This window comes from Phyllobates terribilis, unplaced genomic scaffold (assembly GCF_046119375.1).
Source record: "Phyllobates terribilis strain yellow unplaced genomic scaffold, ASM4611937v1 Scaffold_5__5_contigs__length_657084704, whole genome shotgun sequence".
NCBI lineage: Eukaryota > Metazoa > Chordata > Amphibia > Anura > Dendrobatidae > Phyllobates > Phyllobates terribilis.
The window spans coordinates 170786664-170903665 of record NW_027362765.1 but is presented as its reverse complement, the minus strand read 5'-3'; the positions used below and the strand labels follow the sequence as shown (position 1 = coordinate 170903665).

General features: G+C 43.8%; 2 protein-coding genes and 1 pseudogene across 3 annotated transcripts; 2 read left to right on the top strand and 1 right to left on the bottom strand.

The window, feature by feature from the left end:
* Positions 1-7386: 7386 nt before the first annotated feature.
* On the bottom strand, positions 7387-40594 carry MED1 (mediator complex subunit 1). Of its 2 annotated transcripts, none has more exons than XM_073683415.1 (17): positions 40448-40594; positions 37539-37638; positions 37389-37467; positions 37257-37311; positions 26797-26929; positions 26373-26401; positions 25324-25395; positions 25178-25240; positions 24994-25067; positions 24818-24907; positions 22823-22937; positions 21272-21396; positions 20723-20841; positions 19715-19916; positions 19157-19252; positions 18023-18128; positions 7387-10887 (listed from the first exon to the last, which is right to left on the bottom strand). In XM_073683415.1, the coding sequence occupies exons 2-17, from the start codon at positions 37623-37625 to the stop codon at positions 7644-7646; spliced, it is 4689 nt and encodes a 1562-aa protein (XP_073539516.1). In that variant the 5' UTR covers positions 37626-37638; positions 40448-40594; the 3' UTR covers positions 7387-7643. The 2 variants fall into 2 exon arrangements, with proteins under 2 accessions (XP_073539516.1, XP_073539517.1); XM_073683416.1 differs by having other exon boundaries at positions 37539-37641; positions 40448-40593.
* Positions 40595-57396: 16802 nt separating this feature from the next.
* On the top strand, positions 57397-103464 carry CDK12 (cyclin dependent kinase 12). The gene is made up of 14 exons (XM_073683414.1): positions 57397-59187; positions 66922-67785; positions 71223-71399; positions 71804-71943; positions 74456-74626; positions 74712-74901; positions 74979-75035; positions 75479-75580; positions 75707-75784; positions 84973-85089; positions 85270-85401; positions 87159-87361; positions 89417-89851; positions 102411-103464. The coding sequence occupies exons 1-14, from the start codon at positions 58175-58177 to the stop codon at positions 103091-103093; spliced, it is 4362 nt and encodes a 1453-aa protein (XP_073539515.1). The 5' UTR covers positions 57397-58174; the 3' UTR covers positions 103094-103464.
* Positions 95947-98630, top strand: LOC141270794 (uncharacterized; annotated as a pseudogene).
* Positions 103465-117002: the final 13538 nt, after the last annotated feature.

Genomic DNA, 117002 nt, shown 5'->3' with positions numbered 1-117002 from the left:
AACAGTGGGATTTTGTGGGGCCTTCTTGCTAAGAGATTTCATCTTGGAGCTGATCATGGGCTGAGCCTTTGCCATTCTGGCTATTTTTCGATCCATTCAAATGGCAGTCTTATGTTTTCTTCCACGTCTCTCTAGTTTTGCTTTACATTTTAAAGCATTGGAGATCATTGTAGCTGAACAGTCTATCACTGTCTGCACTTCTTTATACGTTTTACTCTCTCCAATCAACTTTTTAACCAAAGTACGCTGTTCTTCTGAACAATGTCTCGAACGACCCATATTTCTCAGGCTTTCAAGGAGAAATGCATGTACAACATGTGCTGGCTTCACCCTTAAATAAGGGTCACCTGATTCACACCTGTTTCTTCACAGAATGATTGACCTCACTAATTGAACTCCACACTGCTATTACTTTGAACACACCCCTTTCAATTAATTATTCAAATACACAGACTCAAAAACATGCAGATCATGAATGCGGAGTCTGTTGGTTTTCTTAGAATCTACTGCACCAACTGGTAAATTGTTTTACATGTGGTACTATCATTTATACCAAAAACAGTGATTAATCTGGTTAGTCACATTGAACTGCTAGTATTTTGAACACCACTGTATGTCGCTTACCCCATGTACAGGGCATTGCAGTAGCTAAGTGATCTATGGTTACGACCACTAACAGTGGTCACTATATCATGGCAGTAACCATGGATATCTAAGCTATAGTATTTCAATGCCCTGGGCATGGGTTAAGCAATATAGCAAATTAGAACTATATTTAATTTCTAGTTGGGGGTATTTGCTAATATTATTACACCTACTAGATATTGGGATAGGATCTTTGAGATGGGAATACCCCTTTAATAATATATGTTCTTGGTGTGGTAAGATGTTCAGGGCACCATTCCACCCGCTAGTTGTACATGTCCTTGCCTCCCTTTTTGGCGATTGACAGCACTGGCTTGCCTGAGCTGTCTCTGCAGATAGTGTTTGCTTCAGGCAAGCCAGTGCTGTCAATCACCAGAGTGGGAGGCAGTGCACGCAATACCAGTAGGTGGTACAGTGCACTGAGTCTTTTGACCACACCAATACAGCACTGAGCTCTCTAACCAATATATTTAATTAAACTTCAGTTTGAGCAGAATAGGGGCAGCAATTAGATCACTAAATGTGCGATTGTTATATGGCCTATATATCCTTATAGGGCTGTGTGCTTAGTTTATTCTGACAGTTTGGGCTGACAGGCTCCCTTTAACTGACTAATATCAATATTCAGCTTCTGTAATTCCTAATTCTATTTTACAGATCAGTACAATTTCTACAAGGTGTATGACTATGATCACAGGTGATTATGGTTATTGTACAAAATACCAAATCTATGTAAAGAGTGAGTAAAAAGGCAGTAAACATGATACCCTTAGATTAGCCCTCATCTATACAGCCACACAACCAGGTCAACAAAGAGCAATGAAGTGTGATGGATTCAGAGGTACACCTTACATGAGGTTGGGAGAGAACTAAACAACAGGGGGCACACACTTCGATGATATACAGTCCATTCTAGAACTTTCCCATCTAAATTATGGCAAAGGAGAAGGCAAGAAGCACTGCTGGATCTGAGAGGTATAAATTATTGATGAACATCTTGCATAAAATCTATAATCTAGCATTTTCATTCTCTCTTCTAAATATCTCCAATCTGATTTGAGCCAAACAAGTAGAAAATAGTTGTGAATAATGGGATCAAAATACATTTATACATTTGGTTGCGCCCAACACTTCTTAGGATATAATGAATTGCTTCGGTTGGCAGTGAAGGTTGCAGCAGCCAACTACAATGAGGGATAATGTGCTCAAGGTCTCAGTACTGATAGTGCTTGTGATCAGATATTATTGTGAGGAAGCAAAATACTGCAGCGTATCCATTAAAACCAGTGGTAAATTATTTCTATGACTGCCTGTGGACCGCCAAAGCCAAACTATCCTGCCAGTCTGGGAACTCAGCACAAGTTTTTGGTTAAGGGTCTATGAAATGAGGTTGGTAAGATCAGACAGCTACATTGATTAAGTGAGGCCCAGCTCATTCTTAAGTTATAAGCGGTTTTAAAAGCCACCACAAAAAAGTTGTTGGTACTGTGTGAACAGAATGCCCACTGCACAATAGTAATGACTAGAAAGTGAGCAGTTCTTGAGCCATTTGATTTCTTGGACTGATATTTACTGTAGGATTAGGTAAATTGATCAGACTAAAGCCCTCATACATGAGATAGATGTCAGCCTACAGCCATCTCTTCCGAGACCCTCATACACAGGCCAAGCACTTCTGTCTTCTACTTGAGAGAGCAGCTACCAGACTCTTCTGGCAGGGTCTTATCTCCCAGAGAACAAAAGATTCAAAACATTGGGCATCATCTGTTGGGGAAGAGTGGGAAGGGCCTCATACACATTAGATTGTAGGCCGATTCCACCGATAATCCACCGATAATGACGGGTTCAGCCAACTGTTAGCTAATATATATGAGAGCCTTACAGGAAAAAAAAACAAAAACAGTCCAGTCCAGAAATATGTTGCTAAATTTGGTCTTCTGTAGGTAGTTATACAAAAGTCTTTTGCTGGTTATACACAGCCCAATTTTTTTGGTCCAGTATTTGGTCCGAGCTTTGGCCTATGTATAAGAAGGTACCTATGCTCCACTTGATATGAATAATCTTATATCTCACATTTATTATTTTAGAAGACTAAAGCACCCAACTAGTCTGGGGTGGTCAACATGACGACACAATTAAGTTTTGAGGTTTGAATGGAAAATTATTGATTGTTCCAGTCTTTATCTCACATTAATAGAAAGAAATCAGTTAAGTTTCGGGGTTAGATAAATCTCTCTCCAACATGAGCCACCTGCCTCTGTATGGGAGATGTTTAGTTTTATGATGCCCCTTCTTATGACATCCTATGGAAGCATCAGAAGACATGAACATGTTAGCTACCCCTACCACCCATGCTCTTGGAAAAAGGCTAAGTGTGAAATTTGCCCCTCGGAAAAGGATAGATATAGAGACTACAGCAACAGAATATGACTGTTCTTCAATGTTAGACAGTAGCAAACATTTATTGTCATTTGACATTATAAAAACCACATGCTTTAAGAATACGACATATCCTTAATTTTGACTATCAATAATGAAAAGGGAGAATATCTACTTTAAAAGTCTGCATCCTACTTGTCCATTTCTCTCAACTGGTAGAATCTGCAGCCACAGTGTACAAAAAGTGCATAATAAGGCAACATCATACTCCCAAAAAAGTGGCATTGTAACAATGGGCCTAATGAAAATATCCAAAAGAAAAATGTAATTCATATTGAAACTATGACAGTTAACATTCATTAAATATTTCTAAAAATCACAAATTATAAAAAAAATAAAAATATTTTAAGTCTTGTCAGTCACTACAACCATGTGTTCATTGTGGAAGCGAACATGGCAAAGTAGATATATAACTACTGTATATAGCAATAACATGTAAACAAACAGCTGTAATAAAGACAGCCATATACCACCTATACATATTACTTTAGTAGCAATATTAACGTCTCCAAGTCAAATCCTTTAAAAAAATCCACTGCTGGTTCTGCAACAAGAACAGTAAAATGCAATATGTACCCAAGGCATAAAAGCCCAAACCCATACCGGAGTAGAATGGTACTAGCACGCATAAATTGTCTCCACTTGCACCATCACAATATCCACATCATTAGTGGCCATTATATTAAATTTTAAAGTATTCTGGATTGGTCTGGGAGGAATGTATCTTTAGTCATTCTGTCCATGTTGTGTGAACTGTAGTATTTGGGCCACCCTTGTGAGTTGATATTCTCAAGTCCTTGTAGCTGTAGTTTCAGATTAGTAACAATCATCTCTAAAGGGTAGACATTGTGGTTTATCTCCACAAATCCACCTATTCTGGAGATCCTTTTGACCCATATGCTTCTTAGAAATGTTTCTTATTCAAAATCAGCTAGATTGTTAGTTGACCACAAAAGGCATACTTTTTTCCAGTAAAAAGAGAATGAGGTCTGTCAAGTATGACTAGGTCTTGTACCCGTACATCCATTCTGGCTTGATATATCAAATTATTAGGTGTTTGTCTGGGCTGACTTACTGTTCTTGGTAGTCAGAATTGGTAATGTAGAAGTCCTAGTAGATTCACTTTTCTAGTTTTATCTACAACATTCTGGCCTCCAGATGTCTTCTTCAGTCCAACCTTGTAATATGAGGTGTTGCTCTGAAGCAGAGGGGTGCTGGGCTTGACTGGAGTGTAGGAAAAGAAAGAATCCACTGCAAGGTCTCAGTAGTTTTCCCCGACAATCTTCCAAGTTCCATCGCTCTCGCAAGAGAAACCATCTTCTGAAATGACTAGACCGTCAGATTTTCCACTCAATGGAGAATATCTTCTCTCCTTCTAAACTGGAGTACACAGACATGGGGGATATAATATTAAACAGCTTAGTTTCAAAAATCCAACCACATGTAAAGTGGATAGTTACACTTAACACTAAATATAATAGTCTAGACCTGTGGATAGTACAAATCAGTTCCCACTAAAATAAGCCCACACTAAGAATCCTACATCCCTTCATATCTTCCTACCCATTCACTTAGCTCTAAATCAAACCTTGCTCGGAAGTGGGTTCATTGTTGCTGCCAGCTTGTACATTAGTCCTGGTTGTCTTTTCAAATATAGTTTCTTTTGTCCTTGAAAGATTCTTTGATGGTCACATCAATAGTAATATAGTCTTCCTTTATGAGGTTGATTTATTTTTCTTTATAAGAGGGGACTGAATTGTTGTTCTCCATGAATTGGCAACTTTCTTTAGATCTTTATCATTATTTCTTCTCTGGGTAATCTAGTGAAGGTCTGAGTAGCCACTATAAATACACACATTCACACACGCACAGTAACCAATAGACTTCAGGAAAGAAAAAAAAAGTATCGACTACAAAACCAAGTCTACGCTTATCCTGTTTTTACACTATATACGATCATATGAACCTTTGTGATCTCAAGAGCGTCACTGTAGAGCCTAGTGTGATAACAATTGAATCATTTTGAAGCAGCAGTAAAAGTCCATTTACACTGCACAATTATCCCATACAAATGCTCATTTCCCGATAATCGTGCCATCTAAAGAGGCTGCCGTTCACCTGACGATTGAGCAAAGACGCTCATTTATAGGATGAAATGATCTTTTGTGCTATACAAAACATCACAGTACTCGGCAGCGCATCATCCTGTGTAAACAGGACTTGTGCTACCAAGAACATGGCAGCCTACACGCACTGAACGATCTATTATAGATTATTCAGGGTGCATGCAAAACCGTAAACAGGCTACTGAACATCCGCATTGTGCAACATAAAGAACCCTCTTTTTCTAATCAATCTGGAAGCCCAAAATATAATACTGCTAGAAATAAGAGATAGTGAACTGGATTGAGCAGAAACTTAAAGAGTCTGATTTCAAACTTTAGGATTGCAATGAAGGTAGTTGGTTTTGATTAATCTACAGTGATCCCATAACTCAAAAATAATAGATTAATCCAGAGAGGTCAATTATTGGCGCCATAATGAAGAAGAAAAGAAGCATAATTTCAAAATTAACACAGACTGTCCCAAATGCTAAACCTCTGCTCTGACAATCAGGATGGAAGATTTACCGTATTTCTAGTCTATCAATAAATAAATATCTGGGTATCTTGTCTACTGAAGTTACAACTTTTTTTTTTTTTACCTTTTAACCTGAAAAAAGTTAAGATTGTACAACACCACATTATACAGAAATCTGAAAATTTAATTACTCCCAAATTTTTTAGTCTGAACTAACAATCTTTTGATTTAGGCTGGTTGAAGTCAATAAGGCAACACCTACCCAATCCTTAAGAATCAAATACTTTCTGCTGGAAGCTATTGTATATTCACACGTTCATAATAATCAGATTTTGTTTCACAGAAAAGCTAAAAGCCTATATCAACTATCTTTGTGAAACATGCTCTGTTCACACTAGAACCATGATGCTCCCAAAACTCTGAAGAATACAAATGACTTACAATAAAGTCCTTTGGGGATGAAGGGTGCAAAATACACTATGACTGCCCCAAGCAACCCCCAAGAACGAATCAACACCAGCATAAACAGAGCCCAAGTTTTATCTTAACAATGGCAAGTAGAAATCTAACCGATTTGGTTTAAATCAATGACAAAACCTTATAAACACCCCACATACAAATATAGTACTTTTAGACTTATTCCTGAAATTATAGTTCAGAATCAAAAGGAGACTCGCCTTACTAAAACTTCCAAATGCCAAGTATTACATAATCAAAAGCACCCAGTACTACCATATATTGAAGTTACTTCAGCACCTTTTCTATTGCTTGCTAGTCAACCCAACATTATGGTGGTGATTCAGAGGGACTGCAATGTCAGAGTGCCAAAACTTAAACTCCGTCTCTGCTCATACTTCCACCTTCTCTTGTGGTCACCTAAAATGATTGCTACAGACTATGCTCTTGCCAAGCCACAGTCTGGAAGACCATAAAAAAAAAAAAAAAACATCCATCCCGTTGGAACTTTTTAAGGCTTTGAGGGTAATTGCCAACTCTAGCAACACAACCGACATCATTAACCACCAGGAATTTTAGGATGAGGCTATACAGCAGTGTTAAAGCTACTGAAGGCAAACACCCAGGCATAGTAGGGAGTTTACTGATTAAAAAATAAATGTATCACTGAAACAAATTTTATGCCAAACATTTTATTTCCATAATAAACATTTCCTGAACTCTTTTCAAAAGATTTTTGCTTTTTTTTTTTTTTTTTTGTTTGGAGTAGAATGACAAAAAAAAAAAATTTCAGGAAAAATTATTTACATATAGGAAAGGGGTATTTACACAAAATAAAATGTAAACTTTTTAAAATAGAATTATTACAAATAAATCAGAATTACAAATTAGGTGAGTGGGATGTTTAAAAAAATAAGGCATTTTTTTTTTAAATCACAGCTGAATTTAGTTTATGTGAAGAACACAACTACAGAAGAAAAGCCTTACAAACCTGTGTGTGTAATGCTTACAGATCTTTATCAAAATCAATTCTGTTATGTACATTCATGTAACACATTCTCACAAGCAATGTCCTTCTATCAACGGATTTCTTAAAAGCTACACCAAAACCCGATGCCTTTACTTTTTTTTTTTTTTTTTTTTAAATACTGACGTTTGTTTCAACTATTTTAATGTGAACACTTCACCTACACATGGTGGTTGTAGCCATAATACAATTAATACAAAGTAGGGAGAGAATAAAGAGCTCAAACTGATACACAACAATGTATTGAAGCTTAGCTCATTGCAGCTGCCTCCACTGTGCATAGGTAAAAAGTCCACTAAATCAAAAAGTGGTAAAACTCGTTATAATGGATTTTTCTTATTTATAACTTATATTTAAAATGGGACTGATAAAAAATAAAATAGTGGATCCTATCTACTGCCAGACGAATCTAGACCTACCAGCAGCAAGAGGAACAAACCTATAACTGAAACAGCACACATAGCCACTGCACTCGATCTAGGTCCTGTTACAAAGTTCAGTTCCCTAGCAGAGCCACATCCATCAAGTCATCCTCTTCATTGATTAAGAAACCTGGACTTGGACGGGCTGCTCTTTCCGAAGATAAGAGAGAGCCACCACCCAGGGATAATGTAGGGTCTGAAGATATTGGTGACTTGGACCAACTTTCGGCCTTCATACTGTAGGACTTCTTCTTTTCTCGATCTCGATCCTTGTCCTTCAACCTCTTCTTTTCTTTTTTATGCTTTTTGTGCTTTTCTGCACTGTACTCTGGCTGTGTACGGCCGCCTCCTCCGTCATCTGAGCTGGGACTATTTTGATAAGATTTTTCAGCAACTGAAGAAGAACCTGATTCACTTTCACTGTCCAAGTTTTGTGGGGTATATGCTGGTGATTTGTTGTGGCTTGGTGAACAGCGCTCATGCTTTGGAGTTGAACCACTGATCAAGGGTGAACCATAGCTTTTAGGCATCTGTGACCTCAACCCATCCCCACCACCTTCTCCAGGCTTCTGTAGGGTTACTTTTGCTTTGATACTTGGTGACCCTCCATCATGCTTGCTGATAATAATTTTGGCTACTCCAGTACTTCCTGAGCCCTTTGAGTCTCCTTTCTTGGATGAATCAGAAGATCCACCAGATACTGAAACTTTTGATTTGTCTTTCTCACTCTTTTCACGCTTAACAGGGAATTCGCCTCCCACAAGTCCATGTTTTGAGGACATTCCGTGACTAGGGGCCACAGAATTTCCTCCCCCACCGGGAGCCTCCATAGGATCCTCTGAACCAGGACCTCCTGTACCCACCCCATGTTTGAGCTTATCTATAACAGCTGTTAGCGAGGGTTTTTTATTTCTACTTGGAGACTTCCCTTTTGAGCTACCATGAAGGTTCTGGGAGACGTTGGAGCCACCTGAAAAAGAGGACGACGACGATGAAGAGGACGATGAGGAAGAGGAGGAAGAAGAGGAGGAGTTTGGTTTTTGTGAAAGAGATCCTGAAGAAACTAGACCAGATGATGACTTCATTGTGGAATTTGAACCTCCCCCTGACAAATGAGAACCCCCTGAACCAATAGGCGACTTGGCTTTTGAAGATGGTGGCGTCCCTGGCATTGGTTTCATTGGGGAAGATAACTTGTCGGAGCCTCCAGATGGTCTGGAGTGTGAAGGAGAAATATTTGGCTTGGAAAGAGAGGGGTTCATTAACACCGATGGTTTTCCCTGTGGTTTAGTCTTGCTACTTACAGAACTACTGACTCCACTTCCTAACCCATGCTTGGTGATAGGAGAAGATCCTTGCTTGCCTAATGACTGAGAGCCACTTTTAGACTGGCTACCCCCTGATCCAGCTGGACTAGTGTACAATCCACTTCCTCCACTGCTCATCTTTATTCCAGATGACCCATCGGACTTGCTGTTCTTAATTTTTCCTGAGGCAGAAGAGGAAGATGATGTGGAGTGTCCATGATGACTTTTGCTACTCGATGAGTTTCCTGAACCACTGCTTGAATACTGACTATGGGAAGTTGGCTTCCCAACACTCATCGTACCTTTGGGAATTTGAATGGTGATTTTCGGTATTGGGGGAGTGGCCATTCCAGGAGGAGTTTGAGATCTTGCTGATGTTCCTGGAGATTTTGAACCACCAGTACTAGTGGGTGGGGTAAATGGGCGATTAGCAATATTTGAGGGTGATTTTCCTTCAGACTCTTTCTTGCGTTTGGGTGGCTTTTCTTTGCTTTTACCATCACTAGAAGGCGTTCTGCTGCGCTTTCCTGATTTTGAATCTAAGCCTGAACCTTGGATCCCACTTAATCCTCCTCCACTCCCTCCCCCATTGCTTCCCTCTTTCGCTCTCTGTTTTTGTGGTCTGTCTTTTGTCAAATCTCCAAGTAAAGGGCTCTGACTTCTACTATGAGATTCAAGAATATCCACCCCACCCAGTCCCTTGCCACCTCCAATAATACTAAAATCTACTGTTTCAGCCGCTTGCCCTACCTTGTACTTGCCTTCACTCCCATCAACAGGAATTCCTGAAACTACACCCAGTGATAGCCCCTGCCCAGAAAAGTCCTGCCCAGAAAAATCATGATCGTCGCTCTGGCTGCTTTCATCATTGAAGTCATCTGTAAAACCGCTTTGACTGTTCAGTAATTCTGGGTTAAAATCCATGCTGTTGAAGAAATTATTAGAAGAGTCACTATTTGGGCTTCCATGTGCCTCTGCAATGAGATCAGCGGCATCTGCATAAGGAATGTCTCCACCACCTGCACCATCTACCGGAAACACATCTGGGTCAAACAGAGTGCTTTGAGAGTGACCAGAGCTGGAAGAGTCTCTGACCGGAGTACCAAGGTTGGGGCAATCTTCCCCAGTTCCTGGAAGCTTTGAAGCTTCCTCTGCTATGTCGGAGAGGATATCTGTAACGTCTGGAATAATGGTGTCGGTACTAGGCAGTCTCACCATTCTTTGCATACCAGACTGGGTATGAGTCATTGGCTGCTGGTATACTGTAGGAGGTGTGCCACACTGGCTTGGTGCTGGTGTAATATGAGGTGTGTCCAGGGCATCACCGGCCATGCTTACATCAAATATTGGGTTTTGGGAGTCCACATCCATGGAGAAAAGCTCCCTTTGAAAGTCATCTTCAGTTTGATTTTTCATTTTATCTGTCCTAGGTCTCTTTTTCTTGGGTTTTCCAGTTCCTGATTGACCTAGATCTGTTCGAGGAGATCCAGAAGAGTTCTGTCTTTCAAGAGGACTACTGCCATACAAACTTGAAAAGTCCTGTGCTGGATTGTCCTTGAGCAAGTTCATTAGCATGGGATGGTTTTTAGTATTGCTAGCTGGGGAAGAAACAGGAGGTGGGGTATGATGAGGCGGTGTGGGACTTGAGCCTATATTTCCACCCACATTTCCTGTGATCTGAAGAAGGCTGGTTAGTATGGGATTCTGTGTTACTTTATTGTAGTCGTCCCCATGCCCCGTGGAGTCATGGCGCTCTTTCATACCCATGCTACCAATGTTATTCATGTTGAAAAGAGCAGTTATGGATCCTGAGGGATATGAGCTGGTTGGGGTTGTGATTAAGGTAGAGGAGCCAGTGGTCATTCCGTAGCCTGGACTACTAGCCGGTGGAAGGTTTTTCTTCACCATATCTTCCACGGTCTCAGCAATAAGTGACAGTGCAGGAGTATCAGCCTGGATGGTCTCAGCTTTCCTGCGAATGGCTCGCATAGTCACAGGAATAGACATGCACCTATGTAACAAAAAAAAGCAAAATATATAAGTATGAAAATCTCAATTTAAGGTAACAAACGTGAATACAAATGTAAGTGCCTTATCCATTCAGAAAAAAGTATTGTACACCGTAATGAACCTGGATTTCCAATTGAAAAAAAAAAAATCTACAGTAAACATCCATTGCAAATATGCCCCTGAGTTAGTCTTTTCCTTTAAAGGGGTTATCCGGGACTTTGTTAAATAATAAAAAAAAGTGCCTAAGCACTAACAGGCAGGTATGTGTTACCTACCTGCCTGTCGTGCGCAGCGCCGTTCTTCACCGGCACAGAGCGTTTACATACCGCTCCTGTCAGTGATTCAGCAGCCTCTGCTGACGTCACGTCGACAGAGCAGCGGCTTCTTTTCCACCCTGCTCTGATGACAAGGCGGGACTGCCGACGCCATGCTGATTGACAGCCGGATGCCCGCAACCTAACTGCGGGAGCTTGTAGTCAATAAGCATGACGTTGGCAGTCCAGACCCATCGACAGAGCAGGGTGGAAAAGACGCCAACGCTCTGTCGATGTCACATCAGCAGATTCGAAGCACGGCCATGGGTACAACAGGCAGGTAGGAGGTAGCAACTACCTGCCTGTTAATGCTTAGGCACATTTTTTTTTCTTTCAAAGTCCCAGATATCCTCTTTTAAGTTTTTGAACTTTCTGCAGTCAGTTACAACATCCATCTTTATGCAACTAATACTAGATAATAAAAAAAAGGAGGGACTCAGTACACCAATCCAGCAGTAACGACTATTAGATGCTTCAGCATCCATCCTGTGTGTAGTTCATGTTTACTCGTGGACCAACCAGCTCAGACAGACAGTCCAAAAATTAAATAGTAAAATCTGCAACAAAGAGTTTAAAGGCATTGTCTAGGCTTGGGAAAAAGTCTGCAATCACTTCTGTCCAAGTCAGCAGACTGCACAAGGCACGGTGTCAAGATCCCTCAGTTTTTCTAGTCGTGACTGCATCTTTGCAATTCAAATACTTGTGGTCACGTGGCAACTAGACTCATTTGGCCTCTCTCAATAGAAGTGAATTAATAGAATCAGGATGAGTTTTCTTGGCATGTGAGTGCAAGCATGTAAATTGCATACATGCTGCCATGTGACTGCCGGCTTGCATGGGGAATCGTGAGAGAGTGCACAATGCATGCTGTCACGATTCAGCAGTCTGTTACGTAGCATAGAGGGCCTGAATACTTTTGTCCAAAGTCCAAAAAAGTACATTCAAACTACAGATTTTTATTAAGCCCCTTAAAAAAAAAAACACAGGAACACAAGAAGATAATCACACATCTGGTTATGTGTTTGAAATAAGAAAAAAAAATGACGCGTTTGTGAGCTTTAACTCTTTTTGTGCTGGATTATGCCACTTTTTCAGGGGACATTTCACACTAGAAGCACCCAGGAACCAAATGCAAGAAAGTCAGGCAGCAAAGCCTGGTCCCTGAGCCGATCATCTCTGCGCCATAGTGATTAGGCTTAATCTAGCCCTGCTGCTGTGAGGTACGTGCTGCCAGGATTTTCAGAAGTCGGTTTAGAAAAAACACTGTGTAGTGAGCCTACCTATCGGCCTACGTTGTCAGTTCTACGTGTGGCAAATAGGCAGCTGTGTGTTCCAGCGATTTACAGGCACCAATAAAGCATAATATAACATATTATTACAGCAGGGAAGGCAGACGCTTTCCATCACTCAGGATAAACCTGTATAACACCCTTTTTCGGCATTACTGACTGATGAGCAACAAGAGTGGAATGTCATTTAGTAATAGAGCAGAGCTCCGACATCCTGCAGGTCAGAAATACCAATCCCAAGAGAGAACACAATTCATTTTTCATCTTGACATTTCTTAAAGTAATTTATGGGTTGTCATAAAAAGAAAAAAAAACTCCATTGTCTTTACACGCAGCACCGTGTGCAGATCTCCTACTCCAGTGACAATCGGTGCGTCACATAAACATTATATTCCACGTAAAGAACACACCAAGTGTAATTCAGGTCTGAGCACTGGACTTACTAGACTAAGATTTCCTGGGAGCGGCACCGAGTAGATGAGGGGTTAATACACAGAGCAGCAATCCAATCAATCCTAACTGTTGGTACTTATGTCTTAACAGATGTGTTGGGGATATAATTTTTGGCACTAATACATGACAGGTTCTCCTCCTGCAGTTGCTGCTGCCACCTTCCTTACAGGCTGCACAGCTCTGCTGGTCTCATCATAGTTGATGGTCTGCCTCCTCCAATCAAAAAAAATAACACAGATTTTTTTAAAGCTGCTTTTTAATTGGAGGAGGCCAATGGTCAGGTCTGGTCATATGCTCCTCCATTAGCTGCCATTTTGTGGAAGGAGAGCTCTGCAGTCTGGGAAGAAAGCCTCACTAACAAGTGCAGGAGGAGAACCTGTCATACTTATATATTACTAAGTGCCACATCAGGCCCCCAACATATTTGGTAAAATAAAGTGGCCAACCCCTTTAAATGAACTTGAAATTGTGAGGAAGCTAGGATTAGAGGGCTGAGGAACCGAATAATTGTGTGTCCTGGAGGAAAAAGCCTTCCCTCTTCCTTCAGCAAGATGGCTCCGTCATTTACCCCCCAGTTCTTTAAGGTGGGCATTAACCGATTTGTGGTATTAAACAATTGCCAAATCGGAAGATATTTACCAACCAGCGATCGTATAAAGGGAATCGGTTACCAGGATTTTGCTACCTCATTTGAGAGCAGCATAATGTAGAGGAAGAATCCCCAATTCCAATGATGTATCACTTAGTTTATTGGGTGCAGTTTTTAGATTCAGCAGAGCTCAAAAAGCTAACGCCGCCCACATCACTGATGAGCAGCTTTCTGTGTATATGGTTTACTGACAATAAGCTGCTAATCAGTACTGGAGGCAGAGTTGGACCAGGTCTCACAAGGGCACCAGTTCAGGCAGTGATAATCTCCAGCTGATAAAACACTCATTGTATTGAAACAACAGCACACAGCCTATTAAGTGACACATCGCTGTAATCACAGTCTCAGCCCCTACCTGGTGCTGCCCTCAGATTACATAACAAAAACCTGCTAACAGATTCTCTTTACTAGCGTGTTTACACAGGCATACCACATTTAATGGTTCATACTAAGCAATCTGTAATAAATAGCTGCCAATGTTCTCATTACTGCAAGTCCTGTTTACACCAGATGTATAGAGAATTATGATTTTTTGCGCAGCACAAACTATTTCACCACACGAACGAGTGTTTTCTTCATTTATCTGGTGATCGGCAGCCTGTTTACACTGGACGACTATCATGAAATGAGCGTTCCTAGGAACAATTGGTAATGATAATCTTTCAGTGTAAATGCACCTTTAGCAATTAATGTACTACTGAACTCCAGGGCTGTGGAGCCTTTGTGGCAGGGATGGGCGGAGGTTACATCAGGCCCTTTAACTGAAGAAAGAGAGCTTCAAAGGACATCGCAGCAACATCAAAACTGAGGCGTTACTTAAAACCCCTGGACAATGAAAACCTGTGCCATACAGGTGCATCTCACTAAATTAGAATATCATCAAAAAGTTAATTTATTTCAGTTCTTCAATACAAAAAGTGAAACTCATATATTATATAGAATCATTACAAACAGAGTGATCTATTTCAAGTGTTTATTTCTGTTAATGTTGATGATTATGGATTATAGCCATTGAAAACACAAAAGTCATTATCTCAGTAAATTAAAATAATTAACAAAAAAACACCTGCAAAGGCTTCCTAAGCGTTTAAAAAGGTCCCTTGGTCTGTTTCAGTAGGCTCCACAATCATGGGGAAGACTGCTGACCTGACTGACGTCCAGAAGGCAGTCATTGACACACTCCACAAGGTCCCAGAGTGTGGAGGAAGAGTGGAGAGGCACACAATCCAAGCTGCTTGAGGTCTAGTGTGAAGTTTCCACAATCATTGATGGTTTGGGGAGCCATGTCATCTGCTGCTGTAGGTCCACTGTGTTTTATCAAGAACAAAGTCAGCGCAGCCGTCTACCAGGAAATTTTAGAGCACTTCATGCTTCCCTCTGCCGACAAGCTTTTTGGAGATGGAAATTTCATTCGCTGGCAGGACTTGGCACCTGTCCACACTGCCAGAAGCACCAATACCTGGTTTACAAACAACAGTATCACTGTGCTTGATTGGCCAGCAAACTCGCCTGACCTTAACCCCATAGAGAATCTATGGGGTATTGTCAAGAGGAAGATGAGAGACACCAGACCCAACAATGCAGATGAGCTGAAGGCTGCTATCAAAGCAACCTGGGCTTCCATAACACCTCAGCAGTGCCACAGGCTGATCGACTCTATGCCACGCCACATTGATGTAGTAATTGATGCAAAAAGAGCCCCGACCAACTATTGAGTGCATTTACTGAACATACATTTCAGTAGGCCAACATTTCGGATTTTAAAAACATTTTTCAGGCTGTTGTTATAAAGTATTCTAATTTACTGAGATAATGACCTTTGTGTTTTCATTGGCTGTAAGCCATAATCATCAACATTAACAGAAATAAACACTTGAAATAGATCACTCTGTTTGTAATGACTCTATGTAATATACGAGTTTCACTTTTTGTATTGAAGAACTGAAATAAATTAACTTTTTGATGATATTCTAATTTAGTGAGATGCACCTGTATATAATACTGGTACTTCGGCTCTACCTACAGCTATGGCACTAGAGGAAATTACAGTATTGTTCGGACTAGAAGACTTGCACTTTAACAAGAAAACCTCTTGCTAAAAATTAAAAAGTGTGTTTGTCTTATAGTCTGGAGGCAGCTTCCTGTGGTGGAGAACTGCTGTCTTCCCCTGCAGTACACTGATCTTATCTGATAGGTTCAGAGCTGTACGAGCTTCAACAGATGCTGCACGAGCTCAGCAGGTGAAGGACCTTCCACCTGATTAGTTCAAGGACCATTCAGGTCATGTGACTGAACATACGAACTGAAAGGTCCTTGAGTTGTGTGGAAGGTACTTCAGCTGCTCAGCTCATGCAGTCTCCAATCGGGTCCCAACCTGGAACTGCAATATATAGTAATGAATAGTGTGTGTGTGTGTGTGTGTGTGTAAATGTGCATGTAGCACAGCTGTGTGTGTCTATGTGAATGTAGTGTACATGTAGTAGAGCTGTGTTTGTCTATATACGCATATGTAGCAGAGCTGTTTATCTATATAAGCATATGTAGCAGAGCTGTGTGTCTATATATGCATATGTAGCAGAGCTGTGTCTATATATGCATATGTAGCAGAGCTGTGTGTCTATATATGCATATGTAGCAGAGATGTGTCTATATATACACACATATGTAGCAGAGCTGTGTCTATATATACATATGTAGCAGAGCTGTGTCTATATATACATATGTAGCAGAGCTGTGTCTATATATACATATGTAGCAGAGCTGTGTCTATATATACATATGTAGCAGAGCTGTGTCTATATATACATATGTAGCAGAGCTGTGTCTATATATACATATGTAGCAGAGCTGTGTGTCCATATATGCATATGTAGCAGAGCTGTGTGTCCATACATGCATATGTAGCAGAGCTGTGTGTCCATACATGTATATGTAGCAGAGCTGTGTGTCCATACATGTATATGTAGCAGAGCTGTGTCTATATGCGCATTTGTAGCAGAGCTGTGTCTATATACTCTATATACACATATGTAGCAGAGCTGTGTCTATATATGCATATGTAGCAGAGCTGTGTGTCTATATATATACATATGTAGCAGAGCTGTAGCTGTCTCTATATTTGCATATGTAGCAGAGCTTTGTGTCATATATATATATATATATATATATATATATATATATATATATGTAGCACAGCTGTGTCTATATACGCATATGTAACAGAGCTGTGTGTCTATATACACATATGTAACAGAGCTGTGTCTATATACACATATGTAACAGAGCTGTGTCTATATACACATATGTAACAGAGCTGTGTGTCTATATACACATATGTAACAGAGCTGTGTCTATATACGCATATGTAGCAGAGCTGTGTCTATATATACACATATGTAGCAGAGCTGTGTCCATATATGCATATGTAGCAGAGCTGTGTCTATATATACATATGTAGCAGAGCTGTGTCTATATATACATATGTAGCAGAGCTGTGTCCATACATGCATATGTAGCAGAGCTGTGTGTCCATACATGTATATGTAGCAGAGCTGTGTGTCCATACATGTATATGTAGCAGAGCTGTGTCTATATGCACATTTGTAGCAGAGCTGTGTCTATATGCGCAATTGTAGCAGAGCTGTGTCTATATGCGCATTTGTAGCAGAGCTGTGTCTATATGCGCATTTGTAGCAGAGCTGTGTGTGTATATGCGCATTTGTAGCAGAGCTGTGTGTCTATATGCGCATTTGTAGCAGAGCTGTGTGTCTATATGCGCATTTGTAGCAGAGCTGTGTCCATACATGTATATGTAGCAGAGCTGTGTCTATATGCGCATTTGTAGCAGAGCTGTGTCTATATGCGCATTTGTAGCAGAGCTGTGTGTCTATATGCGCATTTGTAGCAGAGCTGTGTGTCTATATATGCATATGTAGCAGAGCTGTGTGAGTATGGATTTGTGCATATGTAGCAGAGCTGTGTGTGTATAATACACGAGTCAGAGAGACACTAACAATAGATTTATTACCTCCCTATTCTAACCTAGTACTTTAAAATTAGCAATAACCCCTCCACTTTACACCACCATGGAACTTTTAATTAATAGGAAAAACGTTTTTCTTATTTTCTGCTGTCTCTATCTTGCATGCATCTTCTAGTCTGAAAAATAAGGTAAAACACTGTGTATGCTTCCTGACATTGCAGACTTGATTGCGTCTTTTAGAAAGTCTTCACAAATAACAGCACTGGCCATAAATCCCACCAGTAACAGTGCCAGTCATAGTGACTCCTAACAACATCGAGTGCGGCAGAACTCCATGACAATTCTTAGCAAAAATAAATAAAAAGCAATAAACTTCACACTCGCCAAGGCTAAATGTCAGCTGCTGTGTACATGCAATACACAGGAGGTTCGCAGAGTAATGAACTTACCTCTGAACCACTTTAGTGATGAAATCGTCTGTACAGATGAGAGCATCAGACAGACCTTTGTAGAGCTTGCAGGATACATGGGTGGAATCCTGAACGTCCATTACAACTGCATGGAAAGAAATGTCAATTAGTCATGGAGTAATAGAGTGATGACTATATCGTGTCTACAATGGCTTCAGAAAATGTACATGGCCTCAGCCCCCCAACACTGGCAGGACTGAAAAAAATGGAGGACTCCCGACTCTCCACTGATGGCAGATGGGGAAAAAATTTAGATTTTTGTATTTAGTGTAAAATCTCTTGTTGAATATATTGGGGGACACAGGACCGTGGGTATAATCCCTACCACTAGGTAGGGATTATACCCGCCTGGTTGAATACAGCAACTTTTCCAGCTTCTCTAAATGTTCTACTGAGAAAATCAGATGAGAAGTGTCGTCACTTGGCCGTCAGTATACAAACCGAATGTGAGTGGTCACTTGATGACCATTCGAATAGGAAACAGTGCAGAATCCTGACAGTGTGCATAGGGCACACTTTTAAACTGTCTGCTGAAATTTAACTTTACCCCGGAAAACCACATTAAACTATAAGTAGATACAGATTAGCAGTGTTTGGAGCATAGCTGAAATTACACTTTAGATAATTTACTAGAACCATCGACAAGACGGTGGTGGGATTACCACTGCTGTGAAAGGCGGAGGGATTCTGGAAAATGTGATTTCCCCAAATAAATCAGTACTCACATGTAGGGCCTTGCAGGACTGCTCACTTTATTCAGTGATGCAGAACAGCTGACAATAGAGACCCATTGTAAATTCATTTATGCATAGTACTATATATTCTAGGGTGTGTAGGTACTGTGGTTTCCAAATAGAAAAAAAACACATTATATTGTAGGATAACCCTTTTAATGGAAGCTGAGCTGCAATTCTACATTTTTACTTAGACGGCTCTACAACAGAGGGCACTGCAAAACAAGGCAACAATATAAAATAAAGTGGAAATTGCATAATAGATACAGGTCAATTAGAAAAGCCAAACTTGTTTCCGTATGGGCACTACAACTTTTGCAACCTATAGTAGTTTTCTCGTCCCAATTCCAGACCTTTCCAAGTCTAAAGACATACTTACCACAAACCAAAGAGTCATTAACCGGATGCTGAAATGAGATGCTGATACAGGAGTCAGAGAGGGGGGAAACCTCAAATTGCAAGAGGTTAGGGCAATCTAAAGGACAGGAAAAAAATATATATATAGCATGCAAAATTTATACGATTTTTAGGGCTAAGCCTGTACCCATCTACTGCATTAGGATTATTTGTAAGAACTCCCTAGGGAGGTCCTAAAAGCTGGGAAAAGAGAACAAGATTCCCCTGTATTTCAGATATCAACAAGACACAAGGTCTAATTTCTGGTGCATATTAAATAAGTCAAATTCAATAATATGAATATATATATAATTTATCAAGTTTTAGATGACAACATAAAGAACAGTTATGTAACTTATTACCATTCATTTTGTATTATACAGTTTGACCAGTCCTGTAATGGATTGTTTATGACTGCATTTTTTTGGGACACCAATACTACAAACTATAAGCTTAAAACAAAACTTTTGAAGAAGCATCGAAACCCATAAAGGACTCCACTTCTGGGGGTACTTCTATGAAACCTATGGCAGTGACGTACCTTCTTTAACCACAGTGCGCTTCACACAGCTCCCAATCAGCGTGTTACAAGCCATCTGGTGTCGGATGAGGTTGAGGATGGTGGGAACCCGTGCAGGGTGCTGGAATGGTATCTTACTCAGTAGGGTCCCCTGCAGGCATCTCCCATCAGGAAGAGGAGCATCTTTATTTACAAAATAGCAATGCTGCTGACCTGGTAGAGACTGGAATGAAACCATAAAAAAACATGATTTAATCCATTAATATTATTCACAAGCGAGTCCACTTTTTTTTTTTTTTAAATCAAAAGGGGTTCCCCACTACTGGACATCTCTTATTACTGACCCCAGGGTATTGCATAATTGAAAACAAATTACTTATCTTCCAGACTGGCACCATTAGAGTGTAAAGTTCAGTATTTTTGCCGCTAGGACAAAAATGTGAAGGCTGCAGTAGATCAGCGGCTGCTGATTGGCTGCAGCAGTCACGTGACATTATTTATATCCAGTGGGGAACACAGGGTTGAAAGCGGAGGAGCACTGCCAGTCCAGGAAGAAAGTATAGATTTTTTTTAATTTATGCAGAAGCCTGTGGTTTGTCCAGTAGCACACAACCCCTTTAAAAAGGTTGTACAAAGTATATATGTTACCAGCTATTGATGTGATAGGGAATAATGTATTGATTGCTGGTCGCTCGACCAATCCCAAGTATGGCGCTCTGCCGAAATAGGTCAGATGTTGAACATGTCTTTCTTTATGGGATTGCTGCAGATAGTTGATAACTGTGCTCGGTCATTTCCAGCAGTCCCATAGATAACGGATGGAGTGGAGGTGCATATGCCTGACTTCCGACCCATTCAGACAGAGCTCTGTTCTAGGGATGAACCCCATCGATTAATATGTTGCGCCCTATCAGATCAATAGGGACATCTCCTTATACATTAGATGAAAAGTTATCAAATGTGTATGTGCCTCTTAAGACCTGGAGCACCTTAAAGGCAAAACCATAAGAGGTCATTGAAAATACATACTGCATAGAATCGCATGTTGTGGCTCATCGGTGACGGCTCCTTATCTTTGGCCAGCTCAAATTGGGTGACGAGCTCATAATGAGGCGAGAAGGTCGGTGGGGTTTCAAACAAAGGAATACCTACGAAAAAGGCAAGATGATGTGTGATGGACAGGGTGAATGGCAGTAAAAAGGGGCAACAGATAGAATATAGAACACTAAACTCTGCTCGAATACAGCCGGCCATGCACATTAGATGGTTGTCCGACGTACGATGCTTCGAAAAATCATTAGGTTAACAGCAATCTCTGCCCAACGTTCCCGTTTTCTACGAAAAAGCCACAGACAGACATCTCTGCCGGTGACTTATCTCCAGGAGAACAAAGTGATCACCAGTCAGCTATTGGACATGCCCAATCGTCATCTCACCCGACGATCAGTTAGCCTGCATTCCCATACATATTATAGTGTCGGGTCTAACCTGCTGATCTCAGTGGCTTAGACCAACATTAGTCTAATGTGTATGGGGGCTTACATGTGAGGAAGGAGAATTCCCCGTAGCTCCGCTCACCTGTACAGTTTTGGATTTTCTGGATAAAAGCACTGGAGACAGGAATTGGCTGCGGAAACTTTAGGAAAAAACAGGCAGGAAGGTCCACACTGTTGGTGTTGGTGACAGCGGAGAATGATGGCGTTCTGCAAAGAGAAATCAATGCCTTGTAATATAACCACGTTACCTTTTAAGGCTATGTGCCCACGATGCAGAAATGCTCAGGATTTTTTCCTGAGCGTTTCTGCATCTCCCTGGCAGAAAAAAACGCATGCGGATTGTACATGCGTTTTCCTGCCAGGGACATGCGGAAATGAAGCGTTCTTCACTTGCATTTCCGCATGTGGGTGTCAAGCGCTTTCCAAGCGATTTTAGCATCACTTGGAAAGTGCTTGTCAACTTGGTCACACTATATAAATCCATGCAAACAGCATGGATTTATATAGTGTGACCCGAGAGAATGTCAAAAAAAATAAAAATAAATATATACTTACCCTCCGATGGCCCGCGCTGTCTTGCTTCGCTCGGTCCTGGCTGCCGGCAGCGGTAGAATGAAGGACCTGCTGACGTCAGCATCGCGTGACCTGTCACATGACTCTGACGTCAGTGCAGGTCCTTCATTCCATCGCGAAGTGCCGGGAAGCAAGGAGGAGCGCACCGCGGGCCGCCAGAAGGTAAGTATATATTTATTTTTTATTTTATTCTTTTTTACAGCTTTTTTAATGGTACCTGGGTGTGGATAAGACTCTCCTCTCCTCCACACCCGGGTACCATCCGCACATTAGAACGCGCCAATTACTCAAGTACAGATGCAGTCTTGCGGAATTGGCGCGTTCTAATGCAAGTCAATGGCGGCGAAACGCAGAGCTTCCGCAAAATAATTGGTAGTGCTGCGTTTTTTTCCGCAAGGATAATCCGCAGCGGAAATTTCCGAAGCATGTGCACAGCACATGCGGATTATCATTGGGGGACATGGCAGGCTTTCTACCATGCGTTTTTTAAGCGTTTCTGCCGCTGCGGAAACACTTAAAAAATGCATCGTGGGCACACAGCCTAACGGTATTTTTCTGGGGTCGGAAAACCCATCCCACAGGCGTAGTTTTCTTAAAAAAAAATAAAAATACGTTGCCACAGCTCCCGATGTCTGTCATTGTTTGCAGCGCTGACGTCATGTCTGCAGCACAGCAGCCAATAATTGATCTCAGCTGCTCTGCCAGAGTTGACGGCATTGACCTCTGAGCTGCTAAGCTCACTGATTAGGTGCAGCGTTGTCAATGTGATATCAACGCTGCAGACAATAACAGACATAGGGAGCAGTTGCGGAGAGAGTCAATTCAAGACGTAGGGAGGGTAAGTAAAGCGCAGTTTATTTATTTTTTTTATAGCAAACTGGAGCCGAGGAAATGGGATTTTATGAAACTGGAAACCCCTTTAACTCGTAAATTACATGCATTGTTAAGCACAGTTCCAATTATATGGGGTTGTAAATGAGGTAACCTAGTCCTGCATGCAAAACTGGTTCTAGTTTCCCTATTAACACTGTACAGACTGCAGATGGGAGCGTCTTCTTACCCCTTATTGTCAATGGGATGTGAGCCCATGATCAGAGGAGCTATGGGTAGTTTGTACACTTCAGACGTGGCTTCAATGGTGACCGATACATTCAGACCAAGTGACCGAGGGAGAACTGAAAGATATGAAAGATATATATTGGATTTAGGACACATTCAGTCAAACACATGCACTTGCTTCTGCTGTAATATAGAGTATTGTAAGAGAAGAATGTATATAATCATGAAACCCTTCCTCTACTAAGAATCCCATCATCCACCAACAATTGTGGGGCAAACCAAAGGCAACCACAGAAGCAACAAGTGAAACTTCAGAGGATGCCAATTACTTTATATTTCGGTTTATGGTACCTAAAAGAATGTGCCACCAGAAAAAGGTCTATTGTTTAAATCAGGTTTTTGTGTTAAAAGTATTTAAACTCATAGCTCCAATTCATTAAGGCCCCTTTCACAGTGTGTACTTGCCAATGTTCAATGGTCCCGTCGGGGCTTGTATCCGAAACCCCCACAAAACAGGATTCAGATGTTCGCACTGACGGGGCCATTGACTATTATGGTGCCAATGGACTCAACGTGCATTCTGACGTGCATCATTTTCAGGCGTTCACGCCTACTGGAGTGATTGACAGCAGCATTTAAAAGGCTAAACAGAAGCGATTGGGGTGCAGTCCAGCCAGTGCTTATATAGAAAATAAGTCAGCTGTGTATTGCAGCCGGCATCTACACAGTATGGTGGGGGCTCAGCACCTGTTCCATACATGGAGACCCAACATATGACGTACCAGTATGGAATTTGTCACGAAGGGGTTAATTATCACAAACACCAATTTTAGTCATAGAATAAACTGCACATCCTACTAATCACTGGCCTCCACTACATACACCAGGGATGATAGCATTAACCTTTATTTGCTCTTGATTATGAAGAATGCTCATACTAATTCATAAAGTAACCCAGACCAGAAGGAAAGCTACCATTAACTTCTCCAATTACATAGACCTCCAAGAATGATATGTGAGAAAGCAGCACCCGTAAACATTACAAAATAGTGGTGTAAGCCCCCAAGGACTTATCCAAAGGTCCAAACACTGTACAGAGTTCAGGAAGTGAAGGCAACACTTCACAAAAATTAAAGGGGGTTTTCAGGTTAATAAGGGAAGCCCCCCGAGGAAGCTACGCGAAACGCGCGTCGGGGCTGCAGTCTGGCTGGGTGGTGACCTGTGTCCCTATGGGTAAGACTCTCATTGCATGCACTTTATTAATATGATTGTCTGGATCCTTTTCTTTGCTACTTAGGCCTCCAGTGTACAATATATGACCTTCTATGCGATCTTAAATGTTTAGATTGATCTACCTTTATCCCATAGGGACCCATCCATATTTGCCAGTTCTGTATCGTGCTCTTTCCTACCCCGTTTGATCTCTTGTTACATGTGGTATATGTGATTTTAATTTTTCTAGAAATAAAAATTATCTTTTACGCTTATAATTGTCATTGAGGGTTTCATACTCCATTTTTGTGTAGGTTTAATAAGGGAAGTCTGCAGTTACTCTATGTAACTGCAGAGTGGCGAATTGTGACAACGTACACTGTGCACACTGTCCCAATTCCCCGTGCGAGTGGGCAGTCACGTAACCACATGTATGTGATCTGGTGATCATGTGCCAGGTAGGTTCTTACCCGCTTCTATTAACAGAGCATTGAAAAGTGAGAGTCTGTTTGGTACGTGAATTCAACTATGCAAATCGCATAGATCCGGTCAAGTGATCGCCCACTCGCACGGGAAATACAGGGAAATCCTAAATGTGTACCTATCACACATGCGCACGATTCGCTGGTCTGCAGGCTTCTCTTCTCAGTCTGGATAACCCCTTTAATTGAATCCTCCTTTATTCACCCGCGCATGTGTAAAGATTGATTTAATTGTGGTGCAGTGTTGCCTCCATTTTCTGAAGAAGGATGCTAGTATCTCCACTTTCCTGTTTATTACTCACCATGTCCTTCGTTTAGTGTCATTGTAGCTCCCGTTGCATCGTCGAAAAGGTCGTATGGAGTTACATAATACTTTAAATTCATAACATGACCTAAGAGGACACAAAACAGGTACGTTTTGTCATGAGCCGTATAGGTCAGGTTTCTAGAACCATTTTCTTGCTTTTGCAGGGATTACCTCCACTTCTTGGCGTCAGTTGCCCTACAGTCCCCTGTAATATTTTGTCTAACACACTGGCATTGGTCACCTGCCTGCAAGACACACATCCCATGAATCAGTTATTAAATGTATTTCTAATAAAATGTATCTATTGTAGATCATCACTTCGTCGACATGACAGCACGTGTAATCTTGTGCTTACCAATACATTGCAGCCATTTTTGTGAGGTCCATTTCCAAAGACTGAAGTGCTAAAAACATTTTCCTATGAAGAAGAAAGACAACAAGCAATCAGGAGGATTCGCACACTGCCCGTTCTGTGCCTGGCACCACCCAGCGGCCACTCACTTATCTCCTGGCATCTTGTACAGGTTCACCAGGCTCTTCAAATACTGAGAGAAGTCCTCAAAATTCTTATCCCTAAAAAGAAAAAAAAAAAAAAAAGGGGAGGAATGCGATTTGCACGCAATATATATTACAATTTAGCTTTATATTATGGCAAAATTTCAGTAATAAGTAGACTATCAACCCCATGCTATGGTAGCGCTCATACAGGGATGTCAATGACTAGTTAGCATGGAGGAGGGCATAAGATCAGTGTACGATCCCAAAATAAAGTGAAGCAACAAAATGAAGTGTTATTTTAAGAACTGCCTAAAATAACCTGTCTAAGGTCATCTGAGTATGATGGGTAAGGGTCCAACCTCTTGAGACCTGTTATCAGGAATGAGTTGACTAAACACCCTCCTTCTTGCACCAACATTAGCTGTGAGCATTGGGTGTTGGGACAACCACATTAACAATTGAAAGTATAGTTCTCCCTAAGATCCCAATTATTTATATGTAATGGCTGAGTGCTTTACTTAAATGGTCACTGTCTAGTGTTACCACCTAAATTTTCAGAACAAGCAAGCCAATGGACAATGGCAAGAGCAATGCAGGCTGGGAAGTGAGGACGTTCCAGCTCTTACAGTGCTGGCGAAGAAGAACTGCCCACTGATTGTCCCGATTCTCATGCACTATACATGTGCATATTAGACTAGTAAACATTGAAAACAGTTTTAACTTCCTATAGGAGAGGAGGGCAGCAAGACCATGCTTTTACTTTAAAGTGTACTTGTCATTTCACCCAAACAGAATAAAGCACACAAACCCATCATCAGGTGACATTGTGTTACACTCAGACAGTGGATTGGAAAAAGACTAGGGTGAATTTGTATTTTTGATATATTGCAACATGGTTGTTAATCTTAAAAAAAAAAAATAATAGTATTATTAATATATATATATATATATATTACAAAAATTGAGCATTGCTTTTTAATAATCTGTGTAATTAAATGCTACAATACCACGGTAAACTACAGTATATCCATACGTAATGGAAAGTAACCAACCTTAGTTGCTGTACAAGTTCTGGACTGCTCTGTAAAAGGCAAAAGCAAATAATTATCACACTGATAATGATCAAGTAATGGCAAAAGCAGAGATCATTGGGCTCAATCACAATTCTAGAGGGGGCAGACAACTGGCTAGTATTTCATCACCGGTGATAGATCACAACTTATTGATGTCGTAAGCCCAATGTTATCCCCAGAAACTAATCTTGTCCTCAGATTCAGCAGATAAGTAGCTAGTCATGCTAATAGCTTAAAATACAGGATCCGCGGGTCTATGAACTGTAAATATAGAAAATAATAGTGTATGGAAGGGGTGTACTCTACAATAATGAAATCAGGGGTGGTCCGAGGTCCTGTAGCGATCATATATTAGAAGAGCACTATGGCTGTACTTGACCATTATGCCCTCGCTTACACTTACCATGGGGCTTTCCCCCTGATGAGCAACCTTGACGTCAGACAGCTGCCCCTCTGGATCTAGATGAACCTCCAGGTAGAACAGGTCGGAGCTGATGTAACACTCGGTGCCATTAGGACTTAAATGCGATGTAAGACTGGAGTCAAGAGAGAAAGACGTCAGAAAAATCCTTAATCATAGCTAAAGGTTTTTCTATCCAAATGGGGTAAGCATTATGGGTTCTACTTTTTTAACATGTGCACGTTCTCACAATTTTTTTTATCCTATCTGACTAAAGGCTAAGTTTTAACTACTTTCCTTTGGTGCTGGAGAACATCCCCCCTTTGGACCATCTACTCTTAGGCTATACGTTTTCTAGCCACACTGTTCACACTGACACTTCTATATAACCAAACGTAGATAAATGGGGTTAGGACCATGATCACTTGCTAAACTTAACCGTATTTAGGGCAGCTTTCTAGGATCTTTGGAGCTTGGGACGGTGCCACATCATGGAACATAGTTCTCAGATGGATTTTACACTGGGCACAAAGCTCTGAATTCCTGGCAATTATATTGCGCATAAACCCTGGAGTAGGCACACGGCAGTCCATACTTTAAGGATACTTTTTTTTTTCTTTTTATAGTAACCCGATGAGCCATTGCCGAGAAATCAAGCTTTAAAAGGTGCATGTAAATTATCCTGAAAGTGCATAATGGAGCGTGTCTATATGCTCAAAGTACATCAACACGCCCCAATGCACTTCCAGGCTAATTTGCATGCACCTTCAAAGCTTGATTTCTCAGCCGTGGCTCATCAGATTAATACAGCAACAGAAAAAAAAAAGGTATGATTTACATTGTTGTACCGGAACCTACAGGGCCAGAACCCTAGCTTCAGTAGAAAAATTGCAGACAAGTTTTTCCTTTCTCATCAATGGGACCCGTATACGCTAAATGGCAAAAAATATGTAAACTTCCATATTAGTAAATGGGATGGGCCAATTCAAATACATCAATTAATTGGCAAGTCCTATAGGCAAAATGGGTTGTACTGAAGAGCTTATAGCTGTCATTAAGCGTTACAAGTAGTGTTGAGCATTCCGATACTGAAATATCGGGTATCGGCCGATATTCGCGGTATCGGAATTCCGATACTTAATTCCGATACTTTTGCAATATCGTATACCGGAATCGGAAGTTCCCATAATGCAATGAGACATTTTCATTTTATTCAGCCAATGAGGATCCTAAGAAGTGTGGGCACATCCTGTTAGGCATGTAGGCATCTTAACTAATGGCATGGCTGTGATTGGCTGCTGAAATGATGTCATGATGCACTATAAAAGCCACCGCCGCCATTTTGAGCTCACTCTGCTGTGAATTTAGTTAGGGATAGGACGCTGTTGTTCTGAGGGACAGTTTTAGCTACCTATTTGCTCTATACTGCTTTACCCAAGCTACTTTATAAATCGCTGTGCCTTGCAGTGCTAGTGCACAGTTCTCTGTGCTGTTCACCGCTGTCTGCAAGGTCTGTGTGTGTGAGTGCAGCTCACCCTGTAGTGTGTGCTTCAGCCAAGTCTGGTTGTAGTGCACTCAGTGTGTGTCACTGCCTCATACATTGTCCTTTTTTGCCAATTCATAATTTTTCCTGATATCTCCTATTAGTGTGGTGGTTCCATCTGTATTCAGCTAAATTGGTTCCAAACACACTATATAGGAGTAGATGGAGAAATTTTTTTGGTCTTGCAGCGCTAGTGCACAGTGCTCTGCATCTGTACTGTTCACCGCTGTCTGCAAGGTCTGGTGTGTGAGTGCAGCTCACCCTGTAGTGTGTGCTTCAACCCCGTCTGGTTGTAGTGCACTCAGTGTGTGTCACTGCCTCATACATTGTCCTTTTTTGCCAATTCATAATTTTTCCTGATATCTCCTATTAGTGTGGTGGTTCCATCCGTATTCAGCTAAATTGGTTCCAAACACACTATATAGGAGTAGATAGAGACATTTTTTTCCGTCTTGCAGCGCTAGTGCACAGTGCTCTGCATCTGTACTGTTCACCGCTGTCTGCAAGGTCTGGTGTGTGAGTGCAGCTCACCCTGTAGTGTGTGCTTCAACCCCGTCTGGTTGTAGTGCACTCAGTGTGTGTCACTGCCTCATACATTGTCCTTTATTGCCAATTCATAATTTTTCCTGATTTCTCCTATTAGTGTGGTGGTTCCATCCGTATTCAGCTAAATTGATTCCAAACACACTATATAGGAGTAGATAGAGGAGCCTTTCTGCAGCCTTGGGCCCTGCAGCCCCAGCCAGATTAGTATTAGCCTATTTTTTGCAGCCTCATCTATTGCATTGTAGGTTACCTTCCTACATTGTAATTGCTACAAAAAGTTTGTGATACTATCGTTATTACATCTTTAGGCACATCCAGTGTCTTTTTGTGACAAAAAAAAACCTAAATAAAGTTCACCAAACACTCCACTTTACAGTTGTGTAGGCCACATTAGCTCATATTAAAGTCTAGTCCACACTTTATAAAATTAGTGTTTCTTATACCTGTTAGCAGCTGTTCAGGAATAAGCACACTAAGCCCTTAGTACTTTTCTGCCTATCTTTATCAGCCTACCAAGATGAAGAAGGCAGGGAGTAAGGCATGTGGTCGTGGGCGTGGAGTTTCTGCAGGGAGAGGACATGAGGATTCTGTGCCTGCAGGGAGAGGACGTGGGGATTCTGTGCCTGCTGCGGGCACCAGTGACTCAGCATCCCCCAGTTTTACCAGGGAACAGTCCTTTATGCGCAGCTTTGTAGGAGCTAGCCGTACCCCACTGCTGCGCGAGGACCAAATTGAAGCCGTTGTCGGATGGATGGCAGCTAACGCATCGACTTCAATTAGTTCCAGATCCTCTCAGGTCCTGAGCACTGAAGAGCACCCATCTGTCTCTTCACCACCTGCCAAATTGCCCAGGCAGTCAGAGAGCCCTGGACAGGAGCCATCTCTACTTCTGTTCTCTGAATCTCTTGGCTTGGAAAGAGGGGGCCAGCCAAGCAGAATTCGAGAATTTGAAGAAGAGGTAGTATGCAGTGATGCGCAACCGTTTTGTCTCTCTGAATCTGAAGAGGCGGGTGGGCCAGTGCCTATGGTCAGCAGCACACCTCAGTACGCATCTGATGATGAGACTCAGGTGCCACTTTCTGGTGCGTACTGTGCTGTCGAGACTACCCAGGAGAAGCAGTTGTTTGAAGAGGGTGGTGTAGATGATGAGGTCCTTGACCCATCATGGCGTGAGGGACAGGAAGGTGGTGGGAGCAGCTCTGAGGAAGAGATTCCCCGAACGGCCCAAAAAGGAGGGAGAGGGAGGGGGCAGACTTGGTTGCCTGTAGCCTCCACTTCAGCACCCATTAGGAGCATGGCTCTTCCAAAATCCAAAGCGGGCGCTCCCAAGACTTGCAGTGCCTGGTCCTTTTTTGACACAGTTGCAGATGACATTTGCTTTGTCAAATGCAAGCTGTGTAATCAGAAGGTGAAAAGAGGGAAAAGTGTCAGCAACCTCAATACCACAAATATGTGGAAACATGTGCGGACCAAGCACGTGGTGGAGTTACACAAACACACTGAAGACCTAGGCCAACCTACAGCGCCACCTACCACCTCTTCAGCTCGTGTTGTAGCCTCTTCCTCCAGCTCACACACAGCTGGTTCGGCTTCCTCACAGGATCGCCATGGAAGAATCTCTGGCACTGTTGTACAGAGACACAGTGTAATTCCACCCACAGCACCACTTTCCCAGTCATCCTCACACTCCCAGGCCAGTCTACAGCCATCGTTAGCACAGGCATGGGAGAAAAGGCGCCCATACTCGGCAAACCACCCCCGAGCACAGGCTCTGAATGCTGGCATTGCTAAACTACTGGCCCTTGAAATGCTATCATTCAGGCTGGTGGAGACTGACACATTCCGTAACTTTATGGCATTGGCAGTCCCACAATACAACGTGCCCAGCCGCTTTTATTTCAGCAGGCAAGCCGTCCCTGCCCTGCAACATCATGTGGAGGGAAAAATTAAACATGCGCTACAAAACGCCGTCAGTAGCAAGGTCCACCTGACCACTGATGCGTGGACCAGTAAGCATGGACAGGGACGATACCTTTCCCTCACTGCCCATTGGGTAAATGTTGTGGAGCCGGGTACAGATCTTGAGAGTGGCGCTGTACGTGTTCTGCCAACTCCAAGGATTGCAGGAATCCAGTCTGTACACATTGACTCCTCCTCATACTCCAGTTCCTCTGAATCAGCGCTGCAGGAGCCGTCACGGTCTACCTCCACATCGACCCGTGAACGGTTACCTGTTATGATGACCGATATGAGCACAGCCGTGGCCAAACGTCAACAGGCCGTATTAAAATTAATTTCTTTGGGGAATCGAAGCCACACAGCGCAGGAGCTCTGGAATGCCATCAAGCAGCAGAGTGACGTGTGGTTTGTGCCAGCGAATCTCCAGCCAGGCATGGTAGTGTGTGACAATGGCCGAAATCTGGTGGCAGCTCTGGGCCTAGGCAACCTCACTCACATCCCATGTCTGGCACATGTGCTCAACTTGGTCGTGCAGAGTTTTTTGAGGGACTATCCGGATCTTGATGCACTGCTTCACAAGGTCCACATAGAGTGCGCTCACTTGCGGCGTTCCAGCAATGCAAGATCACGCATTGCAGCTCTGCAGCGCTGATTATGTGTTCCGGAACATCGCATCATATGTGACCTACCCACCAGGTGGAATTCAACGTTACATATGTTGGAGAGGTTGTGTGAGCAGCAGGCAGCAGTAATGGAGTACCAGCTGCAGCAGGCGCAAACAAGTCGCAGTGCGCGCCGTTCACACTTCACCACCACTGAGTGGGCCTCTATGAAGGACATTTGCCACGTTTTGCGTGCCTTCGATTATTCCACGCGGATGGCGAGTGCAGATGATGCACTAGTCAGCATGACTATCCCCCTTATCTGCCTGCTTGAAAAAACACTGCAAGCACTAAGGGACGAGGTTTTGGAAGAGGTGGAGGATGAGGAGTCACAAATGCCATCTGCTTCTCTACAGTCTGCGCAACGTGGTTCCTCACAAAGGCCTAGGCAGGGGACACTTTGTGAGGAGGATGAGGAGGAGTCAATGGATGAGGAAGACATCTGTCCAGAGGAGGGAGGTACACAATGCTCTAGTAGTCAGTATCTAGAGCGAGGGTGGGGTGATGCAGAGCAGGCAGAGATCACGCCTCAAGCAGGGGACAGCGTTTCTTGGCCAGTTGGCAGTCTGCAGCACATGGTTGATTTCATGCTGCAGTGCCTGAGAAACGACCGCCGCATCGCCCACCTTCTCAACACGACTGATTATTGGGTGTCCACCCTCCTAGATCCTCGCTACCGGGACAACTTACAAAGCCTCATAACACCGTTGAACCGGGAGCGTAAAATGCGGGAGTACCAAGACGCACTGGTGCATTCCATCATGTTCTCCATTCCAACCGAGAGCAGTGCTGCTAGTGCTTTACAAAGCAGCTCAGTGCGTCGAGGCAGTGGAGGAAGCTCTGCACAAAGAGGGAGCAGAAGCAGCGCCTCAGCACAAGGCAAGACCAGTATGGCCGAAATGTGGCAAAGTTTTGTGTCCCCGCCGCCACAAATTTCTACACCATCACAGACGGCTCCAGTCAGCAGGAGGCAACGTTTCCGTCAGATGGTGACAGACTACATGTCTTGCCCTCTTAGTGTACTCCCAGACGGCTCTTCTCCCTTCAAGTTTTGGGTCTGTAAGCTGGATACATGGCCAGAGCTTAGTCAGTATGCACTGGAGGTGCTAGCTTGCCCTGCTGCTAGTGTATTATCGGAACGCGTCTTTAGTGCCGCAGGTGGTGTACTAACAGACCGTCGCATGCGACTATCCTCCGATAACGTTGACCGGCTTACTTTTCTCAAAATGAACAAGGCCTGGATCTCTCATGAATTTGCCAGTCCTCTTCCAGAATAAATAATTGGTTGGCAACAGTATCCAGGTCTCCTGTTCTGTTCATGTTTCTACCACCTGAACTGTAATCCCTGAGCTCCAGCACCGCCAGTTGGCGCTCGGAAGTGCCATCTGCACAGTCAACACTTGCTGCCGTGTTATTGGGGTTCAGTAACGTCAGCTGTTCCCCTGCTGTGCGGACGGCAATTTCTCCTGCTCTGTCCACATCCACTGCACTACTGATTTAAAACCTCCTCCAAATACACCTCTGGCTCCTCTGTTTTCAGTATTATCCCTGAGCTCCAACACCGCCAGTTGGCGCACGGAAGTGCCATCTGCACAGTCAACACTTGCTGCCGTGTTATTGGGGTTCAGTAACGTCAGCTGTTCCCCTGCTGTGCGGACGGCAATTTCTCCTGCTTTGTCCACATCCACTGTACTACACATTTTAAAGTTACTCCAATTACACCTCTGGCTCCTCTGTTTTTATTCTTATCCCTGGGCTCCAACACCGCCAGTTGGCGCTCGGAAGTGCCGTCTGCACAGTCAACACTTGCTGCGGTGTTATTGGGGTTCGGTAACGTCAGCTGTTCCCCTGCTGTGTTCACGGCAATTTCTCCTGCTCTGTCCATATTCACTGTGCTACTTATTTAAAACTTGCTCCAATTACACCTCTGGCTCCTCTCTATTTTTATTCTTATCCCTGGGCTCCAGCACCGCCAGTTGGCGCTCGGAAGTGCTGTCTGCACAGTCAACACTTGCTGCCGTGTTATTGGGGTTCGGTAACGTCAGCTGTTCCCCTGCTGTACGGACGGCAATTTCTCCTGCTTTGTCCACATCCACTGTACTACACATTTTAAAGTTGCTCCAATTACACCTCTGGCTCCTCTGTTTTCATTCTTATCCCTGGGCTCCAGCACCGCCAGTTGGCGCTCGGAAGTGCCGTCTGCACAGTCAACACTTGCTACCATGTTATTGGGGTTCAGTAACGTCAGCTGTTCCCCTGCTGTGCGGACGGCAATTTCTTCTGCTCTGTCCACATTCTCACTACTACAGATTTTAAAGTTGCTCCAATTACACCTCTGGCTCCTCTATTTTCAGTATTATCCCTGAGCTCCAACACCGCCAGTTGGCGCTCGGAAGTGCCGTCTGCACAGTCAACACTTGCTGCCGTGTTATTGGGGTTCAGTAACGTCAGCTGTTCCCCTGCTGTGCGGATGGCAATTTCTCCTGCTCTGTCCACATTCTCACTACTACAGATTTTAAAGTTGCTCCAATTACACCTCTGGCTCCTCTGTTTTCAGTATTATCTCTGGGCTCCAGCACCGCCAGTTGGCGCTCGGAAGTGCTGTCTGCACAGTCAACACTTGCTGCCGTGTTATTGGGGTTCGGTAACGTCAGCTGTTCCCCTGCTGTGTTCACGGCAATTTCTCCTGCTCTGTCCATATTCACTGTGCTACTTATTTAAAACTTGCTCCAATTACACCTCTGGCTCCTCTCTATTTTTATTCTTATCCCTGGGCTCCAGCACCGCCAGTTGGCGCTCGGAAGTGCTGTCTGCACAGTCAACACTTGCTGCCGTGTTATTGGGGTTCGGTAACGTCAGCTGTTCCCCTGCTGTACGGACGGCAATTTCTCCTGCTTTGTCCACATCCACTGTACTACACATTTTAAAGTTGCTCCAATTACACCTCTGGCTCCTCTGTTTTCATTCTTATCCCTGGGCTCCAGCACCGCCAGTTGGCGCTCGGAAGTGCCGTCTGCACAGTCAACACTTGCTACCATGTTATTGGGGTTCAGTAACGTCAGCTGTTCCCCTGCTGTGCGGACGGCAATTTCTTCTGCTCTGTCCACATTCTCACTACTACAGATTTTAAAGTTGCTCCAATTACACCTCTGGCTCCTCTGTTTTCAGTATTATCCCTGAGCTCCAACACCGCCAGTTGGCGCTCGGAAGTGCCGTCTGCACAGTCAACACTTGCTGCCGTGTTATTGGGGTTCAGTAACGTCAGCTGTTCCCCTGCTGTGCGGACGGCAATTTCTCCTGCTCTGTCCACATCCACTGTACTACTGATTTAAAACCTCCTCCAAATACACCTCTGGCTCCTCCGTTTTTAGTATTTACCCTGGGCTCCAATACCGCTAGTTGCTGCTCAGAAGTGCCGTCTGCACAGTCAACGCTTGCTCCAGTGTTATTGGGGTTCAGTAACGTCAGCTGATCCCCAGCTGTGTGTCCGGCAAATTCTCCTGCTTTGTCCACATCCACTGTACTACGGATTTAAAACCTCCTCCAAATACACCTCTGGCTCCTCTGTTTTTAGTATTTACCCTGGGCTCCAGCACCGCCAGCTGGTTCTCGGCAGTTCCATTGGCTCTTGTACCTTCTGCTACCCATCCGGGTTCCAGTACCGTCAGCTGGTCCTCGGTAGTTCCATTTGCTCTTGTATCTTCTGCTACCCATCCGGGTTCCAGTACCGTCAGCTGGTTCTCGGCAGTGTCTTTGGCACGGGTACTCCCTCCTGCCCAGCCTGGTTCCAGCACGCCAGCTGTTTCCGGGTAGTGTCAACGTCACTTTGCCTCCAATGCGTTGTCCTGTCGTGTTGCGGTCGGGTTAGCCGACTCTATGGTGCCTGCAGTTTAGGTGACTCCTATGTGGGCTGCGGGATCTGGCAATGAAGGCTGGTTCCATAGTGCCAATAGGACAAGCACCCCCTGTAGGACTGTGGGTTTTGGTAACTGCGGCCGGCTCGCGGCCGTGAACTTTTTTTTACATGGGTACCTTCTGCTACCCATCCGGGTTCCAGTACCATCAGCTGGTTCTCGGCAGTGCCTTTGGATTAGGTGCCTCCTTCTCGGTATCCAAGTTCCACCAACGTCTGCTGGTCCTTGGTAGTGCTTTCTGGCACAGGTACCTCCTGCTTAGTAACAGAGTTCCAGTAACATCAGCTGGTCCTCGGTAGTTCCATTGGCTCTTGTACCTTCTGCTACCCATCCGGGTTCCAGTACCGTCAGCTGGTCCTCGGTAGTTCCTCAGCTTTCTTGTACCTTCTGCTACATTTCCAAGTTCAAGCTTTTTGAAATGGTTCTTGGTAATCACTCTGGATCTCCCTGACGAGGACCCTGAAGACAAGGACCCTGAAGACCAACCCTAAGAAGACGAGGACCCCGAAGACAATGACCCTGAAGACGAGGACCCTGAAGACGAGGACCCTGAAGACGAGGACCCTGAAGACGAGGACCCTGAAGACGAGGACCCTGAAGACCACCCCGAAGAAGACGAGGACCCTGAAGACCACCCCGAAGAAGACGAGGACCCTGAAGACCACCCCGAAGAAGACGAGGACCCCGAAGACGAGGACCCAGAAGACCAACCCGAAGAAGACGAGGACCCCGAAGACGAGGACCCCCGAAGACGACGACCCTGAAGACCACCCCGAAGAAGACCAAGAAGATGACCCTGAAGAAGTTGACCAAGAAGACAAAGAAGAGAAGACAAGCACCAAGATACAGAAGAACAAGAGACAGAAAACCAAGAAGCAGAAATACAAGAAGCTGCAGAACAAAAAGCGGAAGAACATTAAGCATAAGACTAAAAATCAGAGCAAAAGATAATATCTAAATTATAAGCAGAAGATGACTAAGCAGTGTATGGGGGTGAGTCCGTTCCTCCTCGTGGTGCCCCTGGAAAAGACCTGCTGCTGCAGGCCAAACTGAACGCGGACAAATCCTGTTGTAAATCTTTTGTGACGGGCAGAACGAAAGGTGTAATGTCCAACCTTTTATAGATAACTACAGGAATGCCTGTCACAAATAAGAATATGATGAAGAAGAAGAATATGAAGAAGATGAAGAAGTAGAATATGAAGAATGTAAAAAAAAGAATAATACGAAGAAGGTGAAGAAGAAGAAGGTGAAGAAGAAGTGGATGAAAAAGATGCTGAGGATGATGAAGGAGAAAGTGTGGGAGAAGTAAAAAAGAAGGTGAAGAGCATGGAAGTAGTGAAACATAAATATCTGACAAAATATAAAAATACTTAACATAGTTAATATTTCCGTAACTCAGAACATAATAAAAAAATATTAATTCCTGCTATTCCATTTGATTGGGCTAAACCTCTATGCCTTTATTGTCTCCCCCACCTCCCCCAATACATTCTACATTATTCTTAGTTGTTTTCCTTCATGTAGAAATAACCTACAAGGAAAGAAAGGGTTTATTTTAATTCCGATATTTATGTCCCATTGACTTGCATTGGTTTCCGGTATCGGAATCGGCGATATCCGATACTTTTTCGGTATCGGTCCGATCCAATCCGATCCGATATTTCCCGATATCGGAAGGTATCGCTCAACACTAGTTACAAGTCTACCTACTAGAGTGAAGGCTAATACTGCGGCATGAGGGTGTCAGCCCTTTTATAGTCCATATTCAACAAGAACACATGGGTACAACATCAGTGTCGTCAGCTTCATAAATGACATACAACTTTTACACCTTACCCATTTTGTCTTGCTATAGACTCCAGGCGGTCCGTCATGGCAGACAGGGAAGAGACTGTAAGCAGAAAGGTCTGATTACTGCCCTACTAGGAGAAGAATCATCTGCATTAGTGGCCATGGGTCACTACTCACCTTTTAAAGCTTTCTGTAGAGTTTCCAGACAACTCACTAAGTGCTGGTGACCTCCCGTCATCATCCCAGTCCTCTTCTCCTGCAATAACTGAAACATTGGTACAAGTGCCTACCGACACATAAGTAGTCTGCAGATCTCAAGTTTCTTACCATAATTTGTCGCACCAACTTAATAGTTTCAGGCCATGGTCGATTCTGGCTGTACTTGGCATGGAGGCGTTCTAGGAGGGAACTCATTTTAGCTGGGACCCTGCTGGTGAAAAAAAATCAGATTATTACCATGAATAAGAAATAAAAGTATAATCAGACATAACACAGAAGATAAGTGATAGGCAGCGGCAATAGTGATCAAATATATCTGGATATCAAGGATCAATTGTAACCAATGCTTAAAGGGGTTGTCCATTATGCAGATACTGGTGACCTATCCCTATAGGATCAGTGGGGTCAGCGCACCCAACTATCAGCTGTTATCAGCCCCAAGGACAATGAGATGTAGACAGTGCAGAGGGGAACAGCACAGCTCGTCCGTCACTGTCCGATGCCTGCAGCCAGGTATAGCAGCTCATCTCCTGTTATTTCAATATGGAGTGGCTACTAAATAATTGGACGGAGTTTGTTGGTCCTCTCTATACACACCGGGCCCGCTGCGGAGGTGATAATAGCTGATTGGTGAGGGTGCAATGTGACGGACCCCCACCGATCTGATATTGATGACCTATTCGAAGGATAAGTCATCACATCAAAGTAGTGGACAAGCCCTTTAAGAGAAAATATGCTCCATAATTATTTTAATATGGAGAATACAAGTATTTACTGAAACAGTCATGTCAGGAGAGGCCAGAGACGTTCATCATTGATATGGCCTTTACTTAAAAGGGTGAAGGAATCAATGTTATTACTCCCTCACTCGTCCCAATCAGCTCATGTAATGATACCAATCTATGGTACCACCATGTTTTCTGTTCAAGTGCAATCTGACAAAACATCAGATCGCAGTCGAACCAATGTTATTCTATGGGGCCGCGCACATGTCTGAGTTTGATCCGATTATCTGATTGCATTCGGCCGTGCAAGTGAATGAGTGCATGGAAAACATTTGACTGCACTCGGATGACATCTGAGCGTAGTCTGATTTCCGCGCACTGACAATGGAGAATTTTTTTCCCTCATCTGAATCGGATAACACTATGCTGATCAGAGTGTCATTAGCATAATCGGCCCAATTCTCTCAGATTAGAGAATCTACGACCGTGTGACCCCGGCCTTAGACAAGCCGATCGTAGAAAGCAAGTTCCCGATTATTATAGCCCTTTAGTGACACCACTGATATCGTAGTCTCTGTCACTACTTTATGCTGTCTTGAGATTGAAAACCATAAACCTGGTGACAGAGTCCTTTTAATTTCCACAAAAACCCCTGTCTTTTATGCCTTGAACCTGTGCGTTTTTGGCATGTTTTTTTTCACAACACTTGATAAGGGGATGTATGGTCTATCAGAAAGTGGACAGTGAAGGGACACAGGCTAAATTCTGTGGCATGAAACTGCATAACTTGACGTAACTTAGTGGACCGAAGTAACCAATAGATGATGTAAACTTCCGTACACAGTCTAAAAATGCGCCACTTTTGTCTTCCAACATGATAAACGGGTGCATTTCAAGACTGTCTAAAAATTATACAGCTCTCAGCTCGTGTCAAAAAATTGGAATGGATCCAAGCAGGAAAAAAAGGAAAAACCTGCTCAAGATTCATGTATGTGATGTAAGCTATTCCTTCTGACCCCCCCCCCCCCTTCAAAAGCTGGGGAGATTAACTAAAATCACTGCCAGACAGCTCAGGTGGTCTTATATTATACAGGGGGCATCTACTGCTCTCCCCTGAAAAAAACAGGATCAGATGCTAAAAGTCAACAGGTCCGACCTCTTCTCCCCCGACATGCGGAGAGATGGGGGCCGCTATACACATAAGGCTATGTGCACACACAGTTTTTATCTTACGCAAAAAAAATCCCTAAAAAAACAAACCTGCGGGAATTAAACTCCTCCTCTTCATTCCTGTTGTGAAACCACTTTGCGGGTCATATCTTCAGTCTTTTGAGTGATATTTTTTCCCACTGACCGGACATTGGAGGATGAGTTTATATTTGCGTTGCCAATTCCAGTTTTTCCCGAAAAAAAAATGAAAATGACGGAGGGTTGAATGCGTGACACGCAATGCACCCCACAGACTTATGGGTATCGGCATGGTGTCTGTCCTTGTGATGAGAAGAACAGCACTGTGATGGATTCTGCACATGTGAACAGAGTAGAAAGGTTGTCTAAGCTTAGAAACAGCGCCCCCTTGTCCGTAGGCCGTGTCTGGTATGGCAACTCAGTTCTATACAAGTGAGTGCAATACCAGACATTGACCATATGAAACAAGAGGCGCTATTTCTGCAAAATAAGGTGGTCCCTTTAGAGTACGGGTCCTCATCATGGATACGCTGCAGATTCCCTGCCTGGATAAGGGGGATGGTAAATCAGACGCACATTACTGTATAAGAAAGTGACACGCTGCAAAAAAGACCCCTTAAAGCGTCGGTCCGATACGTCTCCACATCGAGCAGCGATGACGTTGGGCTGGTACGTACCTGCCGGGCGGCGGCCATGATCAGTATGGTACACCTGTAATATTCATGTACACAATGCCCACGTCCTGGCAGGCACAACCTCATGGCTCGCTTCCCAGGAAAGACCCTCTAAGGAATCAGGAAAGTAAGCTGGGGCCTGTCCGGACAATAAACTCCTTTTAAAGGGGCACTCCACCTATAATGCATGGACACGACATTCAGGAGTCGGTGTCATCAGGACCAATCTCCCCACAGAAGTGGGAAAAGCCGGAGACAGCTGCGGCCATCTCCCCAGTCGGCAGAAAGGGTTAACGCTCCCCGGTCCGCCGTCATCCACATCTCCCCTCCATCCACACGGAGATCTCCGGTCTCACCGTCACCCATCATGGAGGCAGCGGAGTCCGGGCCGCTCCTCATCAGCGCTCACACACCCGTACCCCGCACTCACCCTGCGCCTTGTTACCCGGGTGTTCCTCCGTTGCGGGCGGCCGCGGCCTGCTCCCCGATCCCAGCACCACCCGGAACCTCCGCCGATTTCCCATTGAGCTCGCGAGACTTCCACGAGATTAGCGTAATGATTCGGGGAACAGAACGCGAGAGCACTGCGGGCCTCGCTAGTAACGATGGTAACAGGAGAGTAACGCCGGGGAGCGCCGCTAGGTGGCAGCAGTCTCCTTTCATTTCCCATTTAGTTCAGGAAGTGAAAGGAGTTCACTGCCAGCAGGAAAGTAAGTGTTACCCATAGCAACCGTGCTGTTACCCTTAGCAACCGACCACAGACACTTCACTTTTAGTGTTTTTCAGTAACAATAGTGTAATCTACATCTAAAAATACTGTAACCCCTTCCAGGCCCCAGACTGGGTCAATAAGATCCAGCAAGGTTCAGGCGACAGCCTATAAACAATGGACGCCATGGTTTATGGGTAATAAATATATGATCTGCAGAGGTCCATATTTGGCAAGTTTATGTAAACCCTGCCCAAATTGGGTGCTCATCGGAGGAGCGGCCCTAAGGGTGAGGTCTAACCATCTCCAGAAATGTGGGCAGCTATGGAGGTCAAACAAGTGGAAACCCCACCGATCACATGAGCAGAGGTTGCTTGTCTCCCGGTGCATGGAACGGTAGCGCACATGTGGTGATTGCGCCATTCACTGTCTATGGTTTCACATACACCGTACTCCGATAGTCCCACAGAAGTGAATGGAGGTCACACATGGGACCGGAGGAACAACAGTGCGCACAAAGGCCAGAACCCCAGCAGTCATACACTTATTGCCGGTCCTGGAGACATCGTCCTCAAAAGAGGTGGACGTTACACAAGTCTGCCAGAAATGGATGTTCCTGGGAGCATTTTGGGGCATTCTCAAGCCGGGGTCACACGTCCGTATTTTCTCTCATCCCGGAAAATCACCCTCTGATCATGATGAGGAAAAGATACAAAATCATTTCTCTATCTTCTCCAATTCTGTCAGTCCATGAAATTGTCATCCAAGTGAAGTCCGATTTTTCCCACGGACTCACTGACTTGCATGGCTGAGAGTGTTTCGGATATTGGATGCAATACGGTCGTCTACACGAGCCCTTAAGCAAATTCAGGTGGGGTTATTCCCAAAATATTACGTTTTGGGAATAACTTGTTTTTAACATTTACTGATGGTCGGGGGTCTGAAGGCTAGGACCTCTTCCAAACCCTGCAATACCAAGACTAGGGCTCTGGAACCCAGGAACAACCATCTTGAATCTTGAGGTGCGTACGCCCAAGTTCCATTCATTGTCTATGGGGCTGCTTGAAAAAAAACAATGGCTATAAAGGATGTTAGGAGGTACGCTGTTGGTTTAACTTCTTTTTTGTTGCCTGCATGGTCAGCCATTGACTGTAATAGACCACCATCAAGATTCTTGATGAAGCTAAGTGGACGGACTCCATTGCCTCTACTAATCGGTCCAATCTGCACAAAGTAGATATTGATAGGCAATACATTTCTTTTGTGGAAAAATAAGTATAATCCCATTTCTATTGTAATTTTCTCCACTTTTTTGGCATAAATTATGGTGAATTTGTTGACTGTACTCGGCCACGCCCTTTTTGTAAGCTCATCTCACATTTGAAAAAAATGTGTAAAAATTTCAACATTTGAAACAGTTACAACAGAATTCTGACAAAAACTGATAAATTGAGGCCATAGATTCCAGATCTACACCCCCACTGTATACGGACTCTAGACCAGTGTTTCTCAATCTCCAGTCCTCACCACCTCCAACACATCATGTTTTCAGGATTTCCTTAGTAATGACAGATGAGAGAACCTGTGCCAATTTCTGATGCCTTAAAGTGAACCTGTCACCAGAAAAAAATGCTATTAACCCATACCTCCCAACTTTTGAAGAAGAGAAAGAGGGACAGATCATGCGGCAAATTTTGGCCACGCCCCTGGCCACACCCAATCCACGCCCGTTAACCATTTCTTTCTCCCCTGGCAGGAGGAGTTGTCAGAGGGGCACTGGTAATGAGGGGCATTCAGCAGACGGCCCTCATCCCCATTCCTGGTATCCATGGCCTCCTCATCCCCAATCTTGGTATGCATGGCCTCCTCATCCCCAATCTGGGTATGCATGGCCTCCTCATCCCCAATCCTGGTATGCATGGCCCGCTCATCCCTAATCCTGGTATGCATGGCCCCCTCATCCCCAATCCTGGTATGCATGGTCCCCTCAGACCCAATCCTGGTATGCATGGCCCCCTCAGACCCAATCCTGGTATGCATGGCCCCCTCAGACCCAATCCTGGTATGCATGGCCCCCTCAGACCCAATCCTGGTATGCATGGCCCCCTCAGACCCAATCCTGGTATGCATGGCCCCCTCAGACCCAATCCTGGTATGCATGGCCCCCTCATCCCCAATCCTGGTATGCATGGCCCCCTCAGACCCAATCCTGGTATGCGTGGCCCCCTCAGACCCAATCCTGGTATACATGGCATCTCAGACCCAATCCTGGTATGCATGGCCCCCTCAAACCCAATCCTATAATGAATGGCCCCCTCAGACCCAATCCTGGTATGCATGGCCCCCTCAGACCAAATCCCAATATACATGGCCCCCATCGCTGCCCAGCGCTGCGTTCTGTCTGCCAGCTACTCATTTCAGCATCTGAGGAACGCATGACGTCACTGCCATGCGCCCTCAGATGCCGAGGTGAGCTGCGGGGATATTCACTCCTCTTCACGCCGGGACTATCTGAGTGGAGAGGAGTGAATAGTCATTCTCCTTAATAGTGCACATGGCAGCGGCCGTGCTCCTGCTGCGGCTCCGCGATCCTCTGTGCCTGCTACTAAAGAGAATGAATATTCACTCCTCTCCACGCCCATGGGAGTGGAGAAGAGTGAATATTCATTCTCTCTAATACGGCACACAGGATCGCTATTAAGGAGAATGAATGTTCACTCCCATGGGCGTGGAGAGGAGTGAATATTCATTTCCTTTAGCAGCGGGCACACGTGGTAGCTGCAGCAGCTGGCTACTACCTGTGCCCACTGCTCCACCACCGCAACTCGCCCCACACCCTCCACAGCCGGGAGAGCAGCTGAGCTACACGGTGGCTCAGTGGTTAGTAGTGCAGTCTTGCAGCGCTGGGGTCCTGGGCTCAAATCCCACCAAGGACAACATCTGAAAGGAGTTTGTATGTTCTACCCGTGTTTGCGTGGGTTTCCTCCGGGTTCTCCGGTTTCCTCCCACACTCCAAAGACTTACTGATAGGGAATGTAGATTGTGAGTCCCAATGGGGACAGCGATGATAATGTATGTGAAGTGCTGTGGTATTAATGGCACTATATAAATGAGTAAAATAAATAAATAAATAGCCATGACGCGGGACTGAGCCCTCAAAGAGGGACAGTCCCGTGGAAACCGGGACAGTTCGGAGCTATGATTAACCAGCAGATATGGGGTTAATCTGCCGGTTAATAGTGTTATTATGCTGCCCGGTGCCTGCACTTAGCCGAACTATGCAGGTCTCAATCACGGGGGCAGCGCCGGAGCTGGTTCACTCACCTCTCTGAATATACAGAGTGGCGGCCCCCGGCCCTGACTGACACTGGCTCTGTATTGGGGGCGGCTGTCAGTCTGGGCCGAGGGCGCAGTTACAGCTGAACTCACGCCTGTGCCGCGTCCGTAGCTGAAAACCAAGCGCTGCCGGGGGAATAAAGTTCATTTTGTCCCCGCAATGTTCGGCTAAGTACTGGCGCCTGGCAGGTTAATAACGTTATTAACCTGCAGATTAACCCCATATCTGCAGGTTAATAACATTTTTTTTTTTATTCTAAAGACTGAATGTGGTATCATTATTTGGTGAAATGTCACTTCTTTGGCTAGTTTGTATCCTATCAATCCTGCCTATGTACAATACCACCCATTTTATGCCAGAAAACTAACATGTCAATTCCGATTCAGTTTTCTTTCTGATAGGCCAGAAAGCAGAACTGCTGCACGTGTATATACTGTATGTAATTCTACTGTATCTATCTATATATAGATATATCTATATATAGATAGATATATCTATATATAGATATATAAATAGATATATACACTGCTCAAAAAAATAAAGGGAACACTTAAACAACAGAATATAACTCCAAGTAAATCAAACTTCTGTGAAATCAAACTGTCCACTTAGGAAGCAACACTGATTGACAATCAATTTCACATGCTGTTGTGCAAATGGAATAGACAATAGATGGAAATTATTGGCAATTATCAAGACACCCTCAATAAAGGAGTGGCTCTGCAGGTGGGGACCACAGACCACATCTCAGTACCAATGCTTTCTGGCTGATGCTTTGGTCACTTTTGAATGTTGGTTGTGCATTCACACTCGTGTTAGCATGAGACGGACTCTACAACCCACAGAAGTTGCTCAGGTAGTGCAGCTCATCCAGGATGGCACATCAATGCGAGCTGTGGCAAGAAGGTTTCCTGTGTCTGTCAGCGTAGTGTCCAGAGGCTGGAGGCGCTACCAGGAGACAGGCCAGTACACCAGGAGACGTGGAGGGGGCTGTAGGAGGGCAACAACCCAGCAGCAGGACCGCTACCTCCGCCTTTGTGCAAGGAGGAACAGGAGGAGCACTGCCAGAGCCCTGCAAAATGACCTCCAGCAGGCCACAAATGTGCATGTGTCTGCACAAAGGGTTAGAAACCAACTCCATGAAAGTGGCATGAGGGCCCGACGTCCACAGATGGGGGTTGTGCTCACAGCCCAACACCGTGCATTTGCCACAGTACACCAGGATTGGCAAAGTCGCCACTGGCGCCCTGTGCTCTTCACAGATGAAAGCAGGTTCACACTGAGCACATGTGACAGGCGTGACAGAGTCTGGAGACGCCGTGGAGAGGGATCTGCTGCCTGCAACATCCTTCAGCATGGCCGGTTTGGCAGTGGGTCAGTAATGGTGTGGGGTGGCATTTCTTTGGAGGGCCGCACAGCCCTCCATGTGCTCGCCAGAGGTAGCCTGACTGCCATTAGGCACCGAGATGAGATTCTCAGACCCTTGTGAATCCATATGCTGGTGCGGTTGGCCCTGGGTTCCTCCTAATGCAGGATAATGCCAGACCTCATGTGGCTGGAGTGTGTCAGCAGTTCCTGCAAGATGAAAGCATTGACGCTATGGACTGGCCCACCAGTTCCCCAGACCTGAATCCGATTGAGCACATCTGGGACATCATGTCTTGCTCCATCCACCAGCGTCACGTTGCACAACAGACTGTCCAGGAGTTGGCGGATGCTTTAGTCCAGGTCTGGGAGGAGATCCCACAGGAGACCATCCGCAACCTCATCAGGAGCATGCCCAGGCGTTGTAGGGAGGTTATACAGGCACGTGGAGGCCACACACAATACTGAGCCTCATTTTGACTTGTTTTAAGGACATTATATCAAAGTTGGATCAGCCTGTAGTGTGTTTTTCCACTTTAATTTTGGGGTGACTCCAAATCCAGGCCTCCATTGGTTAATAAATTTGATTTCCATTGATGATTTTTGTGTGATTTTGTTGGCAGCACATTCAACTTTGTGCTCCCAACAAAGTGTTCCCTTTACTTTTTTGAGCACTGTATATATATATATATATATATATATATATATATAGATATAGATATAGATATAGATATAGATATAAATACACTGGGCAGGTTATTCCTATAGATAGGAAACATTATATATAAATGATTATGTTATTATGTAGCGTGCAACTTTAATAAGAGAACTGCTGCTTCCCGTGAACCAAATAGCAAAGAGTTCCTGTTATTAGCAGAATCCAGACATAGTGGCAGATCTGTCTTACAACTGATACCACCAATGCTTTACAGATCTCACCAATTTATTGATCCATTGAGGCGTCGTACATTTTTATGGGCAGAAGAGTATTGCAAACAGAACTATTAATACTGTCAAATCTGATAACATTTGCAATCGTACCCTCAAATGCAAATGTGACCAGAGTTTCATATTGGTAAGACTGAATATTTTTACTTCTGTCTTATGACATTAATTCTATGGACTTAAAGGGCATCTGGCAGCAAATTTTTGTTATGTAATCTGAGAGCGGCATGATGTAGGGGCAGAGACCCTGATTCCAGCGATGAATCACTTACTAGACTGCTTGCTGCAATTTTGATAGGATCCATGTTTTCTCTGTCGTAGATGTAGCAGTGCTCAGAATGCTGAGCTGTGTATAACCCCGCCCACACCACTGATTGGCTGCGTACACTTTACAGTGTCACCAATCAGTGGTGGGGGCGGGGGATACACATTAGCTGGACTCTCCTGCACATGAGACCTAGTCCTCTAGCAATAATCTCCTGTTGATAAAACACTGATTGTATTGAAACTACAGCACACAGCCTAATAAGTGACACATCTGTGTAATCAGACTCTCTACTCCTACACCATGCTGCTCTGAGATTAAATAGCAAAAACCTGTTGACAGATTAACTTTAATGTAAAAAAATTGACAAGTTTCATATCCGATGCAAGTGGAAGCAGCGGAAGCCCATTGATTATTATGGGGTCCATCTGAGTTCCATTAACTGTTCATTTTTAGAACGGAAAAAAAAGTGCATCATGCAAAACGTCTTATATTCTACAAACTGACGCTTTACAGAACCCAGATGGATCCCTTAATAATGAATGGGCTCCCTCTGCTTGCAGCAGTTACAGAATGGATCCATTTTTTTTTTACATTAATTCCATTTGCCTGTTCCTGAAAACAGAATAGGGACAAGGAAAATCCAAAAAAGAAGTGTGAATATAGTCTTACAGAGGTTTGTTAATCAGTTATAGAAATTGATACTGTACTGATAGGAGTTGTTCAGACAGTGGAAATAGGAAAAATCCATCCAGGTTTACATGCACATTTCTCTTTTCAACAGAAATAGATGATGATTACGAAACATACATTTGATATCGGCAGCAGATATGGCATGCAGTGTAGCATTCTGCAGCATGTCCTGAAATTCACCCAGATTCTTTTTTTCACCATGTTAGATTTATAGATTTATAAAAATCCCACATTTGTTGTACTATCTGTGCTGAATATTTGGATCACTTTGCATAATGGACCTTCCCAGCAGCCACCTGGAAACGTCAAGCAGAGCCAACGGGAGTTTGCCCTTTTTGTTCTATGGATTGGATATTGATTCTATATTTTAGGGATATATCGCCAATGTCAGGTTTGCGTAAACCCTTTTTATACATATGATCCACAGCTGAAGACATTTAAAGGGAACCTGTCTTTTCATTGTCCCACCAAACCGAATACATTGTCCATATAACTTATTGAAATGCTGTCACACACGCGGATCATGGACCCACTGTGCCATGGGCCGGGCTTACCTAGGAGGGGCGTAGCTAAGTGGCTACCTTGTCTTCGCTAGAGCTCTTGATGGTGGAGTTAGATTTGAGCTGCAGGTAGCCACTCCTAGGCAGTCCCCTGTACTGCAGCTGCAGACCCCAGGGTCAGGATCGCAGACAAGGACACGGGCTCGGAGTCTCTGCCAGCACAGGATTTGGACACTGTTCATCAACACGGGTTCTGGGTCACTGGGCAGAGTGGACACAGACTCGGAGTCACAGGCAGGACTGGATTCGGATACTGGATCAGGCTCGGACAGTACAGACTCTGGAACGCTAACCAGGACAGACACTGGTGCTGGTTCTAGTGCCGACGGAATGGTTGCAGGTTCGGGTACCACAGGGGTGGCTTGAGGTTCAGGTATCGCTGATGCGGCTTCAGGCTCAGGTACCGCCATAATGAATCAAAACCTTGTATTTATTAAAAAAACATATATCCAAGAGATTGCACATGTAGGAAATATTGACATTCCTAACGCGTTTCAGGAGCAAGTGGCCGTGAATCAGTGGAAATGATTTTAATCTGAAGAAATAAATACAAGGTTTTAATTCCTTTTGTATGCTGGTTTTGGTTTCCCCTTTCTGCATAACCACTGACCAGCAAGCAGCCGTGCGACCAGCCAGGTTCAGGTGGGCTGAATCCATGTCTCAGGAGCCGCTCACCATTGCTCAGAGCTGCAGCATGACTCAGTGAGCCCAGATGAGCCTATGAGGACGCTGAATACATTCTCTTCTCAATTAATGTATACGTACTATCATTTTATCATATTAAATCAAATACTTAGGATATTAGAGCAGGGACAGAGCAATAATTCTCCTTATAGTCTTGGAGTAGCAGTCATGGGAGCTGTATGTACCCACTGCTGCATTATCAGAATGCTCCTTGTAATAATGGAAGTATTGGGGAATTGCTATGAAACTTCTGGTTAGGGTAGAATCTTTTCACCTATGATTATCATGTACAGAAGAAAAATAGAAGAAAGAGGAAATGAGAGCCAAATAGTGAAAGTGTCTGTTATCGCCCACCGCACGGAGCGGTGATTTGTGACGATACAGGGGAACTGCAATGTCAGCTATACATTAAGGAAATAAAACATGTGCATCCATTACAAACAGGGTCATGCTCTATAACGGTATCTGAAGCGCACCTCCCATTAACATTTACTCAGATTCATGAAGTTCCAAAATTTTGTAATATACTTTCCTTCTATGCCTCACCTTTCTGAAGATCGCTGCTTGCTGTGAATAATTTGCTTAAATAATTATTCTCAAATTATCCACTAATTTAATGATCATTGACAGCCCGACTGCTGGGAGTCACAGCGATCCAGGGAACGGGGCAATGAAATCCTGGAAATGTTCTCCGAAAAGTCCGGTTTTCAATGGAGCTCAGGTTCGCATACTCAACCTCTGCTCTTTGGGACTGCTGGAGAAAGCTGAGTACATTGCTCCGCTATATGTGGCAGCCCCATAGTCAGTGAATGGAATGGAGATCGCGCATGCGCACTTCCACTCCATTCAGAATGGGATTGTGATGAGCCCAATTCTAGGGACTGCTGGGTGTCACATCGGTCAGACTCACAAAGATTGATGAGTTATTCCCTATTTATAGGATAAGTAATAACCTATTATGTTGGAAAATAAACAGTGAATTCATCTTTCTTTAAAGGGAATCTATAAGTAGGATCAACCCTTCGGAGACCTTTATATGGGCATGCAGGTCATCGTAAGCTGAATAAAATGATACCTTGATATTTGAGATGCGATGTCTTATTCCAGAGATATCCACGTTTTTCTTATATGTCAATGAGCTTTTAAGATCTATGGGCTGGACATAGATCTCACTGAGTCTGCCTCCAGAGCTTATTTTAAAGGAATGGGTACGTTACCAGTGTGAGACATGTAATGACTGACAGTCTACTCTCCAGATCTACATGTCTCACACTGATTAGAAAACCGTTGCAAAGGACAAGCAGATAATATACATTTATATTTGTGTATATTCTTACTAATCCAATCGATCAACATAGTGAAATAAATGTATATCTGCTACTTAAATTGGTAGACCAATCGGAAAACAATAACAGCAAAGCCCAATATAATGATAAATCCGACAAGAGGTCAAAAGTTAAAAACAAACACCTTTATTACAAAAATTGGGTACATAGTGGCAGAGAAAAAAGAGTGCACACACATATAACTTAAGTAATAATAAGAGGGTATATAAATAATAACAATACCAGGGCTAGATTAGACTCCAAATAGATTCATGCATGCAAATGGTATCCTAGGTCATGTATTATTAGCCAATGTAGGCATCCCCAGGTAATACCATCAAGCATGCATATGTGTATCAAAGAATTTATTATACCCAAATGGGTTAGTAAACAGATAACAGTATGCTATATTGGACCCAATCATACCTGGTGTGTATAGAGCCCTGCTCTTCAGTGTGGCGCCCACCCTGACGCGCGTTTCGGTGCGTCCTTCATCAGGGGGTCTCACACTGGTAACATAATCTCTTAAGGCAGATTCTCAGGGAGATCAGTGTCTGGCCCATAAATCTTAACAGATCATTCACATATAAGAAAAATGTATATTTCTCTGGAATAAGACATCAGATCGCAGATATCAATGTAACATTTTATTCAGCTTCCTATGACCTGTATGCCCAATAGACGGCTTAGGAGGGTTAAAGAATATCTTTAAGACCACTTACACACAGTTGTAATACTACATTATGGCCATGTGTAAAATTGTCGTTATCTAGAAAATCCTATTCTGTACATAGCACTGATTTACGTGTCTACCATAAGGAAAGCTTGCACCATAAGTATAATACCTATTCAAAATGGTAAACCTCCTTCATATTAAAAATCCTTCTTATTTTCTAGCTTGTTGGTACATGTCTGATTGTTAAGCGGTGGAAGCGAACTCTTGTCACCCTCTTACCAAATTTGTTATTATGTTGGGCCGGATCAGCACTTTGATAATTTTGTATATTTACTTATATTCGCCATGTTGTGTCATTGGTCGCATGTACTATGTGTTGCATCATACACTACATGAGGGTGAGCGTGTGCTGTTGTAAGTGGAAACTCAGTATGCAAAAATGGTGCCAGCCAGAGGTCCAGGTGAGTTTCTGAGGAGTCAGTGAGTGATTTTGGAGTTGAGGGAATACACAAGAGTTGTTGGTGCGTGGCAAGAAAAGACTTAGGTCCTGATTCATTAAGACTGGTGTTTCGTACGCCAGTCTTAACGAGGGGTGTACAGGAATAAGATAAGCTTAACTCATAAAGAGACCCACCTGCGCCTCAACAGAAATGTTACTCCGGTCAGGGACTGGAATAATATTTTTGGCATAAGGATTGCGGCCACTTTTAATGATTTTGTCGGCTGGCATTGTCACGCCCTGCAGCGCCTGGCTCCTCCCCAGCTCCACCTGATTTGATGGAGCTGCCCAAAACTCAGGTGAAAAAAAATTATCTTAACATTTTTAAGGTGTTTTACTCCAGAGTTCTGGTGTAAACACCATGATGAATCATGGCCTTAGTGTGAATGGGCATGTGAGACAGGTGAATGTATTTACCCTGATTTTTCCCTCCACTTGGGGTCAGTCACAGAAGGTGGGGTCAGATAGAAGTGGCACATGCCAAAGCAACTTGTAACTGGTAGCTGAGGAACGAATCCTTATGTAGAAATTATTTGTCCTGTCTTTGCTGAGCCTCCTGAGGGATGGATGTCTCTGTGGCTGCCTCTGACGTGCCAGACTAGCCACCTACAGGTGCTTCTCACAAAATTAGAATATCATCAAAAAGTTAATTTATTTCAGTTCTTCAATACAAAAAGTGAAACTCATATTATATAGAGTCATTACAAACAGAGTGATCTATTTCAAGTGTTTGTTTCTGTTAATGTTGATGATTATGGCTTACAGCCAATGAAAACACAAAAGTTATTATCTCAGTAAATTAGAATACTTTATAACAGATTGAAAAATGTTTTTAAAATACTGAAATGTTGGCCTACTGAAATGTATGTTCAGTAAATGCACTCAATACTTGGTGGGGCTCGTTTTGCATCAATTACTGCATCAATGCGGCGTGGCATGGAGGTGATCAGCCTGTGGCACTGCTGAGGTGTTATGGAAGCCTAGGTTGCTTTGATAGCAGCCTTCAGCTCGTCTGCATTGTTGGGTCTGGTGTCTCTCATCTTCCTCTTGATAATACCCCATAGATTCTCTATACGGTTAAGGTCAGGCGAGTTTGCTGCCCAATCAAGCACAGTGATACTGTTGTTTTTAAACCAGGTATTGGTACTTTTGGCAGTGTGGACAGGTGCCAAGTCCTGCTGGAGAATGAAATTTACATCTCCAAAAAGCTTGTCAGCAGAGGGAAGCATGAAGTGCTCTAAAATTTCCTGGTAGACGGCTGCGCTGACTTAGGTCTTGATAAAACACAGTGGACCTATACAAGCAGATGACATGGCTCCCCAAACCATCACCGATTGTGGAAACTTCACACTAGACCTCAAGCAACTTGGATTGTGGCCTCTCCACTCTTCCTCCAGACTCTGGGACCTTGATTTCCAAATGAAATGCAAAATTTACCTTCATCTGAAAACAATACCTTGGGCCACTGAGCAACAGTCCAGGTCTTTTTCTCCTTGCCCCAGGTAAGACCCTTCTGACGTTGTCTATTGGTCATGAGTGGCTTGACACAAGGAATGCGACACTTGTAGCCCATGTCCTGGATACATCTGTGTGTGGTGGCTCTTGAAGCAATGACTCCGGCAGCAGTCCACTCCTTGTGAATGTCCCCCAAATGTTTGAATGGCCTTTTCTTAACAATTCTTTCAAGGCAGCAGTTATCCCAGTTGCTTGTGCACCTTTTTCTACCACATTTTTTCCTTCCACTTAACTGTCCATTAATATACTTGGATACAGCACTCTGTGAACAGCCGCTTCTTTAGCAATGACCTTTTGTGGCTTACCCTCCTTGTGGAGTGTGTCAATGACTGCCTTCTGGACATCTGTCAAGTCAGCAGTCTTACCCACGATTGTGGAGCCTACTGAAACAGACTAAGCGACCTTTTTAAACGCTTAGGAAGCCTTTGCAGGTGTTTTTTGTTAATTATTCAAATTTACTGAGATAATGACTTTTGTGTTTTCATTGGCTGTAAGCCATAACACTTCAAATAGATCATTGTTTGTAATGTCTCTATATAATATATGAGTTTCACTTTTTGTATTGAAGAACTGAAATAAATTAACTTTTTGATGATATTCTAATTTTGTGAGAAGCACCTGTATGAGATGAAATTATCATGTGGAAGTGAGTTGTGACTGCAGAGGAGATTGTGAGCAACTGCACAAGCAGGCGCTGCCTGAGTGTTTGGAAGGTGACAGCGATTCCTAAAAGTCTCAGGTTCTACATAGTTATTCTGCAGGATTTTAAGTGAAGCGCCTCCTGTTGGAAGTTATCCAATAAACATAAGGTAGAGTTGAACTGTTCTCTTCTCGTGCAGCTCCCATTGTAGTACTCCATCTTGACCACTTAGAGGACGTTTCGACATCTGGGGCTCCTCCTAAACGATCACCTTTCAATATACCCAAGTACCAGTTAACTTCATATATGTGTATATTTATAAATACTCTCTAAAAGAGAGATAGCATTTCCTGTAGATATACAGTAAGTACTCTCGCAGGATTTTATTTATTTTACTCACTTATATAGCACTATTAATTCCACAACTCTTTACAGATATTATCGGCACTATCCCCATTGGGGCTCACAATCTACATTCCCTATCAGTATGTCTTTGGAGTGTGGGAGGAAACCGGAGAACCCGGAGGAAACGCAGGCAAACACGAGGAGAACATACAAACTCCTTGCAGATGTCCTTGGGTAGTCCCCCTGACGCCCACCTCCCTGCTCCCACTCTCTGGAGCACTCTGGAATGCCCACTCTGTGTGCAACAAGCTCCATTTTGTCCACAACCTCTTTACCTCTCGTCATCTCTCCTTCCTGGGCATCACAGACACATGGTTGACACCCTCCGACACTGCCTCCCCTGCTGCGCTGTGTTACGGTGACCTCCACTTCACTCACACTCCTCTCCCTGGTAACAGATATGGTGGAGGAGTGGGTCTTCTCCTCTCTAACAACTGCACCTTTAGCCCTACTCCTCCTCTTCCCTCCCTTATTCTCCCTTCTTTTGAAGTCCACTCTGTCTGCATCTACTCTCCCTCCAACCTCCAAGTGGCTGTTATATACCGACCTCCAGGCTCGGTCACTGCCTTTATTGACCAATTCTCCACCTGGCTTCTTTACTTTCTCTCTGTTAACATACCCACAATCATCATGAGCGATTTCAACATCCCCACTGACACTCGCCAGTTAGCAGCATCTAAACTCCTGTCGCTTACATCATCCTTTGGACTTACTCAGTGGTCCTCCTCAGCCACCCACACAGACGGACACACACTAGACATCTTCACCCGACTCTGCTCCCTATCTAACCTCATAACCTCCCCCCTACCCCTATCTGACCACCATCTACTCACTTTCTCATCCCTGTCCTCCTCACCTGTCACCCATGTCCAGCAACTGGCACACCCCCGCAGAAACCTTGCACATCTAGACACCCACACACTCTCTGACTCTGTTCTACAACTGACATCCATATCTTCATTTCATGACACAGACAGCGCCACTTCTTTCGTCTCCTCTCCAAATCACACCTCACCACATGTGTACTCGACCCCATCCCATCCCACCTCCTCCCCAACCTCACCCCCACACTCATCCCATCCCTAACCCATCTCTTCAACCTATCATTATCTTCTAGTACTTTCCCCGCTGCCTTCAAACATTCCACAATCATGCCCATCCTCAAAAAGCCATCCCTCGGCCCAACTGCCTTGTCCAGCTATCGCCCCATATCGCTGCTCCCATTTGCCTCCAAACTCCTTGAGCAACACGTTCACGATGAACTTTCCTCCCACTTCTCATCTAACTCTCTCTTCGACAACCGACAATCTGGCTTCCGCCCCCACCATTCCACCGAAACTGCCCTTACCAAAATCACCAATGGCTTACTTACAGCCAAAGCTAACAGACAATTCTCTGTACTCCTTCTACTTGACCTGTCCTCTGCTTTCGATACAGTTGACCACTGCCTCCTACTACAGATCCTCTCTTCCTTTGGTGTCAAAGACCTTGTCCTATCTTGGATACCTTTCTAACCGCACATTTAGCATCTCTCACACCCACACTACCTCCTCACCCCGTCCCCTCTCTGTTGGAGTCCATCAAGGCTCTGTCCTAGGACCCCTACTCTTCTCAGTCTATACCCTTGGCCTGTGACAGCTCATAAAATCCCATGGCTTCCAGTTCCATCTGTACGCTGATGACACCCAGATCTACCTCTCTGGCCCAGATGTCACCTCTCTGCTGTCCAGAATCCCAGCATGTCTAGCAGCCATATCCTCCTTCTTCTCCCGCTATCTCAAGCTTAATGTGGACAAAACTGAACTCATTATCTGTCCGCCATCTCGCATATCTTTCCCACCTGATCTCTCTATTACAATAAATGACATCACTCTTTCCCCTGTACCAACAATCCGCTGCCTCGGAGTAACTCTAGACTCTGCCCTGTCCTTCAAACCCCACACCCAAGCTCTCGCCACTTCCTGTCGCCTCCAGCTCAAAAATATTTCCAGAATCCGTCCTTTCCTCAACCCTCAATCTACTAAACTGCTTGTGCATGCCCTCATCATCTCCCGCCTCGACTACTACAACACCCTCCTCTGTGGCCTACCTGCTAGCAGTCTCGCACCCCTCCAGTCCATCCTTAACTCTGCTGCGCGACTGGTCCATCTCTCGCCTCGCTACTCCTCTGCTACCTCCCTTTGCAAATCCCTTCACTGGCTCCCATTTCCCAGGCATATCCAGTTCAAACTACTAACACTGACCTACAAAGCCATCCATAACCTTTCTCCTCCGTACATCTCTGAACTAATCTCCTGATATATTACCTCAAGTAATCTCCAGTCCTCCCAAGACCTTCTTCTCTCCTCCACACATATTCGTTCCTCACCAAATCGCCTCCAACATTTCTCCTGAATATCCCCCATCCTATGGAATTCTGTGCCTCAACACGTCCGATTATCCACCACACTTGGATCCTTCAGACGGAACCTGATAGTCCATCTCTTCAAACAAGCTTACAGCCTGCCATGTCCTTGCTTGCTGCCACCTCAACAACACCGGAGCTACTGCAACCCCTCAACCTACTGTCTCCTTCCCCATCATCCTGTAGAATGTAAGCCTGCAAGGGCAGGGATCTCTTCCCTCCGTACCAGTCTATCATTGTTAGTTCATTTACTGTAAGTGATATCTGTATTTTGGTATGTAACCCCTTCTTATGTACAGCACCATGGAATCAATGGCGCTATATAAATTAATAATAATGATTTAAACCCACGACCCCAGCGCTGCAGAGCAACAGTGCTAACCACTGAGCCACCGTGCTGCAGGGATCTGCTGTTCTGTACGTGACGAGCAGAGACAATGGCTTCTATCTGTACAAAGAGCAGCTTCTTCTTGTCAACTGCAGCACGTTTGCATCTCTTCCAAGGTCCATAAAACAGAGGATGTTGTGCTGTTGGAGCACCATAGAGCATACAGGGGTTTGGCCACTTTAGGTATAGTTGTAGTTAAAGGGGTTGTCCAGTAAAAACAAGAGGCTAGGGAATAGCTTACTGATTGGTGGGGTCTGCACCTATCGGCAGAATGGGGACTTTCACCTGTTGATCAACAGTACGCATGCTCGACCACTTCTCCATTCATTCTCTATGGGGTTGTTGGGAGAAACTGAGCGCAGCGCCCGGCAGTCCTATAGGGAATGAATGGAGCGGCAGTCTGGAATGTCCACTGCTGATCCATGTTATCAGGCTTATATCCCTGTTTTGGTGCTCAGGGCACATCCCAGAGGTCAGATCCACACCGATCTAGGAGGTATCACCTGTGCTGCGGGTAAGCAATGACTTGTTTTCACAGGACAACCCCTTTAATGCCAAGCAACCACACTAATAACACATGCACAATAACACATGCACTGGTCTCACTGGTAATAGTACACCCTCTATTACCAGACACCTGATCTCCCCAGCAGTGGCCTCCATATTGTCAGTGGACTTTTCCTTTACATTACTTTCACATTACTATTCCACTGTGAATGGAAGTATAACATGTGACCAGTGTCAGCAAAAATCACGATTTAATAAAGTTGTGAAGTTTAAAGAAAAAAAAAAGAAAAAAAAGAAATCACGCTCCGTTATCGCGAGAAAACCACCATGTGCCGCAAGCAGGAAATGGCATCTCGCGAGATCAGGCCGCACGGCTAGCCAGGCGCAGGATGAGCGATTGTATTTGGTTCGAACTCTCGCGGTGTCAGAGAAAGAGGACGACGAGGACTCGCGAGATTTGGATAGAGGCCGCTACCTGAGGGAAGCTCAGCTGTCGCGAGATTTGGAGGAGAAGGGGTTACACCGCTGCCTGTGGAAACGCAAGGCGGCCGTTTCTTTCGGGAGACAACTTATCTGTTCCCGCCGGAATATCCGCGAGATTCGGTCCCCGTTACCGGCACTTTGTGACTGGAGGAGCCCCGTGCTGTGACCAAGCGCTGAGCAGTGAGGGGAGGCCGCACCGTGCTGACAGCCGGGAGCAGACAGGAGGCCTGCTCGCCTCTCTGTCAGGGAAGTCAGGCAGGAGCCTGAGGAGAGGGCACCGCCTGCAGCCCCCCCATGTGAGGAGCCCCTCATCCTCTGCCACCAGGGGCTGACACTATGGAGTAGGGCTCCTGTAGGAGGCGCCGCACACCTGGACTTCTCCTCTCTGCGCCATGGACTATGGGTCTGGCCAAGCACTCATGACCCAATGAACGTCTTCAGACCGTGACTTCTAATCTGAGCGGTCCTTCCACCCCGTCCAGGGACGACGAGCACGCCATTATATCCGGGAAACTTCTGGAAAAGTCATAAAGACCTTGTTATATGGAGGGAGGGTAGTCGTCTCACCCCGATATCTCCTGCTGACGACACGCCACCCCTATGCCGCAGTAGTGCCGCGTCTGTGAATGCGGGCAGAAGCCACGTGACCCGGGACAGTGCCGTCTTGTAACTTGGCAAAACTTGGCCAAGTAAACTTATTGCATTTTTGTGGGGTTCACCCCTCTCCCCCCCCCCCCCCCTTTCCTTCGGCAGAGGAATGCCAAACCCAGTGCGGCATGGGAACAAGAAGGATAGCGAAGGCCCTGCATCTAACATGCCGCAAAGCAGTGGGAGCAGCAACAACAAAGACCGTCAGCGATTGGGTGCAAAACACAAGCGGCACAAGTCCAAACATCTCCGAGATTCCCCGCTAACGCTTGAGCCTTTGATGCCTACGACAACGCTGAAGCTGGTGGAGTATGACGACATTAGCTCAGATTCCGACACCTTCTCAGATGACGTCTCTTCTAAGACTGAGAAAAGAGACAGCGATGAGCGTAGAGGGAGCGAAAAGGCTCATAGATCACGCCACCGCCATCAGCACAAGAAAGTAAAAGAGTTGGCCAAGGGTAAACAGTTGGAAAGGGAACGTAAACCTGAGAAAAGCCAGGAGACCACTGTGAGCAAAGTGATGAGCTCCAAAGAAAGGACGTCAAGTGTGACCAAACGGGTGGTTGAGGAACCAGAAGAGCATGGGCGTGGCTTGAAGTCCGCCAACAAAGAGGTCAGAGTGTCAAAGATGCACAGAGAGAAAACCCGTAGAGAGCGGGAGCTTAAATCAGGGCACAAGGAGCGAACGAAAAGCCACCGCAAAAAGGACTCTTCTAAGCGTTACAAACCTTCTGACAGCCCCAAGAGGAAAGGGCGAAGTCCACGGAGAAAATACGGCAGCAGCCCAAAACAGGATGACAGTCATTCTGATGCATCGGGTGGGCAGGACTATGATGGAAGCCCACCTCGTTCCCATGGCTCCAGTAACTACTTTGAGTCATACAAGAAAAGCGGAGACAGCCCAAACTACAAAGAGCCCTCCGCTTATCAGACTAATACGCGTTCCCCCAGCCCGTACAGCAGGAGGCAGCGTTCTGTCAGCCCTTACAGGAGGAGATCTTCTAGCTATGAAAGAGGAAGTGGATCCTACAGTGGGAGATCTCCAAGTCCATACGGGCGCAGGCGGTCCAGCAGCCCTTTTGTGTCCAAGCGCTCAGTCAGCCGGAGTCCTTTACCAAGGTGACCTTCTCTTTCTAGCTTATTCTGATTTTACTTTAATTCTTATGCTATTTCTTGCACTTTCATTGGGAGAAATGGTGTCTATAAGTGTAGTACGTTAGAGGACAGAAAGGGGGCCCACAAAGAATCCCTTAGAGACCTAGTCTGGGTCTCCTGTAAATGTAGAGCCATCATTGCATTACATGGACGGCATTTCATCTGAATTACTGCCTTGTCATACTACAATTCCCATGCAGTGACTGTTGCAGGGAAATTGGACAGTTAGTCGAGAGTGTGCCATGGTTTTCAGCTCATTAAGATAAGACTTGGCTGGCAGTTGTTCCCTTGGCTAAGAGCTCTGTTGAGACATCCCCTTTTAAATTGGTTGTTTCATAATGGACAATTATGGTACATCCCCAGACTAATGCCATGAATGAGGCTGCACATACCTGGATCTCTTCATTTCCTTCTGGGGAAGTGAATGCATTTTTCTCAGTTTGCAAGGAACATGGTCCAGTGGGCATATCAGTACTCCATGGCAGCCAGAATAGAGCCCTGAAAGCTTCCTACTACCTTCCAGACTCCTTGGCACCTCTTCTGATTAGTAGACCCCATAATGTTATGACTTTATGGTGCAACATCTATTAATCAGAAGAGGCACCCAGTATGCCGGCAGATAGTAGGAGGTTCAGCGGGCTCTTGTCCAGCAGCTGTGGAATACTGACGTGGCCGCTGGATCAGGGTCCTGAGAATTGAACTGAGAAAGTGATGCGTGTGCTGTCACCTCTATATTCACAATGACCGCAGCACAAGTTGGGGGCACCCTTTTAATTATAGTAAAGGCAGAGTGCCCCATGTTGTATTAAAGCAGGGGTGGGGAACCTCAGGCCTGTTGGCTGTTTAAAGCCCTCAATGACCTTTTATCCGGCCCCCGGGCAGATTCCTGGGAACTGCAGTGCTTGGGCTGGCAGATGTATTTAGATATTCACCAGTCCATCAATTTCCTCTTGCTCTGGGAGTACACACACGCAGTGTTCACTACTGAGCGCAGAGGTGCGTGCAATCAAAGATTATGCCCTGACACCAGTGCCAGCGTCAGGACGTACTTTGTGGGCGGAGTTAGCGATTTGTACGGCCCCCGAAGAATGGTATAAATATCCAAATGTCCCTTGTCAGAAAAAAGATTCCCCACCCCTGTATTAAAGAGTTCTTCTCACTGCTCCTACTGACCTGAAAAGAACATTCATGCCTGTACTTGAGGATTGGAGCCCTGTCGGTGGTGATTGGACTATTTTTTTTCATCATACGCTGCCAACTAAAAGCTGTTAGGCCTCCTTCAGATGTCTGTGTTGTACGTACATGTACTATCTGTTTTCTTGGTTACAACACGTACCACTTATAGTCTATGGGGCTGTTCACATGTTGATATTTTTACCCAGACCCTGTGTCTGTGCAAAAGTCATGGAGACTTGTCAGTTTTTTGTCTGACAGCCCAGATAAAGTGCCATGAAAAACACATACAGCACACAGATCGCAGCATCCTTGTGCCATCCGTGTTTAGCATTGTGATGTATAGGAGAAGCTTTGTCGTTTATTAATTTATCCATTCGTGAAAAACATTGACGCGTACCTTTTTTTATTTTTTTCATACATTTAACCCTAGAACGCATGACCATAAAAATCTACTTTTTCACATACCTGGGGCCTTTTAGGCCCGTGTGCAAATAACATGGAATAGCTCAAACAAAAATGACAAACAACTATATACCTGAGGAATACCTAGAGTTTCAAAATTCTAACTAAAGTAATCTTGCAGAAAATAGAAAACAATTAACAGGGCGGGCCTGTGAGGCCCCAGGTATACGTTCTAGGGTTAAAACACTGACGTCTGAATGAGGCCTTAGGGGGAGAGTGAAAATGGTAAACAGCAGGTTTGGGTTGTATAGTTGGCAGTGTGTGTTCAATGTATGTGTGTAAGATAGATAGATGTATCTCTATCTATTATGCCTACAATACGGACTGCAGATAAATGTCAGTACAAAGTAATAGTGCTTCTTATATATTACCATATTTTTTCGACTATAAGATGCACGTTTTTCCTCAAATTTTGGAGGAAAGTGGGTGGTGCGTCTTATAGTCCAATATACATAAATATTATGGCTGTGGGTGGTGGGGGAAGCGACAGCGGCGGAGTAGCAGGGCACAGGAGGCAACAGCCACCTGCTGCAGCCTACACTCTGCCCGCTACTAAAGAAAATGAATATTCACTGCTCCCCATGGGCATGGGGAGCAGTTAATATTAATTTTTCTTAATAACCGGCACACTGTGCCTGCAGCGCGGCTCCTGGTATTCATGGCAACCTTCATCTCATTATGTATGGGCCCCCTCATGCCTCATCCCTGTGTGTATGGCCCCCCTCATCCCTCTTCCTGGTATGTTTGGCCCCTCTCATCATGGTATGCTTGGCACCCTGTGATCCCCTTCGCGCTGCACAGAAAAAAAATAAACAATTATACTCTCTTCCTCTCTCCACCAGCGCTGTGTCCCGCTCTGTGCCAGAATAGTCACTGCTCCCCATGACGGGACTGCGTGTGTGGGTAGCAGTGACCATTCATCTCCTTAATAGCGCGCACACTGTAGCCGCAGCGCGGCTCTTGCTGCGCTTGGCGGTCAGTGTGCCCTCTATTAAAGTCCATGAATATTCACCACTCCCATGGGTGTGGTGAATGTTCATGGACTTTAATAGCGGGCATTCTGACAGCCGAGCGCAGCAAGAGCCACCCTGCGGCTACAGTGTGCGCGCTATTAGGGAGATGAATAGTCACTGCTACCCACACACGCAGTCCCGGCATGGGGAGCAGTGACTATTCCGGCACAGAGCGGGACACAGCGCTGGAGGAGAGAGGAATGGAGTATAATTGTTTATTTTTTTTTCTGTCCATCGCGATGGGGATCACGGGGGGCATACATACAGGGATGAAGGGTGCCATACTTACCAGGATGAGGGGGACCATACATACAGGGATGAAGACTGCCATACATACCAGGAAGAGGAATGAAGGTGCCATGCATACCAGGAAGAGGGATGATGGGGGATTGGGATGCCATGCATATCAGGATGGGGATTAGGGCCACGCATAACAGGAAGGAGGGGGCCATATATACCAAGATGGGGGATATTAACAGAATTGGGGGATATCACACCTATAACAGTGTCAGCAGCAGACCCTTAACAGGGCATCATAACCACATTTTTTGCTTACATTTTTTTTCTGTTTTCCTCCTCTAAAACCTAGGTGCGTTTTATGGTCTGGGACGTCTTATAGTCCGAAAAATACGGTATATACTGTCCTTCTTACACTATGTGCACAAAGAATTTTTGGGACATGTCCACTTTGAAGATGCCTAAAAAATCTCTTCAAAAACTCTTGAGACTCTTCCTAATAATTTCTATTGTAAACCACTTTTCTGTTTTGTACATGTTTAGTATTTTCAGCTTTTTTTTCTTCTCTGGTTTTGAAAACCGTTAATGGGCAGGAAAGAAATTGCATATCACTTCTTTGAAGTAGTTCCTGATGAAATTAGCTCCTAAATAGGCGTTGTCCAGTCAAAAAGCTGCAAAAACACTTAGGCTATGTGCCCACGATGCAGAAATGAAGCAGAAAATTTCTGCTTCATTTCTGCAAGTAAAAACGCATGCGGAATTCCGCACGCGTTTATCGCGCGATTTCCACATGCGGAATTGCCTTGCGTTTTTTAATGCATTGAAAAAGGCAATTCCGCTTGTGGAAACGCAAAATTAATGGACATGCTGCGGACTTTTGAACGCAGCATAAACGCTGCGGAAAAATCCGCAGCGTGGGCATAGAATTTGCGGAATCCCCTTGGGGACCATGGGGAACGGATTACCTAGCGTTTAACAAGCGTTTACGCTGCAGAAATTCCGCAGCATAAACACTTGAAAAACGCTACGTGGGCACACAGCCTTAGGGTGCTTTCACATTGCGCTTTTCTCCATGTCCATGGGTCTCATCGGGGCTTGAGTCCAAACCCCCCGCAAAACGGGATTCGGACATATGTGCCGACAGGGCCATAGACTATAATGGTGCTGGCAGAGGTCACATGCGCTCTGGCGTCCATCATTTCCGGGCTTATGCACCTACTGGAAGCAGATGCTCAGACATAGTAGACTGCATCTGGGTGTCGGCCACCAGTAGGTGCATACGCCCGGAAATGATGCACGGCAGAGCACACTTTCACTCTGCCGGCACCATTATAGTCTATGGCCCCGTCGGCGCATACGTCTGAATCCCGTTTTGCGGGAGGGGGGGTTCAGATACAAACCCCGACAGGACCCGTGAACATAGAGTGTGAAAGCACCTTTAAAGAGGTATTCTAACCTCCAAGATCCTATCCCAATATGTAGTAGGTGTAATAGTAATATTAGCAAATATCTCCAAGTAGAAATGTAGTATAGTATTTTTGATTCGTTATCTCTCTCACCTCATGTGCAGGCATCACAGGACGTTAGGTATCCATGGTTAGGACCGCTGATAACGTTACAGTTAGTTAGCTAGTTGCTAGTGGTCGTAACCATGGATACCTAAGGTCCTGCGATGCCTGCACATGAGGTAAGAGAGATAGCGAATCAAAAATACTATACTACATTTCTATTTGGAGGTATTTACTATTATTACACCTATTACATATTGGGATAGGATCTTGGCGATGGGAATACCCCTTTAAGGAAAAAACTCCCAAAATGCTTCAGGGGAAAAAAAAACTTTTTGAAAACTCTTCAAGTAGATGTCAAAACCGCTAAAGAAACAAAAAAAAACCCCTCCAAAGAAGGAGCATTTCCTAAAGTGATTTTCACAAAAAAAAACAACTGTTTGCACTTAGAGCATGTTAACAGCTCTTTAATGGGTGCATATATTTAGTGGCAAAAATTATGATCATGAAAAGCTATTCTGCTTTTACTTGATTGAATGATTTACCTTAATTTCTGGCACTTAATATCCAACTTCCACATGAAAGTGTACATAGGCATAAATGGGTCGATGCAAAAAAAAAAATGTTTTCAGCTGATTGAACTCTACAGTTCGCAGCCCCCAAGATATTGTGGGGTGGGATTGAGCAACACATACATTTGAGGGAGCAGATAGTCAGTTTTGTAGGTTCTTAATATTGCAGGACAGGCCATCATTGTTATGTCTGTGGAGGTGCGCCTCTGCTCCCGGTAAGCTGTCTTCTAGCTGTTTGTACTCTCCGGAGCTATACTTTTTATAGCATAGAGGTATATTCGACAATGGTACATAGCTGGGGTACGGCAAAGGAATATACGACTTGGCCTGCAGGTCTACACTAATGCTGTAGCCTCTTCACTGCTTACGTGAACAATGTGGCCCCTTCAGTTTATTGTTCATTGCAACCAATCATAGTGCAGCTTACATTCTTGGAAACATGAAACCAGAGCACTGATTGGTTGTTATTGGACAGTTTAAGCTTATATGTATCCAAATAAATTGGTTAAATAATTCAAAAAATTCTCTTTATTCAACCTGTTGTACAAGCAGTCACTTTGCTGGAGACTGCTCAATAATACAGCATCTGAAAGAGAATGTAGCATGCTCCTTCTGTTTTTTTCATATGAATCCTTGGAAAGAAAGACCCTTTATGGCTTGAAATTGTAGGCATGTGGAGGTACAGTTCAGGCCAGTTGGGTACTGGGTCTAGTGTAAGAGCACAGCAGGTTAATAGCAGAAATGCCTGCAACTGAAAATCTCAGTGCACTTCCAAGATGAGGTGGTTTCTGCAGCATGGGCGTGGATTTTACAACTCCTATTCAGGATGTAGGACAGATGTGTGCCGAAGGAAAGGGTTTTTCTTACTATATATTAATTTTAAAGTATCTTAATTACTGTAAAAAAGGGTTTCTGAAAGGACAACTCCATCCGAAAGCACAGTTTTATACTATGTGAAAGTCACCTAACAGTGTGATATATAATTTTATATGGCCCAAATTCTTTTTTTTTTTTTTGTGCCTATTATCACTAAAACTACCTGTGCCAATGAGTGGGAGTCTGTCGGGAGGCACTGTTGTCGTGCACATATGATTATGTTGCTATTGTGGAAAGATCTTGTTTATGATGGTTGGCTTTTCTGTTTCTAGTAGAAAAAGATGGGTTAATTTTAGAAAGCATTTTTATCAGATACGCAGTCACTATTTTTGGAAATGAATAACAAGAGTATAGTCCTTTTTATTTGAGTCTGTATTGTTAACTTGCATTCTTTTGGCTGAATCAGTCTTTCTCAATCATGCAGGGGTGAGCACAATTTCAGAGAGTTTTAGGTGTGGTATAATATAATCCCAGTACTGTCCTGTTTTATTCCCTGGCCCACACCAGTTTTACCTTCCTAGTGTATAGTCACGTGACTGTAGTATCCAGCCCTTAACTTTAGCGGAGAAGCTAGTGTTTGGCCGCAGACTCATGGCTGTACAGCATGTGATTGCTGCAGATATGAAAACAGAGATAAGCAGGTATCCCCGGAGGGGCTAGGAATTTTAAGAGGCGAGTATTGCTTTTTTGTTTTTCCTTTTAAAAAAACATTTTGATAACCTCTTTAAGTTTGTGCCACCTCCATTTTGAACTTGGGCCAATAAAGAAGCACTCCTCCCATCCAAGTTTGTATCCTCTTAATATATTGCAATCATCATATTATATAGCACTGTGTACTTACAATTGCTAATTTTGTCTTTCTACCCAGATAATTCTGCTTTTCTCTGCTCTATGTAGAAGCAAGTAAGTCTCTTGTCCCTCCATTAATCATTCTTCTTCACCTCCTGACCCAGCTTCTCTCCTCCTCCTTGTTAGGGACTTTTGCAGTGACTTATGAGTCCTACAGGGAAAATTGTCCTCCTGTTTCTACATAGAGCTTAGATGGATTCAGCTTGTCCGTTTTTAATCATGTGATGTCATAGATCTAATGGAAAAGAGAAGAATTAACTGGGTAGAAAGGCAAAATGAGCAATTGTAAGTACACAGTGCCATTTAATATGATGACTGCAATATATTAAGAGGATACCATTTTAATGGGAGGAACACTTAAACCTGCTACTTTGCATGCAGTGCTGTTCTGTTCTGTACTTTTCCATTGCTAGACTTGTCAGTATACCTACCACTATGGACTTATGTGCGGGTTTATGTCTTTCTGCATAACTCTTTTAATAACCCTATAGTTGAAAGGATGTGGGAAACAAAATAAGTGCAGAATACGTGACGTGGAAACACCTAGACACCCTCACTGTGATTTTGCAGAAAAGTAGGCTCAGTGTGCACCTTGTTTGAACCATGGATTTAATGTAATTTTTCCTGGCATATACCTTAGCTGTATCTATAGGGGCTCGACAAGAGCGTCCTTTTGGCCTCCATCTACATAGTATGTCTTGGATTTGTTTCCAGCTGTATTGGAAAGCTCCATTTTCTTATACAGAGGAGCCACCTCAAACCAAAACTTTTACCTTACAGTATATGATTTTTTTTTTTTTTACATTGGACTCTACGGTATCATTTGCCACTGTGTCCATGCAGTGATTGGCTTTGGAGCCTTACCCTCTTTGATAATATATAATGAGGTCATATTGTGATTTTCTGCAATTTTCACAAGATTGCACATCAATTGTCAGATTTTATACAATTAACCCCTTTGTGTTTTGCTTAGTACTGATAACTTTTTTTTTTTTTTGATTACAGAAAGTCTGTCAAATCCCGAAGCAGGAGTCCCATGTACTCAAGGAAGTCATCATCTTCCCGCAAGAAGCAGAAGTCGCAGTCTCGAAGTCGCCATTCCAGTATTTCACCTGCTCGACTGCCGCTAAACTCCAGTCTAGGTGCAGAGCTTAGCCGCAAGAAAAAGGAGCGAGCGTTGGCTGCCGCAGCAGCAGGTAGAGATCCCAAGGGCAGTCCTTTAATAAAGAGAGAGACTGGTGATGGGAAGGGACTGTCCATGATGGATGCCAAAAAGATAACCAAAATTCTGAAAATGGACAAATCTGTTTCTGATACAGAACTGACAGTTACAGCAAATGTGGACAAGACCATATCTGTTTCCGTCAAGACAGAGGAGATTGAAAAGAAACCTTTGATATCAAACAAGGATACCAAAACTCAAGGAGTAAAGGAAAATAAATGTACCCCCATCAAAGAAGAGGTATTAACGCCAAAAGAGGCAGTGACGGACAAAGAGAAGGAAAAAGATATTCCTCCCCCTTTGCCTCCTTTGAAGTCTCCCCAGCCTCCTTTACCCACATGTTCACCGCCTCCTCCACTACCACCTCTTCCTCCTTCACCTGCTGCTGCTCAGCAGCCTCCTCCACCTTTACCTCCTCCACCCTCATTGACATTCCTGCACCTTCCTGCCATTGTGGCTGCTTCAGTGACTCCCATCAGTCACACCCGGGCATCAACCGCATCCGTTCAGACAAATTCTCAGCCTCCATCAGTGTCCACTACTAAGCCACAGCCACATGTTAACTTCATTATCCCTCACTTGAAAACCTCTACACTTCCTCTATTGCCGCTCCCTCCGTTATTACTAGGAGAAGATGACATGGAAAGGTGAGTCTACTGATATGTACCGCTACAAAATGTCTCCTTGTATTGTAAACCTAGGTCTTTTATGACAGTTACCATTTATTCTGTTTACAGGAAAAAAATAAATGCGTCGTCTATCAGAGGTGGTTGGTAACCTAGGCAACGAGCAGTAAATTATAGAATTAAAAATACCTCCATTCTTAAAAACTATGTAGAATTTTAATGAGGTTTAATGCCGAGTTGCTTATTTTTGCAAGCCCTTTTACCTGTTAAGCGAGATGAGACAACCTTCTTAATGGACTGCAAAGAGTTTTTTTTATAATTTAGTCCCCTAATATTTTATCAAGTGCCCCAAAATTGATTAATTGTACTGTTGTAGACTTTGACTACCATGTCCTGTAGCAGCACCACTGATCACAGGAGAGCAGCTTACGGGCAGGACTCGCCTCCTATGGAGCCGCTTTCTTGCTTCCTTCACCTGTGATTCACCTCTGTTAACCAGAGCAGGCAGCCTTTGTAAAAGCAGCTCCCTCTTTAGTGCCAGCCATGCATTACATGGGCACACATTCATTGGAAATGTTTCCATTTATCCTGCTGCCGCCATCTGCAACTACTTTTTGCAGAGTTTCTGTAATCATCAGGGGGTTCAGCAACCCGATATGCAGGGATCTGCTGATCACCTGGGATTTTACTTTTAGAAAAGGGGATATTTAGATAGGACATTTTAACTTTTTTTTTTATGGCTATTCAATCTCTATACAAATTCTTTATTTGTGAGCCTTTTAATAGTCTGTTTGATCCTTTCTGCACAGTACTTTGTCCTTTTCCCAATGTAGCTGCACAATGGAGGACTTGGATAAGCAAAATAGATTGAAAAGCGACAAGTCCCGAACAGTTGCTTCTTTCCTGTCGATCCTCAGAGAGGATTTAAGCAATTCATAAAAAAAGATTCTGGTCCAAGTATGAAATAATACCTGCAAGCCTGATACAGGTTTCACTTTTAAGGCATAATTCACTCCAATGCCTTTAAAACCAGTTATCACCAATTCAGAGGTAAATGGCTGTTGTAAGCAGTCAGAGGTAAAGGAAAAATGGGTAACAGCTTATGGATTTCTTCACTGGCTCGTTGGGATGGAGTTAGATGTGTGCTGTAAATGCTTCTTTTTAGTTATCTGCCATGTCTGCAACACACACGTTTGTGCAAAATCCTGATGGGATGTTAACAGGTGTGTAGAAATGATCAGTTGTTTCCAGCTCCCTAGATATCATATGTCTCTGTACTCTGTCCATACGCATTAGATGAATATCGGACAATCTATTTGTGGGGCAGGATCCTGATTGTCTACAGAGGCATGTAGCAGGAGCAGTTCTATTTGGGTATGTTGAATTTTTTTGTGCCTGGTAAGGAGCCACTTGAAAGAGTGCATGCCATTGAGGGCACTACTTTCTTCTGCATGTATGTTTGTGTGTATGTCCACACATACATACATACATCAGGTAAAATAAGTATTAAACACGTCACCAATTTTGTAAGCAAATCTATTTCTAAAGGTGCTATTTACATGAGATTCTCACCAGATGTCGGTAACAGCCCATCCAATCTACACAGGCAAAGAAAGAAAACCTTAGATGTCCATGAATTAAGTTGTGTAGTAATGAGAAATGACACAGGAAAAAAGTATTGAACACATGAAGAAAGAGAAGTGCAAAAAGCAGTGAAAAGTCATGACTCCAGCTGAAATCTGTCAGTAATTAGAAAGCAATCCTGCCACTTAGTGAAAAATAATACCAGTTGGTTCAACTTATGGCCTATAAAAAGGTGTCTCATTACCAAGGTGCCAGACAAGAAACCTCTCCTGATCGGTAAAACCAGTGAGCTGTCTGAAGACCTTTGCAACCTTATTATTGAAAAACATACTGATGATATTGGTTACAGAAGAATTTCTAAACTACAGAAGGTTCCAGTGAGCACTGTTGGCCATAATCCAGAAGTGGAAAGAGTATAATTTCATCCTAAAACAGCCACGACCAGGTGCTCCTCTCGAGATTCAAGACAGAGGAGTGAAAAAAAATGATCAGAAGAGTTGCCAAGAGCCATGGACCACCTGTGGAGAGCTACAGATGGTCCTGGAATCAGCAGGTTTCAAAGAAAACAATGAGTAATGCACTCAACCTCCATGATCTGTATGCATGCTCACCACGCAAGACTCCATTGCTGAGCTAAAAGCATGTTTTAAAATTTGCTCAACAACATTTAGACAAGCCTGTGAAATGCTGGGAGAATATAGTCTGGTCTGATGAGATCAAAATTGATCTCTATGGATGCCATAATACACACCATGTTTGGAGGCCAAAAGGCACTGCCTATCACTTCAAAAATCACCATACCAACAGTGAAGTTTGGAGGTGGGATAATCATGGTGTGGGGCTGTTTTTCAGCATACGGCACTGGCAAACTTTATATAGTTAAAGGAGGGATGAGTGGACAAATGTACTGTGACATTCTTGATAATCTGCTGCCATCTGTCAGCAGATGATGTCTGATGATGAAGATGAAATGAGGGTGGACATTTCAGCAAGATAATGATCTCAAACACACAGTAAAGGAACCTCTCAATTGGTTTCCGAGAGGGAAAATAAAGAATGGTCCAGCCAATCACCTGATCTGAGTCCAATAGAAAATTTATGGAAAGAACTAAAGCTCAGAGTTCATAGGAGCCCACGGAACCTCCAGGATTTGACGAGAGTTTGTGTGGAAGAATGGACCAAAATAACACCTGAGCAATGCATGCGACTAGTTTTTCCATTCCAGTTAGTTTATGATTAGTGGTGCATTGCATAAAAATTGGATTCTTTCCATGCAAAGTAGATTTAAGAGTTTTACAAATAAAATTACTTATCACTTGTTTTGCTATTCTGTAAGCTTGCAAAGGTTAAAACTGATCTTTACTCACTCTCTCACACCTCTCTGCTGCCATCCCTGGTCTTTGAAACATTGCATCAATGGCGTCATCCACCACTACTGCATGTGATTGGCTGCAGCCAATAACTAAGCCCAACGGTCTCATACCGATTACTTAGGCATCACTGCTGAGCCCAGTGATCGGCTGCATTGTTCATATGATGACGCCACTGATGCAGCCTGTCAACCTAGAACCAAGACCATCATCAGAGAGGCCAATGGTGGTAAAGCTCAGTTTGTTACTATTAACCTCTGCAAACCCATGGAATATAAAGCATTTATTTGAAAACCACTAGAGTTTAGATGGCCTTCAGATTGTAGCCAAAACCCCTTTCTACATGGAGGCTTACACTTATTTCAGCACATTTTGAGAATGATCCTTTTCCATTTGGCAGCTAGTTGTAGGGTACGTTTCTTATATGAATTAGTGTGTTTCGCTGAAAACTCTGCTGTGAACCATTGGTTCGGTTCTGCTCAACTAAAGTCTCATTTTTCACAGTCCAATGGAAGTTATCCTTTCCAAACCCATCAAGAGGAATAAGGAACAAAGGCCTCGCCATCTTCTCACTGATCTCCCATTGCCTCCTGAACTGCTAGGAGGGGATCCATCTCCTCCAGATTCCCCAGAGCCTAAAGCGACAACACCTCCTCAGCAACCTTTAAGGAAGAGACCAAAGTAAGTCTCTAATATCCACTATAAAAATTAGTCTCAGCAGTAAGCCAACACTGTGTGATGAAAATAACCCTGTCATTATATCCTATAGTAAATATGTCCTGCACTATATAATTATCTGCAGTCAACACTGTGTTTGCTCTAAATTTTATCTGTATCTTGGCAAAATTGCTTTTGATGCTTTGTGGTTGTGGCATTGAGCAGTATGCCTCAGTCCAGGATTTATCGACTGGTTATGTGACCGGATATACGTGATGTGCTGCCATGAGTATTGTGGAAACGGCACAAATTGAGATCTTCTTCTCTCAACACTTCTGACAATTCAGATCATTCCTTTTTCTTCTAACGTGAGCCAACCTAGATATTCATGTTAACGTTCTTACAAGTTTTTTCTACTTGTGTGTCAGAATTTGCTGTCCCCGCTATGGCGAAAGAAAGCAGAAAGAAATTGATTGGGGAAAGCGATGTGTGGACAAATTTGACATTATTGGCATCATTGGAGAAGGGACCTATGGACAAGTGTATAAAGCCAAGGACAAAGACACTGGTAAGTAATGTGTAGTTATATCAGAAATTATATAGAGCCAGAATGCAAAAATAAAGCTATTACCTAAGTAAGGTGGTTATCTTAGCGAGTCTGTTATACTAAAGGGAGCCTGTCCCAGTCCCTTGTCTCCAACTTCTATTGTAGGTATTTTATGTGCAATACTAACACTACAGAGTTTAAGAAATGAACTTTTATTTGACAGCATTGCATCTTCTAAAAGAGCTGAGCAAAGACTAGTTCTGCTTTATTAATTACGCATACCTGGGAGTGATTGACAGCCTACATAACAGTTCTACCATAAAAGGGAGTGTATGCAGCCAGTTACACACAAGAAGGAGGGATTAGAAGATCCCAGACAAGACTAGTCTGCGGGAAGAGATGCCCTCCAGACTAGTCCTGCTCCATTGGCATTTGCGACAATTAGAGATTAAAGTACATTTTTCCAACACTGCAGCATTAGTATGACACCTAAAACAACTCATCAGATTTAATAAATCTGCAACCATGCTGCTATAGTTAAAATTAGGGACACGATGAGCTCCCTTTTAAACAATGTGGTAAAAATAAAAGAAATATCCAGAATCCCACTAAACAATGAAAGGATGGGGCCGACCTGAATGAACTTTGTGTATGTAGTGTAGTTTCAGCGTGTTCATATACTCCCCTACAGTCTTTTTCTCTTGTATCCAGTGACTTCACCGCTCTTCAGATTCCCTGGGTCACACTGGGCTCTGTGACCTGAAAGTGGCTTTTACATTATAAGACTATGGAGCGTCAAAGCGAGGCTCATAGACTCACATCGTAAAAGAGACATCCGAATCACACACACACAAAGCGCAGTGTGACCAGGAGAGTCTGAAGAGCAGTGACGTCACTGAGAAGGTTAGCAGAGCGGCGATGGTTACCAAAGAAGACGGTGGTAGGTGAGTATATGAAAACACTGACATTACACCGCATGCACAGGCTTGGAGAAAAAATAAGTTCATGGGAGGGTTTCTTTAAAGAAAATCTGTTCCGGAAATGCATGCTGCCGTAATCATGCCGTTTACACCTGTCAATTAGAAAAAAACTGTGGTGTTCTTTATTTTTTTTTTGTATTATTATTTCTTGTTTGATAATGGTAATTGCTTTTGGTAATTGACAATTATATGTAATTATTTGTTAATTTTCTAGGTGTTAAATGTTCGCCTTTGGTCTTTAATTTTACTCTACTAGGAGAACTTGTTAAAATACAAGAGAAAAAAAAATATGCGACATAAAGGCCCACAAAGTACTTCAAAGAGTAAAAATACAATCTTTATTAGTTATAGGTCGATAAAAGATCAATAAGGTTACACACGGAGTGCAGCACACAAATGTTCATGTACAAGATTGAAAAAAGGGGTACCTCAAGCCCCCAGCATAAAAGGCCCCACAAAAAATAGTGAAGGTACATTTACTAAAACATGGTCTTCAATTTTGAAAAAACTGACATGAAAAGCAATGTATATAAGACCAGTTAAAGACAGAGTACAAATACATAGATAGTAGATTAATCAGCCCAACTAACTATCATGTAGAATAATATATATAAAGCCAATATAGGCAATCACACAACAATATCTGCATGAAATTTTTAGGCAAAAAACAGGGTCTTCAATTTTTATATATATAGCTTGCAAATATAATGAACAGTTTAGTCAGACGAAGCTGCCATAAAAGCAATATATACAGGACCTGTTTAGAGTAAAGAGCACATGCTCATAGATAGTGAACTAGTGCCATATAGGGCAGTATATACAGAGACAATGTGGGTAAATGCCTATCAATACCTTCAAGTCCAATGTAGACAGTGGGCCAAGAGCTGGGGGGTGAGTACCCACCCCAACAGTACCCCCTGAGGAAGGCTCGCCGAAACGCGCGTTGGGGTGGGTACTCACCCCCCAGCTCTTGGCCCACTGTCAACATTGGACTTGAAGGTATTGATAGGCATTTACCCACATTGTCTCTGTATATACTGCCCTATATGGCACTAGTTCACTATCTATGAGCATGTGCTCTTTACTCTAAACTGGTCCTGTATATATTGCTTTTATGGCAGCTTCGTCTGACTAAACTGTTCATTCACTATCTATGTATTTGTACTCTGTCTTTAACTGGTCTTATATACATTGCTTTTCATGACAGTTTTTTCAAAATTGAAGACCATGTTTTAGTAAATGTACCTTCACTATTTTTTGTGGGGCCTTTTATGCTGGGGGCTTGAGGTACCCCTTTTTTCAATCTTGTACATGAACATTTGTGTGCTGTACTCCGTGTGTAACCTTATTGATCTTTTATCGACCTATAACTAATAAAGATTGTATTTTTACTCTTTGAAGTACTTTGTGGGCCTTTATGTCGCATATTTTTTTCTCTTGTATTTTTCCATGGTTTCTCTGCGATGCCCATTCCAAGATTATCCATAAGTCCTTCCACTGTGGCTTTATACCATTAACATGTTGTGGATTTTTCTGTGGTACGCTATAAATAGGAGAACTTGTTGCCTTAAAGAAAGTGCGTCTCGATAATGAGAAAGAAGGCTTTCCAATAACTGCAATCCGAGAGATTAAAATCCTTCGACAGCTCATCCACAGAAGTGTCGTGAACATGAAGGAGATAGTCACCGATAAGCAGGATGCTCTGGACTTTAAGAAAGACAAAGGTGACAGCAGAAACCATTTCTGTCTTAATTCTGAGTTAAAAAGTATACAAAGTTTTCTAACCCTGCTCATTTTTTTCTGCTTTAGGTGCCTTTTACTTGGTCTTCGAATATATGGATCATGATCTTATGGGGCTGCTGGAATCTGGTTTGGTACAGTTCTCTGAAGACCATATAAAATCTTTCATGAAACAATTAATGGAAGGACTTGATTATTGTCACAAGAAGAATTTCCTCCATAGAGACATCAAGTGCTCCAACATCTTGTTAAACAACAGGTAAGAGACGGAGTCATCTTCTTCTCTGTAGATCCTGGTTAAAAGGCCTAAACATTCATATGATATTCTCGTTGTAGTGGGCAGATTAAGCTGGCTGATTTTGGACTGGCTCGGTTATATAATTCAGAAGAAAGGTAAGTGGTGGTCATTTATTGCCCTTTGTCTATTTTTTTTTTTACTTCTCAGTCTTTCTGCTTCATTGATGAAGTTGTCCCATAAGTGTAACCTCTTTTTCATCTACCGCTCTACATAAAAAGTAGGTTCAAAACGTAAATCTTTCCTGTTAGGCACAGTGGAGGGTCTGTGCAAAGTGCAGCTCACACAATGGGGGTCTTGGTTTTACTGTTAAAACCCACTGATCACTGGGATTTACAACAGACAAATCAGTGATTATGGAACTAGGACAAGCATTTTATTGCACTCTTATTAGAGATTGTTTGGTGCATTGGTAATGATCCTAAACGGCGGTTGTCATGCATCCTGGGAAATCATACAAGATATAACTCTGCCAGCCATGATATATTTGTATAGTACAACAGGATCATTCCCAATACCTAATACAGCCTTTTCTTTCTAGCCGTCCATACACAAATAAGGTGATAACACTCTGGTACCGACCTCCAGAGCTGCTGCTGGGAGAGGAGAGATACACACCTGCCATCGATGTGTGGAGTTGTGGGTAAGATGATGTAACTAAGCTGATAAATGGCAATTTGTGTTGTGTGAACCTATAAACTGCATCCCAATACAATCGAAAATCATTTAATCCAAGTTTATACTCCTCACCAGTTTTATTTCCTTCCAGCTGTATCTTGGGTGAACTTTTCACAAAGAAACCTATATTCCAGGCTAACCAGGAGTTGGCACAACTTGAATTAATTAGGTAAAGTTATTTATTTTTCTGTATAAATGTTTTTGCATCGGTGCAGCAGAACGATGTCTGTTCCTGGATTTCAGTATAAACCACTGAGCAAAAGAAAAGCATAGAGCTGCATACAATGGTTGGAGACCCGTAGCAAAATGACTCCTTGTTCCTTCAGACTGTTGGATTTGTTCTAGTGCATAAAATGTGTTTCGCTGCTTGATTAATGTTGGATTTGTTCCAATGAAGGAGACTAGTCTATTTCGTCTATGTGGGTGTAGACTTGCCAGACTTTTAGGATGATTTAATTAATGGCCCAATGAAGTTTAACCTCTTTACCTACGAGGGTGGTTTGCACATTAATGACCGGGCCAATTTTTGCAAATCTGACCACTGTCACTTTATAAGGTAATTACTCTGGAATGCTTCAACAGATCCCACTGATTATGAGACTGTTTTTTTCGTGACATATTGTACTTCATGATAGTGGTAAAATTTCTTTGATATCACTTGCGTTTATTTGTGAAAAAATTGGAAATTTGGCAAAAAAAATTAAAATGTTGCAATTTTCAAACTTTGGATTTTTATGCCCTTAAATCAGAGAGATATTTCACACAAAATAGTTAATAACATTTCCCACATGTCTACTTTACATCAGAACAATTTTGGAACCAAATTTTTTTTTCTATTATGGAGCTATAAAGGTTAAAAGTTAACCAGCGATTTCTCATTTTTACAAAACCATTTTTTTAGGGACCACATCTCATTTGAAGTGACTTTGAGGGGCCTTTATGACAGAAAATACCCAAAAGTGACACCATTCTAAAAACTGCACACCTCAAAACCACATACAAGAATTTTATTAACCCTTCAGGTGCTTCACAGGAATTTTTGGAATGGGGAAGAAAAAAATGAACATTTAACTTTTCACAAAAATTTTACTTTAGACCCAATTTTTTTTATTTTTGCAGGGGTAACAGGAAAAAATAACCCCCAAAATTTGTTGTGCAATTTCCTCTGAGCACGCAGATACCCCATACTTGAGGAAAAAACATTGTTTGGGCGCACGGCAGGGCTCGGAAGGGAAGGAGCGCCATTAGACTTTTTGAATGTAAAATTTACTTGAATAATTAGCGGACGCCATGTTGCGTTTGGAGAGCCCCTGATGTGCCTAAACAGTGGAAACCCCCCACAAGTGACACCATTTTGGAAACTAGACCCCTCAGGGAACTTGATGTGCCTAAACAGTGGAAACCCCCCACAAGTGACACCATTTTGGAAACTAGACCCCTCAGGGAACTTATCTAGATGTGTGGTGAGCACCTTGAACCCACAGGTGCTTCACAGAAGTTTATAACATGGAGCCGTGAAAATAAAATTTTCACATTTTTCCCACAAAAATGTTTTTCAGCCCCCAGTCTTGCATTTTCATAAGGGTAGCAGGAGAAATTACACCAAGCAGTTTGTTGTGCTATTTCTCCTGAGTAAGCCGATACCCCACATGTGGGGGAAAACCACTGCTTGGGCGCACGGCATGGTTCGGAAGGGAAGGAGCGCCATTTGACTTTTTGAATGTAAAATTTACTTGAATAATTAGCGGATGCCATGTTGCGTTTGGAGAGTCCCTGATGTGCCTAAACAGTGGAAAACCCCCACAAGTGACACCATTTTGGAAACTATACCCCTCAGGGAACTTATTTAGATGAGTGGTGAGCACCCTTAACCTCCAGGTGCTTCACAGAAGTTTATAACATGGAGCCGTAAAAATAAAAAAAATCAAACTTTTTCCACAAAAATTATCTTAGCCCCAAATATTTTATTTTCACAAGGGTAAGGGGAGAAAATGGAACCTAAAACTGTTGTGCAATTTCTCCTGAGTACGCCAATACCCCATATGTGGGGAAAATACACTATTTGGACGCACATCAGGGTTCAGAAGGGAAGGAGGACTGTGTGACTTCTTGAACGAAAAATTGGCTGGAATCAAGAGCGGACGCCATGTCGCGTTTGGAGAGCCCCTGATGTGCCTAAATAGTTGAAAGCCTCCACAAGTGACCCCATTTTGGAAACTAGACCCCTCAAGGATTTTATCAAGGGGTATAGTGTACATTTTGAACACAGAGGTACGACAGAATTTGATAACTTATTCAATATGATGACCTAATGTTATAATTAGTCTTGAGCGCAAGTGCTCGCTACTTGAGTTTGTATCGGGTACTCGGGTATGCACCATGTGTCACAGGTGCTCGAGTGACATGTTCGAGTCCCCGCCCTGCACGTTTCACTGTTAGACACCCAAAAAAAACATGCGGGGATCACACTGGTCGCCATATCGTCATCATTTTTTTTTTCTTTACTCTTGAAAAAATCCCAACCCCAACCCTAGCCTAACCCTAGAGTTTATTTTTTTATGCCGTTCCTCGTGTGGTATAAGTGATTAGATGACTTTATTCTTCGGGTCATTGTGATTACAGCGATAACAGATTTATAGCGTTATAGCGGGTTTTTATTATTAACAGCTGTCACACACTAAAAGACGCTTTTTTTTGTTGCAAAGACTAGTTTTTGCATCGCCATATTTTGAGAACTTTAATTTTTCCATATTTTGGCCCACAGTCATGTAAGGGCTTGTTTTTTGTGGGACAAGATGACGTTTTTATTGGTACCATTTTTGGGCACGTGATATTTTTTGATCGCTTTCTATTCCGATTTTTGGGAGGCAGAATAAACAAAAAACAGCAATTCCGAAATTTTATTATTTTTTTTTTTAATGCCGTTCCGTGTGTGGTAAAATTGATAAGGTGGCTTTATTCTTCGGGTCAGTACGTTTATAGCGGTACCGCATTTTATATAGTTTTTTTTATCTTTTGGCGCTTTTACAGAATAAAAAAATATTTTCTAGAAAAAAACAAACATTTTTCTGTTACCCATGACGACACAACGAGAGAGGGGATCCGCCCTTCAAGGACCGGATACCTTCAAGATAAAAAGGGCGGCGCCTCTCTCCGCCTCAGTAGTTTCCTGTCCTTGATGGGGGACCTTCCTTCTTGTTGGCGGTGACAGCAGCAGGATCGTCTTGCCGGGGCTGATCGGTTGTGGCAGGGCACAGTCTCTGCTGCGGCCGGTCCCGTGGGTCCTGGAAGCGTTGCGGAGGATGCCGACATCTGGTCTCCTCGCGTGTGGGCAGGGGTTTGCGGTACCTACACAGCATGGTAGCTGGCAACTGGAAGTCGCGCCCCGATGTCGCGCGCCGGGACCTCTGACCCCCGGATGTAATTTTCGTGGGTGGTACCGGAAGCTGCGGGAACGCCGGCCAGTGATCTCCCTGGTGAGAGTACTTAAGGGTAGATCACCGGTTAGGCAGGGGCGCAGTGCATGGTAATGGCCACACAGCAGCCCTCCCCACCGCATCAGCAGCAAGAGCAGTAGACCATGCTGCAGCAGCCAGAAGTGCATCCAGGAGCAGCATCCACCGCAGAGCAGGAGCAGTGGGCGTTCTGGGACATGCAGCACCAAGGATTCAAGGTCCAGCCGGCATAGCTCTTGCAGGATCGATGATTCCGTGGTCTCCCGACGAGAAGTGTTTGATACCGTTCTGCCTCCCGTTCCGGTACCCTGTTTTTACTTACTGGGTGGTGAGTGAGCTATGTGAAAGTCAACGTATTAATGTAGACTTTTTTCTGTTTTGTCTTTCTCCCTCTCCTTCCTCCTTTATATGGTCAAGATGTCCCTAAGAAATGTACGGGGAAATCCAAGTACAGAGTATGTGCCCTGTGTGAACAGGGTCTGACTAAAGACTGGCCCAAAAAGTTATGCGAGCCATGTATTGAGGAAACAATTTCGGAGGGAACCCCGGATTTTGCTTCAAATTTAAAAACCCTTATTAGGTCTGATGTGGAAAAATCTCTGAAATCGTTTTCCCAGGCAAAAGAAGCGTCCCAGACCTATAGAGCAAAAACCCCACCCACCCTTTCAGACTCTGAATCGGACGAGGGAATGCCGGATGACTCCACTGACTCTTCCTCTTCGGATAGCGAGGCAGGCACAGGTCATTGTTTTCCCCTAGAAAGTGTTGATAGCTTAGTAAAAGCCATCAGGTCCACAGTAGGGTTAGTTGACCAGAAGGCAAAAAAATCAGTACAGGATATTATGTTCGGTACTTTGGATCGGAAGAAACATAGTTTTTCTGATTACCGATAAGGTACAGGGACTTATCAAGAAGGAGTGGGATAGGCCGGAGAAAAAGGGTCCCCTTCCATCCTCCTTCAAAAGAATATATCCCTTTGATGAGGAAGATACCGCATGCTGGAATAAAGCCCCGAAGCTGGATGATGCGGTGTCCAAAGCTTCTAAAAAATCTTCTCTCCATTTTGAAGACACAGGGATACTGAAGGACCCACTGGACCGGAAGGTAGATACCTTCCTTAAGGCTACTTGGGAGTCATCAGCGGGGGCATTGAAACCAGCCATAGCAGCAACCTGTACGGCAAGATCCCCTTTGGTTAGACAGGTTAGAAGACCAGGTTAAAAAATACAAGTCACAGGACTCCATTCTGGCCTCTCTACCAGTATTGAAAGGAGCTGCGGCCTTCTTATCTGACACCTCTGCGGATTCCGCCAGATTAGCGGCAAGATCTGCGGCCCTGTCTAATGCCGGCCGTAAAGTAGTCTGGCTGAAATGTTGCCCAGGGGATATACAAACGAAAGGAAAGCTATGTTTTTTTCCGTGTGAAGGAGATTTTCTTTTCGGTACCTCTCTTGACACAGTTCTTGAGAAAGCAGGTGACAACAAGAAGGGATTTCCTAAATCTTCCTTCTCGGCTTTTAAGCAGTCCTTTCGGAGGAAGAAATTTGGCTGCAGAAGGATATCCACAGAACAATTTAGATGGGAGGATCGTTCTAGAAAAGGGAAAGGGTTTTTATTCGGCGGGCCCTCCCAGGATAGTCGCAAACCCCCAAAATGACACACTATCCCAGGTGGGAGGGAGGCTCTCTCTTCCTTCCAGCCTGGGAAAGGATCTCTTCCAACAGCTGGATCCTCAAATTAATAAAATCAGAATTAAAACTGGAGTTTCTGAGGAACCCGCCAGAGAGATTTATTCTGACTGCCTTAAGATCCTCTTTACCGGAACAGCGGGCACTGGAGGAAGAGATTTCAGGTCTCCTGCAAAAGAACGTCTTACGGGAGGTATCACCACAAGAGGAAAGAAGAGGGTTCTATTCCCCCTTATTCCTTATAAAGAAACCGGATAATTCATACAGAGTAATCATCAACTTGAAAGGCCTGAACAAATTCCTGAACATTCCATCATTCAAGATGGAAACAATAAAATCAACGATAAGCTTTCTATTTCCCGGCTGCTACATGGCAGTGTTGGACCTAAAAGATGCGTATTACCATGTGCCACATGTGCCAATCCATCACGACTTTCAAAGATACCTCAGAGTGGCCGTAACTGTACAGGGAGACATCAGGCACTTCCAGTACAGAGCTCTTCCCTTCGGCCTAGCAGCGGTGCCCCGCATATTCACAAAACTTATAGCTGAGGTTACTGCTCATCTCAGGGAGGAAAACAGATTGATAATCCCGTACTTGGACGACTTCCTAATAGTGGGAAAAACTCACAATCACTGCCTGGCCCAAGTGGATCAGGTGTGCACAATATTAAAAAACTTAGGATGGTGTTCAAACCTAGAAAAATCAAAACTGATTCCGCAAACAGCTCAGATCTTTTTAGGATTCGGTTCGACAGGAATGCCGCCTGCCCGAACAGAAAAAAGAAAAAATTTAGTTTCGGCAGCCATAACAAACCCGGTAATGACTCTCAGGGGGGGTGATGTCTCTGCTGGGGTCTCTCACCTCCTGCATCCCAGCGGTGTGCTGGGCTCAATTTCTTTCAAGGGAATTACAATGGGATGTCCTAAAGAACGAAATCATCATCAGGGGGCATCTGGAGGGCAGATTAACTGCAAAGGCCATTTTGGAATTTCTTCAAAAATGGCTGAAAAAAGGCTTAGCGGTTAGCACCCTAAAGGTGTATCTAAGTTTCATATGTCTCAGGAGATAGCCCTACCATCCTTCTGTCCTGAACCAAAAAATAGTAAGGAGGGAAAGATTTCATACCTTGGATGTCAGGAGATGCCTTATACATTATTTAGCATCCACAAGCTCATGGAGGAAGGATAGGGCCCTGTTTGTCTCGTTTCAGGGCTCCCGAAAGGGATCAAAGGTCTCAAAAGGCACTCTATCAAGGTGGATCCGAGAAGCCATCATGATGGCCTATATGGAATCAGGCAGAGATCCTCCTAACAATCTGAAAGCCCACTCTATCCGGGGCATGGCTGCTTCTTGGGCAGAAAGAGCTGACGTGCCCATTGAGCAAATGTGTAAGGCGGCCACATGTCATCTCCGTCCACTTTCTATAAATCACTATAGGCTTGACCTTTCTGCCTCCTCTGATCTCACATTTGGGAGAAGGGTTCTGCACGCTGTGGTCCTTCCCTTACATACCTAGTTCTCTGTAATTCTCTTGTTGCGCCGTCATGGGTGACAGAAAAACACGTATGTTACTTACCGGTAATGTGTTTTTTCAGAACCCATGACGGCACCTTTACATTCCCTTCCTATCACTATGGTGATCACCTTCCGGTTGGTGGGTATTGAAGTATTCACATGGGTGAAATTTATTTATGGCTAATAAAATTATGTGCTCTAACCGGAGAGTCTTCTCATGCTCTGTAATCTACTGAGGCTGAGAGAGGAGCCGCCCTTTTTATCTTGAAGGTTTCCTGTCCTTGAAGGGCCTATCCCCTCTCTCTTTAGTTGTGCCGTCATGCCGGTTCCGAAAAACGCATTACCCGGTAAGTAATATACTTGTTTTTGTATCGCTTTATTCTGAGAGCTATAAACTTTATTTTTCAGATGATTGAGCTGTATGGCGGCTTGTTTTTTGCGGGACAAGATGACATTTTCAGCGGTACCATTTTTATTTATATTCGTCTTTTTAATCGCTTGTTATTCCATTTTTTGTTTGGCTGTATGATGATAAAGCACTGTTTTTTGCTCCGTTTTTTTATTATTTTTTTACCGTGTTCACTAAAGGGGTTAACTAGTGGGACAGTTTTATAGGTTAGGTCGTTCCGGATGCGGCAATACCAAATATGTGTACTTTTATTGGTTTATTTACTTAATTTTTTTTCATAATAAAAATATATTGTACCCATAATATTTATTTATTTTTTGGGGATTATTATTTTTTTTATATTTTTACATTTTTTTTTCTCGCTTTTCTAAACTTTTTTTTTTTACTTTTATTTTACACATTGTCCCACTATGGGACTTTAACTTTTTGCAGCCTGATCGGCTGTATAGCATAGAGAGCAGCAGCTCCCTATGCCATGCAGCCTGTCAGCGCTGCACACAGGGAGAAGTTACTTTGGTCATGCACTGCGCATATATTGGCGCTTACCTCCTCCCTTGCTCCCGCAATGCTGCGATCAACTTTGATCTGCACTTGGACGTATGCACCCCCCTCTTTAGCGCTTGCTCCGATAATGACCCCGCCCCTTTCCGGGAACGTGACAGCTGATCTGATCAGCTGTCATGTGCCCCTAACAGCCGCAAGTGGAATCTCGATCTGTTAACATGTTAAACTCTGACAGCACCATTTAACATGCACATGCTGGAAGCGCATCATAAGACCTGCCCATCGGCACGCCCATCACATGATCGCGGGTCGCCGATTGGTTGGCATGACAACCCGGGGTCTGCAGATTGGTTGGCATAACAACCCAGGGTCTGCAGAAGACCCCTGTGGTTGTTATAGCCGATCTGCTATGAGTGCTGCCCAGCAGTCAGTGCTCATAGCAGATAACCACTTTTGTTACACATAGCAGGGCTGAATCCCTGCGATGTGTAACACAGGCTGTCAGAAGATCGCAGCTTGTAGCCTCCCATTGAGGCTATTGAAGAAAGTGAAAAGTAAAAAAAAAAAAAATGTTTTTAAAAATTATTAAAAAAAATATAAAAGTTCAAATCACCCCCCTTTCGCCCCATTCAAAATAAAGCAATTGAAAAACAACCAAAAATACACGTTTGGTATTGCCGCGTTCAGAATTTCCTGATCTATCGATATAAAAAAAAAATCCAATCTCTAAACGGCGTTACAAGAAAAAAGAATCAAAACTCCCGAATTCCAAGTTTTTCTGGTTGCCGCAAAATGATATCAATAAAAAGGTCCGATCAACGCGCAAAAAAGTAAGCCAGATCAGATCATGAAAAAGAAAGACGCTACGGGTCTCGGAAAATGGCTTTTTTTTTTTAGATCTTTTATTATACAAACTTTTGGATTTTTTTTCACCACTTAAATAAAAAACAACCTACACATGTTTGGTATCAACAAACTCGTAACGACTTGGAGAATTATAATGGCAGGTCAGTTTTAGCATTTAGTGAACATGGTAAAAAAAACAATTGTGGAATTGAACTTTTTTTGCATTTTCACCACACTTGGATTTTTTTTCCCGTTTTCCTGTACACTGTATGGTAAAACCAATGGGGGAGTTCAAAAGTACAACTCATCCCGCAAAAAATAAGCCCTCACATGGCCATATTGATGGAAAAATAAAAAAATATGGCTCTGGGAAGAAGGGAAGCAAAAAAACGAAAATGCAAAAACCCAAGGTGGTAAAGGGGCTAAATGTAGGTCCCTGCCCCCGGTCATATACTCATACGTCTTCACCGTTTTTCTGCGCCGGTCCTGCGACACCATCTTGTGAGCTCAGATTATGACTGGCCAGGAGTCAGAAGCTACGTCGCAAGCTCTCATTGCAAGTCTGAGAGCCAGAACGAGACTCTCATGAGCGACGCAAGCTGCTGTCGCTGCGGTTATAAACCTTATTCTCCACACATGCGGACCTCAGCGTCGACGGACTGGTTTGTCCATTTGCGCTAAAGGCGTTAAGCACCAAGCCATTTCTTTGGGAGCAAAATAATGCTAACACTCCTAGTGATTGCTGTGGATTTCTAGCTCACAAGTCTCCCCTCCCAATCTGTATTCATTATCTGATAATTAGATGTATAAGAGTGGGCCTTCACTTTATGGACACTGAATAAATATTTGAACTAGAATTTGTAACGATCTTCCTCTCAAATTAGTCACACGAAATAAGTTTTCTTACTGAAATTAATTCTGGCTATTTTTTTGTAGTCGGCTCTGTGGAAGTCCTTGTCCAGCAGTTTGGCCAGATGTAATCAAATTGCCATATTTTAACACCATGAAGCCCAAGAAACAGTATAGACGACGGTTACGAGAGGAGTTCTCCTTGTGAGTCTAGTTTATTTTCTGTGAAATGTTCTTGCAGTCTTGCAAACATTAGTCATCGATTCAGCAAAATGGGAAATTTCAGATTGTTCTGTAATCAATTTAGTTCACGCTACTTTTTTCATGTTGTCATTTTGTTAATCTCCATGTACAAATATTTTTTTTTGTTCTGATGACTAAAAGCATCCCTACCCCTGCGCTGGATCTACTGGACCACATGCTAACTCTGGACCCCAATAAGCGTTGCACTGCAGAACAGGCTCTTCTGAGCGACTTCCTAAAGGATGTCGATGTCCATAAGATGCCACCACCTGAGTAAGCGCATACAAATCTAAATATTTTATTACTTCTCATCTTCTGTGATCATGTGTAATTAAATACTGATGGAAAAAGGCTACTGAGAGCAAGCAGTATGATGGGTAATTTTTACCTTACATTGTACATATGTGTAATATGGACCTTTTATAGCCTTCAATGGTTTCATACTGTGCGGAGTTCAGAACCTGTGAGAAAAATATTGTTACGTGCGTCATTTCATGCCATAGTGCAAGGTATTTACTGGAGAAAAATTGTGAAATATGAATTCTTACGAACTCCTTGTGCCATGATAAGAATAATTTTATTTTTATAGCGTATACATATTCTGCAACACTTTACAATTCAGAAGGGACATGTACAGACAATGTCAGACATTACAGAGTAACATATAATTCAAGATACCAAGAGGAGTGGGAGCCCTGCTTGCAAGCTTACAATCATAATCATCATCCGGGTTATGTGCATAAGCTTTTAAAGGGGTTCTCCAAGAATGTAATAAAAAGGCCAAAGAAACCATTCCCAAAAGCACATGTACACTGCTAGAGAGGGGCTGTGATTTGGAGATGATGTATAAAAAGAATCCTTTTGTACTCCGTTTACGACAAGATTTTATGTCTGCATTTTCACAGCTTCTCCAGCAGCTCCAGTATGTGTGCTTACAATATTGCTCCTCTGTTAGTTGTGACACAGGTCTCGGAAGCTGTTTTTTTTTTCATATTGTAACCCATCCTGATACGTGACTAGTGCTGGCTGCCGTTTGAATTACATGACAAGGACCATTTTATTACTTTCTTGGAGAATCATTTTAAGGTGGGGGGGGGGGTGAAATCTCGTCATGCAGAATTCTGTAAGCGCAAAAGCTATAGGATATTAAAAAACAATGACTTAAGTTATGTCAGGTGTTAAATTTCATGTTGCATCAGTTTTAGCAATCCATTCATTCTTTTCATTGTAAATGGAGCTTAAAGCTGTTCTCCTGTTTGGAAAACCCTTGTCCCCAGCTCTGTTTCTTTTTTAAACTAGCTTTTCATTACTCGTCCTCCCTAGATCCAGCTCTGTGCCTCCACCGCTACTATCAGTGTCTGTTACTGTCTGTAGCACTGACATCATGTCCATAGTGCTGAAACCAATAACTGAGCTGAGCGGCCTGTGTGGTCATCTCGGGCAGAGATGCTGAGCTCATTGATTGTTGTAAGTGCTGCAGACAACGGGAGGAGCAGGGGAGATTCAGCGCTGCACCTGGGGAGAGGGAGAGTAACAGACTGTTGTTTTTTTTGTTTGTTTTCTTTAACCATACTGCAGCTTGAAAACTGTTTTTCCGAAACGGGAAAAGCCTTTCAAAGCGCTTGTTTGACCAAAAATTACTTCCTAATTACCCTCCAGTGCAGTAAGTTTCTGAAGTCTGTTTTCAAGACTTCTTTTTCAAGCCATTTAGTGTACATATAAAACATGTTACATAAAACTGTATCCTACATAGTATTTGCAACAAATGGAGATTAAAAAAAAGATACATTTCTTTGATTTGAGGTTTTTCCATGTTTGCCTTCACAATTACAACTTCACCAGTGAAGTTTGCTGCTAGATCTTGATGTGGATTTGAAAGTTGTAGTATGATATAGATATATGTTGTATAAGCTAAATATATGTAGTATGTAATGTCAGTAGCTATGTTTTCTTCATTGATATTTTTATTTTTAACCCTTTTTTTTTTTTTATTATTTTCTTTTTTTTTATTTCTAACTCTATACCTGCAGCCTCCCTCATTGGCAGGACTGCCATGAGCTTTGGAGTAAGAAGCGGAGAAGACAGCGGCAGAGTGGCATTGTTATAGAAGAGCCTCCTGCCATTAAGGCTCCACGAAAGGAAAGTGTGACTGCCCCTGCAGAAGACCCTATAAAAAACAGTAGCCCCGCACCCCCTGAACCTGTGAAGGCTGAGATTAGCACAGCAGACTCTGGTGAGTGCACATATGTAAATCTGCTGACAACATGGTGGTATAAAGGCCAATTAACTGATTTGTAAGAAATACTGCAGAAAACTTAATACTTGTTTCACAATGAAAACTTAATAGTTGTAAACCTTTTTTGGATATGATCCAAATGCAATTTAAAATGTTAAGTTAGCTAAAGAGAATTACAGTGGCTCATGGAGGTATTCACCCCCTTGGAATTTTTCGTGCTTTGCTACCTCACAACCTGGAATTTCACATTTGAAGGTTTGCATCAGTTCACAGCTGTAGGAATGTTCTTTACATGAACATTTGTTTTTCTTTTTATTGTGAAGTAAACAACAAATAGGACAAAATAACTGAAAACTTGAGTGTAAATAACTATTCACCCTCCTAAAGTCAGTACTTTGTAGAGCCTCCTTTTGCTGCAATTGCAGCTGCAAGTTGCTTTGGATAAGTCTCTATGAGCTTTCCATATCTTGCCACTGGGATTTTTGCCCATTCCTCAAGGCAAAACTAGCCCAGCTCCTTCAAGTTAGATGGTTTCCTCTGGTGAACAGCAATCTTCAGTTCTGATCACAGATTCTCAATTGAATTAAGGTCTAGGCTTTGAGTAGGCCACTCCAAAACATTTACACATTTCCCCTTAAGCCTCTCGAGTGTTGCGTTAACAGTATGCTTTGGGTCATTGTCTTGTTGGAAGGTGAACCTCCGTCCCAGTCTCAAATCAGTAACAGACTGAAACAGGTTTTGCTCAAGAATATCCCTGTATTTTGCACCATCCATCTTCCCCTCGACTCAGACTGTTTTCCCTGTCCCTGCTGCTGAATAACATTCCCACAGCATGATGCTGCCACCACCATGTTTCACTGTGGGGACGGTGTTCTTGGGGTGTTGAGCTGTGTTGGTTTCAGGGCTGTGGAGTCGGTAAGCCAAACTTTTGACTCCGACTCCTCAATTTCCATGACACCGACTCCAACTCCGACTCCCTCATACATGGCTCATGTTTAAGTGATGAAATTTACGGTAGGACACATTTTTCTCAGCTGAAAGTCTAGACCCTTAGATCAGGAATAGGACAGACATTTATAGGACATTTCATAACTTTCCCAAATTCTTATGAAAAAATATTCCCCACAAACTGCATTGAACTACTGTATCCAATTTATTATATATTTTAGGAGTCGGAGTGGGTCCATTTTATACCGACTTCGACTCCACAGCCCTGGTTGGTTTGGCGCCAGACTGCATTTACTTTTGTGGCCAAAAAGTTAAATTTTAGTCTCATCTGACCAAGGCACCTTTCTGCATACATTTGGGGAGTCTCCCACATGTCTTTTTGGCAAACTGTAAACAAGCCTTGCAATTTTTGTGTGTAAGTAAAGGCTTTTTTTGCCCACTCTTCCGTAAAGGCCACCCTTATGGAGTGTATGGCTTATTGTGGTCATATGGACAGATACCCCAGTCTCTGCTTGGGAACTCTGGAGCTCCTTCAGGATTACCTTTGGTCTCTGTACTGCCTGTCTGATTAATGCCCTTCTAACCCGGGCTGAAAGTTTGGGTGGGCGGCTCTCTCTTGTCAAGTTTGTTGTGATACCATGTTCTTGGATTTGATGGTTCTCCAGTGGATCATCAGAGATTGGGATATTTTTTTATAACCCAACTCTGACTTGTACTTCTCAGTAACTTTGTCCCTGATTTTGGAGATCTCCTTGGTCTTCATAGTGTTGTTTGGTTAGTGCTGCCTTTGCTTATTGGTGTTGCAGCCTCTGTGGCTTCTCAGAAAAGGTGTGTATATACTGACAGACCATGTGACACAGATTTCACACAGGTGGTCTGCCAATTTTTAGTTATTTGATCCCATAAATTTAATTTATGCCTATATTTTTCTCACTTTACCAACTTAGACTATTTAGTGCTGATGCATCACACACAAATCGGATTACAAAAATATTTAAACACAGGTTGTAATATAACAAAATGGGTAAAAAGCCAAGGGGGTGAATACTTTTGAAAGCCAGTGTACATTTTTAAAATATTGTCCTTCTTTCTTTTCCTTTCTAGCTGTTTTGGCGGATATCACGCAGCAGCTAAATCAGAGTGAACTGGCTATCCTGCTAAATCTACTCCAAAGTCAGACAGATCTCAGTGTTGCCCAGATATCCCAGCTCCTGAACATTCAGGCCAACCCGGACATGCAGCAGCAACTGGATGCGCTCAACCAGTCCATCACTGCATTGACTACCACTGCTACACCAGCCCAGACAGTGGAGCTCCAGAAAGAAAATCCAGGCCAAGAACAAGCAGAAGTGGAGGGGCTGGCAACTCAGGGAGATGTGCAGAACGTCCTAGCTGTCCTTTTGAGCCAGCTCATCAAACCTCAGGAGGTGGTGGAAGCCCCTGGGGAAAGCAATGGAGAACAGAGCGGTGTAAATCCACCTGTACGGTTAAGACCAGAGGAAGAAGAGGAGAGCGTGGTGTTGGAAGAGGATGACGCAGGTAAATTCTGCTCACCCTGAGTCACCCATCTTATCCACACTGCATTTAAAACAAGTAGGCACGGCAGGGCCTTATTTTTAATAACGGAGGAGGCTGTGAAGACCTGGTGTATAAAACATCTGTCTTTGCACTCTAGTTTTCTATGCAACAGGGAGAGGCTGGCTTTCTAGCTTATTGAGTGGAGAATCCAGAGACCTCACACTCATGTATTTTGGTTTATAATAAACTGTAAAATTGAAACCATTCTCTTTTAATCTTTTTATTTGCACCATTTATTGCACCTTGAAAGATTGAACTGTAGATGGCATGTGTATAATGGAGTAAGGAACCTAACTATTCACATCGCTTGTTTATTGCACCATTTCATCCATTTTCTTTCACCCCTCCCCACCTTTCTTCTCTTATTTCACCTATCATTCACATAAATAACATGAGCTAACCTCTCATCTCTTTCCTGTCTTTCACCCCGTTTGGTAGTATACACACACACTTTAATTATATTTACAGAACAGATCAGTAATTAAGCATCCCGTAAAACAACTGTGAGTTAGATGTTCACTGCAGGCCCTGCTTCTTAAAGAATTGGCTATTGCCCTTTGGAAGTTGTAGTCGCCGCTGACAGGGAATATCATGTATGTCTGGACTAGTGAAAGCCACTTTTGCTGCTTTCCACCGTGACACATAGCTGGACCCTGCTCTGTGATGCCTATAAGATGTAGTTGATGGGGTTGAGATTGAGACACAGAGACAGTGCTGCTGTTTAAAGAGTTAATGGGAACATGAGCAGCCATTGCACATCACGCAGTTTTGCGTTAATATAGTATTTAATTTTTTTTACATAGCGTGCAGTGTCAGTAAGTGTTAAGTCTATAGGTTTTTTTAAGGATTTTTTTGCACAGCTATCCGTGACTCATAAAACTAAATATGTCTTGGCCAAGTTTTAGATTAATGTTTGTGAATCACAACATCATTTTGCACATTCTATGTCAAGTCAATTTTGTTATTTTTTTAATTAAATTAGTCATATTATTAAAACATTTTCTCCACCTCAACAAACATAGGTCTAATGTGCATGTACTTCTAGGTTTGTGCTGGTAGATGCTAACATTTTACAAGCAACTAAACCTCCCACGTGCATTGGCTTTGCATAAATATTTGTATTAAAGTTTTTATTCTCTATTAGAAATATATTTCAAGGATATACCATCACGGAGTCCTAAAGGAGTAATCCCATCTCATTAAAGGAAATCTGTCAGCGCGTTTTTACTATTTAATCTGAGAGCAGCATGATGTGGGAATAGAGAGCCTGATTCCCGGGATTTCTCACTTGCTCAGCTGTTTGCTGTAGTATCGATACATGCCGTGTTTTATCAGCAGGAGATTATCACTAGAGGACTAGGGATCACTTGCCAGGCAGTCCAGCTAATCTGTATAACCCCGCCCCCACCATTGATTGGCTGCTTTCTATGTAACTGCAAGCAACCAATCAATGGTGGGGGCGGGGTTATACAGAGTTCCGCATTCTGACCACTTATAGGTCTACTGCAGAGAAAACATGGATTCTTTCACACTGCAGCAAGCAGTCTAGTAAGTGATACATTGCTGGAATCAGGGTCTCTTCCCCCTACATCCTGCTTCTCTCAACTAACAACAAAAAACTGCTGACAGATTCCCTATAAGTAATAGAATATTGCTAGGATATGACATTGCTATATGATAGATGGAGGTCCAACCTCAGGGATGATTACTGATCCTGAGAAAGAAGGGGATACAGTGCTTATGTAGTTCTGCTTCCGTTCAGAGACTGCAGTCTAGCTTTTTCCAGTGGGTGGGTAGGGCTTCTGTGCAATGGTAACTTGGAAGGGCACACAGCATTGGATTGCCTTCAGTCTTTAATCAGTATCAGGCCCAGTGGTCAGACCCCACCAATTATAAAGTGATGAAATAGTCTTGTAATTTGCCATCACTCTGAGAAGGGGAATCCCTTTTTAAATCCTTCCTGCACTTCCTAATGGGCTACCAATAGTGATGAGCAAAAGTGCTCATTACTCGAGTTAGCCCAGGGTGCTTGGGTATGCGCACAGTATCGTGGGTGCTCGAGTGACATGTTCATGTCACTGCGGCTGCTTGTTTTGAAACATGCGTGGATTGCCCGTATTTGTCAGGCAATCCCTGCATGTTTTGTGGCTGTCAAACACCCGCTAAACATGCGGTCTCGGGGACTCAAACATGTCACTTGAGCACCCGCTATACTCTGTGCATACCCAAGCAAACCCTAGTAACGAGCACTTGTGCTAATCACTAGTTACCAGTCCTGATACGATGCAATAGAGAAGTATTTGTGTGGTGAAGTCTAATGTCGAGCGAGCGTGTTCAGATAAGGTGTTATCCGAGTATCTTGTAGTCCTCTGCTAATATGCTCGAGTTCCCTGCGGCTGCATGTTTTGCAGCGGTAGACAGACGCAGCACATTCAGGGCTTGCCTGTTTGTTAGGCAATCCCCGCATGTGTTGCTTTTGTCTACCGCCACAAAACATGCAGCCGCAGAGGACTACAAGATACTCTGATAACACCTTAACCAAACACGCTCTCTCAACACTAGTGAAGTCGCATTGTGGGACCTTCAATGACTTGTGGGCTGTTTAACATCTGAAAATGTATGGCCAGTCTGTAAATGTTTCTGCAAGGATGTTGTGGAACGTCATTGCAGAGTCAGCAGCCTCATGGAGATCATGCAGATACAGGGAACCGGCTGTAAGAGATGGCTTGGACTTCCAATAGTCTTCGTAATTGCTGTATACTCATTACTGAGCAAGTTCTGTTTACTACACACTATATTAAGCATTGACAGTGCTACACTTCCTGGCCCAGCAATCATGACTGCTGGAAGGGAACAGGAGCCGCAGGGTCCTAGCAGACCCAGATCAGCTCTGCAGTGCAGGCAGGAGGCTGAAATTGCCAAGTAACTGGTGCTTATATTCCAGCCCTAGTTGCAAGGAAAATTGGCAATATTATAGTATGTAAATGTTGAAACCCTCAAAGATTTTTTTATGACTTTATAGAGGGTGGAGGCACAATCTATGAAATAATTGGAAAAAATATAAGAGCAAGAAAAAAAATACAATTAAAAAACGCCGCTGCCAGTCCAATTCACTATTTCTAGGTCTGCCTCCTGATAAAAAAATATATTGGTGATCCTTTGTGGTGTTTAAATGTATATTTAAAAAAAAAAAAGTGAAACGCAAACTACAATTAACTTTGTTAATATTTTTTCCTTGATATTGGCATAAAATATAAATTAAAAATGACCTCCTGTCTTGCAAAAAAGGCAAAAATGATTTCAATAACTGATCAAGTAAAACTTATTTTTTTTTTCAAAGCTCTTAAAATTGCATATATGAAAAAAAAAAAAAACTAAAATGACGCTGGGCATGAACAAAAAAATGGCCCAGCGTTGTACTTTTTAAAAAAATAAAGTAAAAAATAGCTTTTCTCTATTGCTTCATTGGGGATACAGGAAATCATGGGTGTATGCTGCTGCCACTAGGAGGCAATAAAAAGTTAGCTTCTCCTCAGCAGTGTGCACACCACTGACTGGCATTAAGTTAATCAGTTTAACTTAGTGTCAGTAGGAGGTGGACACGGGTCTTTTACTAGACCCAGATCTACCTTGGTTTTCGCCGTTTTTCTTGTAATGTCTCTTTTCTTTTTCAGAAGGTGCTTCTCCTGGATTACCTCTGGAGGGATACAGTGTGCGACGGTCACACTGTACTCCCATGTAGAGGCTGTGAGTACGGCGTGTACTGCCACCCCGTATCCTCATATGCCGATCGGCCAGGACCCCATCCCCTAACACTTCAAGCGTGTTTAGGTGATCCGATCGTCAGTCCTCGCCCCCCTCTCTTGCCCGCTCACCCACCAGATCCTGACGGTTTCAGGAGGGCCGGATATCTTCAGACCCATTTTATCTTCAGGGATGGAGAGGTACTTCCTTCTCTTTATCAGGTTCCCAGTTCAGAGGTGACGAGGAGAAGAGGAAGATGAAGAAGACAGAAGATTCAAGGATACATGTTGGGGCTGCTTTTTATTGTGTGTGTGGAGCATCATGTTGGATGTGTGTGTGTTTTTTATACTTTCTTATTACAGGAGCCCCTCTTTCCTGTGCTTTTCCGCAGCATGTCCACCCTGGGCATGATGGCTTGGGCTCTGGGCCCTTTCCGGAGCATTCTTCAGGACTCCGTGACGTACTTCCCACTTCTGGCAGTCCCACTTTTCAATCTAGGCCCAGGCTACATTGTGGCCTAGTTGCGGCGGTTAGCCCCCCCGCCTTGTCCTCACGCGAGCTCTATCCTGCCCAATGTAACCGCGCCCCCTCCTTCTCCTCCTTTGGCCGCCCCCTCCCTCAGGCCCCATCGTACAGGGCTCTATCATCCAGGCCCTCTTTCAGTGGCACGAACTCTGCGTGCTCTTTTTATCGCAGGGGGCCCTCCTCTTCCTCCTGCTTCCCCCTGCCACCGCCATTTACCGGCACCCGGACAGCCTACGGTCTCCCTGAACCCTGCGGTTACCCTGAGCTCTCACAAGAGCATCTCCAGCAGTGTTCCCACAGACTACAGGCAACAGATCTTCAACCTCTCATCGCTTCTCTGGGTAAGCTCTGCGCAGCAGACTGACACTTTCCTCAGCATCTCTTTCCTGTCCCCTAACATCTGGCATCAGTTAGTGTCTCTCTTTCTCTTTCTATCATGTCCAAGTCTAAAGGAGATTGCTCTTGCCCTCCGGCCTCTACTACTCTTTGTCTGTTCTTCATGTAAATGCAGACTCCCTTCAGGTCAGACTTCTTCCTTATGTCAGGACTGCAGCAATCCTCCCGCCCCTGCTTCCCAAGAGGCCCCCACTGCGTCTGGAGAGTGTGTTCTCCCTATTCCGGGGTGGGCGACTTACCTGTCACAGTCTGTCGCAGACCTTACCAGGGTTTCTCAGACCCTGATATCTGCCCTAGACAGATTACCTAACTCTGCTTCTGCCACTGCTAGCTGATCACAGGAACCCCCGGCTCATCCTACCAAAATTAGCCATAAGAGATCTAGGAAGGAAGACCGCTCCAGGTCCTCCTCTCACTCCTCCCGGTCCTTCCCGGCGGCCAGCCTCTTCTTCACGGTCCTCATCCCCTGCCTTACCTGCTGAGTCAGACTCTGATACGGTTACAGAACCTGACTCTGGCATAGATTCCAACCAGGCCTCTAACATGCGGGACATAGTTCATAGTCTTATTGCAGCGGTCAACCAAACCTTTAAAATTAAAGGTATTTGCTGATCATAAGGAATTTGAAGAGGTCCTTTTTAGGGAGCGTGAATACCTGACCATATGCTTTCAGAGAGGGTAACGTCTCCGCACCCTGTATCCCTTTGCCTCTGACCTTACTTAGAAGTGGACCTCATCACCTACAGTGGATCCTCCAGTCTCTACCGACATTGTACTTCCTCTTACGGACCGGGCATCCCTTAAGGACTCAAATGACAGGCTCATAGTCGTTTGCCAAATCAGCCTTTGAAGCGGCTTCTTCCACGTTGTGCCCTGCCTGTGCCACCACATGGGTGTCAAAGTCCATCTCTGCATGGGCTAAGCAACTTCATCAAGGCATCCCCACTGGAGCTCAGCCTGAGAAGTTGGCTGATTTGGCGAACCAGATCTCTCATGCTTGAAAGTACGTGGTCTCTGCTTCGTTGGACGGCCCTTCATGTGCCGCCCAAGTAGCCAGTAATACGGTGGACATACAGTACAGACCAAAAGTTTGGACACACCTTCTCATTTAAAGATTTTTCTGTATTTTCTTGACTATGAAAATTGTACATTCACACTGAAGGCATCAAAACTATGAATTAACACGTGGAATTATATACTTAACATAAAAGTGTGAAACAACTGAAAATATGTCTTATATTCTAGGTTCTTCAAAGTAGCCACCTTTTGCTTTGATGACTGCTTTGCACACTCTTGGCATTCTCTTGATGAGCTTCAAGAGGTAGTCACCGGAAATGGTTTTCACTTCACAGGTGTGCCCTGTCAGGTTTAATAAGTGGGATTTCTTGCCTTATAAATGGGGTTGGGGACCATCAGTTGTGTTGTGCAGAAGTCAAGTGGATACACAGCTGATAGTCCTACTGAATAGACTGTTAGAATTTGTATTATGGCAAGAAAAAAGCAGCTAAGTAAAGAAAAACGAGTGGCCATCATTACTTTAAGAAATAAAGGTCAGTCAGTCCGAAAAATTGGGAAAACTTTGAAAGTGTCCCCAAGTACAGTTGCAAAAACCATCAAGCGCTACAAAGAAACTGGCTCACATGAGGACCGCCCCAGGAAAGGAAGACCAAGAGTCACCTCTGCTTCTGAGGATAAGTTTATCTGAGTCACCAGCCTCAGAAATCGCCGGTTAACAGCAGCTCAGATTAGAGACCAGGTCAATGCCACACAGAGTTCTAGCAGCAGACACATCTCTACAACAACTGTTAAGAGGAGACTTTGTGCAGCCGGCCTTCATGGTAAAATAGCTGCTAGTAAACCACTGCTAAGGACAGACAACAAGCAGAAGAGACTTGTTTGGGCTAAAGAACACAAGGAATGGACATTAGACCAGTGGAAATCTGTGCTTTGGTCTGATGAGTTCAAATTTTAGATCTTTGGTTCCAACCACCGTGTCTTTGTGCGACACAGAAAAGGTTAATGGATGGACTCTACATGCCTAGTTCCCACGGTGAAGCATGGAGGAGGAGGTGTGGGGGTGCTTTGCTGGTGACACTGTTGGGGATTTATTCAAAATTGAAGGCATAATGAACCCGCATGGCTACCATAGCATCTTGCAGCGGCATGCTATTCCATCCGGTTTGCTTTTAGTGGGACCATCATTTATTTTTCAACAGGACAATGACCCCAAGCACACCTCCAGGCTGTGTAAGGGCTATTTGACCAAGAAGGAGAGTGATGGGGTGCCACGCCAGATGACCTGGCCTCCAGAGTCACCAGACCTGAACCCAATCAAGATGGTTTGGGGTGAGCTGGACCGCAGAGTGAAGGCAAAAGGGCCAACAAGTGCTAAGCATCTCTGGGAACTCCTTCAAGATTGTTGGAAGACCATTTCAGGTGACTACCTCTTGAAGCTCATCAAGAAAATGCCAAGAGTGTGCAAAGCAGTCATCAAAGCAAAAGGTGGCTACTTTGAAGAACCTAGAATATAAGACATATTTTCAGTTGTTTCACACTTTTTTGTTAAGTATATAATTCCACATGTGTTAATTCATAGTTTTGATGCCTTCAGTGTGAATGTACAATTTTCATAGTCATGAAAATACAGAAAAAAAATTCTTTAAATGAGAAGGTGTGTCCAAACTTTTGGTCTGTACTGTATGCAGAACCATCTGGCTAAAGGCATGGCAGGCGGACTTGTCCTCTAAAATGTCCCTTACTAATCTGCCTTTCCAGGGATCAAGGCTCTTTGGTACCAAGCTCCTTCCACAGGCAAAACCTCGTCGCCCCCCCCTTCCACCCCGGAACGTAGGTTTCGTTCCTTTCGGCGTTTTTCATCCTCGGATGAACCCTCATGCCACGAGAGACCGCTGGCACGCTAAATTCAAAAAAGGGCTTCCTTTAAACCAACACAGTCATGGCGTCCCCGCAATGCACAAGGCAGATTCTTCAGGGCCCGAACAGGCAGATTCTCCTCTGCATGACTCACTATCACCCAGGGACTCCTTCATGCTGGGCGGTCGTCTTCTGTATTTCAAGGACGTCTGGCTAGCTTCCGTCGAGGATGCCTGGGTCAGAAAAGTTGTATCTTCAGGATACAAGATAGATTTTGTTTCACGGCCCTGAGACCGTTTTTTCGAATCCTGTCCCCCAAGGGATCCTTCTCTTGTCCCGGGTTTTTTTGCAGCCATTGCTTCTCTCCTCAAATCAGGCGTCATTGTTCCTGTCTCTCCACAGGAACGTTTCACAGGCTTCTATTCGAACCTCTTCGTGGTTCCATAGAAGGACGGGTCCGTTCGACCCATCCTGGATTTAAAATTACTGAGCAGAAGGGTCCGTCTTCGCCATTTCAGAATGGAATCCCTTTGTTCAGTAATAGCTTCCATGGAGTTGCAAGAGTTCCTGTGCTCTATATGCATCCAAAACGCCTACCTCTATATCCCTATCTTCCCAGGACACCACAGGTAACTGCGCTTTGCGGTACGTCAAGACCACTTCCATTTGTCGCCCTGCCGTTCGGCCTCTCTACTGCTCCCAGAGTCTACACAAAGATAATGGCAGTGGCAATGGCCCTTCTTTGAGTCAGGGGCCTAGTGGTCATTCCCTATCTCGACGACCTTCTCGTCAAGGCTCCATCCTTTTCTCTCGTCCAGGAAAGTCTTTCCATCGCTCTCGATACTCTGTCCTATCTCTGCTGGCTAGTCAACAGGGAAAAATCCTGTCTTGTTCCTACCCAGCGTCTAGTCTTCCTCGGCATTCTATTCAACACCTCTCAAGCCAGGGTGTTTCTTCCCAGGAAAAAAAGGACAGCCCTCCAACGCGGTGTTCGCTCTCCTCAAGCCCCCGACCTTTGTCTCTTCGCTCGGCTATGGCAGTTCTGGGAAGGATGGTGGCGGTGTCGGAGGCGATTCCCTTCGCGCAATTCCACACCAGGCCGCTTCAGCAAACCATTTTGTCTCAGTGGAACAGATCTGTCCCTTCTGTGGACCGCCTGGTTATGATTTCATACCGGGTCAGGACATCCCTGAACTTGTGACGGTCTTCCCCTTTCACTCATCAGGGCCAGTCCTTCCTCCCCGTTCACTGGCAGGTGCTGATGACTGTCGCCAGCCTCCTCGGCTGGGGAGCGGTGTTCTGCAACCTTACGGTCCAGGGACGTTGGTCGCAGGAGGAGTCCTCTCTGCCAATCAACATCCTAGAGATCATGGCCATTCTTCTGTCCGTTTGTCACTGGCAGAACCTTCTCAGGAGCCTGCCAGTTCCACCAGGGAGGGACCCGGAGTCCCTTGGCATTAGCCGAGGTCTTAAGGATCCTTCTTTGGGCAGAGAGCAGGATTCCGGCTATATCCACGGTGCATATTCCCGGAATAGAGAACTGGGCCGCCATTTTTCTCAGTCGCAAGGGTCTCGCGGCGGGGGAATGGTCTCTACATCAGGAGGTCTTCCTTCAGATTTGCCTGAGGTGGGGCACACCGGATGTGGATTTCATGGCGTCCCGGTTGAACAGGAAGGTGACACAGTTCATCTCCAGATCTTGCTAACCCCTCGCTGTGGGAGTTGACGCGCTGGCGATACCCTGGTTTCAGTTCGCGCTTCCTTATCTGTTTCCACACCTTCCCCTTCTACCCCAATTGCTGAAGAAGATCAAAGCAGAGGGGGTGCCTGTCACCCTGATCGCCCCGGATTGGCCTTGGAGGTCCTGGTACACAGAGATCGTCAGTCTTCTCGCAGACGCCCCTTGGAAGCTTCCAGACAGGCCAGATCTGCTTTCCCAAGGCCCTATCTTCCACCGGAATTCTCAGTTGCTTGATTTGATGGCGAGACTGTTGAAACCGCGGTATTAAGAGCGTCGAGTTTTTCAGAACGAGTGGTCCAGAAGATGATCCGGGCTAGGAAGTCTTCATCGTCCCGAGTATACTACCGGACCTGGAAAGCTTTTTTTCCTTTGGTTTCAGAGTAGTCACACTGTGCCTATGAGATTCTTCCTTCCGTCGATTTTGGCCTTCCTTCAGGCCGGGCTTGACGCTGGACTTGCTCTCAGCTCCTTGAAGGGCCAGGTCTCTGCGCTTTCTATTCTTTTCCAGAAAAACTTGGCTTATCGCTCTCAGGTAAAAACCTTTCTTCAGGGAGTGGCTCACGCAATTCCTCCCTACCGAACGCCAGTCGATCCCTGGAACATCAACTTGGTCCTGGAGGCTCTCAGGAGTTCCCCCTTTGAACCTCTGCGAGAAGTGTCTCAGTCCCATCTTTTTTGGAGGGTGTTTTTTCTTATGGCAATCGCTTCCATCCGGCGCATGTCGGAGCTGGCGGCTCTCTTGTCGATCCCCTTTTCTGATTCTCCACCAAGCCAAGGTAAGGTGGTCTTGAGACTGGTGCCTTCTTTTCTCCCCAAGGTGGGTTTCCACCTTTTCACCTCAATGAGGACATCATCCTCCCTTCTTTTTGTCCGACTCCGTCTCACCCTCTGGAACATTCTCTGAATAGGTTGGACCTTGTCAGAGCAGTTTGGGTTTACCTGGCTAGGACTGCTCCTTTCTGGAGGACGGATTCCCTCTTTGCTATCCCTGAAGGAGTGTGGAGAGGCCTTCCGGCTTCCAAGGCTCGCTGGATCCGGATGGCAATCCTGGAGGCGTACCGGAGTAAGAACCGGATTCCTACCCAGGGGATTAAGGTCCACTCTACCTGAGCAGTGGGCGCCTCCTGGGCGGTTCGTCATAGGGCATCCGCTCTACAGCTTTGCAGAGTGGCAACCTGGTCCTCTATCCACACTCGCCAAGTTTTACAGGGTTCATACCTACGCTTCGGTAGATGCCAGCGTAGGTAGGATAATCCTGCTGTCGGCAGTGGTTAGTTCTCCGACCTTAATGGAGTTTGGAGTTTTTTACTGCTTTTCCCCTCCCCAGGGACTGCTTTGGGACATCACATGGTTTGCTGTGACCCCCAATGAAGCGATAGAGAAAACAGGATTTTTGGTTACTTACCGTAAAATCTGTTTCTCGGAGCCTTTATTGGGGGACACAGCACCCGCCCATTTTGACAGCTGTACTAACTATTATTGTTATGTTATAGTTTGAATTTTTTTTTATAACTCTCTGTTTAATGTTGCTTCTTCTACTGCTTGTACACAAACTGATTAACTTAATGCCAGTCAGTGGGATGTACACGGCTGGGGAGGAACTAACTTTTTTTGTCATAGTGTCAGCCTCCTAGTGGCAGCAGTATACACCTATGGCTTACTGTGTCCCCCAATGAAGGCTCCGAGAAAGAGAGCTTTTACGGTGAGTAACCAAAAATCCCGTTTTCATGAGGAAATTGTATAATGAAAAAAAATGAAACTTATACTATAAAGTGTACAGCATAAAAGTAAGAGTACCAGCATTGCCTTTTGAAATTCTTTATTTTTTTGTTTCTGCCTCCCAAAAATAACAGTTCGGCGCACTAATAATATAGCTTTTTGTAAAAAATAATTTGTACTGCAGAAAACAAGCCTTCATACAGGTATGTCAGCCTAAAAATAAAAATGTTAGTGATCTTGCAATGTGGATAAAAAATATGATCTGGTGCACTGACAAGTAATATACTGGTCATAGAAGGTGATGTAGAGTATAAGAGATTGGCTGCATGTAGCAATAATTGGGTAGGACAGGTATGTAATTGGGAAGTGAGTAGTGTAAGAATTCTTGGAGAATTTGTAACTTTCCAAGGAACACCGAACATAGATGAAGAAAAATGTAAGTGACACAGTGCTCAGCTCGTTACTTTTACTCCTATGTCTTAGCGATTGATTGGTTGGGATCCAAGTGCCGAGACCTCAATCAAAACTTTTGACACGTCAAGTTTTCTGAAAAATAAGAGCTGTATAAAAATAAAAATTGCACTATGATTTGTTGCTTGGGGTAATACAAATAGGTTTTTCTTTCATAATGGGCAGAACTCCGAGCTCGCATTGTGCTCAGAGTGGAAGTGATGACGACCAGTTACCTGACTGCTGAGGCCACTAATTGACTGCAGGATCAGGTTGACTGGTGATCAGGACGTCTTCTCTTTCAGTCCAGCAGAAACAGTTGAAGCGTCAGTGCTGGAGCTGGGGGCAGATATCTGGGGTAATTGTGGTTTTTTTGGCTTCTTCTAGAGGCATCCTAACCCACAGCTAAATTTAATTAAAAAAAAGAAAAAAAAATGCCTTAATTCCCCAGAATGTCAGAATATCTGACCTTATTATAGGGATTTTCTGGTTATCCTAGTTAATATCTATCCATAGAATAGGTCATAGCTATTAGACTGTTGGGTCTGACACCTGGGATCCCCACAACTACCAGAATGGGAGTGCCGTGTCCCTTTTGGAGTGGTGTATGAGTGCTGCCGCTCCACAATCTGTGGACTTGATAGGATAGTCTGTACGGTGTGTGGCCAGCGAGCAATATATTGCATTTTTTTGCTTTAGTTTTCTCATTGACTCGACTGAGAAAAAACAAATTTAGAATAAATGTATTTCTATGCTCCTTATGAGAGATAATGGTGCACAGATCATTGAATATTAGACTAGGCTCTTGTTAGTTTAGATCAGGGCTCTGTACACTGGCGCTCCCTGGGATACGCTGTCTTTATAACAGGGGAGCTGGCAGAACACAGGTAAGGGGGATTGTTCACTATATATTGCCCTCCCGCACAAATATTTGCAGTTACTATTTAGTAGTCTAGCTTGTAATGTATTCTATAATGTCGTGCTCTCTTTTGCATTCACAATCTGTGTGTGCTTCCATGTGTAAATGTGTTTTTTTTTTTTTTTTTCTGTTATCTATATGCATTTTTAAAGATGGTGTCAAAGGAGGTAACCTTTCCCCAGCTTCTCACCCTCGTATCCTGCCACCAGAAAAGAGACCACCTGAGCCACCAGGTCCCCCTCCTCCACCGCCCATTCCAGAGGCAGATGCGGATCCAGTGGTCTCAACCGCCCCGATTCAACAATTAACTCCTTCTGAAGCGGACCCAGACCCTGTGAAAGGGGTTAGAGACGGTCACAGACTACCCTCAGAATTTTCCCGACAACCGTCCTCCAGGACTTGCAGCTCTGAGGGCCCAGAGGATGTATATAATGTAGGCTCTGATGACAGAGACTCAGGGCAGACACTTGGGGAGTGTTCCCCTCAGTCAGTAGCTAAAAGCAGGACATTCCCAGCACAACTGGGGGACACAAGTGGTTACCAGGGAACAGGATCCCTACAATTCCCAGGGGATCAAGACCTCAGGTTTACAAGGGTCCCTCTAGGAATGCACTCCGGCACAGTGCCTCCAACTGGACAAATAGAGGGGAGCAGTAACAGTTCTCACCTTTACCAAGAAGCCAAAATCTCTAATTACAATGAGTTGGGGTCAGAGACTGCAGCAGCAGGTACAAACCAAACTTGGGTTGACCCTTCTCAGGCTTTCAGCAAGGCATACAGAGCACCAACCCGTGCAACTCCAAGAGGAGGCCGGGGACGAGGAGTCCCTTACTGAAATCCAGTGACTTTGCCATGAAACCTCCATCCTTCCAATCTACTTCCCATAAGGGTGACAGATGCTATGTGGCTGATTGTAATGGCTGCAATTCTTCTATACCCACAGAGCCTTGAAATTTAGTTGGGATTGCAAAAAGGGGTGTGAGATAAGTGGTGCCGACTTGAGAATGGTTCATTGCTGCTCCACCGATATGTGTTGGACACCTCAATCTTTTGACTTAGTTTATTCATCCCGTATTCATTTTTCTATTTTGTGACGGTTCATCAGAAATGGCAAGTATCCATGTTTTAAGATGGTTATGGCAGGCTGTGTAATACAGGTTATGTGTTTTAAGTATTCTCCTGTGCCAGTAAAGGGCTCACCATGCTGATTCTGTTGCATATAGACCCTTATTGCGATTTAAGTGGTAAGTTTTATCGCTCAGGAAACAAACAGGAGAGAGGCCACATGAATACAGCTGGCTGTGTAAAACATGTTTTTTTTGTTGTTTTTTTATGCCCATTTTTTTTCTTTTCTTGTGTCATAAACTGCTGGAATATACTTACAACTTCTCACTGTTCTCTAATCTGTGCCACTTTTTCATTTACCTCAAATTTGGCAGAGAATCGTCTGACTTTAGGGAGATCTGCGAAAACAGACTGGACAGGTATTATTGCTAAGCCCTTTTAAGTTTATTCTTTACGTTTGTTTTGTTTTTTTTAGGGCTTTTTAGGCCACTGTGACTGAAATTCCACGTTTTTGCCTCCCCTTTTTATTTCCTATGAAATGCAATTGACATCGTGAAAGGTTTTTTTTTCTTTTTTTGTTTTAAGCTGTTGAAAGGGCCTAGATCAATAAACACAAATGGCTAAAATGAAATTTGGTGTTTTTACATGGTTACTAAGTGAATTTGCTGTTGCAATCCTGTATTGTTCATTTATTATAATGGTAAGACCGCATACACTGTATTCATCCCAGACTCCTTTTTTTTTGCAAATTTGGAGAAATATGTTACGATTGGACAGATTTATCAAAACTGGTATGTAGAAGAAGTGGAGCAGCCAGGCTGGTTTCACACCACCAACATTCATGGTCCAAATACAGACTATATGATGTCAGGACCGGCCCTGGGTCTCCTGATCTGAGTTTTTCAGCCTCCTAGACGTCCTATATAAGGCTATCGAGTTTGGGTCAGGAGTCCATTCCTTACATCACGCTCCGTACTTGCACAGTGAATGTCTGATGTGTGTATTTGGCCTTATTGCACAGGTGACAAATTTTTTACTTAAAGAGGCTTCAAAGAAAAAAAATATAAAAAGGAATCTAGTTGCTTTGGGCAACAGTACTTTCATTTAGGTTTGATAAATCTGCCCCAGTGTTATGTTTGTTTTTTTTTCATCATCATATGGGGCCATCACACTCATATCTGGCCGTTCTGTATTTAACTGATCTGATTTCTTTAGGCCTGTTTTTGTAGCGCTACTGATTGATTTTAATTAGAGAGCTACAGTCCAAAGGAATATTTTAAATTCTATGCAAGCTTATGCAATTGTCACTCAACGATTAAAGGGTTTGTCCACTACTGGAGAACCCCCAGCTTAATAAATTCAGGACCCTAATTAAAATAAAAGCTATCTATGCTTGCCTCTTGCAGCAGCTCTGCTGTTCACGTTGAGTGACGTGACAACTTGTGTTGCGTGCAGGCTGCAGCCACCGAGCGTCCAGTCTTTGCCCCGCAGGTTATCAATACTCTGTCAGAAAAGGTGTCCCCTCGAAATAGGAAAGGCTGCATCTAACGTAGCTCTCGGAACAGCGATATTGATGCAAAGTATAGATTTGTTTTTTTATTTTAATCAGGATACTGAATTGATTAAGTTGAGGTGGTCTTGCCCAGTAATGGTGCAGTTAAATTTACAAGAATTAACAAGCATTAACGTTGAGGTTTTTAGTTTAACATTCTGATCAGACTGTTTGAAGCCCGCTGGCACATCTCAATCCTAATTGGTGCAGTGCCATGGGCCGACCACAATGTTAATGAGGTTTTCCACTACTTTTTCATTGATGACCTATCCTTCGGATAGGTCATCAATGTCTGCCCAGCCGGGGTCCAACACCCGGCACCCCCGCCGATCAGCTGTCAATGTCGGCGGCCACAAGCTAGAAGTACTCACTTGCGGAGCTGCTCCATCTTCTGATAGTGGCCTAGGCTTGGTACTGCACATCCACCTCCTTTTAAAATCAGTAGGAGACGGATGTGTAGTACCCTGCATCGGCCACTTATCAGAAAACTGAGCAGCTCCAAAAGTGAATATTTACAGCTGCTGCAAAATACAGCTGATCGGCGGGGTTGCCGGGTGTCAGACCCTGGCTGTTTAGACATTGATGACCTATCCTAAGGATAGGTCATCAATGAAAAAGTAGTGGACAACCCCTTTAAGGCCACCATAGACAGTGTGACAAATGATCAAACAGAAAACTGTTTTTAATTACCAGTGATTTTTATAGCTGCGGTAATTTATAATTTTGAGAACCTAAGATTATCAAAGCGGTACTGGATAGGGGACCACTTATGACATTATAATTTGATTACACAATCTTTTCTTTTGTAATTTAAAATGCTAAGCATTTTTGTTTAGCTTTTATCTCGTGCCATTTTGTTACATGCGTTTTTTTAAATCCTGTGCTTCAATACAAAAGATAGGGTCGGAGTCTGCTATTGCTGCTAATGTACATGTGAATTTCCTGAAAGCGCAGGGAACTGTGAGTTGAATAGCCCCAGAGGCCATTGTGAGTTTCCAATCTTAATAAAGTTTGTAATATGGAGAAAAATAAAATTTTGCCAACAATTGCTTAATTAAACATACAACACTTTCAAGATAAAAACCTGATTGAAAACAGTAGGTCATTTTCTGAAGACACATTACCTCTAAAGAAGTTATCCAGTGGCTATTGCTTCTTGGGTGGTGTGAGATACTGCTGATACTGTAGCAGGTTTTGCAGGTATCTTGCATTGTTCAATTTATTAGAAAAGAAAATGTACACAGTGCATGCCAAGCTTGTATGAGACCTGGCAAATGACTGCAGCACATTGTCAGCGACTCTCGCCTCCTGATGGAGGACTGAGACAATCAACATACTCCATTTAAAGAGAAACTGACCAATGAGTTATGCTGCTCGAACAAGCAGCATGAATCCGGGACATTGATCATCATTGCAGACATCTGAGTTCCAGAGAGCACCTAGTTTAGAAACCAGGGCGATAGTCATTGTGTGGGTTCCCTCTGACTTCTCCAAGCTCAGCGTGGCTAGATTAATAGGTCTCTACCTACACAAGAATCTGTCATATTCTCTGACCCTGGTGGGGAAAAGCTAGTAGGGAGCCACCCAGATGACTATTCCCTGCTTGTTTCTCTCTGAAACAGTCATGTGGGTGTGTTCTCTCTGGTTCTTTCAAGCCCAGCACGTTGAGGTTGATGCCTCTCCCCACACAAAAAGACCTGTCAATCTATCTGAGCCGGGTGGGGAAAAGCTGTCAAGGAGCCAGCCATATGACGATTCTCCAGGTTCTTGACTCTTGTTTAAACACCGTTCTTTAAAGTGCTTTAGCGTTTCAGAGTAAATCATAGACATTGTCAAACAGGGAACCTCTCCCGGTTTCATGTTGTGCATGGTTTTGGCAACATGGCTTACCTGACAGGTTCCCTTTAAAGGGACTCTGCCAGCACAGATCGATTGTTCAAACTAAATACCACAGCTCTGTGCTTCATGTGCTTCCTATCTGCTTGTTTTCCCTTAATCTCCACCCCCTCTCTTCTTTGATTGACAGCCCTGCCTTAATAGGGCCAGAGAAGGGTGGATATACAGTAGTGTTCAAAATAATAGCCGTGTGTTCAAAAACATGAGTTAAGCACAAAATCTTTATACTAGTTTTTATTTCCATGTATTGGGAACATTACACACTGTTTTCTAATTCAAAACATGAAGAGGAATGAATATAATTTTTAACTACTTTACAGAAAATAACAAAAAATTAACATTGGGCTGTTCTAAAAAAAAAAAAAAAAAATAGCAGTGTATGCATTTGTCTTTACAAACTCACAATATGTACTTTTTTTTGAGGATTTAGCATTCCTGTGAATTACTAACCTGATATTTGGTTGTATACCCACTGTTTTTTAGAACTGCTTCACATCTATGTTAAATAGTCAACCAACTTCTGGCACCTGTCAACTGTTATTCCAGCCCAGGATGCCTTCACTACATCCCACAATTTTTTGACATTTGTTGGCTTTGCTTCAGAAACGGCATTTTTGATGTCACCCCACAAGTGTTCTATCTGATTAAGGTCCAGGAATTGGGCTGGCCACTCCATTGCCTCAATTTTGTTGGACTGGAACCAAGATTTTGCTCATTTACTGGTGTGTTTAGGGTCTTTGTCTTGTTGAAACACATTTCAAGGGCATATCCTCTTCAATGTAAGGCAACATGACCTCTTCAAGTATTTTAATATATGCAAACTGGTCCATGATCCCTGATATGCGGTAAATAAGTCCAGCACCATATCATGATGTGTGCACCACCATGCTTCTCTGTCTTCAGAGGGTACTGTGGCTTGAATGCAGAGTTTGGGGATCGTCTGACGAGCTGTCTGCTCCCCTTGGAGCGTGGAGAGAGGTTGAATATTCATGCCCTTTAACAACGGGCACAGGAGATAGCTTGCAGCAGCCGCAGCGTGGCTACACTGTATACCGCTATTAAGGAGCATGAATATTCAGTTTCTTTAGTAGCAGGGACAGTGTAGGCTGCAGTAGGCGGCTGCTGCCTCCTGTGCCCCGCTCCTCCACCGATACCGCTCCCCCCACACCACACATAAATATACACCCCCCCAACATTCGGACTATAAGACGCACCCCCCATTTTCCTCCAAAATTTTGGAGGAAAAAAGTGCGTCTTATAGTCCGAAAAATACGGTAATTAATTTGGTTGGTCATATTGGACTGCTATTATTTTGAACACCTACTGTAGATGGAAACCAAGCAGATGAGAAGGTGTATTTTAAATGATTGGCCCCGCCATGAAGCACCGAGCCACTGTTGTTCAAACCTTCTGTGCTGACAGTCGTTTTCACTTTCCTGACCAGTCCAAATTTTAGAATTCTGACCAGTGTCACTTTGCGGCAATAATGCTGGAGCGTGTCAACGAATCAGTGATTTTTCTTATTTTTACGTGACACGTTGTACTTTGCTAGTGGTAAATTTAGGTCACATTTTTTTTGGTGAAAAGCTTGAAAATGTTGCAATTTTCAGTTTTTATATCCTTAACCCCTTAAGGACCCTGGGATTTTCCGTTTTTGCATTTTCGTTTTTTGCTCACCTTGTTCCCAGAGCCATAGAGTTTTTATTTTATGGTCAATATGGCCGTGTGAGGGCTTATTTTTTGCGGGACAAGTTGTATTTTTGAACGACATTACTGGTTTTACCATATCGTGTACGGGAAAACAGGAAAAAAATTCCAAGTACGGTGAAATAGCAAAAAAAGTGCAATACCACAGATGTGTTTTTCTTTTTTTTTTTACCACGTTCAATGAATGCTAAAACTGACCAGCCATTCTTATTCTCTAGGTCATTACGAGTTCGTAGATACCAAACATGTATAGGTTCTTTTTTTATTTAAGTGGTGAAAAAAAATCCAAAGTTTGCTTAAAAAAAAAAATGGTGCCATTTTCCAAGACCCGTAGCATCTCCATTTTTTGGGATCTGGGGCTGGGTGAGGGCTTATTTTTTGCATGCCGAGCTGAATTTTTTATTTATACCATTTTGGGGTAGATCCGATGTTTTGATCGCCCGTTATTGCATTTTATTGCAATGTTGCGGTGACCAAAAAACGTAATTCTGGCTTTGAGAATTTTTTTCTCTTTACGCTGTTTACCGATCGGATTAATTCTTTTTTTATATTGATAGATCGGGCGATTCTGAACGCGGCGATACCAAATGTGTATGTGTTTTTTTTTTATTTTGTTTTGAATGGGGCGAAAGGGGGGTGATTTAAACGTTTTTATATTTTTTTAATATTTTTAAAAACATTTTTTTACACTTCTTGCTTGCTTCTATAGTCTCCATAGGAGACTAGAAGCTGCAACTGTCTGATCGTCTCTGCTACATAGAGGTGATGAGCAGATCACCTCTATGTAGCAGAAATGCTCCTGTGCTATGAGCACCGACCACTAGGTGGCGCTCATAGCGATCAGTACATGACAACCACTGGGGTCTGCTGCAGACACAGGGTTGTCATGCCCACCCATCAGTGACTCCTGATCACGTGACGGGGTCACCGATGGGCGGGGTAAGTGACGCGCTTCTGGCCCGGCGATGTTAAATGCCGCTGTCAGAGATTGACAGTGGCATTTAACATGTTAACAGCCGCGGGTGGATCGCGATTCCACCCGCGGCTATTGTAGGCACATGTCAGCTGTATAAATCAGCTGACGTGCCCGGTTCAGTGTGGGCTCAGCGCCGGAGCCTGCGCTGAACAGGGGGTGACAGCTTGGTGCGTACTATTACGCCCCAGGCTGTAAAGGGGTTAAAGCGTACCTGTCAGCAGGATTGTGTTCAGTAAATTACATACACTGTCAGATGGATGACATTACACTGATGAAAATGATACCATGGTTGGTGAAATCCATCCTGTGGTTCTTGTGTAACCTTTACTTTCAGTTTGGAGATGATATGCTTACATATTCATCTGTATGCTTTTATGACAGCTCACTGTGCTTTCACTGACCTGCCTCCTATTTTACATAGCCCCACCCTACTAGATACATTATGTAAAATAGGAGGCAGGTCACGGAACGATCAGTGAGCTGTCATAAGAGCATACAGATGAATATGTAAGCAGAGCACCAGATAGAATCCTCAGCCCCCCACAGGCCACCACGAAGCACGAGCATATCATTATCTACAAACTGAAAGTAAATATTGCACAAGTACCACAGGACGGATTTCATCAACCAAGATATCATTTTAATCAGTGTAATGTCGCCCACCTGATAGTGTATGTAGTTTACTGAGCACAATCCTGCTGACAGGTGCGCTTTAAACCAGTTAGTCATGCTGTACAAAATAGTTAATAAACATTTGCCACATATATTAAATATTCAAACTGTGCATTGTATATAAACGTGGCTGGCAACCACAGATCCTATAGAGTTCCCCCACAGTAAAAGAGTCATGGGTAGGTGGAGTACTCCCAAACTTTATATACAAAAAACGACAAACCATGGAGTAACTATAAACCACCAGAAGAGAATAAAAAAACACATTTTATTTAGTAGAATTACATTAAAAAGACATGCATAGCATGTTAAGATGAGGTCTCATACAGAAGGAATAATAATGAGGACACCTGTTACATATTGTATTTATCCCATGGATGATGGGAACCAATAGGATGTATGACATAAACCGGCTGGTATGGGTAAATGCAAAATTCAAACTGTTTATTCAACCAAGAGGATAGCCACCAGCCAAGTTAAAATATGAATCCTCCCATTGTGTCTCAATCTAAATAGTCAGACCACTTGAAATCCCAACAAATAAATGTAAATATATCTCAATATACAGGGGGCGAGAAGGTAAAGATGGAGGTCTATTGAGACTTACCCATGGTGTGCAGTAAACGATGTACCCCACACGCGTTTCGCCAAAGCTTTGTCAAGGGGGGAGGTGCTGCAATTGTGCTATCTTTCTGGCATATAAATATCCCAGTCAATGGGGCCAATTAGGCGGTGCATGTTCAGTGTCAATGTCCGTGTCGGAAGATGGTGTCTGCCCGTCGCCATCTTTGCGTCGCGTGCATATCGGGTAAATGTGACCCTGTGACGTCAATGACATGAGCACGACACATCCTAGATGGCCGGCGCAGAATACACTGGTGTACGATGGTACACTGCGCACACGCACTTTGGTGGCCATTTCCTGGAGTCTCAGTGGACGCAGCCATATTTTGGGGACCTTTTCATATAGAATTTTCTTCACAATAGTATATGATAAGGTCCCCAAAATATGGCTGATTCTACTGAGGGACTTACAAAACCATGTTTTTATGGACAATATCACTTTTGAAGTGACTTCAAGGGTCCTATGTGACAGAAAATACCCACAAGTGACACCATTTTAAAAACTGCACCCCTCAAAGTGCTCAAAACCACATTCAAGAAGTTTATTAACCCTTTAGGTGCTTCACAGAAATTTAAAGCAATGTTGAAGACGAGGAGAAAATTAACTGCACAATTTGTTGAAAACCCCCCACAAGTGACCCCATTTTTTAAACTAAACCCCTCAAGGAATGTAGATGTGTTGTGAGCACCTTGATCTCCCAGATGCTTCACAGAAGTTTATAACGTAGAGCAGTGAAAATATAAAAATTTATTTTTCCCACAAAAATGTTTTTAGCCCCAAATTTTGCATTTGCACAAGGGTAGCAGGAGAAAATGCACCGTACAATTTGTTCAATTTCTCCTGAGTTTCTCCTGAGTTTGCCGATAACCCATATGTGGGGGAAAGCTACTGTTTGGGTGCATGGCAGGGCTTGCAACAGAAGGAGCACCATTTGACTTTTGAAGCGCAAAATTGGTTGGAATAGATAGCTAATGCCATGTCACATTTACAGAGCCCCTGATGTGCCTAAACAGTGGAAACCTCCCACAAGTGACCCCATTTTGGAAACTACACCTCTCAAAGAATTCCTCTATGGGTGTAGTGAGCATTTGAAACCCTCAGGTATTTCACAGAATTGTATAACCTTGGGCTGTCAAAATGAGGGCTATTAGGAGAAAATGGACCACAAAATTTGTTAGGCAATTTTTCCTGAGTAGGGTAATACCCCATATGTTGTCGGAAACTACTTTTCAGGCACAGCGCAAAGCTCAGAAGAGAAGATGCACCATATCAGAGTGCATATTTGCCTAGTACGGTTTGCATCTGACATGTCACATTGGTAGAGCCCTTGAGGTGCCAGATCAGCAGAATCCCCCATAAGTGACCCCACTTTACAAACTACACCTCTCAATGAATTCATCTAGGTGTGCAGTGAACATGTTGACACCACATGTTTCACAAAATGTTATTCCATTGGGCAGTGAAGAAAAATAATTACATTTTTACCACTAGAATGTTGTTTTAGCCCCAGATTGAACATTTTCACAAGGTAAATTGTAAATAGGTAAGTGTCCACTTACTTTTTACACAATATCTTGTGAACGTGGCAATGCCACATGGCGAGACTCAGGAGGGATGGAACTTATCTAGAGGGGTGGTGAGCACCTTCAACCCATTTTTGCTTCACAGAAATTTAAAACGTTCAGCCGTGAAAATGAAAAAAATAAATTTTTCCTCTAAAATGTTGCTTTAGCCCCAAATTTTTCATTTTCACAAGGGTAACAGGAGAACATGGATATTAAAATTTGTTGTGCAATTTGTCCTGAGTATTCCGATACCCCATATGTGTTGGAAAAACTACAGTTTGGGCACACGGCAGGCCTCGGAAGGGAAAAAATGCCAATTGAATTCTGGAGCTCTGCTTTGGCTGGAATAGATCACGGATCCCATGTCGCATTTGAAGAGCCCCTGATATGTCAAAACAGCAGAAACCCCCAAAAGTGACCCCATTTTGGAAAGTATCCCTCTTGAGGAATTCACCTAGGGTTGTAGTCAGTATTTTAACCCTCATACAACAGAATTGTGTAACATTGGGCTTAGTCAATGGAAAATTGCTATTTCTTCCACTAAAATGTTGCTTTGGCCCCAAGTTTTCAATTTTCAAAAGGAAAATGAATGGTACAATTTGTTACATAATTTCTCTTGAATACTCCCATACCCTCCCTATATATAATCGAAAACTACTTTTGAGGCTCTGCGCAAAGCTCAGATGGGAAGGAGCGCCATATTGTAGTGTACATTTTGCTGGAATGGTTTGAGGGCGCCATTTCACATTGGCAGAGCCCCTAAGGTGCCAAAACAGCAGAATTCCCCCCATAAGTGACCTCATTTTACAAACTACTCCTCTCAATGAATTCCTCTAGGGGTGCAGTGATCATATTGACACCACGGGTGTGTCACAGAATTTTATACCATTGGGCAGTGAAGAAAAAAATAATTAAAATTTTGTCACCAAAATGATGTTTTAACCACAGATTTTAAATTTTCACACGGGAAAATGTGTAGAAATGGCTCCAAAATTTGTCACACAATTTCTGCTGAATGTGGCAATACCCCATATGTGTTTGTACTGTACTGCTTAGCAACACAGCGAGATTCTGAACGGAAGGCGCTCTATTTGGCTCTTTGAGAACACCTTATATTTGGATCCCATAAATTAGGCAGGATCTCAACACTACAGAGATTCCTAACATGTGGACGCTAAATGTGGTTTAGGCACACTGGCTCAGAAGGGAGGGCGGCATTTTGATTTACGAGCACAGAATTTGCTGATTTTCTTTTGGGGAGCTAGAAGCCATAGTGCTTTTCCAGAGCTTTTGTACTATCCGTAATGTGGAAGCACCTATATTTCCATTGATGGATGACGGACCTGAATGGGGACTCTTTGTGGATTGAGTTAAAGCTTTTATGCATGCTTAAAAAGATGGACACCGTCTGATCATAGGCCAGACCGAGTCCACAGTGTCTCCATCAGCCTCATTACAGGGGATCTTCTTCCGGAGGTTCCGTCTGAATCACGTGTTTCAGAGCTTTACATGGTAACCCCAGTGTAAGCGCTCAGTGTAGAGCACAGGATTAATGGGAGCCGAGCCATACTGCGATCTTTGTGAGACAGAATAAATTAATCAACAGCAGGTGAAGAATTGGTTCTATTCATTGTTTACATTGTTCCCGATGCGGTATAAGTGATTAGACAACTTTATTCTTCGAGTCGGTGCAATTACAGTGATACCAGATTTATATCCGTTTTTTATATTTGCATGCTATCGCACACTAAAAAGCCCTATTTTTCCTACAAAAAAAAAGTTTTTTGCATCGCCATATTTTCAGAGCTATAATTTTTTTATATTTCTGCCGAGCCATGTGAGGGCTTGTTTTTTGCGTGACGAGTTGACTTTTTATTGGTACCGTTTTTGGGCACAACATTTTTTGATCGCTTTCTATTCTGATTTTTGGAAGGCAGAATGAACACAAACCATCAATTCAGAAATTGTTTTTTTTTAGCTGTTGGCTAAGCTGAGCTTCCGACGATGATCGTGCAGGGAAGTGTTGAAACATGAGAACCTCCCGCCGATCACAGCGATCTGAAAGTGGGGACCACTGAAATAGGTACCTGCATCTATAGACATGCCGGTCAGCTGTCGATCACTGCTGCCTGCACTGAGTTGTCACTGTGTTTTCACACATTGACAGTTTAAATGCATGACGGGTATAGTACGTCATGATGCGGGAACTGATACCTGCTCATGATGGCTATAATTGTCATTAGTCGTTAAGGGGTTAATAAGCTGACCAGTACATTCACAACAAACCAATATACTGTGGCTTGCGAAAATATTCACTGACCCTGCATTTTTCATGTTTGCTACCTCATAACCTGGAATTTCACTGTGTTTGAATGTTTGCATCAGTTCATGTAAAGAACAATTGTGAAGCAAATAAATAGGACAAAATAACTGAAACTTCAGTGTGCTTAAGTATTCACCCTCCTAAAGTCAGTACTTTGTAGAGCCTCCTTTTTCAGAAATTACAGCTGAAAGTCGCTTTGGATAAGACTATTAAGAGCTTTCCACATCTTGACACTGGGATTTTTTTCCATTCTTCAAGAAAAACTGCTCCAGATCCTTCAAGTTAGGTGTTTTTTTTCTGGTGGACAGCAATCTTCATGTCTGACCACAGATTCTCAATTGGATTAAGGTCTAGACTTTGACTAGGCCACTCCAAAACATTTACACCTTTCCCCTTAAACCACTCGAGTGTTGCTTTAGCAGTATGCTTTGCTTCATTGTCTTGTTGTAAGGTGAACCTCCATCCCAGTCTTAAAATCACTGACAGACTGAAACAGGTTTTGCTCCAGAATATCCCTGTATTTCTCACCATCCATCTTCCCCTCGACTTGGACCATTTTCTCTGTCCCTGCTGCCAAAAAAACATCCCCACAGCATGATGCTGCCACCACCATGTTTCACTGTGGGGATGGTGTTCTTGGGTTGATGACCTGTGTTGATTTGGCGCCAGACAGTGTTTACTTTGGTGGCCAAAAAGTTCAATTTTGTCTCATCTGACCACAGCACCTTCCTCCATACATTTGGGGAGTCTCCCTCATGTCTTTTGGCAAATTCAAAATAAGCCTTACAACTTTTGTGTGTAAGTAAAGGATTTTTTCTGCCCACTTTACCATAAAGCCCATCTCTATGGAGTGTACGGCTTATTGTGGTCGTATGGACAGATATTCCAGTCTCTGCTTGGGAACTCTGCAGCTTCTTCAGGGTTACCTTTGGTCTCTGTTCTGCCTCTCTGATTAATGCCCTCCTTGCCCGTGCTGAGAGTTTTGGTTGGCGGCCCTCTCTTGACGGGTTTGTTGTGGTACCATGTTCTTTCCATTTGATGATAATGGATTTGATTGTGATTCGGGGATCATCAGAGATTGAAACACTTACCTTATTTTTCGGACTATAAGACGCACCGGACCATAAGACGCACCTAGGTTTTAGAAGAGGGGAGGGGGTCTGCTGCTGACCCTGTTATAGGGGTAATGTCCCCCAATTCTATTAATATCTCCCATCCTGGTATATATGGCCCCCTCTTTCCTGTTATATGTGGCCCCCATCGCCATCCTGATATGCATGGCACCCTCATCGCCATCCTGATATGCATGGCACCCTCATCGCCATCCTGATATGCATGGCACCCTCATCCCCATCCTGATATGCATGGCACCCTCATCCCCATCCTGATATGTATGGCACCCTCATCCCCATCCTGATATGCATGGCACCCCAATCCCCCATTCTGGTATGCATGGCACCCCAATCCTCCATTCTGGTATGTATGGCACACCTCATCCTGGTATGCATGGCATCCCTCATTCTGGTATGCGTGGCACCCCCTGATCCCAATCCTGGTATGCGTGGCACCCCCTGATCCTCCATCCTCGTATGCGTGGCTCCCCAATCCTCCATTCTGGTATTTATGGCACCCCTCATCCTGGTATGCGCTAGGCACCCCTCATCCTGTTATGCGTGGCACCCACTGATCACCCCCCCCCCCCCCAATCCTGGTATGCGTGGCACCCATTGATCCCCCCCCCCCTATCCTGGTATGCGTGGCACCCCCTGATCCCACATCCTGGTATGCGTGGCACCCCCTGATCCCCCATCCTGGTATGCGTGGCTCCCCAATCCTCCACATTCTGGTATGTATGGCACCCCTCATCCTGGTATGCGTGGCACCCACTGCCCCCCCCATCCTGGTATGCGTGGCACCCACTGCCCCCCCCCCCATCTTGGTATGCGTGGCACCCACTGATCCCCCCCCCCATCCTGGTATGCGTGGCACCCACTGATCCCCATCCATCCTGGTATGCGTGGCACCCACTGATCCCCCCCCCCATCCTGGTATGCGTGGCACCCACTGATCCCCCCCCCCATCCTGGTATGCGTGGCACCCACTGATCCCCCCCCCCCCATCCTGGTATGCTTGGCACCCACTGATCCCCCCCCCCCATCCTGGTATGCTTGGCACCCACTGATCCCCCCCCTATCCTGGTATGCGTGGCACCCACTGATCCCCCCCATCCTGGTATGCGTGGCACCCACTGATCCCCCCCCCCCCCATCCTGGTATGCGTGGCACCCACTGATCCCCCCCCCCCCCCCATCCTGGTATGCGTGAGACCCACTGATCCCCCCCCCCCCCCCATCCTGGTATGCG

What these genes read in the sequence shown, in the direction of transcription:
- MED1 (XM_073683415.1), bottom strand. Translation starts at nt 37,625, where the DNA reads ATGAGTTCCCTCCTAGAACGCCTCCATGCCAAGTACAGCCAGAATCGA. An exon ending in TAATGACTCTTTGGTTTGTG is followed by an intron (nt 18,129 to 19,156) that starts GTAAGTATGTCT and finishes CTTTCCATGCAG; the next exon opens with TTGTAATGGACGTTCAGGAT. An exon ending in ATCACTAAAGTGGTTCAGAG is followed by an intron (nt 10,888 to 18,022) that starts GTAAGTTCATTA and finishes TTTGTTACATAG; the next exon opens with GTGCATGTCTATTCCTGTGA.
- CDK12 (XM_073683414.1), top strand. Translation starts at nt 58,175, where the DNA reads ATGCCAAACCCAGTGCGGCATGGGAACAAGAAGGATAGCGAAGGCCCT. An exon ending in AGCCGGAGTCCTTTACCAAG is followed by an intron (nt 59,188 to 66,921) that starts GTGACCTTCTCT and finishes TTTTGATTACAG; the next exon opens with AAAGTCTGTCAAATCCCGAA. An exon ending in GGACTTTAAGAAAGACAAAG is followed by an intron (nt 74,627 to 74,711) that starts GTGACAGCAGAA and finishes TTTCTGCTTTAG; the next exon opens with GTGCCTTTTACTTGGTCTTC.